General features: G+C 41.2%; 1 protein-coding gene across 6 annotated transcripts; it reads left to right on the plus strand.

Annotated features, from left to right (window-relative positions):
- The first annotated feature begins 10,557 nt into the window (after positions 1-10,557).
- On the plus strand, positions 10,558-119,549 carry CCSER2 (coiled-coil serine rich protein 2). Of its 6 annotated transcripts, XM_084796801.1 has the most exons (12): positions 10,558-10,793; positions 38,498-39,947; positions 40,955-41,151; positions 54,977-55,067; positions 63,255-63,417; positions 76,166-76,361; positions 90,049-90,132; positions 94,083-94,169; positions 95,816-95,905; positions 101,769-101,853; positions 108,577-108,616; positions 114,721-114,927. In XM_084796801.1, the coding sequence occupies exons 2-12, from the start codon at positions 38,537-38,539 to the stop codon at positions 114,782-114,784; spliced, it is 2,508 nt and encodes an 835-aa protein (XP_084652927.1). In that variant the 5' UTR covers positions 10,558-10,793; positions 38,498-38,536; the 3' UTR covers positions 114,785-114,927. The 6 variants fall into 6 exon arrangements, with proteins under 6 accessions (XP_084652927.1, XP_084652928.1, XP_084652926.1 ...); XM_084796802.1 differs by lacking the exon at positions 108,577-108,616 and having other exon boundaries at positions 10,559-10,793; positions 114,721-114,954; XM_084796800.1 differs by lacking the exons at positions 101,769-101,853; positions 108,577-108,616 and having other exon boundaries at positions 10,564-10,793; positions 114,721-119,549.
- Positions 119,550-144,179: the final 24,630 nt, after the last annotated feature.

Raw genomic sequence — 144,179 nt, forward strand, 5'->3', positions numbered from 1 at the left:
CAGTCAGAAGAAAGTAAGAAAAAAAATCAGAATTCTAAATGATGATTTGAATAACAGAATTGTAGAACTAAATCCAAAAGCTGTATAATTAAAACGAACAATCAGCTAACTAATCTTTAAAAGAAAGAAAAGTCAAATATGCAAAAATAGAAATGGTGGCATAAAAATAGAAAAAAGAGACAAAAAGCAGTTCGAATAACTTTATGTAAGTAGGTTTTCAAATGTGACAAAAATAGGTATTTTATGGGTCATGGTGGCACACGCCTTTAATCCCAGCAATTGGGAGACAGAGGCAGAGGCAGGCAGATCTTTGTGAATTTGATGTCAGCCTGGTCTACAAAGCAAGTTCCAGGACAGCCAGAGCTGTTACACAGAGTAATGCTGTCTTGAAAAACCAAAACCAAAACCAAAAGGTATTTTAAGGAAAGTACAACTTAGAAAAATCAACTCAGCAGTAGAAACAAAGTGCATACACATTTCCTCAGGAGAAAAAAATTAAATAATTTATCCCCACAAAAGCAAAAGACCAAGAAATGGTGGTGGTGCACACCTTTAATCCCAGTATTTGGGAGAAATAGGCAGGCAGATCTCTGTGACTTTGAGTACAGCCTGCTTTACATAGCAAGTTTCGGGACTGCGAGGGCTGCACAGTCTTAAAAACAAAAATAAAACCAAACCAAAAAAGAACATATTAAAAACCAATGAACTAGCCGGGCATGGTCGTGCACACCTTTCATCTCAGCACTTGAGGGCAGAGGCAAGTGGATCACTGTGAGTTCAAGGCCAGCCTGGTCTACAAAGTGAGTCCAGGACAGCCAAGGCTAGACAGAGAAACCCTGTCTCAAAAAAAAAAAAAAAAAAGGTCAGAGAAGCCCCATGGGAGAGGTGACTGTGGCAAAATAGGGAGCTGTCTTAGAAGATAGTAGACTGCATTATTTTACATCTAAAGCAGTTTAGTAATTGCCTTTTTATGTATAGAAAAAATCAGTGGAGAAGAATTCTAAAATCCAGGCACAGACTCAGTTGTCTTTGGAAAGACAGTATCTCAGTCATGAAGGTAATGATGTGCCTTGTAAATTTCTTTCTTTCTTTTTTTTTTTTTCTTTTTCTTTTTTTTTTTGGTTTTTCAAGACAGAGTCTCTCTGTGTAGCCTTGGCTGTCCTGGATTCACTTTGTAGACCAGGCTGGCCTCGAACTCACAGCGATCCGCCTGCCTCTGCCTCCCAAGTGCTGGGATTAAAGGTGTGTGCCACCACGCCCGGCCCGTGCCTTGTAAATTTTTTGAGGCTATTATTGTTGCAGTTATTGTCATTAGAATATACAATGTTTTGTTGTTTTTGTTGTAGAATTTCATAGGCAAAACTAGAGAGTAGGGACTCCTGTGTTTGGTTTCCTTTGCACATGTCAGAAATTCATTCCATTTAAACACTGGTTCGATATTGTTTTATGAATATACTTCAAATTCATTTACCTGCTGTTTCAGCTTGAAGCTGAGGCGTCACTCCAAAGCTCTTGTGCTAAAGGCTTGGGTGCTGTCTGTGGGTCTGTTACCCGGGGCTGTGGTCTGGAAGAGGACAGTGGGACCACATCCTTTTTCTTGCATTGTGGTAGCCAAGAGCGCTCCCCGACAGACTCCACCAAGTGCTGAGTGGGTGTTCTGCCTCACCACGGGTTTAAGGCAACAGTGTCAAGTGACCGTGGACTGAAATCTCTGATATCATGAGTCAACATTTTAACCTCATTAAGTCAGTTCATCTTAGGTAGTGGCAAGTGCATGAGTACTAGATTATTTCCTTTCTGGGTCATTATGAACATTCTTGTCTAAGTCATTTTGTAGAGATATATTTTCATTTTTCTTGATTAAATAACTAATCATGGAGTTATGGGGTCATAGGCAGAGGTGTGGTTAGCTCTATCAGAAACTGCCACAGTGAGTTCCAAAATCCTTAACCCTTCATTCCCACATTTCGTCAGTAATATGGGAGACTTCCAACTGCTCCACGGTCTTCATAACATCTAATGCAGTCAGTCTCTTAAATTTCTTGGTCAGCTGGGCTGGCTGCTCTTCCAGAGGATCTGGGTTTTCTTCCCAGCATCAACATGGCAACTTACAAGCATCTATAATTCCAGCTCCAGAAGATCGGTCCCTGCTTCTAGTCTCTGTGGATACCGGGCATGCTTGTGCTGCCTAGACATATATGCAAACAAAATACACATCATATTAAACAAATACTTTTTTTCTTTTCTTTTGAAACAGGGTTTCTTTGTGTGTGTCCCTAGCTGGCCTGGACTCATTTTGTAGACCAGGCTGGTCTCGAAGTCACAGGGATCCACCTGCCTCTGCCTCCCAGGTGCTGGGATTAAAACCATGTGCCACCACACCTGGCAAGCCTTTGGGGTTTAATTTGTATTTCTCCAGTGACTAATGGCTTAATTCACCTTTTCATATGTTCACTTATGACCTTTTGTGGAGTGTCTTTTCAATACTGCTACCATTTGAAAACCTGGGCTATTTGTCTTCATTGTTAATCGGAAGGGTTTCTTTAACTATACTTAGAAGTTATTCTTTGCATTCACAGTTTTCTTGGTGGCAGTTTCCTTGATAACATAAGGTAATTTACCTTTAAATATTCAACAGGCTCTGTTCCTAGCAAGCTTAAATCCCTGGGGTCAATCCTCAGCACCCCACTAATATCTCTTATGCACACACACAGAGATACAGATACTACTATCTCCAAGTGAAACCAGATCAAAGTATTAAACGTAGTATCTGTATTATATGAACTTTTAAAATAACAGCTTCAATTTCTTTTTAAAATGTTGCATTTGCTAGTATTTTGTGTATTGATGATGAGTACATGTGGCAGGCAGAGATGATTTTGGGGTCTGTTCTCTCACCTTTACGAGGGCTCTGGGAACTGAACACCTAGCAATAGCAAACATTTAACCAGCTGCGGTATCTTGGCAGCTCTTTAGTTTCTTTTAGAGTTTGTTTATACATTCCAGGCGTCATCCAAATTTGATAACCTGTCTTTTTCAGGGGATGCTGGGTATATAATGATGGAGCTGGTTACACAGAGAAGTACTTTTAATGGGTCTGTTTATAACCCACTTTAAAATTTTTTAAATTTATTTTACGTTTTTTGAGACAGGGTTTCTCTGCGCTGGCTGTCATGGACGCTTTGTAGACCAGGCTGGCCTTGAACTCACAGAGACCCACCTGCCTCTGCCTCCTGAGTACTGGGATTAAAGACATGCGCCACATTTTTGTGTGTGTCTGTATGTGCTTTCTGAGAGTTTCATGTAACTCCTGAATTCTCCTTTTTAAACAGAGAATGGCATTAAACTCTTAATCTTACTTTATCTTCCAATTACAAGTATGTATGGAATTACAAGTATGTGCTGGATGGATGGCTTATTAGCCTACCCTTTATTAACAAGCACGGATAATTAACAAGTCAATTCTTCTTTAATGGCCGAAGTTAGTTTAATCATTTCTTCTCCCCGCTCCCCTGGCTTTAGAGATTAAAACTGGGGTGCTTGCTCTACTAAGGAATCAGTAGGTTGACTAAGCTGGCTTTGAGCTTTCTCTGTGACCCCAAAAGATTTTGACCTCACTACTCTTCTGCCTCAGTCTTCAAAGTAGCTAAGATGCTGGGCTAGTACCACCAGGCCTCATTTAACTTAATTGCTTCCCTAGGTTACCTTAGAGTTTAATATATATTGCTGCTTTCCAAGCCTCTGTGGAAAACCACTGTGATTTCAGCTGGGTGTGGTGGCACATGTCAGTAATCCCAGCACTCTTGGAGGCAGAAGCAGGCAGATCTCTGTGAGTTCAAGGCCATCCTGGTCTACAAAGTGAGTCCAGGACAGTAAAGACTACACAAAGAACTTCTGTCACAGAAAAAAAAAAAAAAAGAAAGAAAGGAAGGAAGGAGGGAAGGAAGGAAAAAACAAACAAACAAAAACCAAAACAAAACAAAAACAAAAACAAAAACCCCAAAGAACAACCACAACAACAACAACAAAAAAGCTAAAACAAACAAACAAAAAAAAACCCCAAAACTGTGATTACCCTGTGATCCAGTGAAAGAATAGTCCCAGCTGGGCTTTGGTGTCTTAGGCCTTTAATCCCAGCTCTTGGGAGGCAGAGGCAGGTGGATCGATGTGAGTTTGAGGCCAGCCTGGTCTACAAAGGGAGTCCAGGACAGTCAAGGCTACACAGAGAAACCCTGTCTCGAACTCCCCACCTCCCCCTGCAAAAAAAAAAAAAAAAAAAAAAAAAAAAAGGAAAAAAAGAATAGTCCTGAGAGGTGAGTTCCACTCCTGGTAGCGTTTTCATGATAGTCCCGAAGTAGAAGCCGCTAGGTGTTCATTGATGGGTCAACAGGTAAACAAAATATGCCTAACACATGCGGTTGCCTTATTCGGCCTTAAAAACAAGTGAATTTCCACACACATCACAACATGGATGAGCCTTGAGGATACTGTGATAAGTGAAACAAGGCAGTCACAAAAGGAGAAATACCATATGGTTTTGTTTATAGAGTTTATAGAGTGGCTAAATTAATAGTATATTGCTAGGGGGTGGCAAGAAATGAAGACTAATGGTCATATAGTTTTAGTTTTGCAAGATGAAAACAGGTCTGTAAACAGATGGTAGTTAATAGTATGTATACTTACTAGCACTGAGATTAATAAAAAAAAAAGCAAAGAAAGTAAAAGAGGCTGTTTCGTATCAAGTTCGTGGTCACGTTACTTGGTTTTCCTTCTCCAGAGAGAAAAAAAAGCACGCGTGTGAACCGATCAAGAGAGCCTTTACCATTTAGAAATCAGACTCTTCCCTGAGCCTTTGTGAAGGGTTACATGAACAGGGGACGGAGATTAAGAGGAGGAATGTGGGTGGCCTCTAGCACTAGGTGGAGCAGCCTTAGGACAACTGGCCATGACACTGCTCAGACAAAATGGAGAGGCCTGAAAACAGGGCTTTTATATATAAAGTGTATCAATTTTTATATGTTGGTAACATTCATCTTTGACAAAAAATCCTAGTGTGGGACAAACAAAATGTACTTGTAGCCTACTATGGTAACCCTCATCTTCCTGGAGCAGAGCCAGGCATCTTAAAGGATGAAACACACACACACACACACACACACACACACACACCATCTTCATGGCTGAGAACCAGGGTTTCTCCGCTTCAGTGAGCCCAGATCTTGAGTACAGGGCCCTTTAAAGCTGGGCATGCTCACTAACACTGCAATGTGCTGCACGTCATCCAGGTGTTCTAACGTAGAGACCCTGACCAGGAAAAGGCCTTCTGTGTCAGCAGGGCTGAAAGTTCTCATCGTGCTCTTTCTAAGGGGAGACTGGGTGAGTCCTTATTTCCCAGACCACAGCACCACAAAATGAAACCAAACCCAAAAAGCAAAGAGGAATCAGGTTACAAATGGAATCAAGGTTATTAACTAACCAAGCCTAAAAAACAGAGCATTTTGTACCATCCAACTGGAAGCAACATAGTCCAAGGCTCCTTAAAATGAATGACGGAAGCAGGAATGGAGATCAGAATGATGCAATAAGAGAGCAATAAACTTGCTAAGGCTGGTTTGGAGGTGAATAAAGGTACCAAGGCCCGTGAGTCATGTCTGAAGGCTATAAAAAGATGAGGATGCACACTATCCTAGAACTCTCAGAAGGAATTTTAGTCTAGTGGGATATATTTTGGATTCTCTAAGAATTGTAAAATTAAAAAAAAAAACAGGTTAAGAAAGAAAGTCCACATGGATATTAACTCAAAACAATAAGATATACTAAGGATATCTATAAAATTACAACCATGATCATGGTCTGTATGAGTTAAGTGGCATACATTTATCTCTAGGAAAACCAGCAGTGAGGAGCAGAGTGCCCTGGCATCTGGTGAGGGCCGATGTTGGTGCGGATCACTATCTTCTTTTTGGCTTTTTTTGTTGTTGTTGTTGTTTCTGAGACAGGGTCTCTCTAGGGAGCCCTGGATGTCCTGGAACTTGCTATATAGACCAGAGTGACTTTAAACTCATATTGCTCTACCTGTCTCTGACATGTGCCACCATACTAGGAGTTACTTAGTTTGTTGCTGAATCCTTAGTTGGTGGAGAATAGAAATAAAAAGCTCTTGTCTCCCCCTTGTTAATTTTTTGACATTTATTTATTTGTGTGTGTGTGTGTGTGTGTGTGTGTGTGTGTGTGTGTGTGCGCGCGCGCACGCGCGCATGCGTGTTTCCCTGCCTTAGTGCTCATGTAAAAAACAGAGGGCAACTTGCAGAAGTCAGCTCTCTTATTCCATCATGGGGAGTTTCAGGGACTGAATTCAGGCCATCAGGTTGTCAGCCTGGGCACTGAGTGTCTATACCTGCTGAGCTATCTCACCAGCCCACTTCTGCCTTTATAAAAGAATATTAATGGCATCACGAGGGCCTCATGATCCTTCTCCTTTGTAATTTCTGAAGACCCTTACTCTAAAGAGAGTCACGTCACTGGGGATAAGGACACTAAATACATATTTTGAGGGGATACAATCCTTTAGTATTTAACATGTAGATATCTTCTGTCCAATCTGACAGAAAAATTCATAGTAAAATTGTAAGATGTTCACCGACATTTCTCTAGACTCAATAGTATACAGACCTCTATAAATTATTCTTCTCTAGCCAGGCAGTGGTGGCACATGCCTTTAATCCCAGTGCTTGGGAGGCAAAGGCAGGCAGATCGCTGTGAGTTCAAGACCAGCCTGGTCTACAAAGCCAGTCCAGGACAGTCAAGGCTACACAGAGAAACCCTGTCTAAGAAAAAAAAATATTCTTCTCTATTTTCTCTATTTCTAGCAGCCTTTACCAGACTTGTTGCACACATACTGAGGTATCTTGCTGTTTGTAGCTTATTTTGTTTTTTTTGTTTATTATTTTGTTTAAAATTATTTTAACATTTATTTAGTGTATGTTTGTGCGCATGTGCATATAAGGCACATGCGTATGGAAACCAGAGAGCAAGGTATAGGAGTCATTTCTCTCCTTTGACTGTGTAATTTCTGGGTTGGCAGGTTTGGTGCTAAATGAGTTCACCTGCTGAGTGAGCTCAACTGTCATTGTTCCTTCCAGTTGTTAACAAGCAGTTCTAAGCTGTAACCCTGCAAACTCACCTGGTTCTCCATCTCTGTGCTCTGACACTCCTCAGCACACTGAAAACAAACAAACAAACAAACAAGGAAGAAAGGTTGGCCAAAGCCTGTGTATTTCTATCGTACCAGTTTGTACCATGAGCCTTTGAGTTTTTGTCATCAGTCCTTCTCCTCAGTTCATGGGCTGGGGTCATGCCCTGGCTCTCTCAGCTGTTCTTTCCTGGTAAAAGGTTGACACAGTTGTGATATTTTTCCACATGACATGTGACTCTTAGACCTTTGTTCCTTGTCAACGCTTCCGGAGTTGATGGGGCGTTTTCCCTACCACGTAGGTAGGGCTGGTTGTTTCAAAGGCATTCTAGTCATGTGCTTCTCCAGGTTTGATCCCTAGAACGGCACTGCAGGTCTCTGGGAATCTGTCAGAAAGGCAAATTCCTGTGCCCCACCCCAGGCCTACTGAATTCGAAATTCTAGGGCTGGTGGCCAGCAGTCTGTGTTATATTGAGCTATGCCCATGGATTCTGAGGCATGCTAAAAATTGTGAACCAAATGCCCAGATTGGTGTGCTTTCTTACCTCGAGCCTCCACCATGTATAGCTAGCTCTTCCAGTGTCAGACTTTTAAAATAATACTTTCCTATACACAATTCTAAAATGGTGTTTAAATATATTTTCTTAGATTTATCTCTTTGGCATCCTAATAAATGGTGAATATTGTTTACACCTCCCTTGTAACCTAGCTTTCTTTCTTTCTTTTTTTTTTTTTTTTTGGTTTTTTGAGACAGGGTTTCTCTGTGTAGCCTTGGCTGTCCTGGACCCACTTTGTAGACCAGGCTGGCCTTGAACTCACAGTGATCCACCTGTCTCTGCCTCCCAAGTGCTGGGATTATAGGCGTGCGCCACCACGCCCGGCTTAACCTAGCTTTCTTGAGCATGTAAGAATCCTATGACATAGTCTCCAGCCAATTTTAAGTCCATAACTACAACCACCCCCTTGTTTGACTTTCACAAACTAAGCCAGCATTCTCCCTGATCTTAATAACCCACGGCCAGTTATCAAACAACTAGGGAGGGGCCTATGGTTTAGAGGCATTATCTACACTAGCCAGTTCCTGCTTCTTTCTTTCCCACATAAATCCCGATAAACATTTTGGTCTGGACTTTCCTCTCAGTCTCAACCACCAAACCCAATGCTTCTCCATATACCTCTGTGTGACACAGCATCCCATCTTTCGGTAAATATAGGCTGTAAAAATCTTCCTTTAAAACATTGTCCTCTCTGTGTCATTACAGCCATTACATAAATTAAAATCTTGTGGGTATACATCAAAACAAGTGCCTAGTAGAAATAGAAGCAATGTGACAACCAAGGAAGCGAAAAAATTGGGACAAAGACAAAATAGGAACACAGAAAATTAGATGAGGATTGGAAACATTCATATATATCAAACACTCAGAAAGGCTGCTACCTTTGCAGAAGAAAGAGAAGTGACGACCTAGCACTTCAAACTGTCAAGAAACAAAAAACAGACAAACAAAAAACCACTTAATTACCTCAAATATTCAGGGAGTTACAAGACAGCAGCCAAGTGGTTCAGAGAAGCAAAGCTCTTCCTGGTATGGGAAACTAAAAGATCATCCTATCCTCTCCAAGATTCTTTACTGAAACTATTGAGAATATCGCATCTTGTCATTTCTCAAGGATAAGCTGTGGGGGGAGACACTTCCTTCCCATCTCTCACTTTAGATTGTAGCATAAACTCGAAAGCATATTTAGTAACCTTATCTCACGAGTGATGTGCTTGAGTTAGGATTTCAGAGGCCTGGGTCTGATTCTTGCTTAGATTCATTTAATCTAAAAAGAAATGTAGTGCACCTAGACCTAGTCTTTATCTATCTATCTATCTATCTATCTATCTATCTATCTATCTATCTATTTTTGTGTAGCTTTGGCTGTTCTGGTAGTAGCTCTGTAGATCAGGCTGGCCTTGAACTCAGAGATCTACCTGCCTCTGCCTCCTGATTGGTGGGATTAAAGGCGTGCTCCATTGGCCAGCATTTTCTTTTCTTTCTTTCTTTCTTTCTTTCTTTCTTTCTTTCTTTTTTTCTTTCTTTTTGAGACAAAGTTTCTCTGTGTAGCCTTGGCTATCCTGGACTTGCTTTGTAGATCAGGTTAGCCTCGAACTCACCGAGATCCACCTACCTCTGCCTCCTGAGAGCTAGGATTAAAGGCGTGCGCCACCATTGCCTGACTGGCCAGCGTTTTAAACATGTACTTTTTCATCTACAAAATTAAATCGCCCTACTATTCATTATTCAATTGAAGATTTAGAGAGACAAGTAATGAAGCACATAAAAAGGAGATTTGTTGATCTATTCAATATGGCCACCTAGGGAAGACGAGGAAGCAAAGGTATCAATTGATGACTACTGAGTCCATCTTTTGGAGTACAGACAAGAAGTTTAAGTTTACATAGAAAGCAAGAGACAGTTGTAAACTGAGCAGTCCTGCCTGGTTAAGGTGTGGTCTTCTCCATCACTGACCTATCATTGCTTTAGCTTACTCAAGTCTATTTTGTAAAGTGCTCTGAGAAGTTGCCAGAACTGTGAATCCTAGGAGGCAAGTTCCTCCTCTGCAGAGCTCTTGGCTTACAGTGTGGTTTCCATTTCTCCAGGACGAGATACCTCAAAAACTTCTAATTATTTGGAGTATAATGGTTCAATAGTCTGGCGGCCCAAGGGATGGCTCAAATGTTTCCTCCCCTACCAGGGTGGTTATGTTAGAGGTCTATGGGAGAAGTGGTGTCATCCCGTGTTCTCTTTCAGTGTCATTAATTTCAGTTGAGCTGTTGGGGCTAGCAAGGAGAACCAGAAGTCTAGGGTCAGATAAAGAACACCTTTCATGCTTTTATAGCCAGCCAGGTACAGCAGGCTTGCATGGCGACTCTCAAGGACTGGGCCAACCATCTAGGAAGGAGGGCTGCATGGTTTATGGAATGTGATTGAGATCCGCAGCATCAAATGATCGCTTGCGTTCTCAGGGTCTCAGCGTCTAATCTCAATCTCAGGCAGAGTCAGTATGCGTGACTGAGGCACAGCCGCACTTAATTCAGTATTCAGATCACTCCTATTGGTCTGACAGGTCTGGTTGTGGCCTAGCAGCAAATTTAAATCCAGAGGTCCATCTCGAGGTGATCAGCCATGAGACTGCAGTGAAAGGTTGACCCTAGAAAAGGCCTGAGTCAGGGGTCAAAGAAGCAAGGTCAGTGAAGCAGGGCGGAGCCTGGGAATGGCTGGCGCGAGGGCGGGGCGGGACCGGAGGCGGGGCCTAGCCCGGTGAGACTCGCGCTTGCGCGCGGACTGCCCGGGGGGCCGGGCTGCGCACGCGTAGTGCGTGGGTCCCCTGGAGGGCGGAGTCCAGGCGGGTGCCGGCCAAGGGAGGGGGCGCGGCGTCGGTGAAGTCCGGCGCTCCCTCAGGCCGTGGAGGCGATGCTGGCTGCTGCGGGCCAGGCGGCTGGGCGGGCGGGGATGTGACGGGACAGCCTCGTGCCTCTCTTCCACCCTCCGGCCAGCAGGTCGCCGGGCGACCCGCATCCGGGCCGTGGCCGAGGAGGCAGCGCGACCTCTGCACGGTGAGAGCCGGGGGTCAGGGCCGGGGTCGCGGGGCTCCCGGGGCTGCCTGTCTCGGGGGGCGCGGCGCGGGTGGACAGAGGGCCGGTGTCCTTGGCCGTCAGCGCTCGGGGACGACCCTCGGAGTCCCCGCCCGGTCTCCCGAGCCGCCTGCCGTGCAATGGGCAGGCCGGACGCCCCTGCTCGGTCGTGCTGTGCGGGGAAGGGGCGGCGGGACGCTAGGGCTCCAGCCTTCTTGCACAGGGAAATCAGGGCGAGGCTTAGATGCCCTGGGATTTCAAAGACAGGATGCTCGTGTTGGTAAGGGAAAGTACCCAAGGGCCCAGAATGAGTGGGATTTTTTTTTTAAACCATTGAGTCAAAACAAAGACACGCCCTAAAACATATCTTGAGAAAGAACTTTGGTGGATTACACCGTGTCTGTAGGTGCAGGTGCTTCTTTTCCCTTCTCTCCCTTTCTTTTTTGGGCATCTATTTTTATACAGTTTGGCAAAGTAAAGGGAGGGGCTAATTCATTTGGGGTGGTCGTTGGTGTTAAAGCCGTAGTTTTGAATTTCAATAATTGCAAATTCATCTTTGCTGCCTACCTAGCCAATTAGGCTTGCTGATCATAGAATAGGCCTTGGCAGTAAAAATTACTGATGCACAGACTCTTCGCTGTCCAAGATTGGAATGTCCTGTTTCACTTAAAGGAGAGAGAAGCCATGGGAGGTGGCACAGGCCTTTAATCCCAGCATTCAGGTAACAGAGGCAGGTAGACTTTTGTGAGTTCCAGGCTAGCCTGGTCTACATCGCAAGCTCGAGGCTAGCCAAAGCTATGTAGACTTTGTCTCAAGGGGGGGAAAAAAGGAAGAAAGAAAAAACTAGAGGGAGAGAAAAAGACGGAAGGAGGGAAGAAATGAATGAAAAATGAGCATTTACTTTCTTTTCAGAGTAGCAGTTTGAAGAAACATTTTTTTTTTCCAGGAGCATTAAGTGTTAATGGGATATTTGCATTAGACAGTTGATTCATGTATTGTCGTTTGGCCTAAAAAAAACTAATCAAATTTAATGTGAGAGATAAGTACGAAGTATGCTTTATAATGTGAGATCCCTAATTGGTAAGGATGTAAACCCTGATGAATGGTTGGAGTGGTTGGAGTCAGTCTTTTCCAGACGTTGTTAATGTTTGTCTCTCTTAGTTTGTTAAAGTGCGTTGCTCTTCTCTTACTTGCTGGTTTTCTTCCTTGTTCTCAACAATGTTGACCTCAATCTATAGCTTAAAAATACTTACCGCCCATAACCTGTAATTTGTATTGTTTCCTTAATATGCATAACAAGAAAGCTAGAAGCCATCCTGAGAGCAGGAACCTTTTAATTCTGCCTTTCCTTCCTCAGGTAGCATTTTTTTTTGCCTGTGTGGGGAAGAGGACATTTTTAATCTGTTGTTTAGAAGCCCTTCTATAGTCTTTCCCAATTTCTGGTGCTTGGCTACATTCTCATTTCGTCGACAATTGAGCGTTTCCTCTCAGCTCACAGGCGACATCTTTCTTTTGCTTCCTCTGTCCAGAAGTGTCTTCCTAGTAAACATTTTGTCCTTACAACTTGACTAAAGTATTGAATTTGAATTTTGTCCAGGCCTCTCATCTCTTGTTTCCACTGCTTCAGTAGCATCATTCCATTGTGCACTTAGCTTTTTGTCAATTTTAAGTTAATGATTTGCTTATATATGTTCCCCCTAGGCATTTTTTTTTTAAAAAAAAGTTTGCTGCTACAGCACTAATGCTAAAATCTATTTGCTGAATGAATGTTGAGTAAATGGTCCAGGCTTGAATGCAGATTTAAGACAAGAAAAATATGTTTAGATGGTCTTTCAGCACCAGAAAATTTAGAAAAAAAATACCATTATTTAAAAAAAAAGATGAAAAAATTTTATGTATTGGTGTTTTGCCTGTTTGCGTGTCTGTGTGTGGGTGTTTGAATCCCTTGGAACTGGAGTTACAGACAGTTGTGAGCTGTCATGTGGGTGCTGGGAATCGAACTGTGGTCCTTCGAAAGAGCAGCCAGTGCACTTATCTGCTGAGCCATCTCTCCAGCCCCAGTGTTGATACTTTTATTTGCTTAAGGATCAAGTAAAAAGTGATACTGGTTAGGAATGACATTCTAGTTTTGATGGAAAAAAGTCAATTTACTTTAAGGTGGAGGAATGAGAAGGTCATGGAGAGCAAGGGTTGGTCTATTTTGAGGTGCAGTGATTTGCCCACAGTCACACAAGTAGAAAGAAGGGACAGATCCAGGTCTTTTGGCCAACTTTGTAGTTCACATTTACTCCCCACTATCCTAATTCTAAATACAATGTACTTTTAAAATTACATCTCTCTCTCTCTCTCTTTCAGTGTGTGTGTGTGTGTGTGTGTGTGTGTGTGTGTGTGTGTGTGTGTTTTCATGTCCATGCTTCTGTGCCACAGTGTGTGTATGTTATGACGTATGTGTGGTGGTCAGTTGTGGGAGTGGGTTCCCCTTTTCTACCATGTGGGTTTGGGGATAGAGCTGTTAGGCTTGGTGGCAAGCTAGCACCTTAACCCACTGAGCCATCTTGTTCTTGTTTTTTCCTTTAGAAAGAGTCTCACTGTAAGTAAGGAAGCTCAGCTCAGGGGGACCTCAAATCTCAGCAGTCAGCCCCATCCCCAAGCCTCCTGTGTGTTAGGATTCATGCTTAGCTTCTAATTCGTGATAAAGGTTTTACCGTCTTGATGAGGCACGAGAGAATTGGATATTCATTAGAAAAGGGCTGTATTAGTAGATACTGAATTTGAAAGATGTAGCTGATTATTTGGTTGAACTCTGAAACAGCTTTGAACAACTGAAGCCTGAAAAAGCAAGTAGCTTGCCTCGGTCTCCGTCTACCCTCGGTGTCACAGCTCCTGAGGTCATTTGTGTGATTCTCCTGCTCCCTGGAGCTGTCTGTCTGTACTTCCTCCTCCTCATGCTGCCACTCCTAGGGACTTAAAGCCCAGGAGTGGCTGAGAAACGTGATACCTCATTTGGGAAAAGGGGAGAAACTGGACCTTTACTGCACCATTGGGCTGTAGCTTGCTTGTACTTTGGTGTCCAGAGCCTCTGCTCACCATATGGAGATCCTGCACTGTTCCTTCTGATGGTAAAGTGAGATTTTGATATAAATGGGTTACAGCGGGATAGTAACACGGGTAAAATTACACATATGGCTTTGGTGTTGTGGGAGGAGCTGCTCTGATTACCCGTGATAATTTTTTAAGAACAAAAAATTCATTATTGTAGATTTGTGTTTCTAAAACATCAGTTTTCAACTATTTCCTTAGTGTAGTAGGCCTGACTAGTTCCAAAAGAACTGTTGTTTTACAAGTGGGTGAAGAAATAAAATCAACATAAGCTATTCCTTGTTTCTTGTCAATTCATTATACTTTTGTACCATTGATTGCTGTTTAAATATAATCTTTAATCTGTATACAATGTCATAGAGAGAATGGCTATTTATTTCTTAAGTGTGGACATGTGAGTTGCTTACCATTTTGTGAGTGGCGCAGTTACTATAGTTAAGTGCCCTGGACCACCTTACTAAGATGCTACTCCCATTAGAGTTCCGGATTCTGCAGGTGACATATTGCCCTGTATTCATCATCTTTTTTCCCTGTAGGTTAAAGGCCCATGGGAGGAATTACAGCATCAGAGGGTATGAAGGTTTCACCAGTTTCAAAGCTCTTGCTGGATTTACCTTTGATAGATTTGCCCTTCTTCCAGCAGAATGTAGTTGACTACTTATGTCATAATTTGATGGCCTTTGGTTTTGAGTGTATCTCTTTTTTTTTAAAAAGATTTATTTATTGTATATGAATGCTTTATCTGCAGAAGAGGGCATCAGATAACATTATAGATCATTGTGAGCCACCATGTGGTTGCTGGGAATTGAACTCAGGACCTCTGGAAGAGCAGGCGGTCCCCTTAACCACTGAGCCATTTCTACAGCCCCTTGAGTGTATCTCTCAAAAAAGAGGATAAGAGTACTTTCTGTGTAGCAGTTAGAGGGCACAGGCAGGTTTTATTTCAGTTTATTTTCTCCTCTCTGTGAATGGGTTGTCTTTTACCCACCAATTCACTGAAATGGTTTTAATAATTTTTATTAGAATTAACACTCTAAATATTATTTTTTGTTACTTTTTATATTTATTTATTGAGACAGAGTTTACTGAAACCTAGACTGACCTTGAATCCTGATCCTTCTTAGTCTACCTTCTCTGAGTTGTAGGCATGCACCAAGATACCTGACTTATTTTTGAGTACCGAATACTTGGCAGCTTTTTAAAAAAAAATTAGAATTACTGGCCTTTAAAATATGTTGTAATTTTGTCTTTTAATTGTCTGAGTTTGATGACACCCTACCATCTGAAACGTGTTTATTTAGCTTCCATAGCCAACCTTCTATTTCAGGCCCCCTCACGTGTGGATTGTAGGCATGAGCCATATGAACCATATTTCTGGTTGGTGCTTGTTTTTAAAAGATGAATTATGGGGAAAACATATTACTTAGACCATCTAGCAGGATGGTTCTCAGATGCTTCAGATTTAGAACCCCATTGCACTTTTAAATATTCTTGAATACCTTAATGGACTTTTGCTTATGTGAATTATAATTTTGATATTTATCAATGCATAAATATAAATTTGTTTTTGATTGCTTAAAGTAACAGTAAATTTGTAATATATTAAAATTGTGATAAATTTTAGACAAACCAAAGAGTTCATGAATGCAATTTATTTGTTAAGGTTTTTGTTTGTTCAGGCTTGACTAGGAGGTCATTTTGATTTAACTTGAATTGTTAATCATTTAAAAAGCTACAAAACAAAACCTTGCTATCTGCTCTCTTTTGGGGGAAGTGATATGTTCCAGACAGACAGGATAGCTCAGAACACTAGTTATCAGATACACTACACTGATAGCTGGCATGCCAGTGGCTCTTAGCACCACCACCACCACTACTGCCTAGAAGGCAGCATTTTTTGTAGCATCATTTTATGGATGAGATGTAAAGGGATCTGCTGAAGATAATATAGGGAGCTCTAGCAAGCAATGGGATAGGACTTGGTCTGTCTTCACTTTAAAAGGCACTATTCTAAATGTGTATTATCTTACTGCTGTGCTAAAGATTGGACTTCCTCTTCCACCCATTGGAGGATATATATTTAATACCAAACCAACAGCTCCTGACAGTTGAAGTTTTTGTCCTGTTTGCCTTTTTGTGTTGATACAGTAGCTTAATTTGAATATGGCTAGAGGGTCATCTTTGATTATCATTAGTCTTAAAAATTCCATATGATGCTGGGCGGTGGTGGCGCACGCCTTTAATCCCAGCACTCGGGAGGCAGAGGCAGGCGGATTGCTTTGAGTTCAAGGCCAGCCTGGTTTACAAAGTGAGTCCAGGACAGTCAAGGCTACACAGAGAAACCCTGCCTTGAAACAAACAAACAAACAAAAAACCTATGATAACTCTTAGGGGAGATGGCCAGTGTAGCAGTGTAGAAATGCGTTAAGCTGTTTCTCATAGGAGGCAATAGAAATAGATCATGCGAACCGAAGCCTGAACTCTGAGATGGAAGTGGAGGTTGCACGTTTTTCTCGAAAGGTAAAAGGCATGAGTAGCCCTTTATAAGAGGATGGGCAGGTGGAGTGGGGATTTGGAGAGAGCTGAGACTGAAGCACGCCCACAGTGCTTTGCCATATTCTCGCCATTGCTCTGTGATACACTATACGTAATCCTTTGACTCATCTAATCCATGTGGACCTGTGCGGTACTGGATGACATGACACTGGAAGAAGACAAGAGACTTCTGGGAAATAACGAATCATCCAGTTCAAAGGTGTGACCAAGAGAGCAAGCCTTTCTGGGAGAGGATAGCTATAGGAGACTGGAGGGAACGTTAAGGGAGGGCGCCCAAGGTCGTACCAGTACACTCTGCATTTGGAATGCCATCCCGGGCTATACTTAGCTCTGGCTCATGTGCCCTCATGTGACGGTTCCTATTGGTACTGACAGCCTTCCCACCCCCACATTTCCTCAGCGTTCTGTAGCTTCCTGTCTCTGGTTTGTAACTTCTGATTGCTAGGTTGCAGATGCTGGGGCGTGACTCAGTCTGTTAAGAGAACAGCCAATCAGAATGCTCCTTTCTTTATGAGTGAATCGAACAGTCAGAAAACGTTATGTGCGGTCTTTGAGCTTAGCTCTTGTCTTGTGAGTTAGTTGATTTTATGTCTCAGTGCAAATCTTTGGTTTTAGAAATTTCTGATTGCTTAATTGAGACCGTGCACGTTGAGGAGATAGAGGATTCTTAAAGTCTGCTTCCACGAGAGACTGTTTCCCCCTATTTTCTTTTTGATCAGTAGCTTAGTTTAAATATGAGAGGATCATCTTTGAAGATTATTGGCCTTAAAAATGGCCCTGATTATTGCAAATAATCAAGAATATCTGTTTTCTTTGTATGAACATTGTGTTGGGATTGTTTTAACTTTACTTGCTCAGTTCCTAACTTAATGTTGTATTTTGAGTTGCTGTTTTACTACATAGCCTTGGCTGGCCTGGTACTCAAAAGAGATCCACTTGCCTCTGCTTCTTGCTTGGGAAGCAGAAGCTTGGTGGCCCATAATTTCTATCTTTAAGTTAGGTATTGAAAAGGCCAAGTGACACCTCATATGCTACCAGATGTTTTCTGTTTCCTATTATTCTCCCCCTTTTAAATGCAAAAAGATCACTCTCTAATCCTATGGTTTTGGGTTGCCTGCCTCCTCGCCTAGCCACCTCCCCACACTGAGATATCGTGATCTCTGATGAGTGAGCTGGTAGTGTACACTAGGGACAACAAAGAGGCAGGCATCAAACGGTTCTTTGACTAGTTCTTGTCATCATATTAATGATATTTGGTTGCAGCCTGAGTGCTTTCTGGAAATTTGAGAGGCTTCTCAGACCATTATGTCTTGGCAGCCAATATGGTTGAGAGTTACATTTTTCTCTGAAGACCACAGCTGAGAAAAGCAGGAACTATTCATAACAGCTCTTAAGTGTGTAGAATGGACTTGGTGTTGTTTGGACAGAATTGGTAGGCCAGCTTACAGGAAACAGTCAGGTGGTATTTCTTTTCAAAGGATGGGGGAGCAGAGACGGCCATTTTTTTCTTTGCCCACTCACTTTCTGCTTCATCATAGTGTGGATTTGTCAACCTTTATTTTTGGCATTAGCTAGAATTTTATACTTGGCTGTGTGGACTGTCTGGCAGTCAGTGTTTCTCCAGGATTTGAGAATTTCTACATTGCTGGCTTCGTCAGTCTTTGCTTTAAGAACAGACCAAGTCTGAATGAATTCAGTCATCAGCCCCTTTAAGATGGGTGAACACTTCCTTGGCATAGTATAGTGAACTAGACAATTTATATGCCCCTTTGGAGCTTACAGACAATGAGACAATTTAAAAAAATGCATCTCAGCTGCTATAGTCCTGTGGAGAGAGGTAAAGCAGAATGAGGTGAAAAAAGCAGGAGTCGGGGATACTGCTGTTTTATACAAGACTGTTAGGCAAGCCTCTAATCAGAACTGATTTTGAGCAGAAATTTTAAAGTGAAAGTGTGATCTGTGCAGACTCTAGGAGAGAAAATATTTTTTGTAATTAACATTTTCAATTTAATTTTTTAGTGTGGTATGGCATGTGCTTATTTACATGTGCGTGTATGTTCAGGAGCATTTATGTTTGGAGTCCAGAGTTGGGTGTTGCACATCTTCCTCAGTTAATCTCTACCTTGTTTTTTGAGGTAGGGTCTCTCACTTCAGCAAGACTAGCTGGCCAGCGAGCGCCAGGGATCCTCCTGTTCCCACCTGCCCAGTGCTAGCATTCCAGCATGTTACTATGCCTAGTATTGGACATGGGTGATGCGGATCTGAATTCATGCTCAGTCAGTCTGTGCTTTATTGAGTGAGCTTCCTTCCCGTCCCTTAGTGGGAACTCCTGTGCTAGGCATGCCTGGCCTGTTTCAGAATGATGGGCATGTCAGTGAGGCATTGAAGGGAACGATTGTCACAAATTGATGTCTGGTAGGTGGTCTCAGTTGGGGGGGGTCAGACCCTGTGTAGCTGTCTCGACTTTATAAAGTGCAAAGACAATGTAGAATTTCAACTTGTTTATTTATTTTGCTGGAGATTAAACTTAGGTCTTCCCAGGTGCAAAGCAAGGACTCTACCACTGAGGTACAATCTTGCCTTTGTTTGTTTTAAATAATTCTCTTTGTTGCTAAGTAGAGGTGTCAGCAGCAGGGGGAAAGAGATCATGTAGCCAGCTGCAGGAGTATACCTGGGAGGGTGATGGCATTGATTTTAGACAGGAGTTGGGGGAATAGTACATTCTGCGTTCATTTTGAGTATAGAGACAATGATTTGATGATGGATTGAATCTGCCTGAAAAGCTGGCTCAAATAACATCCTTAAAGACAGTAAGAAATAACCTTAGAGAATTAAGTCTATATTCAAATATTCTTGCCAGGAGATAGTAAGACTCACTGATTTTATATATACTTTATTTTATATATATATATTTTTTTATATATGTGTTTTCAGATTTTCCCTCTGCTGTTGTCATTCATACACATTCTCTCCCTCTGTGTATTTCTCAGGCTATTTATTGTCCTTACTGATCTTCCACTCCGAAATCCATCCTGTTGTAAAATTCCTTCCTTAAATGTGGTCTGTCTACTAACAACTTCATTAGTGCTTTTTACGATCTTACGGCTCATGTAGATTTCTCTGTGCTCTGATAATTAGAACGACTGTGTCCCATTAGAATTTGCCAGACATTTTTTGGTAGCTTGCAGTGGCCCTGACTTATTAGTACTAGGATCAAGAGGCTGAGGAAGAGAAGGTCACAGCCACAGGTTAGTGATACCTTGTATGAGCACAGTGAATAGAGTAATGGTAGAACATGGCATCTAGGGTGCTAGGGGAAGATAAGGAACAGCCAAGGTGTGTTTCCCACGTACCACTCAACGCAGCCTTTGACAGTTTAGCCGGAGTCTGACAGTGTCTGCCGGGAGCAAATCAGATTTGTGGCTTGTGCTTATCGCTGACCTATGGTAGATATCAGGCTTTACCCGACTCCCTTTTATTTACTTTGCTCACAGATGTTATGACAGATATTATAAGAGACGTAGATGAATAGCCAGATGACTGGGGCAGGCACATGGGAAGGGGCTCATGGTGTTCATGTTCTTTTGGGCTAGACCTCTCTTTAGCGCTTCAGGTACAGCACTCCAGGAGCTTGGTGAACTCTGTCCATTGTGTTTGTAGTGGAGCTGTCATGATGTGGGCACAGTTGATCACATTGTTAGCCTTTAGTGATCAGCTTGACCTTTAGCCCTGCTTTCCTCTCTGGAAGTTTAGGGATAGAGCTGAAAGTCCAACTTTGTAATCATGCCTCAATGATTTTGGTGACTCAGCCCCTGTCCTGAGATTATTATATAAGGGCATAGTCTCCTTATTAGCATGCAAAAGAAGTCCTCTTTGATGTGGAGAGTCTAGGGGCTTGAAGAGCTGTCTGCCAGGAACCCAAGGCAGAGACCAGTTATGTATTTCTCTTACAACATAATATCCCAGGCATCGTGAGAGAGTGAATATCTTTCATGTATATTTCTTAAATTTTACTTTTGTTGCCAGCAGCCACTTTTTAGGACTTTGTTATTATTTTCATATCATTTTAAGCCCTCTTAATAGATTCAGCCTTACTTACCTTGTCACACGGTTCGTGAACTACCTTATCTTCAGGTGTTTTTCTTGGGAGTGGTGGTGGTGAAGCTACATGTCTTCTTCCTTCTCTTCACAAGATAAAGTTCCCAAACAGCAAAACCTCGAACTCAAAGTCTTTAACTCAGACTCCTCCGTACATTTTCCAGCCATCAAAGCTTTTTACATTCTCTTTAAATCCTTTTTTTACATTCAGTTTTACATTTACAATGCCTGCAGTCTTCTTCCCTTTTGCGTTATGGAGTCATCTTTTCTTCCACCAGCTGTCTTACCTTTGCTTTCTTAAGCCTACAGTGAACCTGTTAGATCCTGACACCCTCTCTTCCCAGCATGCACAGGCATGACTCAGTGTCTCCTTTCATGCTTTCTTGTCATTTGCCTCACTGGCTCCTAGTCCTGTGGTCAGTTTTCTTTCTTGGTTAAGTTCCATGCAGTTATTCTGTAACTCTCTGACTTCTGTTCTCCTGTCTCTCTTTTGTCAGTAGTTGTCAAGTCTTGACGGATCAGTTTGGTCGCTGTTTCCCTGGACTGTCTGTCTGAATAGACTGTTCTAAAATGCTCCTTCGGAGTAAATATGCTTAGTCTCTGGTTTCTATATAGTTTCTGTTCAGGAAACAAGTGTTGGCTATAGCAGAATACCAAAAGCAATGTGTTTTTGTGTTGACCTCTCTAGAATACACTTGAACCATAGGCTAAGTCTTCTCTATCTGCTAAAGGTTCGTTTCCAAATATCTCTGTTAGATTCAGTGTTATAATTTCTTCTTTTTTTTGACAAGTTTTATTTCAGGGAATACTATTTGCTAAGATTATTAGGAAAAAGAATGAGAATTGATTTCTAGTTGGGAAAATTGCTGGAAACAATCTTTTTGTTTTTGTTTTTTGAGACAGGGTTTCTCTCTGTTATCTTGGCTGCCCTGAACTTGCTTTGTAGACCAGGGCTGGCCTCAAGAGTGCTGCACCTGCCTCTGCCTCACTAGTCCTGGGATTAAAAGGCATATGCCACTGCGCCCTGCTTTTTTTTTTTTTTTTTTTTTTTTGAGACGGGGTTTCTCTGTGGAACAGCCCTGACAGTCTTAGACTGGCTTTGTAGACCAGGTTGGCCTTGAACTCACAGAGATGCTAGAAACAATATTAACTGGATTAAAAACATTGATTTATTTTTAAATTTCATGTATTTGTTGTATGTGTGCCTGTATGAGTTTGTGCGCATCATGTATACACAGGTGCTCTTAGAGTCCAGAGGGTGTTAGGCCCTCTGGAGCTGGATTTATGGGAGGTTGTGAGCCACCTGATGTGGGTGCTGGAAACTGAACCTGTGTCCACTGTAGAAGCAGTAAGTGCTCTTAATTACTAAGCCATCTCTCCAGCCACAGCAGGGTATTTTTGCAGTGGAATGGAAAAGATATTAGAAGTTTGCAAGTAACAACTTGGCTTTTAGTGCCCTAATGTCAAGTAAGGATTAATTGACTGCGGGAAGGTTGTGAGACTGACAGTCAACAGGAATGTGAGATTCAGGGTGGGGAACTTTAAGCTGATTCTTGAATAGTACTTTGAAAAGAAGCTGTTCAGCTGTTAGTTAATAATCAGGAGAAGCTCCTTATACAATTGCTGTATGTTCCCGGGAGGTACACGAGAGATGGTAATGTCATCATTTTAGATCTCCGTCTCCCTTAAGTGTTCCTAAAGTGTTTGAAGAAGTCCTCTTGGAACCTGCGTGTAGGTATAGAAAAGCTCTTTATTTTCTGGAGACTTTTCTTTGACTGCTAACAATAAGTCTTAGATATAATTTGTCTGATTTGTAACGTCTTCATAATAAAGTACTTTAAAATTTAAGGGCTGCTTGGCATGGTAGCACACATTGTAATCTCAGTATTTTGGAGGCTGAGGAGGAGAGTCAAGGGTGAACTAACTGAGGGGACATGCCTCAAAAACAAAGGGACAAAAGCCTTGCGTTCCTTGTATTTGGAATGGCTTAGCACTTATATCAAAATAATGGAATGCACAGTTTGTAAACATTTTGTAAAGAGAATTTTTTTTTCAAGCAAAGAGAATTTTTAAAATTAGCTTTTGCTGTTGCTTTCTGACCCTCACTTATTTTCTGGTGGATCTAGACATTCGTGTGGCTGGCAGTAGATTCTTACCTGGATCTTACCTTGGAAAATCTGTGAGTGCTTTGTAATACACCACTTTGAATTCACAGGTGGGACGTATGTGCTATTTGGTATTATATCAGTCTGTCTAGAGCCTTCTCATTGAAGCAAGCAAGGGAGAAAGTGAAAAGGCTTCAGAGAATTTTCAAGGTAGACCACAGTTGAGTGTCACTGTCAGCCAAGGGAGTTAATGTACTGTGTGCTTTGGTAAAGAATCTTGAAAGGCACAGTATGGTCAGAGTTCCTAAAGGTTTGCGAGGGCGTAACTGAAAAGGAATAATGAAGGTTAAAAATTGAAGGGTTTTGGTGTGTGTGTGTGTGTGTGTGTGTGTGTGTGTGTGTGTGTTTCATCTTTTAAGTTGCCTAGCTTTGGTCCAGGAAAATGAGAAGGTCCATAACAAGCTACAAGTACATTTTGTTTGGCTCACACTAGAATTTTTTTTTAAAGATGAATGTTAGCAACGTAAACATTGATACATTTTATACAAAAGCCTTGTTTTCTTTTCTTTTTTTTATTTTTTATTTTTTACTTTATTAATTTATTCTTGTTACATCTCAATGGTTATCCCATCCCTTGTATCCTCCCATTCTTCCCTCCCTCCCATTTTCCCCTTATTCCCCTTCCCTATGACTGTTCCTGAGGGGGATTACATCCCCCTGTATATGTTCATAGGGTATCAAGTCTCTTCTTGGTAACCTGCTGTCCTTCCTCTGAGTGCCACCAGGTCTCCCCCTCCAGGGGACATGGTCAAAGTTGAGGCACCAGAGTATGTGAGAAAGTAATATCCCACTCTCCACTCTACTGTGGAGAGTGTTCTGTCCATTGTCTAGATTTGGGTAGGGGTTTAAGGTTTACGGCCTGTATTGTCCTTGGCTGGTGCCTTAGTTTGAGCGGGGCCCCTGGGTCCAAATCTGCCTATCATAATGTTCTACTTGTAGGCTTCTAGGACCCTTCTAGAAGGGTCCTTCTACTTTGCCATTCTCCCATGCTTCTCTCATCTAGAGTCCCACTAAAATGTCCTCCCCTCTGTCTCAGTTTCCTGGTAAGTGAAAAAAGCCTTGTTTTCAATTTCTCCATTTTGCCTGAGCAATGTCATGCCCAGTTATGGTAAGGTGACTTCATCAAGTTCTAGAGGCCACCCACATTCCTCCTCTTAATCTCTATCCCCTGTTCATGTAACCCTTCACAAAGACTCAGGGAAGAGTCTGATTTCTAAATTGCAATGGCGTGTGTGAGTGCATGTGTGCACATGTGCGCATGCAGGGTCTGGCTAAGTAGCCTCTCCTGGCTTTGAACTCCCTCCATAGCTGTGGCTGGCCTTGAACCTGCGCTGGTCCTGCCTTAGCCTCCCAGTTACTGTGCTGCCAGGCTGAGCTTGCTTTTGTAATCTTAGCTGCCCTCACTAATTACCTGTATGTCTGTGGATGGATAATGTTTCCTCCAAGGTCAATTTACTTAAATCTGAGTTGTCACATTATCAACAGTGCAGCACTGTGAGATACAAATGAAGTAATGTACATACCTGACGCAGGTACCTAATCCATACCAGCTGCTGGTAGTAATGTTTCGAGGCATTGTGGAGACCCACAGCGACACTTTAAGACAAGCACAATAGAGTTTTAAAATATTGTTTCTAGAGAAAACAGAAAGAATAGATGAAAGGGAGCAAAAGGAAAGCATGGAGTTAGGGTGGCTTGTGCTAGAGTTGGTTAGTGATGATAGGTTTGGGCAGATGAGATATCAGAACCCAAATAAAGGTGGAAGGAGAGAACCCACTCCTTTGACTTTATACTTTCTGCACTGTGGTGTATGCCCCTTCACATAATGTGCACACACGTACAATAGTAGTGATAAGTAATTAAAAAATACTCTAAGATTCTATGTTAAGAATGAGGTGATGTTGGAAGGATGGGATGGGTTTGAGAATTTTGACATACTGTCACGTACTGTGTCCCTTAAACATGAGATACCTGAAGAAGCCAGGAGAATTGACAGCAAATATGTGGACAATACAATGCTACTTAGTGCAACATTGTACAAAGTATTGTTGCATTGGATTTTTTTTTTTACTTTAATATATAGTTACATCATTTCTCCCTCTTCCCTCTACCCTACCATGTCCAAGCCCTCCCCCAATTTAAGGCCTTGTCTTTATTCATTGTTGTTTTACACACACACACACACACACACACACACACACACACACACACACACACACCCCATCATATAAATACAACCTGCTGAGGCTGTACAATGCTATCTTCCATATTTGTTTCTAGGGTTGACCATTCAGTATTAGGTAAACAATAAGGGGTATTATTCCTGGGGAAGACTGATTCTTCCCCTCTCAGGAATATTGATTGCCTGTATCTCTTCATATAGGGTCAGGGCACTGTGAAACTTTACACGTTTTTCACATGTACATTGGAACGTCAACTGTTGGAGTTGTCCCAGGTCCTCTTCAGGCAGCCATGTTGTTGAACTTGCTTGAGTGTAGCCTAGCTTTCCTGTCCTAGCTAGAAAGCACACTCTTACAACAGGTTTCCTGGTCTTCTGTTTCTTACAATCTCTGCCTCCTCTTCCTAGATGTACCCTGAGCCTTAGCAGAAAGAGTTGTGTTGACAATATATCAGTTGGGGTTGCACACTCCAGGGTCAGTTGTTTATGTTTTGATTACTTGTGGCTTTCTGTAGTGGTTTCCTTCCTCAGCAAAAAGAAACTTCTTTGATGAGGATGAGCTCTACTCTTTACTGTGGGTATAAAGATAAGTGTTTAGGATGCAGTTATGAATTACACTGGCTCAGGAAGTGGTGGTAGTAGGTTAGTAGGGCTTCTAAGATCCATGGCTTCATTGACCAGTGTAGTTGGCTGTTTACTATTCCCAGTTGGAAGGGGTGAGTGGGTAGTTGGATGTGCTCACTGTTGCCAAGGCCCTGTGAGCCGACTTGGCTGACTGCCCTTACCCAGATGAGTCTCAAGTGTGTCATAACTGGGTAGGACTGTTGGTTGCTTGCCTCCTTTGGGAGTCTTCATGGTGCCTTCTGGTACACTGAAAACTAGTTCTCAAGGAGGAGGAGGAGGAGGAGGTGGCTTGCAGGTCAGACACGGTTTCTCTGTGTCCTGTGTCTGAGGGCATGGTGTATTTACCAATAAATAGGAATGCACTTTCCACCTCCGGCGGAGCAACCAAGGGCAACAGCAGTGAAGACTTCCCATTTTGTTAGGGCTCCTGCACTGTGATAGCCACATTTAGCTGCTGACTGCTGTATTGGCAGGACAGATACACGGACTGGATAGAACAAATATAGAAAAATTTACATTGCCTTATGAAATTCTGTGGGTGACGCTGGAAAAAATACTGGGTGGGATGAAATTATTCATGAGATTGAAAGGAGGTAGAATGGTACTTTAAGTGTCTTAAACCTTTTGAGGTTAAAGCAGCTACATCCTGAAAGTTGGTTGAGGAGTAGGAGGTGGAGCAAGGCAGCAGGGCATTCAGTTCTTAGTATTGGCCATTAGGTGGCAGTGTCATCTCAAGTTAACTGGAGAAGTGTGTGGGTTGTTGGGTCTTTATGTTTCCAGGAGTTACTTGTGAGGAAAAAGTTTCTTAGATCTCTGCATAAAATGTTTCATGTCATATGTATTTGGGTCTTACAGTGCTTGGTATGTTTAAAAATAATTTTGAAAGAATAGAAATAGCATGGTTCTCTGAATAGCATGGTCAGTCAGTTCTGTGGAATGATGTCTGTAGTAGAGCAGAACACTACCTGCCCCTCTGTCATTTCCTCACATTCTTAGGAAGTGCTCTGCCTGGTTGTGGTGCCTGTGAGAAAGACTTCAGAGCTTCATAGTGCAGTGCAGTGCTCCTCAGACTGTGTTTGAGTGAGTCACTCCCTAGACATGCATTTCCATGGGTGTATACACATACCCACATCCCAGCCAGAACTCATAGAGACATTTGCCTTTACTGAGTATGATTCCTTTTTGATATGGTCAAGTCTATCTATGTTGTTGTGAGGATCCAGAAAAAGACTGCTTCAGGTATACAAAATTTATTTTTAAGAGATTTATTTATTTTATGTATATGAGTACACTGTCTCTATGCACACCAGAAGAGGACCAGATTTCATTACAGATGGTTGTGAGCTGCCTTGTGGTTGCTGAGAATTGAACTCAGGACCTGCAGAAGAGCAATCAGTGCTTTTAACCACTGAACTATGTCTCTAGCCCCTACAAAATTAATTTTAAGGAACCATTGAACATTAGTAAAACTGCTGATGCTGTAACCGTCTTAGGGTCTGTGCTGATTTTCCTTATGGAAAATACAAAAGAAAAAAGGTTTATTGAAAATTAATTCTGTTTTTTGCAGTTTCTAATTTGTTATAAGGCAGCTATAACAAAATGTTTTATTTTAGACTAAGTAATTTAAAACAGTGGAAATTTATTGTTCATAGTTCTAAGACTTGAGAAATCCAAAAGTACTTTAGTTAAGGACCCCGCTGTTCAGTGAAAGCTTTCTTTCTCACAGACTACACTCTGATTGTCCTCATGTGGTAATAGGGGAAAAACAGCTACTTGGCCACTTTTGTAAAGGCATTAGACCCGTGCGAGCCCAGCCTCATTCCCTCCTGACTCCCTCAGGGCTCCTCCTCATAATCTATATTTGAAGTTTCAATGCGCACATTTTGGAGAAGAACAATTATTCATACTGTAATAGTACTGTTTAGAATTTTAAGAGAAAATTTTCTAGCAAGAGTTTTCTTCTTTCAAAGATTATTATTATTTTGTGTATTTGTGTGTGTGTGTGAATGACTCTCTTGCTCTCTATCTCACACTTGCTCTTTTTCTTTGTGTATATGTACATGTACATATGTGTGTGTGCGTGCTCTACAGGCCAGAGCTCAGTTCTGTTGGAGCTGGAGTTAGCGGTGCTTGTGAGCAACCTGTCTATGGTGCTGGGAAGAGCAGCAAGTGCTTTTAGCTCTGAACCAACTCTCCAGTCTTCTTCTTTTTTCTGTTTTTTTATTTTTTATTAATTTATTCTTGTTACATCTCAATGGTTATCCCATCCCTTGTATCCTCCCATTCTTTCCTCCCTCCCATTTTCCCCTTATTCCCCTCCCCTATGATGGCTCCTGAGGGGGATTTCCTCCCCCTGTATGTGCTTATAGGGTATCAAGTCTCTTCTTGGTAACCTGCTGTCCTTCCTCTGAGTGCCACCGTCTTCTTTCTTTCTTTCTTTCTTTCTTTCTTTCTTTCTTTCTTTCTTTCTTTCTTTCTTTCTTTTTTTTTGAGGCAAGGTTTCTCTGTGTAGCCTTGACTGTCCTGGACTCACTCTGTAGACCAGGCTGGCCTTGAACTCACGTTGATTCTCCTGCCTCTGCCTCCTAAGTGCTGGGATTAAAGGCGTGTGCCACCACCGCCTGGTTCTTTTTGTTTTTTCTTTAAGGACCACTGACTATGACCTGCATTATTTGTTTGGTCTGATAACTTCTTCACCCAAGGAGATGAACTCTTTTAACCATTTTACAGTCTATTTTTGTGACTGTCTGATAGACAGACTTTGTAAATACAAACTTTTCTGTATGTTTTTGAGGAAGGGTATTATGAAGACCAGACTAACCTTGAAGTCCATATGTAACTGGTTGTTCCACCTTGATTTCATGAGGAGATCAGAGGGGCCACTGTACCTTGCCAGACTTCTTTCTAATGGTCAAGCTGACTTGTTTCTAGTTAGTATCTTTTCCTTTATGTAGGCTTGCTCCCTCAATCTGTGTTTCAAAACTTTCTCCTACATCAAATAGTTGCATTTCATGTGTAAGTTGTTTTTTAAATTTTACATCATGCTTCTATTTAGAACATTGCCTTTTATTTTCTACAATTGATTTCTTAGCTGTCTCTTGTTTCTTGAAGCGGAGAGGACTATTTTAGACTTAGTGTTTGGACAATAAATTCGTTTTCTGTTGGACAAGTAACTTAGCTTCTCACCTATGAAAGACTATAAAATTTATCCTTAGGATCTCTCTGTCTTATTCTCTTCTCAGCAGGGACATCTAGATCCTTCCACTTTCTTGCCTGCATGAGACTAGAGTTTCTTGTTGAGGTGGTTGCGGGGTCACTGCACACAGCATATTTTCTATAAAAATTCCTGTCTGGTAGCCTGCTATCCTTCCTCTGAATGCCACCAGGCCTCTCCATCCAGGGGACATGGTCAAATATGGGGCACCAGCGTTCTTGTGAAAGTCAGACCCCACTCTCCACTCAACTGTGGAGAATGTCCTGTCCATTGGCTAGATCTGGGTAGGGGTTCGAAGTTTACTGCATGTATTGTCCTTGGCTGGTGCCATAGTTTGAACAGGACCCCTGGGTCCAGATCTGCCCATCATAATATTCTTCCTGTAGGTTTCTAGGACCCTCTGAATCCTTCTATTTCTCCATTCTCCCATGCTTCTCTCACCCAGAGTCCCAATAGGATGTCCTCCCCCGTCCCACTTTCCTGGTAGGTGAAGACTTTCATGGGACAAGCCTTAAAAAAGAGACTTGGTACCCTATGAGCATATACAGGGGGAGGAGGTCCCGCTTAGTCACGCTCATAGGGGAGGGGAGTAAGGCGAAAATGGGAGGGAGGGGGGAATGGGAGGATACAAGGGATTGGATAATAATTTAGATATAATATGAATAAATTAATAAAATATAGTAAAAAAAACCTCAGACACCTACAAAATTTTTTTCCTTATGTTGGGATGTTGATCTGAGCTAGACAGGGCCTGACTCATTTGTATGCATCATTGTCTGTTATACACCATATTCTGTCTAGAAGCTGACAGAAAAATTTTAAATTAAACATCAGAGTATATATTATTTTCTCATTGCAGTTATAATTTTGAAATCATTTGTACTGCTCAGGTTCTCCATATTCTGCTCACAATACTTAGTAGGCCCTCATCCTCGCCTCCTCCACCCTATTGTGCTGCAGGCGTTATTCCTTATCCTCCCAGTTCAGATGTCTGGTGACGGCATGTCAGTGGGGCCTGTTATTAGTTCTGCTACTCTAGGCCAGAGTGCTCCTGGGTCAGAGACATGAGCAGTGTGCCACCAGGTTGATGTCTTCAGAGACATGAGCAGTGTGTCACCAGGTCGACGTCTTGACTCGTGTGTAAGTTAGAACCTCTCCTTGCTTTTCCTGTCTAGTGTTTTATGTCTCATAATAAAACTCATATTAACTGTTCCTACTATGTTTTTTACTTTCAGCTTCTTTGAGTGCCTGTGTCTAAAAAGGATAAAAAAAAAAATGCAAAATCAAACTCCAAAGGTGATTGCCTCTGTATTCATTCCCTCAAGTTAATGACTAAATCTTTCTTGGCTTTAAAAGAGTAGGTGATTTCCAACTCCTCACCCTTTCTCCTGAAACTTCCTTGGCAAAAGGAGCTCATATTGCAAATTATCAGGTCCAATGGCTTTTTGACAGTGTTTTACTTCTCTTTGTTTCTCTGTGGGATTTGACATTGCTTTCTGTTATCTTCAAATTCTCTTCCAAACTGCTTTTTTTTATTCTCTTCTTTGCTGTTAGGTTGTAGGTTATTAGTCTTTATTTTTATTTTTATTTTTGGTTTTTTGAGAGAGGGTCTCTGTGTAGCCTTGGCTGCCCTGGACTCTCTTTGTAGACTAGACTAGCCTCGAACTCACAGACATCTGCCTGCCTCTGCCAGCTGAGTGCTGGCATTAAAGGCATGCGCCACCATGCCTGGCAGGTTGTTGGTCTTACGCTGCCTTCTGTGCTTACCTCCTTTCACCCACAATCCCAGAACGTTGCCTGAGGCTTCCTCTCCTCTGCATGTTTTCTAGGATGAACTATCTTGTTTCCCATGAGCACTTGATCTTTGTCTCTGTACTGACAATTCTCAAGTCATTGTCCTTTTTCTGTCTTTGCTTTTGCATTTTGCCTCCATTGCTTGACCAGGAAACAGTATCACAGGCATACTCTATAGCAGAGCAGGAAACAGTATCACAGGCATACTCTTCAGCAGAGCAGGAAACACTATCACAGGCATACTCTGCAGCTGAGCAGGAAACACTATCACAGGCATACTCTATAGCAGAGTGAGCTCCTGAGTCTCAGCATAGCATACTGAGTCCATGGTCTCCTCTCTCTGTGACGTTTACCATTGATAAGGCACTACTCTTTGTCCAGTTGGACACATCTGGAATCCTGAGCCCTTTCATTTGATGAATTATTCATCTATTTATTTCCCCAAATTTGTCTAATGATGTGACAGAAATCTCTAAGGTTTAATATTGCTATTCTATTGTATGTATGCTTTACTTATTTATTATATATACAGTGCTCTAGCTGCATGCACACCTGCAGGCCAGAAGAAAGCATCAGATCATATTATAGATGGTTGTGAGCCACCACGTGGTTCTGGGAATTGAACTCAGGACCTCTGGAGGGGTAATCAGTGCCCTTAACGTCTGAGCCGTCTCTTCAGCCACCATATGTATGCTTTTTACCATAATCCTTTTGGTTTTTTTCTTAACCCATCTTCTCTTAAACTGGTTTTCTTCTTTGCCAATTTGTATATAATATATTTTCATTACTCTTCTGCCTCTTCCTTCTCTTATCTCCCTTTGATCCCTGTTCAGTGCTCTTTCATCTCCATCTATCCCGCTCCCAGATTCCTGACTTTCAGCTTTATTTTGTGACCCATTTAGTTTAACCAGCACCATCTGTGAGCTTTGGATTAGGACTCTCTGCTGGGCCTGATGGGATCATCAGCGGTTAACTTCTTTTTCTTTTAGTCCATCCTCCATATGGAAGTCAATGATTTTTAAAAAGTCAAGTCTGTGTGTGTGTGTGTGTGTGTGTGTGTGTGTGTGTGTGTGTTGTGTTGTGTTGTGTTCATGGATGGGCAGGTATGCGTGCATGTCAGGGCCAGAGGCTGATGCTGGTTGTCTTCTCCATCACTCTTTGTTATATGTTTTTAGGCAGTGACAGACTTATGCCTGGAGCGCACTGATTGCTTAGGCTGTCTGGGCAACGAGCTCTGGGGATCTTTCTTTTCTTTTCCTTCCTTCCTTCCTTCCTTTCTTTCTTTCTTTCTTTCTTTCTTTCTTTCTTTCTTTCTTTCTTTCTTTTTTTCGAGACAGGGTTTCTCTGTGTAACCTTGGCTGTCCTGGGCTCTCTTTGTAGACCAGGCTGGCCTCATCTGGGGATCTTTCATTTCTTTTTCCTGCTCTGTAGTCCTGGGGTTATAGATGTGTGTAGCCACTTCCAGCTTTTTATGTGGGTGTTGTTTCCAGCCTAAAGTCCTGTGCTTGTACAGTAAGAACTCTACCCACTGACCCACCTTCCTCGTCCCTCAAGTTGTTTTTCTTCTGGTTTTTAGTGCTTGGTAAGCTGCATTTCTTCTATGTCCTCTTTTTCTTCTGATTTATGTCTCTGAATGAACACTATGTTGTTTTCCTTTCCTTGTTTAGCTAGTATGTGTTTTCTGAATGTGCCATGCTGTTCTGTGCCTTTGACTTGGGATATATTGTTTTCCATTTTAGTGTCTTTGTTTGTTTGTTGTCACATTCCATTTTTCCCATAATTTAGTATTTCTAGAAGTGTTTTGTGCCATGAAGTTTGTTTCTTCTTAGAAAATGGAAGGAGGGAGAGAAATGAGGTACCATGGCTTTGAGTAGAAATTGAGACTGTGAAGTCAAATAAATTATTAAGCAAGAGGGTACCCATCATGGAAGAGCTGAATTTTTCCTGTTAGTGTTAGTAACCCAGTGTTGTTTCTGTAGAGGTAGAAAAAAAATCAATGCTGTAAATTGGTACCAGTTACACTTAGGGCAAAGGGATCTTCTAAGCCATCTGTAGGACCTAGAGAAATTGAAATATACTACCAATTATATGCTGGGCTGCTATGTTTATATGTTTATATGTGTTGATTTTGTACCTTGAGGTACAGACTAATACAATTCTCACTGAGACACTGTTACTATATAAACACCCCTATGTCAGACCATGTCCTAGAGCTTAAGAGAGAAAAGAACTGGATGAAATTCATAGAATCACATTGAAGAACTTGATTTCCAGTGGAGGGAATATGAACTTGGAGTGGTTTGAGATGGTGGCATGACATGAAATATGGAGACTGTAACATAGCTTGATTAGTTTAACCTATGCAGAGGTACCTTAGTGCTATGCAGAGTGTGAGAAAGGGGAAGAGTTGTATGTTCTGGGCACAAGAGACTATATGTGCAAACACATGTGAGTGAGTCCTCGAACTCCCCCAAATCATATGTAAGTGGCTGCTGAAATAATCTTGGGCTGATGACCATCTATACTGCCCATAGAAGTCTTGAGAATCTCTTTAACTTTTTAATCCCTCCATTGGATTTAGTTTTCAGTGTATGCTCTTATACCTCCTGTTTATAATGTTCTTTGTATTTGTGTGTGCCCTGTAATGCCTGGTCTCTGCTGGACCGTTCTCTCTGTGAGGATGATACTCATATGTACTGTGAAGAGTAATGGCATATCAAGAATGCCCAGGAAAAAGCAAAGGACATGGATAGGGATAAGATGAACATTTTACTGGTGTTTTGAGAAACGTGTAGGAATTCTGCCAGAAAAGAGAATGTTGCTGATTGTATATTTTTAGGGATGTATCTTAATTTCAGCCCATGACTTATTCCCTTAGGTGTGGAACTGAGATGTGCAGAATTCCTAGAGAACATCCTTGGTTTCTTAGTTTCTTGCTTCCTTTGCCTCCAGGGATTTGGAGGATACATTGAACTACAAAATAAGATATCTTACCCCTAATTCCATAGCGTTAGGCTAAAAATCATGTGTTGTCAAACAGTGTTTGAAAATTCAGAAGGTGGCTGGGGAGTGGTGGCACACGCCTTTAATCCCAGCACTTGGGAGGCAGAGGTAGGCAGATCTCGGTGAGTTCGAGGCCAGCTAGTTTCACATAGTGAGTCCAGGATAGCCAGGACTATACAGGGAAACCATGTCTCCAAAAAAAAAAAAAAAAAAAAAAAAAAAAAAAGAAAGAAAGAAAGAAAGAAAGAAAGAAAGAAAGAAAGAAAATTCAGAAGGTGACCATAGTTTAACCTGGTCACCCTTTGGTTGAGCACTAGTTAAAGTAGTTACATACTTATGAAAAATGTACTCATGTTTAGGTGCTACCTCATGCTTGGGAGTAAGTGTGTTCATACAGTGATTGGCATGCAGAGACTGTTGCAGGCATCTCAGTCTTCCCCCGTGTTCACTTTGGGTACAATTATGAAGAGACTAACTTATACACTTTTTTTTAAAGCTCCAGAAAGTAGCTCTACTTTGTCTAAATTAAAATTTATATCTGATTGAGCAGCTGACAATTACAGGTTCAAGGCCAGCCTAGGCTGCAAATCAGTCTTTCATTCTTAGAGTGTAAAATCTTAGTCTTTCTTTAATTTTCCTGAAGGTCGAAAGAATTCTGTTACTGGGAATTTGTTTAAATTAGGGATCTTTTTGAGTTCTATACCATCTCAGTTGGTTAATGTGTTTATTCTGAGTTTACAACAATCCCTCTTCATCTTTTGAGGAAAAATCTGAGTCCTTTCTCTTGTGGAAGATTTTCTCATTCTAGATTTTACTGGTTCTGTCTGGTGTTGCTTAGAGTTTTTCCGTTCCTAAGCTTGCCTGTAAAGCAGCAGGTGTGATAGGCCTGGAGACCTGAGTAGCTTCAGATTGTCTCCTAGGCAAGGGTCTTTCACAGGGCACTCTCTGTGTTTCCTTTCATTCATGATAGGATGAGGATTAATTTCACTTTAGGTGTTCTTTCGCTGTGTTGGAGCCTGTCAAAAGCACTAAAATGAATTTTCTATGCAAATAAAATTTCTGCGCATCTCTGTCTGAATTTGGCAGGGAAATGGAATGAATAGAATATATGTGCAGCCGGTTGCAGAGGCTCCCGCCTGTGATCCTAACATTCTACCAGGCAGAGGCAGGTGGATCTCTGTGAGTTCAAGTTCGAAGCCAGCCTGGTCTACAAAGCGAGTCCAGGACAGCCAAGTCTATACAGAGAAATTGTGTCTCAGCGCGCGCATATGCATTTTGAAAAGATTTACTAGGCTGGATTGCATGATAGGGATTGCATAGTCCGACGGTGGTTGTCTTTATGCTGGACAGGCTTGGAAATCTGTGACTGACTGCTCAGCCCACACAGCTGGGTGGTTTAGTCGTTTCAGTCCAGTGCAGAAGTCCTGGAAGCTCTTGGAGGGTCTCGTTACTAGGTCTAGTGTGGAAGGCTGAAGAAGCTGGAGTCTGAGGTCAGGCAACAGCAGCAGCAATGCTGTGCACACTTGCTCAGGGAGAAGCGAAGGTAGGCAGGCGGCACTGTCCTTCCCGTGGGTCTCTATATCAGAGCTACTAGAAGGTACTGTTAACTCTGCAGGTGAGTCTCACCCCTTCAGCTAATCTATGGTAGAAACATCCTGCTGGCAGTGCATCTGTCTCTTCAGTGATTAACAGTAAAGATTAACCATCACACCATCCTTACAGAATATTTCCTATTTAGGTATTTATTAATGGTAATGAATAGACCAAACTTTGTGGGGTAACATATATGAGATCAAATCTACAGTGCTATGTGCATTAGTGAATTCACATCCCAGTAACCATCCATTGGTGTTAAAGTCACTCAAATTACTCTTCCTTTCTACACTTGGCACTTTGTGGCCTTGACCTTACTGCTCATTTAATCTAATTTAGGGAACTTTGTTCTAGCAGGCCCGATACAGACCATAATATTAAACTGTTGGAAGTTGTGATTTGATAAGCACCAGTGCTTAAAAAGTCTGAATGTACTTAATCAGGTAGCTAAAAAGGTATTAATAGGCTTGGCCATTATACCACCGGTGGCACCAGCTTCTTCTCCTGGCCTGTAGCATATTAAGGCCTTCTGCACATTCCGTAGTTAGCTTGCATACCTAAACACTGATAATATTTGGAAGGAAATATGTTTATTGTTTGGGCAGGAGAGCTTTGGATTCCACTTTCTATGCTAGTGTTCTCGCTGCCCTCGTAATTAAAAATTTAGCAAGTAATACCCTTTGACTTTACACTAAGACGATGGATGTTGCTGTATCACAGATCCCCTGAGCCTAACTTTTGCAAGCTTGCTTCCATTTGACTAAAAACTAAGTTGTAGTAGCACAGAAAAGGTCTAGCTGACATAATAGTGGGGCTTTGTATTGAACGTCATGTGTTCTTTTAGAACCACGCAGAACCTGGAGTGAAATGTACAGGTTTAAGGACGGTTCCCTTTTTATTTAATCGCCATAATCAAGCCTTTGAGTCAGCGTATGTTACATATGACAGCCGGGAGCCCTGGGCAAAGAGGATGTGAGGGGAAGTAACTGAATAATACAAATTTAAAAGCAAACCGACAAAGCATTTAAACTATAATGTGGAGTCTGAATGTGAAAGCAGGTTTCAGACATGACATGACGGCTTATGCTTGTTTCATTAGCATTGTTGTTCAGTTAATTGCCCCTAGACTAAGTAGCAAAAGTTTTCCTAAAATTTAGGCAATTTGTAACCTTCTGAAAAGCTATTTGCAACACTAAATAAAGAAGGTGAGTAGGTGGCATCTGAGAGGTTAAGGTAATGGATATGAAAGGAGTTTTCAAAGGGGCAGGTTTGACTGTTTCCCTGCAGAACTTACCACCGTGCCTGCAGTGTTCATGCTCCTGAGGTAACAGTAGCCTCTGCCATCTCCCTGCCTTCACGCTTGTTTCCACCCCCCACACCTCCCCAGCCCGCCCCCCCCCCCCACGGCAGCATGCCTCCCAGGACACTTCATTCCTTTGTCATGAACGCAGTCTGCACCAACCCTGAAGTCAGATGTGACTCCAAATCATCATTGATGGTTTATGGACAGTATTTTAGTTTTTAGAATCTTGATCTAGCCTTGGGATATGAGTAAAATCTATCACCCCATAAATATGGATATTAACACATATGGCACTACTGTGTACATGCATTATTACATTTGCTCCTGCTTCCCAGGTTTTATCCAGCTATAGATTGCTTTGCAACCTCTTAACTTTGACTTACTAGTCTTCCAAAAAAATATCTTATATAATTTTGAAATTTTTTGAAATGCACCATGCCAATTCAGTAACTTTGCCATAACTTTAAAAAAAAAATACAGAAACGAACCCAGGGAATCGCAGATATTTCCAAGCTCTGTGCCAGCCATTCTTAATTCCTCACTAAAGCTCAGAAACAGTATCTATTAGAATATCTCACAAATTATATCATTAGATGATGTAGCCAAAATGAGCTTTTTCAAATTACTGGCAATTGCACGTCAAAAAGATGTATCATGTAACATGCATCAAAGGCAGCATGGTTACCGAAATGAGGCAGAGTCACAGTGCTTGTTATTTCAGAGATATAAGCAAATGTAGAAGAAAGTTTCTTTCATTTTTTCTTTTCTTTTCTTTTCTTTCTTTCTTTCCTTCTCTCCTTCTTTGTTTGTTTGTTTGTTTGTTTGTTTTTGTTTTTGAGACAGGATTCTCTGTGTACCCTTGGCTGTCCTGGAACTCACTGTGTAGACCAGGCTAGTCTTAAACTCTACAGAGACCTGCCTGCCTCTGCCTCCCTGAGTTCTGGCATTTCAAGCATGTACCACTATGCCTGGCTAAGAAAGTTTCTTCAACATTCAGAAAGAAAGTAGTTTATATACTAGTGAAATGACAGGGCTCACAAAGATATGCAGGGTTAGAAAATTTATGTGAGACATCAGAATCATTTCATTCTAAGACAACAGTTCAAGATGACTGGCACCATTTGTTCTGCAGTTATTTGTACAGTTAGAACTCTATAAATACTACTGTAGGAAAAAGTGTATTCAGATTCTAACATTTTTTCCCCTTCTAGTTGGCAGACCCTGAAGCCCTTTGTAGTGATCATGTGTATGGAGTTTGAGCTCCTCGTTAGAAGCTGTTGGAAAATAACATGAATCGTGCTTATTTAAGACGGAAAGTGAGGCACGGAGAAGTAAAAGGCTAGCATTATCTCCCCAGTCTGCTTCTGCAGGAAGGAGATGTTTTAGCTTTGCCTCTGACATACATGATGGAATCTTTATTATGTATTATTTAGCAAGTGGAAAATGACCATGATATATGTTGTACTTTAGTTACCAATTTCCTTACAGCTATTCTAAAAGTGTTTGTGAGTATGGGAGTGTGTTTTATGGCAAAGGCCACTATCACAAATGGGAAAAGCAGTTGTCTGGCATGGGTGTTCTGCTGTTCTTTTAGTAAGTAGGGCAAACATGGGTACTTGATCTTGATACTATTGCAGAATCTAATTGGAATTTGCAGTCCTTTTGATACATTAATGACTCAAAGTAGCCGCCACTAAGCACAGGTCCACAAAAACAGTTCATTTTTTCATTTTTTTTTTTTTTTTTGGTTTTTCGAGACACGGTCTCTCTGTGTAGCCTTAGCTGTCCTGGACTCACTTTGTAGACCAGGCTGGCCTCGAACTCACAGTGATCCACCTGCCTCTGCCTCCCGAGTGCTGGGACTAAAGGTGTGCGCCACCACGCCTGGCTGAGTTTTTCATTCTTGATGTACTACGTTTATTAACAATGTCAAGACTAAATTAATTTTTCATTTTACTTATTTTGTGTAGGAATCATAATTTGCTACATGTAATTAATAAATATATGTCCTTGCTATTAAACTTATTTATAAATGTTATTCTTTATTTCCCTCCTCAGATTCTGTCAAGTTTTAAGAACCAATGCACCTTATAGCCCATGGAAGAAAAAACACAAATCAAGACATTTTTGGGTTCCAAGCTGCCAAAGTATGGAACGAAGTCTGTGAGAAGTACACTGCAACCAACGCCAAATGGGGCTACTGTGACTTTATTAGGGACTTCCAAGAGTAGTAACGTCAAGAATTACATCAAAAATAATGGCTCTGATTGTTCATTGTCCCATTCATTTAATTGGAGAAAAACAAATAAATACCAACTTGGTTCACAAAATACAGCAGAACTTAATAATACTCAGAGTACACATGACAGACTAGTTGGTCCTGAACAGCATGCTCCTGCTCCAGGAACGCTTGGTAGGGATGGGATAGAGGGAGGTTTGAAAAGTGCATCCTTCTTCACATCCAAGTTAGCAAGACCATCAGCCATGTTTGTGTCATCTGCAGAGGAGGTAAATCAGAAATCTTTTTCTGGACCTTCTAATTTGGGTAAATTCAAAGGCACATTACTAGGAAGGACTTCATATTCTTCGGTCACTGCAAAGTCGCATTTGAATACGTTTTATGGGAACCGGCCGCCTGGTAACATGCAGAAGCCAAGAGTGAGCTCCTGCGCCAGCAGAAGCAGTTCCGGAGAAAGCTTAGCACAGTCCCCAGACAATACTAAAGCTATCACTTGTGAAAAAATGGTAAGGTCACAAAGTTTTTCACATTCCATTCAGAATTCCTTCCTTCCACCTTCATCTATAACCCGATCACATTCCTTCAACAGAGCTGTTGACCTTACAAAGCCTTATCAGAACCAACAGCTACCCGCTCGAGTGCCTCTCCGGTCAGGTATGCTAGCGAGAAGTTCCCGGCAGGCGGAAGTACTCAATGGGAACGAACACTTGGGGTTTGGTTTTAATAGGCCTTATGCTTCCGGTGGAAAGAAACTGGCTTTATCAAATGGCCCAGGTGTGTCTTCCTCATTGGGCTATAGGATGGTTCATCCCTCTCTACTGAAATCTAGCCGACCTCCATTTTCTGGGACGATGACAGTTGATAGTAATAAAAACCCACCTGCTGACATGTGTGTAGAGGAGGAAGGCGTCATTTCAGCCACGGACAGCTCTACTGGTAAGGACCAAGAACTAATTGAAAATGAAAGTTACCGAACAGACAATGATCAGACTATGAAGCAGGATTCTAAAATTAGGTACCTGAGTGATGATGTGGATGATATTTCTTTGTCCTCTTTGTCATCGTCTGATAAGAATGATCTAAGTGAAGATTTCAGTGATGACTTTATAGACTTAGAGGACTCCAACAGAACCAGAATAACTCCAGAGGAAATTACTCTCAAAGAAGAAAAGCACGACAATGGACCATCAAAGGATATATTTGATTCTCCTAAAGAAAACGAACAGATCTTCAGTAAACCTGATGAATGGATAGATATAAGTGTCTCTGGTAAATATCCTTCATTTGTGTGCATCCCCTAGCGATTATGTTAGAGCTAACGTTTAGTCTGTCTTCCGATAGAATCCCGGATGCTGTTTGACTGAGAGGACTCAGTCTAGCTGAGTGGGGCAGGGCATCAGCCTGTGGCTTGGTTCCGTCCTGTTTGCATCCTGTCTGGGACAGTCAGTCCAGCTCTGCGTGCCTTGCCTCTTTGGGCCTGTCATATACAAGCCAGTTCCTTCATAACTCGGGTCGTGCTTCCCAGATGGTTTTCCCCACTCTGCCTGGCAGTGGCATGGCATTAAAGGACACCATTCACTGTCCCTATCATTGCAGTCCGCTAAGAGTAAAGCTATGTCAAGCATCATCAGATAACATAAGCATGCTTAGTTGAATGTTTTCGATCCTAGGTAAGATGTTTGTTAGCAGTCCTTACGGTGGCGCTCACTGAAGCGTTGTTTGCTTACGCTGCTGAGGAGAGGGAGTGCCTACTAAACATATCTTCTTAGACGTGGCTATATTGGTAGTCAGTACAGGATGAATGTTATTTGTTCAGATACCCTGAGGAAGAACACAGAAGGGAGTGCACAAAGGCCTGCCTAGTCAGGGGTCTCACAGAGTGATGTGCTAACCTCTTGCTTGTCTGAGGCCTTATACAATGGAGGATGTTCGGAACCAGTTATCTTTAAGGACACATTGGTGAGGTTAAGTAGCCTGTGGAGAGGAAGTTTCCCGAGCAGTGCCTAAACTTCAGTATTGGGACACAGTAAAGGAACGTGAGGATGTAAGCAAGTCATAAAGTGAGTTTTGTTTACTACAAAATGCCTCAGCAGCTTATTTTTAAAACTTTGCCTCCTTTTTAAAATATTTAGGATTTAGGAAAATGCTACTGTTATGGGTTTTTTAACCAAATTCTGTTATAATATATTGGATTATTAGAGCTTATGTTTTAGAAATGAGAAATGACTGTGTTTTATAAATTCATGTTTTTTTCTTTATTTTAAAATCATTTGAAGACAGGAGTGAATGTACAAAGCATACCTCCGGAAATAACTTGATTTCACCAGATACGGATTACAGAGCTGGGTCTTCATTTGAACTCTCTCCGTCCGACAGCTCAGATGGGACATACATGTGGGATGAAGAGGGCCTGGAGCCCATTGGCAGCGTCCATCCTGTTGGCAGCTATGAGTCCTCTGAAATGAACAGCATAGTATGTATGGATTTGTGTGCCTGCTCTACTGCATTAAACAGAAACGCAATGATGCTGATAAATACCTTAAACCTAGAAATCAACTTTCTTGTTTGAGAAATAGGAACCCAGACCTGTCTATAAAATGTTTAACTAAAACATCCAGAGTATATGACGTCTGACTTACACACACACACACACACACACACACACACACACACACACACACACGCAACTTCTTATACATAAAGGCATTTATGTATATTTATGTACATTGGTCAGGTTAAGAACATGACTTTGAAGACATTTTTAGTTGCCATATTGAGAAGTTTCCTCTTGGTGAAGGGATGTCAGGGATGGTGCTTGACATCCATCTGTGTTGCACAGATAGGGTGGAAAATTGATGAGTAAGTTGCTCCATGACCAGGAATAAGCTGTTGACAAATCCTTGGTTTGGCTGTGCTGATGTATCATTTTATTACCAGTTCAGTGTGGCTTAATACAGCGGAAGGTTTGGCTTTTATTCTTAACAAAGCCTCTCGTCGGTCTGGGCAGCTCTCTGGGAGAGTTGTCTGTAGTGGCCTAAGCTGCTTTGGCTTTGGGCTTGACCTTGTCCTTGTAGTCTTGTTGCCAAGATAGAAGACAGCATTGATAGTCATACTCTTGCAATATTTAATTTGGCCTGCAGGTGGCACTAGGTGCTTTCACTCATAACCTGATAATCAGTTTGTCTTTGGTCCCATATGATACTAAAGGGATAGGAAATGTAATTTTCCTATGCCTGGAAAGGGAACTAGATGTGCTACCAGGCATTAGTGCATGTCTCTTTATAAAACATTACAAGTAAAATGTCTCAGTGTTATTATTTAGGTTATAATATAGAAATCCTCATACATCAAATTGGTTTGTAGATCCATGACATTCTAATGGGATTTCAGGCAGCATAACTCTATACTCATATGCCTGTGATACGGAGAAAACAGATACTGTTATTAGGGGCTTTTAAGTTTCACAGATATAGGGAGAGATGTTTGTATATGCAATTTACGGAGTATTTTCATCTGATTAGATCAAGGTTACAGTTTATTTATTTTTAAGGTTACAGTTTAATACATCATTGTACTCTTTATTAATACGTCTTTTACATGTATAATTGAAGTGCTTATCATCATTTTGTCCAGTAGATGGCAGCAGGAACCCATTTAAGACTTGATGTTGTTAGAAGTTCTCTATTGTAGCTGGCAAAAGGCCCCCTCCACAGAGTTTAGAGTGTACATGGACGACCATGTTAAAATCCATGAGTGTGTCCCTTGACTAATATGCTTGAGTATAACAAATGGGAAGCAACAAGTCACCACACTGTACTTTAGAACAGTGTAGTGGCTCCTGGGTTTTTCTTTGCTTCTTTTTGAGTCAGGCCTGTCTGTCCTGGAACTCTGTGTACACCAGGCTGACTTTAGACTCAGGCTCGCTTGCCGCTGCCTCCCAGGTACTGAGATTAAAGGTGTACACCACCATGCACTTCGATATTACTCTTTCCTGATCCAAGGGGAAGACACAGCCTGAGGACTCGTGGGAATATTGACAAAAACGTGTTAAGATGCTCTTTGGTAGTGGACTTACTGCCACTACCAACTTTGATTAAAGTTCATATTTTTGGTTTTGGGTATTTTCAGCTTTGGTTTTGGGTATCTTCAGGACACTCACTTGACTGGTGGTCTTCTCTGAGCTGCTGTGTTTGTGCTGGTGCATTTTGTCTTCCCTCTCTGCCCATGTATCAGATACTTTGCTGGTTTTATTTGCATTTTTCCCTTTCTTTTACAGTAAACACATTTGATTTGTAGCACATAATTGAAGAATAATTTTGCTTTTTTCTTTTAACCAAGGAGTTCAGTCCATTTGCAGGTGCATTTTTTGATGCACTTCACTCTGACATCTTATATTTTTATGTAAATTGACTTATTTTCTCTATTTTTCCATTTTCCTTTCATTTGCTAAAATAACTCCTGTTAATATATGTAACTTAACTCCAAATGAACCTTAGCATGCTCTCTCTTTTCTTGGGCTTTATAGCAGTATTAGTTCCAGCCTGGCATAATATAAGGTAATTTCTCTAGATTGTACACCAGTTGTCAGTACTGAGATAAGTTGGGTGATCCTAGCCACCCTTCCTGCTGTGGATTTAGCCCAGGGTCTTGTGCGTACTGTGGAGCACTCCAGCGCCGGGCTACACAGGGCTTTTTAACATTTCCTATCCCCTTAGTACTTATGTGGGACCACAGACAAACTCAGAAGCTGTTTCCTTCGGCTGATAAGTGCTTTTAGAGCAAGACTTTGTTTTTGAAGGAAGAGAGTGTTAAAGACACTTGGCTCAAGTTCTTCTCTTATCAAGGATAGACAGAACTCTCAGACTGACAGTTTTAAACAGCTATTAGCTAGAACCTCAGCTGTGTGCATATGTGCTCAGCCTATAAGCAGCACTGCTCCATGGCTTGTGTCTTGGTTCCTGCCTCCAGGTACCTGCCTTAAGTTCCTGTCCTGACCTCAGAGAAGGGATAAAACCTGACCTGAGAGGAGTAAGAAGAAACAAACCGCTTCCTCCTCAAGTTGCTTTTGGCCATGGTATTTATATCAGGCACTAGAAACCCTAAGACTCATGTGTTAAATATGTATCTTAGGTACCAAATATGTACCAATGTATGTATACGTGTATATTTTCCACCCTGGATTGCTTTCTAAATTTCTAAACAATATTTTATGATGATGAATTTAGCTAGAGATTATTTTGTTTTGTTTTTTTTTAAATATTTTATTTGTTTGCATTTCAAGACAGAGTTTCTCTGTGTAGCCTTGGCTGTCCTGGATTCTCTTTGTAGACCATGCTGGCCTTGAACTCACAGAGATCAGCCTGCCTCTGCCTCCTCGAATGCTGGAATTACAGGTGTGTGTCACTGCGCCTGGCTTTATCTAGACTTTTTAAACATTTTTCAAATTCTTCTCTCATGTGTTTTATCTCAACCACAGTATCCCCTCCCTCCTCTCCTGCCAGTCTCTTTCCTTTCCTTCCCCCCCTCCCCCCATCGATCCACTCCTCCCCCTGTTTTCCTTTAGAAAAGGGCAGGCCTCCCAGGGATACCAACCAAGCATGACATATCAAGTTGCTATAACTAGGCACCTCCCTCTTATTAAGGCTGGAGGAGGCAACCCAGTAGGAGGAAAGGGTCCCCAAAGCAGGTAAGAGTCAGAGGCAGCACCTGTTCCCCTGTTAGGAGTCCCTCAAGAAGACCAAGCTACACAACCATAGCATATACGCAGAATGTCTAGGTCAGTCCCATGCTGGTTTTCTGCCAGATTGTGAAGAGTGTCTCTTCATCTACTTTGTGCCTCCAATACTGACTTGTGACACTTTTCACTTAGAATCTGTCACCGTTCTGCTGTGTTGAACTGCGGTAGTCTTTCCTCCCATTTTCAGCACATTATCCCTGTGTAGTATTATACTGCTTTATAGTAATCTTGCCCCCTACACTGAAGACATAAGCATATACGGATCAGATTGCATTTCATATATATATATATTTTTTAACCAGAGGAGAACCTGTTGAGTCTTTGAAATGACATTAGGAATCTAGGTTAGTTAGTAATCTAGAGACATGCTGTTGATCTGAATTATGAATTTTATTTTTGTTAAATTCTTATTTTTTTTTTTTGACTTGTGTTCCCCTTTGCCCCAGATTTTTGTTTGTTTTGTTTTGTTTTTACTATCACACATGACAGCAGGAATTGCACATGTGGAGGTCAGAGGACAACTTATAGGAGTCAGTTCTCTCCTTTTTCCATCACATGAGCCCTTCAGAATAAATTCAGGTCCTCAGAGTTGGTGGCCAGCTCCTTTACCTGCTGAGTTATGTTACCATCCCCACCTATTTGTGTCTTTTTTTTTGGAGACAGGGTTTCCCTGTGTAGCCTTGGTTGTCCTTTGTAGACAGGCTGGCCTTGAATTCACAGCGATCCACTTCCCTTTGCCTCCTTGAGTTTGGGATGAAGGGTATGTGGCATCATGCCCAGCTCCCACTTTTGTCTTTTTCTTTCACTGTGACTTTATAGCTTCCTTTCCTTTTCTATTGAAGCTAATATGGGATATGGCTTTCCCTATTCTTTGATAGTAATAGTCTTAAGGTATTAACATAATACCAATAACACGGTGTCAATAGTTTCTATAAAATGATGTAGAATGTAGTTCGGGTATTAAGGAGCACGGCCAGGTGTGGTGCAGGACTGCAGTGTCTGCGTGAGCAGGCGGGAGGTTTATGAGTTTGAGACCAGCCTGGGTTGCATGTGGCAAAAGCCCCTGTCAGAACATAACCACGAACAAATAAACAAACAACGAGGCAAAGCAGATGCCTTCCCCTTGAGGCAACTGAGAGTAATTTCCTTACCTGATGTTCCCTGTCCCTCTGATGCCTTAGTGTATGTTTATTAGGAATCACTTGTTCTCCCATGTCCATGGAATAAACATGCACATCATGAAATTAACATGGTCTTTGCATCTCACTCCAGTTTCTCCGCTTGACCAATAACATATGTATGCTATAGTAACTAATACATCAGCACCGCCCATTGGTTTGAGTTAGTATGAACTTGAATCTTGTCTGTTTCTTGGCCAGTGAATGCTCCATGTATTTGGCTTTTGTGTTCCACTCTTATGTTATTCTTTCATATGAACTCCTTGCATATGGTGGGTTAGTCGATATTCTATGTTCACTCTAGCCCCAGGATTAGCTACATCTATAGGAGCCCTGGTTCTTTTTCAGCATAAATGAAACCACAAAGCCAAGTTTCAGGCACTTGGTATGTTAATTCCTGTTGCAGACTTGTTCCCAGACAGGAAGTCTCAATATCTCCCCCCCCTCCATATATATTTGGTTCTACTATATCTATATTAAAAATCATTAATTTATACTAAACCTTTAATTCTAAACAGTTTTAGTTTTCCCTGTCTATATTTTAGTACTCATCTCTGGTGAGGATAGATCTGATTTCTGTTATCCCTAAAATAAATACTTATTTCAGTCTGACTCCATATAGTCAAGTACTCATCTTTGCTACCATCTTCTCTTCTGTGTTGAGGTCTTTCTCATCCTATGTCTACCATGGGCCATCCCATGTGTGAATGACCTCTTCGTGCTGTGTGGCATCTGGCTGTTCTCATATTAAGGTGTTCTCCCTGTGCCTTACTTCCCAGCACCAGGCTAAGTCCTGGCTTCCCATGTTTATGGAAGTCTTCATCACTCCTTACAGTCTCAAGCCTGATAGGGCAAGCCAGCTAGTGTGACTGCTCTTTTAAACTGTATGGGTTCTAACCTCATGTGCTGTCTGTCTGTCTGTCTGTCTGTCTGTCTGTATGCCGTCCTTATTTTGCTCTCCCTTGCTGTCATTTTCCCTATGTTTGCACATGCGAAGGAATACTGTGGAGATACTCTAGGACAGCTTAGTAAACTACACATGCACCCCACCATCCTCACGTGTGTCTGCCGTGAATTCAAAACAAGTGACCTGAGTAAGCATGTGGACTGCCCCTGTGTGTACTAAGCTCTTAGATCATGTCATGGGATTAATATGGATGTGTAGGTCTGCCAGTGTTCACAAAGCTAGAAATGCCAGTTTCTGAAATACCCGTTTAAATAAAAATTTACTATAAACTGTGATGGTTAGGGAATTTAAATTAGATTGCCTTAGTGTCCACTTTATGGAAAGATTTGTAAAAATCTGGGATCAGCTAATTCTTAATGAATTAGGCAGCATCTTTTAAAACTTCTAAGGGGAAATATTATTGCTTATTTGAAAAAATGTCATATAAGGTTTAATTTTTGTGATACTTTAGAAATGGAGAACTTAATTGCCCTTTAACGTAAAACAATCTCATTAAGTGATGATAGACTTTCAGGTTGATTTGTTCCTTTTTTTTTTTTTTTTTTTTTGTAATCTGAGTCAGGTTTAGTGAAAAACACACAAACCTGTTGGCATATTAATTTTCTCTTGTTGCTGTAACAAATTATCCCAAGTTAGTAGTTTAAAACAACTTTTCAAAAGTTTAAAAAGTTTAAAAAAAAATGATGTTAGGTCTCCCACTCAGGGCTTTGAGTATCTTTGGGAAGTGCACTGAGCTACCCCCAGTCTCAGCCCCAAACAGCACAAATTTATCTTACCATTTTGGAGTCTGGAAATCCAGTGTATCTAACTGACCTAAAGTCAGGGTAGCTAAGGGCACATCATTTTTGGACCTTCTAGGGGAACCCATTTCCTTGCACAGTGCAGTTTCTAGATTCATTCTTTGGCTTCTACCTGCCTTCTGTCTTCCAGGCCAGCAGTGGTCTGTACTCTGACAATGCACTCTTCTCCTTTCCTCTCTCCCGTCCCTCTAAGGTTTAGAATTACTTAGGAGACATATGTGGTGTGTCTTTGACAGTTTGTTCAGAGAAGGTTAGCTGAGGATGGAAGGTAGGCATCATCTCAAGAGCTGTGGTGCATCATAGAAGGACTTTACTGGAACATTTAAAAGTGTTTTCTGTGAAAGACTGAATTGGAAAGCATGAAGAATAGTGGAACCTGTTTTTGAAGGGAGAGCTGGCCGTGGCTTGTACTAAGGTGGTGGGGACTGAAGACGTAGAGGAAAAGACAGTTAGGAAAATGGTTAGCGGGGATGCAGTTGGGTGAATTCATACTTGTGTGATTATACAAATGGAACACATCACCTCCTCAGTTTTAGAAGTTACGAGTAACATTCTGCTTCTGTTCATTCTGCCAAATCATGTGGACTTGCTGGATAGACTTGTTTTCCTGTTGGCTTCCCTACCCTTGGATGTGGGATCTGCCTTTGGCTTTCCACTGTCTGAGCTACTCTCAGTCATTGCTTCAGTTATTCTGGTCACTTTGAATCTCTTGTTTCTAGTTTCTGCTTTTTGTCTTGAACATGGTTAACATTTTATTGTTACTCGTTGCTTGTTTTAGGCTCTACAATCTCATTAAATGATTATTGAGATAAATGCCACAAAAGGCCCCATAAATATTGCCACTCAATTAAAAGATAAAAAGAGCCCCTCAACTGCAGCTACTGTTTATTGCTGCTCAGTATTTTCCATGCATATTGTGACATAGCCTCTTTAGAAAGTGAGTTTCTAAGGTACCACGTGTCATAATAGCATGCTACAAGTAACTAAAAATGTCATGCCAGTGTAGCTGGGAAGGTGTGGGGACAGCTTACAGAAAGTTGAGACAGTCTCAAAATAGGTAAATGGGAATTTCAAACTCATCTTGATCTCTCCAGCTGTGGCCTGGTACAGAATCACAGAACTTGAGAGGACAGAAGGATCTACTTGTGTAGTTGCTACAGATGTGGTGATACAGTGACAAGAAACAACCTGTGTATCTCAGCAGATGTTATTCCATATTGAATTATTAGCAAAAATTCTTTTTTGTCCTACTAGTTTATTTTTGAATTGGCTTAAACTTACTAATATAGTTTATTTTGACCCTTTAAATATACTTATATTTTCACTTAATGATAATGAGTGCTATAATATATTAGCTATATTGTAATCTAAAGTTTAATTAATTTTGACTTTCTACTATGTTGCAGGAATACTGTTAAGTTCTGAAGATATTAATGGATAAATTTATCTTTATCCTCAATGAGTTCAGATTCTAGTACCATATAAACAGACGATCACAGTTTGGATTTAAAGGTCATGGACTATTACTAGTGTGCATGAGGGCTTCATATAGTGTATGTCTGTGTTAAGGGAGGAGAGAGAGGGAGGGGGAACAGAGAATGAGGGAGGGAGGGAGATAGAATATGAAAATGAAGTTTTATTTATTTTTTGTATATGAGTGTTCTAACTGCATGTTCACCTGCATGATAGAAGAGGGCATCAGATCCCAGTAAAGATGGCTATGAGCTTTCATGTGGTTGCTGGAAGAGCAGACAGTGCTCTTAACTGCTGAGCCATCTCTCCAGCCCGAGAATGAAGTTGTTTTAAAAAGGAAGTGACATTGGAATGAAAATTTGCAGAGTATGTGCAGAGTTGATCTGTTGGCTGAGGAAACCATAAAGGTGAGCATGTTAGCATAGGGAGAGCATGTACAGTAGTGTGTGGGTACCATCAATCATGAGGAGGAATAGCAGCCTAGCTAAGTATAGTGTAACGTAGAGATAGGGATGAATCTAGGGAAATGAACTGGGAAGGCAGCGAAAGCCTAATATCCCAAGCTGAACTTGCAGATACTTGCAAATCATGTTCTAAACAGAGTGAGACTGATACAGTAGTAAATATTTTATTAATATTTGTTTCAGTGTTCATATATACTTCTTGTATATACATAATGTTGAGCACAGTAGTTTTTGGAATATTTGTTTCATACATGCAGAGTTGATGTACTATTTAAACCTCCAGGCAAAAAGGCTGTATGACAAATAAGGACAAACTTAAAAGTAATTTATTAGCAAAAAGCACAGTGTCCATTTCTGTGTTCCCATTGGGTAGCTGTGGTCCCTATCATGGATGCATGGTTACTAAGACTGAGAAGACTTGGCTTCTCTAGACTGGATTAGGTAGGTACTAAAGACTTGTTCAAGAGGACACTGAAGCTGTAAGGCTGAATGTTTTCCACAAACTGGATAACTTTTAAGAGTTGTCAAAGTTGCTGTTCTATTCTGAGTGGGCAACAGCTCAGGCTGCCCTCTTTGTTTGTTGTAAAGCAAAGGGCAGGGCATGTTGCCTCCAAACTCTTCCATTTCTAGGGCATTTAGGTGGCATTACACTAGTTTTTTGTTGCTCTCTTGGTTAAGTCAGGCAGTCTATTCTTAGAACCCGTGAACTCAGTACCTTGCCTTGGGTTGCAAGGAGGCAGAGACTGAAAGGTGGTCTGTGGAGCTGCCGCCTCCTCCTCTTCCTCCTCCTGTTGTCTTTTTCCAGGCAAGGTTTCACTGTGTAGCCTTGGCTGTCCTGGAATCACTTTGTAGTCCAGGCTGGCCTTGATCTCACAGAGATCCGCCTGTCTCTGCCTCCCTAGTGCTGGGATTACAGGTTGCGTGCACCATTGCCTGATGTGCCTTCTTTTAAAATTTGATGCGATGAGAAATAGCCCAAGAACATTAGACCACAGAGCCGAATCTCACATTTTGATCTTAGCTTCAGTTAGTGTCTCATAACTTAGAAGCTATAGTTCACGCCGCATGGCGAGTTACTTGGATGCGTTTCTGAGCTCTGAAGTTGTTTGCATAAAGAACAAAGGGATCATCATCATCTTCTTCTTCTTCTTCTTCTTCTTCTTTTTCTTCTTCTTCTTCTTCTTCTTCTTCTTCTTCTTCTTCTTCTTCTTCTTCTTCTTCTTCTTCTTCTTCCTCCTCCTCCTCCTCCTCCTCCTCCTCCTCCTCCTCTTCCTCTTCTTCCTCCTCCTCCTTTTTCTTCTTTTCTTCCTCCTCCTTCTCCTTCCTCCTCCACCTCCTATTCCTCTTCCTCCTCCTCCTCCTTTCTTCCGGACAGGGTTTCTCTGTGTAGCCTTGGCTGTCCTAGACTTGCTTTGTAGACCAGGCTGGCCTCAAACTCACAGTGATCTGTCTGTCTCTGCCTCCTGAGTGCTGGGATTAAAGGCGTGCACCACCATACCTGGCAACAAAGAGATTTTCAATTTTCATTACATTTTTGGTGTGTGTGTGTGTGTGTGTGTGTGTGTGTGTGTGTGTGTGTGTGTGTATGTGTACATACACACGTGCACGCTCATGTGGTCAGAGAATAATTTTCAGAAGTCAGGTCTCTTCTACCATGTATGTCTCTGGTATCAAGCGTAGGTCGTTGGACTTAGCAGTAAGCACTTTACCTGTCAGGCTGATAACACTAGCCTTTTTCCTGTTTTCAGTCCTTGGAAAGCATGACATCTATTTGAATAAACATTTCCTGCCCTCAAAAGTTTCTTACTTTCTTAAATGCTCTTTATTTGGCACAGTGATTAGAGGTTATTAAAGTTTGCTACACACCTGAGGGGGACAGGAATCTTTGTATAAGACACAGCTTCAGTTTTGGTTTTGTTTTGGATTAATTTTAGATTTAAGTCTGAATTTATGCAGTGTTACTGTATACCTTTGGTACATCAGTACTCCTAAGGTTAATAGACTGCGTTGCCATAGTGCCATAGTTGACAGAGGTATGAACCAGGAATGTAAGCTGAATTTAGCCCTCACTCAGATTCACACCTCTTAAAAAATTTACCAGTGTTGTGGCCAACATCTGATGTCCAGATTCCATCCCAGCCCCTCATCTATTTGCTAGTTCTGCCTCCTTAGCTCATCTACTGCTTTTCCCCCTTCTTCCTCTTCTTTGTTCCTTTGTTTTTAGAATATTTTCCAGCATAAGTCCTTCTCATAATGAGATTGTGGTTATGCTTTTATGGCAAGAATGCCACAGAAATGATAATGTGCCCTTTGCATGCCCGTCAAGAAGTGCTTGGTTTTTGGCTTTGGTACTTTCTTCAGATGATGAAGTAATGCCCACCAGGCTTTTCAAATGCAGACTTATGTTTCTTTTTATTTTGTGCAGATACGTTGAGAAGGTGCAGACATTCATCTTTCCCAGAGTTAGGATTTACTGATTCTTCTTTTTCAAATGTATATTTTATTTGTTATAATTTTTTTGCATTGCATCCCGATTGTTATTCCCTTGCTCTTATCTTCTGTTCCCACCATCCCTCCCTCTACTCCCTCCTAGACCTCTGATAGGAGGCCCTCCTACCCCACTGACTGGTCACAGCCTATTAGGTCTCAGCAGGATAGCCTGCCTCCCCTTCCTCTGTGTACCTTGCCAAGGGCCAGTGGCCAAGAGTGCATGTCAGACTTACTGATTCTTTATTAACTGGAGTTTTGCTGTAATGACGAGCTGTTCCCCATTCCTGTCCGCCTCAGACGATTTGTGCCATGATGGACTGATAGGCACTCACCCTGCATTTCAGCAGCATTGCTCATTATTCAGATTGCTTTTGCCAACAATAGGGTGCCCGCATGCCAGCGCCCGCGTGCCAGCGCCGGCGTCTTCTGAAAGCTTCAGTACCGTGGGCACTCCTTGTCTCAGCACCAGAACACATTCTAGGTTTTCATCTTGTAGAGCCTTCACTTCTCTAAGGAAAAAAAATGTAGGAATGGATTTAGAAACCCACACTAGGGCCTAGGTGGGCTTGTTGCATGTCATTGATTTAAGTATCACATTAAAGTAGTTAGGAATTGTAGGTTTCGTTACCCAGTTGTTCGTAGTGGTGCCTTCGACTCCACCCACTGGCACGGGGTTCATTCTAGTCTTTGCCATTTCCTACTTTTTAATTCTTCTCAGAAGCTGAGAAACCTGGCTGTATATCACAACATGTGTGCACTGGGATTATAGTGTGTGCTATAATTGTATATATGTATCTATATGTGTGCATGCATGGATTATACTTTTCTTTGCAGCTTTGTTCTTAAGAGTATAGAACTGAAGTATACTTTCCAAGTTTCCTTGGCTTGTTTCTTTTAGTTCTCATTTCCCTTTGGTAGTTAAGCTGATTTGTCATAGTGTTAAGGTTCATTTGCTGCTGTTTTTCTTAAACTATTTTGTGTCACTTCATGTGTATATTCCTATTATTTTATGCCACCATATACTACATTATTTTGTAGATATATACTATTTATTCTGTTACTAATGAACATAATAATAAACATCAGGATCATTTCTAAAATTTTACAACTATAGATTGCTATAGCAACCATCCTAGTGCACATCTCTTCTTGTAATTTAGATAAACACTTTTGTCATGTCTATGCCTATGCTTGTTAAGATATTCTAAAATGTAGGCATATCAAAGTGCTAGTCATTATTGACAGTGTGATGATTGGCTTCTTTTGCCTTTGTCTACACTTTACTGCTGAATCTTAAGTCCCATAATTCTTATATTCTGAAGAATTGGTTTTTTTGTTTTTGTTTTTGTTTTTGTTTGTTTTTTAAAGACAGGGCTTCTCTGTATAACAGTACTGGCTGTCCTGGACTCACTTTGTAGACCAGGCCTCGAACTCACAGGGATCTGCCTGCCTCATGAGTGCTGGGATTAAAGGTGTGTACCACCATACTCGGCTCATTCTGAGGATTTTTATACAGTGTATTCTGATCACAGTTACTCTCCACTACTCTTCCTCTTAACTTCTCTTAGATCCAAGTTCCTTATCACTCCCAAATTGTCTCCTCTTTTTTCCCCCTTAAATAACTCACCATGTCTGATTTATGCTACCCATAAACTCTTGGATGTCAGCTAATCCATTGGGTCCTGTAACCAAGCATAGGCCACACCCTTAAAGAAAACAGTTCTTCCCTGTCCCAGAAGCTATTAATTGTTAAAAGCGCCTCAGTTAGGGGTGGGAGCTCATGAGTTCATTCTCAGCCCAGGCTAGAATACTGACTGGCTTGCTCTTATGCAGGCATTGTGTAGACATCACAGAGGCTGCGAGCTCATGAGTGCAGCGTCCCTGTCAGGTCAGGAGGCAGTGTCATGGGAGTCCTATCTCTCTCTGGCTTTAGTCGTCTCTGCCCTTCTTCTGCAGTGGCCCTGAGCCCTGCAGGGTGTGGTGTGGTACAGGTGGCTCATTGTAGCTGAGCACTGCAGACACTCGTTCTCTGCACTTTAGCCAGCTGTGAGTTTCTGTTTTGAGAACTGTCTATGTTATAAAGAAACTAATCTCAGGAGGTCTGAGAGTGGCACTGACCTATGGGTCTAGAGATGCATTTAGAGGGCGGTTTGATCCCATGATCATCTAGCAGAATAATGTTTATATCTAGGGCCTGTGAGCTCCTCTTTTTTTTTTTTTTTTCGAAACAGGGTCTCTCTGTGTAGCCTTGGCTGTCCTGGACTCGCTTTGTAGACCAGGCTGGCCTCGGACTCACAGCGATCCACCTGCTTCTGCCTCCTGAGTGCTGGGACTAAAGGCGTGTGGCATCATGCCTGGCAAGTTCTCTGAGCTCCTCTTGAGACCTTCTAATAGTGTCTTAGTTCGGAGTTTCTATTGCTCTGATACAATAACACCTTGACCAAAGCAACTTGGGGAGGAAAGGTTTATTTCATTAGAATTCCACCTCATGATAGGGTTCATGATAGTCGGGCAGGCCCTCAAGCGGGGTAGGAACCCAGAGGCAGGAAATGAAGCAGAAGCCACGGAGGGGTGATGCTCACTGACTTACTCAGGTTGTTTTCTTTAGTCAGCCCAGGACCAAGAGCAACAACAATAGCTTGTGTTGTTTTGGGAGTCTCTTAGACTCTTGACCAGCGAAGGCTTCTTATGCCTGGTACTGGGGTTTCATTAGCTATGGCTCTTGCAGGGAGTCTTAATCACTCCAAGGGGTGTACCTTCACCTAAACTACATAATGTATATACACATATGTACCTATATGTATTATACATACATTTAGGTAAATATAAAATAATGATTTCCCATGTCATTTTCTAACATGCCTGATCTTATTTGCCCCCCTCTTCATCACTTCTGTATTATCCTCCCTTTCCTCTCCTGAGTTAAAGATCTTTCCTTTTTTTCCCCCCCATTTCCCCCTTTGTATCACCTGCATCCTACTATTTCCTCTTCAGGAGCGGGCATCCAAAATTCAAAGTGTAGTGCAGATGGATTTTTAAAAATTGTTTTGAATAGTAGAACTGCTTTACTCTTACAGTACAAATGATGAATAAATCTAAGTTATTCTATTATGATACTTTCAAAATGAATGGCTATATGTGTATCCCGAGTGAGGGCGGTCATAGTGTTTTTGCTGCTTTTGTCCACAGGACATTCTGAATAATCTTGAATCATGTGACCTTGAGGATGATGACCTTATGCTGGATGTGGATTTGCCGGAGGATGCACCTCTTGAAAATGGTAAGTTAAGTTCCAGATGCACACATGTGAGGGAGTGGGTTGGAGCCTGTGTGATAATTGTAAGACAATCTCAGGGCAGCCTTTAGACTGAGAATCAGTTTTTACTGGTGTAAGATAGGTTTACTTGTAAGTTACATGATTAAAACCTGATTATGTGGGTCTTAAATATAATTCTGTATGATTCAGCAACATTGTATACCTTTACCTAAACAAGTAGTAGGGTCTCTGTGTGTGTGTGTGTGTGTGTGTGTGTGTGTGTGTGTGTGTGTTTAAATGCCCAATTTTTCCTCACTTTGCTTCATTTTGAATTAAAAAAATACATTTAGAGAAACACTTGTTTAGTAGCAGAATATAGGTATTAATTTGATAACCACTTTAAGATCAGTTCTGGGAAAGTAATCACCTTCTGAATCAACCATTCCACCCTTTGACTCCTGTGTTCGTCCCAGTAACCAACCAAGTAGGGCCATAGGTAATGCATGTGCAGAAGTGCCCTCGGCTCTTTGTCTCTGGTGGCACAGCATAGCCATGGTTTCTGTTTTGGGAACTAGTAAGGGAGCCAGAGACACCTTGGGAGTGGGGGTGAACTGGCAGCCTGGCTGCTCTGGGAAGAATGGCTCCAGAGATCTCAGGATTCCGTGTCAGGAAACATTTGTGTGGTATCTTAGGTTTCCCTAAGTGCAAAAGATGAATCCCTTTTTAAGGTGCTAGAACAGTGTGAGTATTTTTTGGAAGCTGAGTATATTTGCTCTGAGTGCACTTTCTTCTCACCACATCAGTCATACTGGCATTGGTTGGACTCCTTATTTTCTTTTTTAATTCCCTGAAAAGGTGCTCTGTTACAGTCTAAAGAATGAGCATGTGTTTATTTCCCTGATTCATGAATCTTGAATTACCTGGGATAGCATTGCCTATGAGACTGTAGATTACTGAGGGGTTTGTTATTTTAGGATCTGCAGTAGCTGGGGCTGGTTATTCTTATGATAAATACCAGAAAAAAATGAGGTAAGCAGAAACTCACATCTTACGGCTTAGGATCAGGACATTCATTTAACCATGTTCTGCTGATGAGAGTGTTATAACCTAGCCTGCCCCTCTGAAACACTCACAGCAAGAAGCTCTGTAGGCCATGACTGAGCTTGCATTTATAAATTCGTTAAAGTGAAGTGCTGAGGGCATTGTTCATTGCTGCCACAGGAGTAGAGGCTTAGACTTCCTGTGTGCTCTTGGCACTTGGGGTAGTACTTCTGCAATCATAATGGACTTCCAGTCCCAGGAAAGAAAAATGATGGCCAACGCCAGGAGGAGCAGAAAGCTGAATCGCCAGCCTTAGGTAGTACAGGAAGACGATAACGAGGGCCCAAGGGAGATGTAGCTGGAGCTACTGCTTTCCAGAGTTGTATGGAATGGGATTCCCCACAACACTAAAACAGATCAGTAGGTTACCAAAATCATAGTTGTGAAATCTGAGTTAGTGACCCGGGAGATCATAGTGCCACACACTACTCTGGAGCACAAAGAGAAAATGAAATGTAAACCGTTGAAAATGGCTGCGCACATAGCAGCAAGACTTAGTGGTGCAGGACATGCAGCATACTTGTTTTTCTTTTTCTTTCAAGACTGGTAGTGAGAGGTGAGGGTTTTCCCTCCTTGGGACAAGTCACAGCGTAGGTAGTGCTGACACTGACAAGTTACTACAACTTCTTGGAAATTTTATTCCCTTTCTGAGCTTGCATATGAAGCACAGGTCAAACCAGTCCAAGAATTCAGCCTAGTTAGCCTCATGTCAGAGAAATTGCAGCTATGTAAGGGCTTCATTGCGTACTCAGAGGAAGGCAGGAACTCCAGTCACATTCCACATAAAGCACAGATGATTCTCTCGAAGAAAATGAACAAATATTGGCTAGTTTGAACTGAAAGAACACCAAAGAAAGCAGTGTGAGCCTAAAATTAGTTCTTTCTGTAGTCATCCAAAATAAAGTAGTATTTATGTTTACTACATCATGAAGGTGGAAGATACTTTTTAGATCTTTTTGGCTGGTGATAATGTTGGAATGACTGTGGGTTAGGGATCTTTTACCATTGTTGACTGTTGACTGTTGCTTATCAGCTTCTTTCTATTTGAGGATGTTGTACAAGTTGGAGAAGAAGTTGCATTGGTTCTCTGAGCCCTCAGGTGTTTCAACTTAAACTAGTTCTGCCAGTATTATTGGCATCTGTGCCCCAAAGAAGACAGGTGTGTCAGGGAGTCCTTCCATTTGGATTTGGTCTGGTTAGGGTTACCATGACCTCATTAAGAACATGCGTTCCTTTACTTAAAAAAACATTACTGTATATGAGTTGGGCATTGTTTGTATACAGCGTGTATGTGGAGGTGTCCTTTCCTGTGTGTGTGAACACAGAGATTAACAATGCATGTATTCGTCTATTGTTCGCCACCTTCGTGTTTGAGACAGAGTCTCTTGTCTGAATTTGATGTTCCCGTTTTGCCTGGACCAGCTGGTCATTGAACCCAGGACCTTCTAGTCTCCACCCACCTTGTGCTGGGGGCACAAGGCACCTATGACCAAGTCCTCTTCGTATGTGACTATGAGGGTTCTGAAGTCTGGGCCTCTTGTTTGCAGAGTAACAATTTTTCCTATTGAGCCATCACTCTAGTTTCTTGAAGGAGACGGTCATGAAGAAAGTGCTTATCTGATCACTGCATCTGTGTACAAGTCTTTTTCTCTGAGTGTAGCATATGTGCTAGCTGGGGGGAAGAATGTCGGTTGTCTTAATTGTTGAACAGTTACACTCTAGGATTTGGGGACATCCATTCCTGAGTGTTCTGTTGATTATTGGATGAGTAAGTAACAGTAATGAAGTTTAGGATGATGTTAGAGTTTATATTAATAGAACATTTGATCACTTGCATGTAAAACATTTGCATACTTTTAGCTGTTAGTGCTATAAGATTTGTAAAGAAGACTGAGGAAGGGTGATGTTAGGTGATATGGAAGGCCAGAACACAGGTGAAAGAACATGAGTCAAGGGCTGGAGAGATGGCTCAGTGATTAAGAACACTGCTTGCTCTTCCAAAGGTCCTGAGTTCAATTCCTAGCAACTACACGGTGGCTCACAACCATCTATAATGTGATCTGATGCCCTCTTTTGGCCTGCAGGTGTACATACAGTCAGAACACTGTATATGTAATAATAAATTTAAAAAAAAAAACACGAGAAAGAAGATAAGTAAAGTGTTTCTAATTTTAACTCTGTCATTGTGTTTGTGTGTGTGGTTGGATAAGTGCACAAAAAAGTAATTCATAGTGAAAGGGAAAAATCTCCACGTTACGCTCCATGCCTTCTGAATGGCTGTTCTAACTGTATAGAAGTTCATCAAGGTGCATAGAGTTTGGGCTGGACAAGTGTGTGTTTGAGTGACTGTGATGTTTTCTGTTAGGGAGTTCATTACAATAAGGTAATAGTTTAACAAAAATAAAACAAACGTTTGCAGTGTGCCTTTGTTTTTCAAAACGCTTTTGTAGAAATTTAAAGTAAAATAGGCAGTGAAGTGCTCTACTTCCCCCAAGAACACTTATTAATTATCCAGTTTTCTTTCTCTCTCCCTGTGTCTCTGGGGTAGTTGTTCTTCTGCCTTTGTAAAATAAAGGTGTTTTAGAGATCCCAACATCCATCTTCTATGTGACTGAGGTAGAACATCTGTCTTCTGTGGAGAATGTTATTTTATTCTGAGCTTCGTGTGTGTGTGTGTGTGTGTGTGTGTGTGTGTGTGTGTGTGTGCGCGCGCTTGGTTTTTCATTTTTATCCCAGATCTTCAAGCTTTGGTTGCTCTCGCTCTCATGCTCGCTGTCGTTACTCCCCTCAACCCCCACCCCCTCTCTTGTTCTCTGTCTCTTCATAGAGTATGAGGAGGGTCAGGTAGTATTTGTTTTAGAATCTTGTGAATGCTTTCTGATGGTGTTCATCTGTCCCTGGTGCCTGCAGCGAATTTATCTGTCACCCCACCCCCACCTTTTCATTGCATGCCTAAACCAGAGCTCAGTTTGTGTTTGTAGGAAAGACTTAATCAGAAAAAAAATTCCCATGCCCTCTTTCTTCCGCACTTCATTCTAGGTTTTTGTTTATTTGATTTTGTTCTTTCAGATAGGGTCTAACTGTGTAGCCTTGGTTGGCTTATCACTATGTGTAGACCAGGCTGATCTTGAAGTCACGGAGATTTACCTGCCTCTTCCTCCTGAGTACTGGGATTAAAGGTATGTACTACCGTGCCTGGCTCCTACCATAGGTTCCTAAACCACTGTTACATTCTTTACATTGTTTTGCATCTTTGTTTTTGCATGTAGTATCTTTTAATTATGAACTGGTTGATGCAGATCTGTTAGCACTAGACTGTGATTCTTAAGAGCTACCCCAGATTTCCCTTGGGGTTTTTCTGATGCCATTTAGTCCTTTCAAAGTATTTAGCTGTGCTTCTAAGCAGAGAAGAAGGCCAGACTATACTGTTTTCCCTGTCCTGCTTAGCTTTATCAGGTACTGTACTTAAGAGGCCTTTGTCTAGTTTAAAAGCAATGGCAGAGGGAAGTCAAAGAGGCATGGAACTGTAGGCAGCAGATCAGGAAACACGTGGGTTTGAGTTGTGATTTGGAAGAAAGGATTGTGCTTAGTGAGAGATTGTCTTAATTTTGCATGCTGTTCTTTTTTTAACCTTGACCTGAATTAATAGACCAAAGAATTTCATAAGGAAACAGTTTTGCAATCTGAATTTCTTTTGGAAGGCTAAGGGATGTTTGTGATTGGTTCTTTCCGTTGTAGGATGCCTTCTTCTGTTGTAGGGTGTTTCTTAATATTTCTGGTATGTCAAAAGCGCAGCTGTGTTGCCTTTTCCTCTTGTTTAGGAAATTCTAAAGGCCAGCCTCCATCACCCACAAACACACCTGGCACTTGACACATCAGAGGATAATCTGCAGATTAGGGGGTTGTCTTAGTGAGCACCATCTCTACACTGTCAATCGATCTAGCATCTGCAGGTTAGGGGTTGTCTTAGTGAGCACCATCTCTACACTGTCAATCATTCTAGCATCTGCAGGTTAGGGGGTTGTCTTAGTGAGTACCATCTCTACACTGTCAATCATTCTAGCATCTGCAGGTTAGGGGTTGTCTTAGTGAGCACCATCTCTACACTGTCAATCATTCTAGCATCTGCAGGTTAGGGGTTGTCTTAGTGAGCACCATCTCTACACTGTCAATCGCTCTAGCATCTGCAGGTTAGGGGGTTGTCTTAGTGAGCACCATCTCTACACTGTCAATGATTCTACCCGTTCTGCTCAGCCTTTGGGCTTTGTTGAAAAGCTGTTTTTCTAACCACTTCCTGACTCCCACGCAAAGTTCTATTGCTGACTAAATTATACTTGTCTTATGTTCAAACCCATAAGGTCACATTTTTGCTACACTTTGTATTCAGATATGTGAGGCTTATCTTATTCCTTGCTTCTAGTTCCTTGTATTTTTTCTAGAAAATTATCTTTTTGTACCAGTACTGTGTTAGGTAATTCAGTTCATGATTTTTTCACTTACATGATTTTTTCTTTTTTTAAAATTAAATTGCAGTTGAAAACTTTCTTGATAGTGTAAAACCTCCTGTAAAGTACATTCTTCTCACGCTTTATGGGTCATAGTGTCATCCTGTCTCTGAGCCAATTACTTATACAATTACTACCCGTGTCATCTTTATCTCTGTTAGGACTTGAAAGTTGTAATGTAAGAGAAAAGCCTAGGATACATTGGGTATCATGTTTTGTTCCTTTATCAAACCAGGAAAAATGACACCCAGCATGACATAGCCACACTCATATCACATATCTTGTTAGCTACGTTAGATCCTTTTCCTTCTCCATGGCCTAAAGCCCTGATTACTTGTCTCTTACAGTGCTGGAACTAAAACAAGCTGCCTTCTGCCCTTTGAACTAGAGACCATCTTCAGAAGGCAGGAAGCTGCTCTTCAGAACAGCATTCCGGTGGTGGTTAGAGTCATCACATGGTCTGGCTTTGTGTCAGCATCTTAGCTTTAGTATTTTTGAGTTGAGGTAGCTTTTGTTGTGCCTTTACCTTTACTTGGAGGTTTACCACAGGCACCGTCAACCTTACAGCATCACACAGTCAGTGGGGTTTACTTTCCCCATGAAGTCTTACTATGCTGTTGTCTGTTAGACCCTAGAATCAGGTTTTTATTGATCTCTGTCTTGTTATTTTATTATTTTCACTTTCTTTTCTATTTTTTATCTTTTAGTCTGTCAAGGACTACCTTAATCTTCCCGAGGAAACCACCACTAATGTTTTACTATCACCATCTTAGCTAGTTTATAGAGTTCTTACAGATGTGCTTGATGCATGGATGCCTGAGGGGTTATAGGAACAGCACTCCCAGGAGAGTCAAGATCGTCCTGAGAAGTTATGTCTAAATTTGAACTTGAATCTTTTGTAGCCACGGCAGATGTTTGTCTGTCCTGCTAACCCTCCATTGGGATTGAGTTCAGGTTTCAGTAGAGATCCTTCAGTTGCAGTCTGTTCACTAAAGTGACTTGTGTGATGTATTGCGCTCATATTCAGCTGGCTTGCCTGCTTTGTGTGCTGCTTGTTACTCGTTGTGCTGTGCTGATCTTTACTCTAAGGCTGTAGCAGGTCATTCTGATAACAACATCAATCCCTTTGGTCCTGGAAATTTGTGAAATACTCTGGGACTCAGTGCACCTGGCGAGAGCTTGCTGGGGACAGCACCCAAGGAACTCTACTGAAATAAGCTTTAAAAGTTAAGGTTTATTTTTGAATTTTCCCTTTGCCACCTCATTTCTACTGCTATTTTCAACAAAGTCTTCATTATGCTTTTATAATCCTTAGGTTTTCTATAACTGAACTTAAATTCTGTTTGATTTTAACAATAAAATAATAAAAATTATTGGAGGTCATTTCATGTGTTAAGACTTTCGTTTAAAAGCTGGATCTACAATGAAAGAAAACTATCTATCAGTCCTCAGTGATTTCTCATGAATGCACACAGAGCTTCCGTGTTCTTACAACGGTGCTTAAGCTGTTTGCTTTTGTTTTTTCTGCATCATCCTTTTATGAATGGGAAGCCTTTTAATATTCTGTGAAGATGAGACAATCTGAGAATTCAAAACCAAGCTCCTGGTTAATGATAACAGGCACTTAAAATAAGTCAGTTTTTAAAAAAATCACAATTACACTTACATGGAAGTTTTTAATCACAAGAAATTGTGAACTTTTTCATTTAGTTCTTGGGCTGGAGAAGCCCTTCCTGTTCCATGGCTTGGGTTAGTGTTTAGAAGTATTTTTAGTAACAGTCCTAACTCAGTAGCTATGTAAGCACTGAGCGAAGATGGAGTCACAGGGCAGGCTGGGCTTGCTTCCCACAGGGAGGGCTGGGAGTGGAGCAGGAAGGAAGGCCTGTCTCAGCGGCGCCTTGTGTGCAACTATGTCTGAGTAGGCAGCCGGCAGCACAATGTCTCCCTTGTACCAAGTAGCTTTCTCAGAAGGTGCTCAGAGATGTGAGAGCAGTGCATTTGGGTGAGTGAAGAAGCCTGTGTGCTTCAGGGATTCTTGTCGAGTTTTCGTGGTGTTTGGCTTCCAGGAGTGGACTGTTTGTTGTTACAAAGCACTGGCTTTGTTTTCGGTAGCATTTCAGACTTTCTGAACCAGCTCTGTCGCAGCAGATGGGAGTAGCTTACTGTTTAAAAGTGTGAGCTTTATTTAAAAACATGAAGGTCTATGATGTTTTGAGGCTGAGAAACTTAATTGAGGCACTCATTTTTAAGCGTGGGTTCTGTGCTGTTATTAAGACCTACACTTGCCTATTCTGATTGTTTGTATTTGAAATACGTAATTTTGATTTCAGGGAAGTTTTTCCTTGTTTTAAAACAGTCCAACCGCTAAAGTGGCTGGAACAGAAGTGTTAGAGTTTACTTCAGCTTCGATATATAAAGCCCAGTTTTCACTGTAAGAACTGGTTTCTTTTGGAAAACTTGTTGTTGGTTAGCATGCATGGCTGATACTTTTAGAATTAAAAAAAAAAAAAACCTCTCAGCAGCATTTAATTATCAGGCCATTAAGTAGTTAACTTTTTATAGCGTGTGCACATATTTATAGTCTGTTGCTTTTTAATCTGCCCAGTGGAGTGTGACAATATGAACCGCTTTGACCGATCAGACAGAAATGCACGACAGTCGCAGGACGGATTTTGGAAAAGACCACCCCAGAGGTGGAGTGGACAGGACCATTACCACCTTAGCCATCCCGACCACTACCACCACCACGGGAAAAGTGACTTGAGCAGGTGAGTCTCTTCTAACTGTGCCTTCACCTCTGTCCTCTGCCTAACCTCACTAACAGCTCTGTCTCCAAGCCAGTGTTGCTGGTTTTCAAGGTGCCAAAACCAGTTCAGGTTACATGTGATGCACAGTTGTTATAATAACTAATTTTTTCTTATCAGAAATCTTTTTCAGGAGCTTTAGCACAGATTTACAAATTGCATCTACAATAAGGACTTTTAAGTTGTGATATGACTTTTCGGGATACTCATTTGGAAATGTTGACTTTGTTACTTTATAATTTTTAAAAATAATATTGTACAAAGTAACTGTTATTGGTCTAATTTGGCTTATAAGCTAAAAGTGTAAAATTCCACAAATACTGCTAAAAGATGTATATGACGCTAGCAGTATGTTCCGTCCTGAAGTACAGGATCGTGTGAAGTTGATCAGACCGTGTAGCAGAATGGGCTCAGTGCCCTTCACACCTGGGACTGGAGCTGCTCCCGCGCTAGACTAGCTTTGCGATTAAGTTTGTGTAACCCTTTGCACACTTCAGCCTTCGGCCTGCCATTTGTGAGCAGGGTTAAAAACAGTTCTGTAAGTGTATATGGGCCAGGATAAAGATGTGTGTGCTGTACCTGATTTGTGGCTAACATTAGCATGTTTTGTTTTGTTTTTCTAACTTAATTAAAAAAATCTTATTCACAAGGGATTTATGTTTATCCTTTAGCATATTATTGTGTGAATAATAAACTGAGATGAAGAATGGAAGAAATACATTTGGTCCTCTGTGCCCCTTAAAGCAAGAAGCAGAATTGTTGCTAAGGGTGCTTGTAGCCAAAGCAAAGATCACAGCTTGACATGTTGTTACCAGATACACAGTGCATAAGATGGAGCATTTGTTTCTCCTGGATTATTCACTGTACAGGGCAAATACAGGGGGAGCGCTCATGTGTGAATGTTAACAAGAGTCCCAAGCATTCTCCTAACTCCTCTTCTTATGTTCTTCTGACTAAACTGAACAGATTCTAGTCTAATAAAATACTCTTCAGTGGAGTAGAAGAAATGGGGCCCAATTGAGACTTTCTGTTTGAGGAAAGAAATGGAAGGATGTAAGTGAGGTGGGATGGAAGAATGCATGGGGCACTTGTGGGCAGATGGCTTTGATGGAGATGGTGTAGAGTCGATCCTGTCAGGAGAGCCTGGCAGAAAGACCGTGGTCATTACCATTGACGGTGGCTGTGCTTCTCTAGTCTCAGATACGTGTTTATAATAAGTGAAATTCAGACCTAGGGGATGGGAATAGGGTGAAAGAGGGAGGGAGGGAGGAACGGGAGGAGACAAGCAGAGGGATAAAATTGAGATGTAATCTGAATAAATTAATAAAAAAGATAAAAATAATAAAAATCAATGAAATTAAGGCAAGGTTTAACAGCATTTCAATATCAGTCACTTTTGCTTCACTGTTAACCACAACACCTAACAGAAGCAGCTAACAGAGAGGACAGGTTTGTTCCGACTCAGTTTCAGAGCTTGACTCTGTTGTGGCAGGGGAGGCATGATGAAACAGCTCGTGGTGTTAGTAATGTGTGGCAGGGGTTCCTCATACCACTGCAGGTCAGGGAGCAGAGCGCGAGGCGGAACTGACTGCCAGGTGTAACCTTCAAAAGCTCAGCCTCAGTGCCTCATTTCTACCAACCCCTCCCATACACTCTTCAGCCTCCCAGAACATCATCACCATACGGGTCAAACGCCCAAAAATGAATCTTTGGGACACATGTCATATTCAAACCATAGCAAATGCTTTCTTTAAAAGTTTGTCCATTCACTTAAAAAATACTCATTGGTAGACTATATATTGTACAGTGCTCTAAGGTCTTAAGCTGGTATCAATTTGGAGGTAGTATAAGAGGTGAAAGTTGGTAATGATGACAGAAGAATTCTGCATTGGTACAGCTTAATAGAAGATATCTTTACACCCAGCTGGGGAAAGACTGTTGTGTCTGTGCCATTTCATACACATATGAATAGTATTTGGAGTCTGTGGAGAAGGAAGCGTGTGGTACTTCCAATGTAGTGTCCCTGCTGTGCTAATGGGTGTCTAATAAAGGGGCAGAAAAGGGTATCCATGAAGGTGCAGCAGCTGTTTTTGTTTGTGTGTTTTACCTAGGCTACTACAGAATAAATGATGTTGCTTTTGAGTCAGTCCTACATATCTGACTGGAGACTGCAGAGAATTAGTGTAGTATCTGAAGGAGGGTAGTGAACATCCAGCCTGGTGCACGGGCAGGTGTAGAAGGTCAGCTGGTAGCTTGGGATTTTTAGAGAACCTGGGATCTTCAGGTTTACCATAGCTGGATTCCTTGTTGATTTGGAACACATGCATACACACACACACACACACACACACACACACACACACACGTATATATATTCTGTATATATACATATATACATATATCACTCAGATTATTAGAAATGGGATGAGTAACATGGAGATATTTGTTTCTGTCCTTAGAAGTGGTCCAGCTGAGGCTGAGTGTAATCATCTACCAGAAAAGTTAGAAAAAACACCCCCCAAAAGTCCAGCACCATAAACTGCAACTCCCTATATATCAACAGGTGTGGAAGAGAGCTCTTTGGTTAGATAAATGTAAGAGTGAACAGATTAAGTTATTTGTTTAAATGGTGGCTGTATTATACCTGTTTGTTTCTATAAATTGTAATTTTGCAGAAGTTAAAGATAACATAGACCATTTCTCCAAAACGTGATCACTAATCCTTCCTCAGAGTTTATATACTTGAAAGCACTTGTAATTAAGAATTGTCTGTTCCTAGAGGTTTTGGTGAGGGGGAGAGATTTGCTAATTTGACTCACTTAGTGTTGAGTTTTCTAAGGAGTGGCTGAGCTCACTGATAATGCTGAGGCTTATAGGTTGACTGGTTCATTTTACCTTTGAGCTTTAAGTGTACAAAAACTCCTCTTTCTATTCGCTAACTTGGTGAGCACTGGTTCCCTTTCTCTTGGTGCTTCACCACCATTGACATCATAGTTCATTATAGCATTGTGCCTAACCAGTCAATTAGGCCTGCTGGGACGCTGCTGGCTCAGAACTACTGCTCTGGATGTTCTCTGATGTTCTCATTGCAATACTGATGTTTTCTTTTACCCCAGCTTAATGGTCCACTCCTGTTTACTGCCCATTAGTTCCCTTTCCCCAAAGCCTTTGTGCCATATAGAGTTCTCTCTACCCTAACGCAGTTACAGCCTTATCCTCCTTGTGGTTGTTCTAGTAATTACAGCTGAAATCTAGCTCTCAACTAGATGCATTGCTTTTCCAGTAGCATTTTTATAGGGAAAATTCTTATTTTCTAGGACTCCTAGTATTTTACTGTTTGGAGGTAGCGTGTGTCTTTGTTCTCACGCTTTGCTGTCACTTCTGAGTGAAGTCTTTTTAAGTCACTGTTTTGGGTCCTGGGTCATTTAGCTGCATCCGCTTCTCTTTATTGATCCCGCTGTGTGGACTTTATAAAAATTGTGGCCCCTTGGCTCACTGTCCTCCTTTATTGTAAGTTTTGAATCAGCCATGAATAACTTCATTGTTATGCAAATTATTCTTCTAAACTTTTTCCTCAGCTCTTTGTTTTTTATATATACTTTATGTCATCTGAGAACAAATAGTTTTAATTTTTCTTTTTCAATCTGTATCATTTTCTTTCTTTCAAAATTGCTATGGCTACATCTTTTGGCATGGTGTTGAACAGAAGTAACAAGAGCCAACAGTTAGGTCTTGTTTCTGATATTTGAGGTAAAACATCCATCTATTACTCTCAAGAGTGGGATTATGTGTTTTGTTGCTTTTTTTTTTCTTTTCTCCTCTCAAACTTCCTTTATTAATTAGAAGACATTCCTTCTGTTCAGGCTTTGTTGAGTATTTTTCTCATGGTGCTATGCTGTGTTTTATCTAATGTTTTTCCAGTATCCATTGAGATGCCTTTCCCTTCCTGGCCCTGTTACTACAGTACATCACATTGACTTTTAGATATTTAACCAGCCATTATTTCTCGAACAATTCAGTTGCTTACATTATGTAATTTTTACATTTCTATTTGCTATGGATTTTTATGTATCTACTCTTAAATACTAATTTAGTTTTGTTGAAGTGGATTTAGTTTTGGTTATAGGACCATTTACAGTGAATTGGGAAGCTTCCCTTCACTAATAGTTATGGGAAGAATTTGTGAAAGAATGTTACTGATTTTTAATCAGACCTGGACTTTTTGTGGCAAATTTTTTATTACTAATTTAATATCTATAGATATTCTATAAATGCCTATTAGGTCTTAGTGTACATTGTTGCCCAAATCCTTTGGTTCCTTGTTGATCTGCTGGTTTGATATGTTTGTCACTGAAGACAAACTTACAGAGGTGCTGTAGCTGACCTTTGCTACTTTGTGGGTTCTTCTTTTCCCTGCTCTTTATACCCCTTCCTCCCTATACCCCCTTTACCCCCTAACATGAGATAGGAGAGAAACAAGGATAGAGAGGAGAGAGGAAATAGGAAAATTCCTGAATCTAATTTTTATTTCCTTCTGTTTCTTCTTTGTGGCTACTAAAACACCACAACTAACCCCCCTAAATGACCAACAGACATTGACCTCCTATCTGGGGCTTTAGCATTTATATACCCTCTGAAAAGTTCCAACTATCACACAATCACAGAAACTATCTGCAGCTGGCAAAAACAAAAAACAAAAACAAAAACAAAAACAAAACAAAACCCCATTCTTCTCCTAGAGCATGATGCAAATCATAGTCAGCTGCTGTGGACATTCTGAAGCAGCCCCCTATCCCTACACCTGGGATTATAATGCAAGTACATTTTTATACTTCTGTGTTTTTCAAGATAACAACAACAAAAACAACACAAAATTCCAGAATTCTCACTCCAAGGTGCTGTATTATCCTGTGTCACTGTAACTTTTGGGAAGGAAGGGCAGCTAGCAACAGATTGTCCTGGTTTTATTCTCTTGAAGTGCCTTCTATTTTAAATGCCTCTTTATTTTAAAGGATGGCTTTGCTAGATGCTTTGATGATAGCCTTTCTTTCTAGATTTGTCCCCTGGCTTTCTGATGAGAACTCAACTCTTATTTAACATTTCTTCCACATCATGAGTCATCTTTTTTGCCATTTAAAAAACTATTTACTTTGATTATAGCTTCTCACAGTTAGATTATGGTATGTCTAGGTTGGCCTTTCCTTTAGCTGAGTATACCTGGAATTTGTTGAGCTTCTTGGATATGAGGGTTAATATTTTATTAAGTTTTAGAAATTTCTGATCATCACTTCAGTTTATTTCTGCCCCTCACTTTCTCCATCCTCTTCCTATTGTCTGTCTGTCATATTAAGAATTAAGTGCACATCATTCTTTGCTTGTCACAAAGAGTTTGAAAGAGAAATACTCAGATCAGATCTCCCCCTCTCCAGGGTTTGTTGTTGCTGTGGCTTGTTGCCACTTGGCCTTCCTGCCCTCAGTGAATGGGAGCGCCTGGTGGGCCGTGCTTTGGACATTAACCTTTCGGTATGTAGTGGTGTCTTGTTTTAATCCACAATTTTCTAATGACGTGATACTGAACATTTTTTCAGATGCTTATTCCATCTGTGTCTCTTCTTTGTGGAAGTGTCCAGAACTTTGCCAATCTTTAAATTGAATTATTCCCATTTTGCTGAATTTTAGTTGCTCTTTGTATATTTGAGATACTAGTCCTGAATTGGATACATGTATAGGAAATATTTTCTCCTACACTGGCTTTTCTGATTTCCTAAATGTTATTTTTTATTTTAAAATTTGAAGATGACTTTAGAAACAAAGTTTCAGTATACAATTTATCTTTCTTGGGATACATATGTGTGTGTGTGCGTGCGCACACTATATCTAAAAACACATTTGCAAACCTAAGATCCTCTAGGTGTTCTTTCCTGCTTCTTAGGAATTTTATAGTTGTGTATTTTACTTTGGGGTCTATTATTAATTTTGGATTAAAGTTCGTGAACTTTGAGGTCATTTCTTTTCTTTTGCATGTAGATGTTTTGTTGCTTGGTTCCATTTTTTCAAAAGGCCATCCAATATTGAATTGCCTTTGCTGGTTTTTAAAAGAGGAGGTGACTGCATTTATGAATCCATTTCTAGACTCTTGCTTTCCTTTCATATTTTTGTGTGTGGTTCAGCAATTCCATAGTATCTTGATTGTTATAGCTTGATAGGAAGTCCCAGAGTGGGTAAGCGTCAGTTTTGGTTATTTTTCTTACTCATTGATTCACTTCAGTGGTATCCATAAGATAACACCATAGAGTATTGATTAGGATTGTGCGAAATCTAGCATTAAAAAAAATCATTACCATAAAACATGCATAAAGCTTTTAATTGTTAGAAAAACACTAAAGATTAATTTTAAAATCAAAATTATGACTTAGAAAATAAAGAAAAATAACCCACGCATGTGCTCTTAGAGACACACCTGTACCTACCAGTATAAAGTACAAAGGTGTACATCCTCATAATCAAGTTATTACAAAAGTGGAGAAGACTAAGAAACTAAGTTAAAAATAGGATGGATAATTTGGGAAGCTCCTTTTAAAACTATAATAAACAATCTTTAGTGATGTGGTTGTTTTGTTAGGCTGGTGGGTTAGATGGCAAGTGCTGCTTCTAATCCAATTTGAATTTCTAGGAAAATACAGTACTAAATGAGTTTTTTTTCTCTAACTTCTCTAAATCCTGTTTTTTTTTAAACTCTTGGTTTTATTGGATGTACTTATAGAACAGTATTAAATTGTTATATATATAGAGAGAACATATAAGATACTATATAAGAAATATTAAATTGTTCTATATAGAACATATAAGAAACGATGTCACTTGCCCTGTGTTGTATAGCTAATAAATAATAGCTGAGACTTCAAATTCAAGATCTGTAGTAGTAATTTAAAAAAGCAGAGTCTTAAGTAGTACTGGTGGTGGTGGACATTTATTTCTCCTCCTGTGCTTCTGTAACTCATCATTGCCCGCATCACTGTTAGTTGAATTCTTTTTTTTTCCTTATTTATTTTTTTTATTAACTTATTCTTGTTACATCTCAATGGTTATCCCATCCCTTATATCCTCCCATTCTGCCCTCCCTCCCATTTTCCCCTTAGTCCCCTCCCCTATGACTGTGACTGAGGGGGATTACCTCCCCCTGTATAGTTGAATTCTTATCTGCCACCCTGTGACTGCCCGTGGGCTCCGTGACTGACACGGTTATCATGTGTTGTGGTCAGGGCCCGAGCCTCTGGTCTTCTGTCTTGCTGTTGTTGTCTGGTTCTACTCTTAGAAGTCTAGGGCTGCTGGCTTGTACGCTGCTGTAGCATTACACTTGTTGAGTGACAGTGGGTGTTATGTGTAGAGCTTCCTTCTTCCTTGGGTCTGTTCTTACTCTTTATTCTGTTGCCCCTGGATGTGAGCTTCACTCTTGGAAAGTGATATTGCCCCTCTCTGTTTCCAGGATTCCCTGTCATGTGTAAACGTATCATCTCACAACCCAGAAACCCATGCCTGTCACTGTCTTCCTCTTCTGCAGTCTCTCTTTAATTTTTCCACCACATATTTCCTTTTTCTTCCTTCTATGTTGGCTGCCTCCCAGCCTTCCCGTTATATCTATGTTTCCCTACCAGTCTCCAGATGTTTCCCTGGTAAGGTTTTATGTTATTTTGAAGCTATAGTCAGATGGTTTAGCAACAAAATACAGTTAGAAAGCCAACCTGTTGATGGCCGTATCTTTACCGCATCTTTGACATTTCTGTTCAAAAGGTAGTTGGAAATGATTCATAGTATGGTAGTAATTTAGTTTTATTTAATATTTACTATATATCATTTAATATTCTAAACTCCTTAACATATTACTTGATTTATATACTTTGCCAGACTAGGGAAGCAATTACTGTTAATATTCTCATTAATTTGTAGGCAAGAAAAATGAATTGTATGGAAACTGTCATTTTTCCTGTGTTGTATAGCAAATAATAGCTGAGACTCCCAATTCAAGATCTTTATAAGTAATTTAAAAATGAAGAAAATATGACTGTTTTAAAAGGGCTATATATTTTAGTTAGTAGTTTTAGTGGCCATTGTCAACTAGAATTTGAATCCAAATCAGAGGCCAGGGCAGGCCTTTTCTACATGACAGATCTTAGTTAATATATTCAGTTAGTGATGAATGCTCTTTTCTTGGAAGTCTTGAAACTTTCTTGAAAGTTCTGTGCATTTGTCTCTCATTTCTGTGAACTCAGTTGAAGCTCAGTTGATTGTCATGCTGTAGAAAGCTGAGTATTTTCCCTGCCAAGTCCCTTTTTTATTCATTTATGCAGCAAATAAGTGACGTTCAGTATGTTTTTTAACTAGGATATTTTTTAGAATATCTTTAATCTATCCTTTGACAATTTCATATGTGTATACAGTATATCTTGGTCATACGTACCCTGGTTCTCCCCTCCTCTCTGCTTCTTCTAGATCCCCTAACATTCCTCTCAATTTCCTTTCCTTTCCTTTCTTTTTCTTTTCTTCATTTTCCTTTCCTCTCTTCTCTTTTCCTCCTTACCCCTTCCCTCCCTCCTTCAGTTTTTCCGTCTTCATTCTTTCTTTTTTATCCTCCTTCTCCTCCTCTTTTTAAAATAACCGCTGAGTCCAGCAGGTGCTGCTTGCAGGAGTGTGAAGCATTCCACTAGAATGTGGGCAACTTACCATCAGCCAAACCACCAAAGAAAGGCTTTATCTCCACCACAGCCATCAGTTGCAAAGAGCTTCTGGAGCCCATGAGCCCCTACCCAGTCCACACTAGAGGACTGACTTGTTTGATTCGGTGCAGGTAGCCATAGCGCCTATGAATTTGTGAGTGTGAATGCCATCCCATGTCTACAAGACAGCATTTCACAATCCTCTTCTCCCTCTTCCAGCTATTGCATTCCTCTGTCCTACTCTTCTGCAGTGTTTCTGAGCCTTTTCAGTGTTGATGTTTATGTCCCATGTAGGGCTGAGCACGTGGCAATCACTTATTCTCAGCATGTAGACCAGTTGTGAGTCTCTGCATTGCCTGCTACTCACTGCAGTAAGAAGCCTCTCTGACCAAGGCTGAGAGCAACATTAATTTATTGTTATTAGCAGAGATTTAGAAGGTAGTTTGACAGTATGTCCGTTTAGCAAAACATCCTAATAGGTTCCATTCGATGACCGCTACAACCATGGGCCCTTGACCAGATTTCTTGTACTAGGCATGACTTCTCTCCTGTGGAACAGGCTTTGATTCCAATTAGAAGGCAGTTAGCTACCCCATAACTGTCATGATACTATTAGTGGGCACCTCATTCCGACAGGTCAGTATGTTAGCCTGCATGATCCGCTATGTGATAAGTCCATTGATTAGTTACCCATCTAGCTAGCTGGGGGAACATTTCCAGGTCGCTTCCAGCTTGTTTTTCTTGTCCTACAACCACGGTGTTGTGTGTTCAGCAGTAGGGTCTTGACATCTAGTTACAGTGTGGAAACGAGAACAATGCCTGTATTGTGTTGGGAGCTTCTGGGGCCTCCCTAACTCACCAGGAAGCATCTTAGACCTGTCACTGAGGTTCTTGTGTAGTAACTCACTATTTAAGGAAGCATTATATACACAGACAAGGCTGCTCCATTTAAATACACACACGCACGCACACATACATACACACACACACACACACGCGCGCACACACACACACACGCACACATACACACACACGCACACACACGCGCGCACACATACACACACGCGCGCACATACACTTACAAAGCAGTGGGCTTCATTAAGGATTTTTCATGCTCTTTGTTTTGGTTAGTCCTCCCTACCCATTTACTTCTGTTCTCTCAACCCTCCTCATACCCCCGTTGCCTCTGTGTGTGTGTGTGTGTGTGTGTGTGTGTGTGTGTGTGTGTATGCATGCATGCATGCATGCATGCATGTATGTGAACTATGTGTGCATCTGGTAACTGCTGAGGGTGGAAGGTGCCGTTGGATCCCTGGGAACTGGGGTTATAGATTGTGAGAACGTGTGGGTGCTGGGAAGCGAACCTCTGCAAGAACAAAAAGTGCTCTTATCCACTGAGCCAGCTCTCCAGCTCCATAAAGAGTACTTTGTTTTTCATGTCACAGCTATAAAGTTTTAGAATCTTAGAGATGAAAGTTTTAAAACAACAAACTGAGAGTTAAAATCCATTCTCCTTATTTACTCAGTACCAAAGCAGTAATAACAATAAACCCCTATGCACATCAAAGGAATGAAAATACAGTCTTTCTTCATGAAGCATACAATTTGCCAGGCATGAAAAAACATACCCAGTGTATTGTGCACTGTAAGAGGATGCAGTACTGGGCTCTGTAAAAATGCCTGTAGCAGCACATGGTTGCACCTTAGGGGATTAAGGACGGTTCCCCAGAAGGGAGTGTCAGCTAACTACAGATGAAGAGGAGTTGCTGAGGTACATGAGTAGAGGGACTGCAGGATGAGTGCAGGACTAGCAGGAACCACTGAAAGAAGAAGGTGCCGTTGGAAATGAGGGACACTTTGTACTGTGCTTTGGGGACTGTGGATAGTTAGCTGTTGATCAAGAAGTTTCTGTGAAGGCAACAGTTTGGGGAAGCAGCTTGAAGAGCTAGATTCTATCTCTGGCATCCTAAACCACTTTGAATATTCTCCTTTTACTTTCAGCCATTACTCTTTTTTCTTTTTTCCCTTTTATTTTACACTAACTCTATGTTACAGTCTGTCCTAAGTCCTTTGCTACCATAAAAAAAAATTCCGAAGTATATCAGCCTATTTCCTCAGAAGACACAGCTATTTTCATACCTACTACTCACTTGTTGAGTTATTCTGTATTTTTGTCTTAACTCTTGTTATTTTTTCACTAGTAGATATTTTTTCATCAGAATATAGCCATAGGCGGGTAATTTCATACTAGTTTACTGATGTTTGAAATCTTAAAATTTAAATTTTAGAATTCAAAATTGATAAGAAAATTAGAGCAGAATTATGGGAATATATAAGATCTTATTAATAAATAAATGGTATGAAATTCATGAAGATTTTTTGCTTTGGTTAGGAGAGCATTAGTCCTGAAATTTGAATGAGTAGTTTCAGAGAAAAACAATCTTGTGAAAATATCTAACAATAAATATTGAGGATTCTGGGATTATTTGTTGAAAAATAGAAGCTTAAGTAGATACTGTATTTCTCTCTTCATGGTGATTGAACTCCAGCACACTGATCTGTACATATTTAATACACAGAATTTAGCTTTATTTCTAATGTATGACAATGGCTATCATATTGGAGAAATGTTTTTTAAGTGTACTGTTAGCTAGTCAGATTTCATATATTTGTCATACATTAGTAACTGGAATTATATATAATGTGGATACAATAATTTTTAAGCTATCAGTTCTGGATAATACATTATATTTTACGTTCCCATGAAATATATTATTCCTACTTTTTTTCTTATTCTGTGTGGCTATTATAGGATGAAGCTGAAGGGAAGTACCACCTTGTTGTTGTTGTTGTTGCTGCTGTTGTTGTTGCTGTTGCTGTTGTTGTTGTTGCTGTTGTTGTTGTTGTTGCTGTTGTTGCTGTTGAGATGAACTTCTCCCAGGCTTTGTTCTCCTGTTTCTCTTGCCCCTGAATATGATTACAAGCATAAATGTCCTTGCCACACTTGAATTAAAGTTTTAAAGATAGCTTTTTTTTTAAAATATAAAGACAGTTTCTCATGTAGTTTAGGCTGCCCTCAATTCAAACTTGCTCTGTACTAAGGAGGATAACCACGTACAACTAACTAATCCTCTGGCCGCTGCCTCCTAAGTGATGGATTATAGGACTGTACCAGCAGTTTATGAGAATCAAGCCAGGGGCTTGTGCGTGCTGGGCAAGCACTCTATCCCATGGCTGGAACAGTAGGTTTTATGTTTTTTAAACTGTGGTTTGAAATTAGGGAATACATGGTGTACATCAGATGCCTATAAAACCTTGCTAAAACCTTTATTAGTAAAAAATGATTTTTTTGGTCATTGTAAGAAAAGAACAAAGAAGCTGGGCATACACCTATAATCTCAGCACTCTCTGTGAGTTCAAGGCCAGCCTGGTCTACAAAGTGAATCCAGGCCAGCCCAGGCTCTGCAGAGAAACCCTCTCTTGAAAAACCAAAAGAAAGAAAGAAAGGAAAGGAAGGAAGAAGAAAGAAAAAGAGCACCGTCGGCTTTAAAGATGAGCATTGAAGAGATGACAGTCTAAAGGCATGTCCACATTGGGAGCTAATGTGGCTTTGTTACCTAGCTGTGCACCTAGAATGCTGTGCCATTTAAGATGCCACCCCAAGTCAGCAGGCAAAGACGAGTCAGTGCAGAAAGGGGTGAGCACAATTCTGACAGCCACAGCCTTGTCAAGAGTATTTTCTGTTTCTTTTGGCTCTTAAGGAAGGTTTATTCAGCCAGTGTGTGAAATGCCACAAATGGATGAGGTTAGAGAATCATAGAAGATAACAATTTTACTAACAGCTAAACAGATTGTACTTCCCAGTGGGGACGTGCAGGGTTTGGGGTGAGTATGGAGGCATTGTGGAAAGGAGTTGTAAAGATTGCTGCAATAATGCTGGACCTTTCTTTCTTCTTAAATTGTATATCTTTTCCTTCCCTTCTTCCCCACCCTTCCAGAGGCTCTCCTTACAGAGAATCCCCTTTGGGTCATTTTGAAAGCTATGGAGGGACACCCTTTTTCCAGGCTCAGAAGATGTTTGTAGATGTGCCAGACAACACAGTGATACTGGATGAGATGACCCTCCGGCACATGGTCCAGGACTGCACAGCTGTAAAAACACAGTTACTGAAACTCAAACGTCTGTTGCATCAGGTGTGTATGTAATCAATATTCCAGCTCTACCTTCGTAACTTGAACACAGATTGGCTTTTCTAAAAAGTTACTTGGGTTTCTAATATGTCTAGTTTTTTTTGTTGTTTGTTTGTTTGTTTTCAAACAAAACCTATAAATAGTACATGCTTTGAATTCATCCCCAACACCATAAGACAAAAGAAGAAAGAACATAGATTCCTGTTAGAGAAAAGGAAAGCTTAACATAGTAAGGTTCCTGAAAATTTAGAAATTGTACTTGTTAATTGATATCTGATATCAGAAACATACTGGGCATTAGTAACTTCTATAATTTCTGCTTAATGGTAAATAGAATTAATTTGGTTTTTGTTTGAGACTTTGAAGACCTGTTGTCTTTAGAGACAGTCTAGCCTGTAGTAGCACCAGATGTTGAACAAAGTCACAGGATATGCTGATAGGAAAACTCAGCTTGTGATTCAAGGGTACTTTCTTTATGAAAATACTCAGCATTACCAAATAAACATGGAATGAAATACCAATTTTAATTTGTGGGTAGCTTTTATGTGGCTTTAAGTCTAATTTTGCAGTTGATATTCTAGCCAAATTTAAAAATTATAATTGAGAAAGAACTACCTGACTTTTCTTAGTTTGCTGTCTGGGTCACCTTTCTCAGGATTGTATGCCCTCGTGTCATATGAGCAGAGGCCAAGTTTTAGAGTTCCCACTGGCCACCAAAACCAGCTTCTTCTATCTGCTCTGTAAAGGCTAGCTGAAAGTGTAATCGAGCTCCTAGTAGTTGACTCTGGGTGTTAGCGCTCTTAGTAATAGGCTTTGCCCTGTATTTCTTGTTTCAGGCTTTTCTGGACTACTTGTGGCTATCGAATACTTGTTGACAAGAAGCTTTTGTGTGCTGAGGCTGGGAAAAGAGGGTGGGATCTGTGATGCTTGGACTCCTCGTAAACATACAAGGATTCGGTAGTGGAAATGTCCATACATATTAGATAAACTATAACTAATACATAGGCTTTACTCCATTATTGTCTCTCTATTGGCTGATCTGGGAGGAAGATTTTCTGTTCATGAGCTATATTTTAAAGGTACAACTTGGTAGAAAAGGGTAGGAAATAGCTAAAATATACTAAATATACAAAATATACCTTGTGTGAGCTAGTCATTGTTTTAGGATATATTCCTCTAAATGATAAAGCTTATTAAATATCTGTAAATAGAATTAATTATTCTACTAATATTAATTAATGCTGTTTATTGATACAGCAGCAGTTATTTCTTAACCTGCTATTTTATAAATAAAAGACACATAAACTTGTTAGATTTAAAATAAGCGTTAAAACACTAGGGCTGAGCATATATCAACTCTCTAAGCTATCTTGTCTCCTTTGCATCCAAAATCCCCATAGATATGTGCACTTGTTCCACTTAGGCTGCTTCTGCTCCCTCAGGCCAGTCCTCAGAGAACAAGCTGCTTTTGGCCACATGCTCTGGTTATGCTAACCCATGGCAGCTTCCTCCTCTCTTCCTCCCTCTCTGTCCTCATTTTCCTTCTGTGACCCTACAAGCCTGCAAACTTTCACTCCGCCTACCTCTCCTTTGCCCAGACCCTGGTATAGACAAATTTATTAGCTAATCAGAGATAACTTGGGAGGCAAGGTTCACACAACATCATTTCGGAGAATATGTAAGAATTTGCTAGTGGGACAGTAAGGATCTTGGGGGCAAGCAGTTACATTTGAACACATAGTAGCTCCAGATCAACCCCAACAAATACCAGCTGGTAAGACAGGCCATGTTCAATTTGAAGTAAGAATGCTAACTGACAAAAGACAGTGAGTTGATAGCTGATAACGTGTTGTAGGGATTGTCTTTGAAACACTTTCTGTGTGTGAAGCTGTGACCCTGAAAGACTCTCTAAATGTTCAGTAGTTCACATTGACCAAACTGACTTCAAGTGAAAACAAAATTGTGAGGTGAAAATTGCAGAATATTTTTAGGATAGCTTTAGAGTTTTCTAGTTGCAAAATAAATTTAAAAACTGGCGTCTAAGTTGGTATAACTGTCTCTTACATTTTTAAATTAAATATACTGTTTTATAGTGTTTGTATAGTACTGTGTGTACCTGTGTGATTATGTGTGTGTGTGGTAGTCAGAGGATCACTATTTTCTGGATAGTACATCTTCTTTTGTCTGGTAACTGCCCTCCTTTCACTGGAATATATCCTTAATTTATTTCCTAACAAGATAAATACATGGCAAACATTTTTAGTTACGTTATTAAGAAAATTCTCTTTATTCTGTACTTGCATATGATTGATATTAAGTTTGTGATTTTGAAAAAGTGTGGCTGAAATCAAAGTAAGAAAAAAATGGAAGATGTTGCTTTTCTGTGATCTAATTTTAGCTATTATGAAGTATATTGCATTATGAGCCCCCATTTTTCATTGTGTTTTGCCTTTTTGTAAAAAAAAAAAATCTGTCCAAGAGATTAAAGATCTCCTAATCTTCACATGCTGCAGTATCAAGGTGATTTTCAGTGTGAATTTGTTGTGAGTGGTTTACATTTGCTCTCTCAGCAGTTGTTAGGCTGTTGGAATTCATAGTGTGACATGTTCTCATGTTCCGACCTTAGTTGTTATCTGCTGTGTCTCTGTAATCGTTACTAATCAGAACCAGGACTTCCAAATTCCTTCTCTTGATCTTTTATTTCTTTTACATTGTCACACTGGGAGAACTCATCATGCTTTCTGTGTATTTCTCTAATTTTATATTCCAGCTATATTTTTATTCAACCATTTGCAACATTTTTAGTTTCCCAGACTCTATTGTATTCAGTTCCTTGTTTATGTAGACCAGTTACTGCTCTTTCAAGATGCACATTAAGTAGAGAGCTTCTGGTCTGCTTCGTTAATACTGCTGAGGGGTGGGGTGATTTTTGCTTTTTGTTTTTGTATTTTATCTCTTTCAAAGGATAAAATTTTTCTTTTATTTTGGTATGCCTTTTCTAATATCCCATGTAATAATTACTTATTTATTAGTATTTGAAATTGAGTAATTAAAAGCTGACTTTGGACTCTGTACATGGGCCAGGTCTGCCAGATGGCTGGTCTTCAGTTTTTGGTTGGATGAATGCCAGTGGGCCCTCAGCACCAGATAAAGGTGTTCCTCTGTCCTGCATACCACTGCAGTGCCTATAGCATCTCCATAGATGAAAATTCTGCTTTTGTTTAGGTTTAAAAAAGAAAAGAAATCTGTATTAATTACTTTTGTCACTTTGATCAAAATACCCCACAGAAACAACCTGGCTCGCAGATTATAGTCCATCCTGGTGGGGACAGCTTGGTGGGGCAGTTCAATCCTGACAGCAGATTGTGTGCCAGAGGCTTCTTCTCTCATGACAGCTAATGTTAGAACCAGAGACAAACTAACCTTCCAAGGCCCACCTCTGTTAACTGGCATCTACTAGTTGCACCTCGTAAAAATTCCACATGTTGTTAAAATAGTGTCACATGTGGAGAATAAGATTTATTGCAAAATATGAACTCATGGGAAACATTTTGGATTCATTCTATAACACTGGGCATTTTTAATGCATTAAATTTTCACATTAATATTCTTTTTTGGTGAGGGGAAGCAGGCAGGGTATCTCTGTGTAGCTCTGGTTTTCCTGGAATTTTGGTATATAGGAAAAGCTGGCTTTGAATTCACAGAGATTTGCCTCTATTTCCCAAGTATGAAACACATGAGAGACCAGTAAGAAAGGGAAAGCCAGAGAAATTAAAACGTCGGACATTCGTTAAGAACAAAACAAAACAAAAAATAATGAACTCTTATTAGTGCTATATAAGCAGAGGCTCAGAAAGCAATTAGGGAGAACAAACAAGGGATTCCCCCACCCCGGTGTCTTTGTCTTCAAGCCCTAAGGGACAGTGTGGAGCTAAGCACATGAAGGGAGCTTCCAAACCCTCTTACCATCCACCGTCCCCCTACTCCTCTCTTCTTGGCCAAACCAAGAAGTGGGGTCTGTTCCACTTTCTTAAGGTGCTGGAGTTCACACCCATCACTTTGCGCCGTGTTAGGCAAGTGCTCTACTACTAGGCAACACTCTCAGCGATTGGAATCTGTTTTATTAAAGTCATCTTTATGAGTTCGCTTGGAGAAAGTCTTCCTTTCCATATAAATGTTTAAAATTGTTACCTGTTGTATTTTGCTTTCATGTATTTTCATTTGTTATGTACAGCTCAGTGTTTCTCATGGCCACCTGTGTGTGTGTGTGTGTGCGTGCATGCATGTGTGTGTGTTGGTATAGAACACGTTTTTCCAACCTAAGCCTTTGCATTATTTTAGGTTAATATTCTGTACATTTTATTGCATAATTTATGGCATCTCGATTATAGTTTTAAAACCTGCACTTGAGACTATGGGACTATAATGAAAACAATAGCGGTGGTGCCTCCCAGCCTTTAGTTCTCTGTAGTCTGTTTCAGGCGTTTTTGCTTGAAGCATATACACATGTGTGAGTATATATCTACCTGGAGTAAAATGTTACTAATATGAAGTTCCGTTTTTCTAAATTTAACTTCATTGGCAAAACTAAATATGTGAGCATAGTGTAGATAGTAAAACTTGTTACCACACAGTTCTCATCACTCCAGGAAAAAAAAAAGGCTTACAAAAGCGTATATGAGCATCACATAAAGACTGTACACTGCAGAAAATATGGAAAGATGCAAATCTGCTTGACACTCAGTATCCAACTTGAGAAATGAAACAGTAATAATAAAGTCCCAGCGTGTTCCTTTCTGACCGCAGACTCCTGTTACCCTGGAATCTAGCTTTTCCTATCCATGTTTTACTTGCCATCCTTTCACCCCCTCTTCTTTTGGAGACAGGGTCTCCCTGTGTGTCCAGGCTGGCCCAGAGCACACGCTCCTCCTTCTGTGATGACAGTGTGCTTTTTCTACCCTGGCTTCCCACTTAGTCTTAATGATAATTTTTTGGTTTGTTTGTTTTTCTGTGACAATGCTCACTTCTAATCTTTTCTTTTTTTTTCTCCAGTGCCTATTTCCTCCTTTTTTTCTTTCATATTGAATGCAGAGCCTTGTTTTGCTGCAAGTCCTCAGTGCTGAGTTTTCTCTCCTCCCTACTAAGAACTCAGAGTACCTTGTTTTTCTATAAAGTCTTGGAATCATTTGTTAGATTATATGAAAATCTCTTGGGATTTTGATGGAAATAACAGTGAATCAGTAAGTACATTTCAGGAAGAATTGATGGCCTAGAATATCTATATGTCCAGGAATGTGGTGTGTTGGTAAGTTGATTTAGTATTAATTTTTCAGCAATATTTTATAGATTACTTTAGTTTTATTAAATTTACTTCTAGTACTAAAAGTTATTCTGCTGTTAGTAAATGCTACCATTTTTTGTTTATTTTTTTCATTGAGACAGGATCTTATTATATAGCTCAGGGTGCTCTTGAACTTTACTATGAGGACCAGACTGGCTATGAAATTAGGATCAATTTGCCTCAGTATCCTGAGTGCTAGAATTTCAAGTGCATTTCTTAAGATCAGTAACTTTCTTGACACTCAGGAGATAGATTTGCTGCATCAAGCCATGTATTAAAGTGTATTTTGTACTGAAAAGGGTATACTCAAAATTAGTTGGGCTATCTGGATACCTTTGTGGTTCCAGATACATTTGGGGATTGATTTTTACTAATTTGGTGAAGTAAGTCTCTGACATTTTGATAGGGATTTTATTGAATCTGCTAATTGCTTTGGGCAGTATTGTTGGGAGGTATATATCAGAGAAGACTACTTAGACACAGTTTCAAGCCAATAGAAAGTCTTTATTAGCTGGCCAGCAGCAACACTGGGTGTTGGGGAACCAAGTGTAGTCCTGAGCCTTTCTCAGGGTGAGCGTTTAAGCACCAAAACTATATCCTCGGTTGAGACACTTAAGTTAGCCAGAACAGAGCTACAGAAGCCAAAGAACAAGGTTAGTACATTAGGGACTTTACCAGAACAATGGGAGTTGATGGATTAGGCGTTTGCTCTTATGCTAGCAGCGGTTGCTACCTTTGTGCTGGAACTTGAGGTCTGAATGACACTTCCATCATGGTGTCAGTTGTGCTAAATCTTAGGGCCTTTTACACTATGAAAACGTGAGAATTGTTGTTTGTTTGCGTTGCTTACACTGTTACATAGATGTCCCCAATGTGAACTCTACCTACTTTAAAGTTTATTTAGTTGTTGTTGCATTATCATTCTCCATACTCTATTAAGTACTGATTGATGTCAAATAGTATGACAATATTGAAGCTAAAAAGAAAGAGAGCCTTATTTTAGATTGTACATCAGTGCATTATTCTTCACAGTATAGGTTAAGCTTAGTGTGTGAGTCTTGACACGAAGTTTGTTCGTAATGATTATGCTTTTTTACTTAGACAAAACCATATAAATTGTTAAGATCATTGCATGTAATAAAGACTATGTAATAAATTTTTTATAATACTGTGTGCACAGATGCAGGCATGCATACATGCCTTCATACATGCTCACTACATATGTAGTGTACCTGGATGTGATAGGAAGTTTACTTCATTCTGTGTGTCATGTCCCACTCCCCTCACAAAAACAGTTAGGCAAATAGTAGTATACTTAAACTTCATATCTAATAACCCTAAATACAGGGTTTAAATGATAAAGAACAGAGTTATCAAGTGTAGATAAAACCTTAAAAAGCCAGTTAGCCTACAGAGCGATATTTCTGATGCTTTATAAAGAAAGCAATTCAGAAAATGTTTGTTGTAAAGGAACGCTGACTATTTAACCCTTATTTAATTCATAGATGTTAAATGTTTAGGCAGAACAACTAGCTTATAGTTTGGGCTGACATGCAGGTGTTAAATAACATCAGGAATGGCGTGGAACAAAGGGTGGGGAATTGCCTGCTCTGTGGGCAATGGAAGAGTCCATCTGAGATGTAGGGTGTGAATCTCAACTCCTTGCCGCACTGGTTATATTGCTAGTATAATTTCAACCAGTATCTTAGCAGGTTTACATTTGGAATTTATGAGAATGAGTACAAAACTGGAAATGTTAAAGGGTAAGCTTTGCGAACATTGGAAAATAGTAAGAGAGGAGGAAAAACAAAAAAAAAAAAACCATCAGGAAAACCATTAGCTTAGGATACTGTACTAACACAGAAGAGTGGATAAGAATGGGAACAGAAGTGAAAAGCACTGAAGTGTTTACTAAGAAAAACGTAGGGAGTTTTTAAAAAAAGTGTTGGATTCACTCAGTAGTATAGAGCAACAGTATAGAACAGATTACCTGCAGCTAAGTTTTTCTAAAATATGAAAGCGGAGAAAATTAGAAGAAAATTAAGTGTGTGTTTATATGTATGTTTCCCGCCTTTCCTTTCTCTTCTTTCCTTTCTTCTGTTTTTTTTTTGCACAGAAGTGATGAGTAGTGTCTCATTAGGTGCTCCAGGCTGGCGAACCTCCTTTCTTAGCTCAGCCCTGGATGTTAGGATTACAGAAGTGAGCCACCATGCCTAGCTGAAAATGTGTGGGAGGAAGGGCATTATCGAAAGACATATCCATATTCAGAGATGAGTTACCTAGGCTAAATGATACCTTTAAACATAGGGTTACACGTAGTTTTTTCTCAAAATATTATGATGAGTTTTTCCATATATTTCAATATTCATTTTTAAAAAAATGTCAGGTATTTTTCTTTTGTCTAAGATGCTTGCCCTAAGCATCTGTTAGGATCAACTCACTTCTGAAAAACTGAAAAATTTTAATTCTAGTTTTTACATCTTCAAATGTTGCTTGAATTATTAGATTTCGAACACTTCATCAGTTGACAGTAGCACTCAAATTGTTAGTTGACACTGTGGACTGTATTCAGTGTGATTTGCTTGTCTATATGTCTTTGAATTTACAAACAGACAAACAACCTAACTACTCTTGAAAATGCGAAGAAGCCCTTTCCCCTTCCTCTGCTGCCTTTCTTGAGATGCCTCCATGACCATGACTGGGCGCTAGCCTGTCTGAACACAAAGCAGCTTTGTTGACATCACTGATGATGCTTGTCAGCACAGACTGGTCAGTGTTGCCAGACAGTTTTGTTAACCATTTCAAGATTTCATGTCCTCTGTAGCTGCTCTGGAACTCATAGGAAGACTCCAGTTTTTGCAAACTCATGGGAGACCCTCCTGGGTAAGATGGTATTACTAGGTTTTCTAATGGTTAATTTGTGGAAGCTAAATACCACTCCAGAAATGTACTTTCCTGCTGTCCCAAAACAGAACAGCTGAAGAAGGTTGCCTGGCAGTAATCCTTTGATGTTTTTAGATGAGAAGGTGTAATCTCCTCATTTTTAATAAAATACAGCGTGGACTGGGGACGTAGCTCAGAGGTAGAGTTCTTGCCTAGTGAGAACAAGACCCTCTATTCAACTCTCAGCCTGAACACATGCTCTTATTTTGTGATTTGCTGATGAATAATACATTAGCATTATAATGGCATTTAAAATTCACAATTGAAGAAACTGAGTAAAAGCCCAGATTATTTGGGTAGCCAGTTAACTGAACTGCTTATGTTTTGTTCATTTGCTATGCTTTAGATCTTATTTTGTACTTGTATTTGTATTTGAGTACAGAAGACTCAAAACAGTATCCAGCATGAATAAGTATTATTTCCTTATTGTGTATATTGTGAAGTTTAAAAAATCAGAGGTGAAGTAATTTCTTAGTATTATGATTAATTTATAGTATTATGTATGTTGAGGCCAGGGGACAAAGGACACCTTGGGAGAGTTTATTTTCTTCTCCCACCACGTGGTTCCTGGGACTTGAACTCAGGCCTTCAGGCTTCATGACAAGTGACTTTACCTGCATAGCCACCTTTAAAAAGAAAATGTTTTCAGTTCATTTATAACCTTCTTCAAGTTTATACATGTCTCAAGGTATTTTCTAATTTTGGCCCAGATACTTTGATCTTAGGCAAGGTTAAGTAGCTAATACTGCTGTTGTGAGTGTCTTATCTAAGGGAGGTGTAGCCTTAGTTAATTCAAGGGGAGAGTATGTTGATGATGACTAAGCTCTTGTGCTTTGATCTAAGTAAAGCCCCTTTCCTCTTTGATCTTCTAAGTCTAAATTGCTAGGCTTTAAAAAATAGAATGCAAGATTTTTTTCCCTTCCCACCCCCCCGCCCCCCCCAGTCAGGGTTTCTTTGTGTAGCCTTAGCTGTCCTGGACTTGCTTTGTAGACCAGGCTGGCTTCAAACTCACAGAGATCTGCCTGCCTCTGCCTCCCTGAGTCCTGGGATTACAGGTGTGCACCACCGTGCCAGGATAGAATGCAAAATTTTTAAAAATTTAAGATGTAGAAACAACTTAATTATTAATAATTTCAAATTCTCTTAGGATGGTCTATACAGTTGTGTGTCTCCCTGACACCCTCCAGTGTTAGTATTAATTTGGGAGCTGAGGAGATAGCCTAGTTGGTAGAGTACTTGCCTGCCATGCAGGAAGCCCTCGGTTTGGTTCTCACTCCCTCATTAAATTAAGCAAGAGGTCACTTTGCCTGTAATCCCAGCACTTGGGTTGAGTCACGAATGTCTGGAATTCCTGTCATCCTTAGCTATGCAGCAAGTTTGAGGCCAGCTTGAGCTTCATGACACCCTGTCTGGGGAAAAGAAAATTAAATTGACTGATGGTAAAGAACAGTATTGATATGAAATAAATTCTTAAGGATATTTCAGTGCCTTTGTAGACTAGTGCAGGAGTATTACAGTTTTGCTTTTCAGCTGCAGAAGTTAACTTTTTTTGAGGCTATAGTGTATGTTCAAAAATATTACAAATGAAGTCATTAAACAAGACCAGCAGTGTATGGCTTCTTCTACCTTCTTTGTAAGCTCTTTGCTTTGCTTGGTTACCTGTCCTTCTACCCTCCACTGCTCAGTTCCCTCCCTCCTTACCCCTAGCTTTCCTTTCCGTGGTTGTGCTGTGTAAGGACACATGTGCTGAGATCTTTTATTTTTGTATGTGTGATTACATTTTTCTTAGATAACTGAACTAGCCTTGTATTCATAGACTTCATCCCATTTCCTTATGACATATTCTACAGTTTAGATACTTTGAATCTTATTTTCAGTATTATGTTAAGGATTTGTCATCTTTACTTACACTATTTCTTGTCTTGTTATCAGAGATGTGAACTGACCACTTTAAACTGTCAACAATTTTAAAATTTTAATTCACGTGTGTTGGTAGTTGTATACTTACACAGGACATTTGCTTAATCTTAGATGAGTTTAAAACTTACTAGTTTTAGAGGAATTTCTTCATTTTATAACACTTTGCAGATTTGTATCTGTAGAGCTGTGCATGTGATACCTCTTGGTGTTCAGCGTTTAAGAGATACAGCAACTCTATTTATTTAGGTCAGCCTTTCCAACCACCTTTTTCACTAAATACCACTTTAGTTCCACTCCGCGAACTTTGGTCTCTACATTTTCATTTTCTTATTTATCTGTAACTTTCTCTAATCTTCATCCAGGATTAGAAGTTTGTGTTTCTTTCTACCTATTGAGAGTCTCCCTGCTACTGAAGTAAGCCTGTCTTCACAGCGTCTAGTTTGTGTGTTCAGTTCTTTGAATAGTTTCTTAAGCTCTTAGTTCCTGCATTTCATGCTTGCCTGTTTCTTCTGTGACACCAGTGACTGAAATAGCCTTGTTGTCATTGCCCCTACACAGTCCTAAGCAGACTGTTTATTTTTCCTGGTCACTGTTTTTTCTCTTCATTGATTTTAGTGAACCATTTCTGTCAGTCTGTTTTCTTATTCACTCTGTCATCTCAAGTCCTGATAGTGAATCTTTAAATTAAAACAAATGATTTTTACTTTATATATTTTATTTGTGGAGGGAGACTTTTTCTATTTACATCAAGTTCACCTTTACTTTTTTGGGGGAGGAGGGATGAGCTGTTCTGCACGCACTTTGTAGACCAGGCTGGTCTTGAACTCACAGAAATCTTCCTGCCTCTGTGTACCAAATGCAGGCATTACAGGCATGTACTATGGTGCCTGGCTGAACTTTTTTTATAACGCTTATTAATATATCTTTTCTAGTCAGTTATAAAGTTTATGCTATTATGGCTGTGGGGTTTGTGTGAGTTGACATTTTTCTACTTGTGTATATAGTAATTTTGGATTGTCAGAGGTATTTTAGTGTTGTATATGAAGTTTTTCATCTTGAGTCCTATAGTGAATACACACACACACACACACACACACACACACACACACACACACACAGTGGGAGAGGGACGGAGGCAAGAGAGACATGCATATGTTTCTTAGAGTAGGGAAAGGTCTAATAAACATTAGGGTGCAAGCTCCAGATTGAAACCACAGTTCCTTTCTCGGTGCCTTTGTCCTATGGTCTAGATCTGTTTGGTGTTCAGCATAAGCTAGTTGGAGCCTAGGCGTGGTTTATTTCTTGGCTGTCTTTCAGCCTTTGATTAGCTGTTCAAGCGAAGTTGTACTTGCGGTATACCTAGAAATTTAGATGCAACTTGTTTTCCTGTTATTTTTCATCCCTGTTATTTTCAGTTTGGCTGAGCTCTCTCTCTCCTTTCTTTCCCCCAGAAATATGGGGTTTTCTCTTTCTTGCCTTGCTGCATAACTTCCCACAACTACACCCACAGCCATGGCAAAACAGTATGTACTGTGTTTTCTCTCATTCTCTTGTGCTTTGTACTGTAGGCAGGAAGATACTTAGATGTGTGGAAGTAGGATAAGTTTTCAGAGCCTCTTTCTCTCAAATGCACTTTTTTGTAAGATTTACCCTGCTTTGACATGCCATGTCATCGGAATAGGGATGAACTTCTTATTGAGACGTGCGTTGTAAAATAAACACTCCCTCCATGCTTTATTTCCTTGTTCTGGGGTCAGGAGGATGGCTCAGTCAAGTCAAACACTGCTTGAAAACCAAGGATCTGGGGCTGGAGAAATGACTCAGTAGTTAAGAGCACTAGCTGCTCTTCCAAAGGACTACAGTTCAGTTCCCAGCACCTACATGACAGCTTGCAACTGTCTGTAACCTCTGTTCCAGAGGATATGCCACACAGCCCCACATGCTGTTAAAATACCAATGTAGATGAAATAAAAATAAATAATAAAAAGCCAGCCTCACTTTCTTGCTGACTGGGCAATATTCTCCCCCCACCCCTTGTTTTCACTCGCTGTCTTGCTCTCCTCCTCGCCCTCTTGCTCCCCAGTACTCACTCGAACTGTCTGGTGTGTGGTAGACCTGGGAAGGCCAGGAGGATATCTCTAGTCTAACTGGAAAATCAGGCCAGTGGAAGACAAGCTCAAAAGAAACAGATGTCATTGCTGAGGATGACACATGGGGTAGTTTTCTGCTCTTCACATGCTTGTGTGCATGCAGCACTCTCACCCTCTCACTCTCTGTCTCTCTCTCCCTTTCCCTCCCTCCCCCCTCCTTCCCTCCCCCCTCCTTCCCTCCCTCCCTCCCCAGGTCTTAGTGTTCATATTACCACTAGGAGAAGTGTAATTTATCTAATAATGGTAAGAATCTGGCAAATGCTTACCAGTCATAACTGCAATCTGTATTGATTGTTAAGCTTTGCTAAATATGTATTCTTTGGCCTATCTATTGCAGATTCTGACTGAATAGATTTATTGTACAACAAATAGCTTAGCTGCCCTCCCCTCCTCCCTCCACAGCCCTGTTCAGACACTCCTACCTCAGTTCAGGTAAATCCACAGTTGTGTAGACGCTGAACACGCACCTCTGTGGAGGGCAACGTTCTCGGAGCTGTTGCAGTGGTGCAGCACTGCTCAGACTCAGTTCCTCAGCCTCACCTCCGGCACATCCTGCGCTGGCTGATCTTTCTTGAGATTGGCTCTTTGAATCTTGAACATGGGAGTTTTTTAAACTAGTAAATCATCAGTTCAGCAAAGCCCAGAATGTAATAGTCTCATTTTCACTATGGTGTTTAAGGACAAAATATTTTCTCAGCTTTTCTTCCTGAGGTACATTCTGTAGCTATTAGAGTGCTTAAGAGATCTCCACAATCAGCTTGACCTTTGTGTGTGTACGTTTATATAGCACCACCTCATTATCTTATTAGGACATTTCCAGCTTCCTCTCATGTGGCCCTGATGCTCCTCCCTACTCAGTACCTCTGCCTGTGTCTGTCCTGATCCAGCACAGGACACCATTAGGCCTTTTCTCAGACCTCTTATGTCTAGTCATGTGACACATGTTTTTGATTATCTAATACTTAATCAAATGATTTTTATGGCCAACCTTTGTTGAGGTTTTAAATTTACCTCTCAATTGTTTATGCTGAAACTTGTATCTAAACGTGCTTTCATTATACATTTTCCATCTTTTCTTAATTGAGTTAATTTTAAATGTCTTCTGGAGATTCCCTATAGATCTTTTCTAACCATAACATTCAGTGTTCCTGTTATCTGAAGCTATCTCTGCCCACCCCGCTCCACACTTTTTTCCTGCTAGTGTAGCAGTGAGAGGAGCTTTCTGAAGCCTTATCTCCTTCTTGTTCTTTTCCAGTACTTGACTACAGGGAATTGGAGTTCAAGTGAGTGTTGGTGATTACTGTATTCATATTTTATTTTGTTTTTTTCCTGGTAGCACGATGGAAGTGGATCCCTGCATGATGTTCAGCTGTCATTGCCATCCAGTCCGGAGCCGGAAGACAGCGATCAGATAAATAAGGTATGGCCCGTAGTTACACTGAAGACTTCAAAGCCTTTACTATAAAAATAACATAGCAGTGACATTTTAAGCTTTGAATAATAGTGATATCAAAAACTAGAGCCTACAGCTCCCACCACTCAGTCTGCCTTTGCGACACAGTGGGTTCAAGGCCAGCCCAGGCAACTTATTTAGTGAGATAGTGTCATAAAAATGGTCTGGAATTGTAACTCAGTGGCCAAATATTTGTTTAATATCCACCAGGCTGTGAGTGAGAAACAGGCTAACCTAGAGCTTTGTTGTTTGGGAAACTGATCAGACTTCCTCCGAACCTAAGCTAAAATGATAGTCCTGGGATGCTTTGACTTAAATTGCACCTTGTCAGTTGGAAAGTAATTTGCCCTGGAGTTGCTACTGTTGCTTATAACTATGAATAATAATTATCAAAATTAGGTTTTTTATAAAAGTACAATGGTAGTAGGTACTTCATAGAGTTGAACAAACATTCAAATAATGAGGTTACTTTTTCCATGTTTGAAAATGCAGTGATAGAATTGATGCATATTTTAATAAGCAATTTAAAATGCTACAGTTCTCATGATCTTCAGATTTTAGTAGATAGCTCTTCTAGAACTATTTCTCTAGCATACACAGATATTGATTCACTTAATATTTTCAAGTAGGGGCTGGAGAGATCAGTGGTTAAGAGCCCTGGCTGCATTTCCAGAGGACTTGGATTCAATTCCCAGCACTCACATGGCAGCTTACAGAACTGTCTGTAATTCCAAGGGACCTGACACCCTCAGACCTAGCACATGAAATAAAATTAAATATACTATTTTAAAAATATTTTCAAGTAAAGGCCTCCACATCTCTTTTCCAAGATATAATTGCCCATATTTGTTAGTCACTGCAAATGACAGATAATCTCAGAACATTAGTGACTTAAAATAATATAACATGGTCTGTGTTCTGAAATTCTGCTTCACGTGGCCTCTTTGTTCTGAGAGCCAAACTGAAGGATCAGCCTTATAGTGAGATGTAACATTGTCGTATAAAGAAAAAAGAACTTTGGAAAATTCATATGCATTCTGCCTGGATGTGACAAATGCTACTTCCAGTTGGTTCACATGGCCAAAGATGAAAATACCTGGACAGAGGAGTATAGGCTTCTGAGTGATTTGCCAAGAATCAGTGATATACAGAGCAATCATAACCCCAAGGCGATAGCACAGCAGTTGCGTTGGGTTACTCCCGTCGTCCACCTGTCATTGCTCAGTCACTTGCACCCGTGGATTTCCACACTGCTGGTAGTGAGGTAGTGTTCTGCACCAGCAGATCTGCAGAAGACTGAGTTTTAAAAAAGTTTCATGTCTGCACCCAGTTTAAAACCCATGGTTTAGATGACCTTGGAAAATGTCTAAATTTCCCTAGCTTTGTAGCTCACATTTTTCACCTCAAATTATTTTTCCCTCAAATTTTACGAGGTTTTATACATGCAAAAATTAATTTTGAGACAAGGTCTCATGTAGTCCAGGCTTCTCTCAATCTTGCTGTGTTGCTGAGGCTATCCTTGAACTCCGGATCCTCCCGTTCTCACCTGTGAACTGCTGTGCTGACAAGCATGCAGTGCCACACCAGGCCAGGAATGCGTATGAAGAGAGAAAAGTAATTTCAACTTTGTACTTTGCCACGTTGTCAATCCTTTTCCTTTCTAGTTTGTCCATGTGTTGACTATGCCATGACGGGCGCGTTGAAGACTGACATCCTCACCCTGCTCCCTTTGTGCCTAGGCAGCTCCTTTACGATGCTCTTGTTACTCAAGCTGAGATGCAATCGTTTATTGTGTCCCATATTCTCTGTTTCTTTTGACTTATAGCCATTCACAATATCCCTCAAGGTAGAAACATGGATTTGACTTCTCCCACTTGGTGCATTGCCAAGTTTCCTAGAGGCTGTGACCCCTCTCTTGGTCTAGGTTTCTTTCTCATCTGGAATATCACAGTACCTTGGATGCAGGTTACTAGCCCAGATTTGTCCTGGTTAAAAATTTCCTCCAAACTGCTAAAGCCATCTCAAGTGCAAATCTGTCATTTCCTGGCTAAGGCCATGCTTGCTAGCCTTGGTCCTCTCTGATGTGGCCTTTGCCTGGTTTCTTAGCCAAATGACTTCTTACTTTTTGGCTATAGCGTGTGTATGGCAGAGGTACTGTATGTAGCTCACTGGGTGTGCTGTGCTTGGCCTCACTTCTGTAATGTGGGGTGCTAAGAGTGTCTTATGGAACAGCCAAGTTTGTGGTGGTTCTGTGTGTCTTCAGACCTTCTGCTCATTTTCAAGACTTTGCTGGAGCCTATTTCTGACAGGCACATTTTTTCCTGTGGTGTCAATCCACAGAGCAGTGCCTGATGCGCTGCTGTGTACTGTATCTGAATATCGCATGGGGTCACATTTTCTCTAACAGTGTAGAAACCGGCCATGTTTACATAAATAATGGCTACACAGTGTTGCAGCACGTTGCTTGTCATATTTCATTTGAAAAACAAGTTGTAAACTTGTTATGAGATCTGAATTATACTGGGTATGTTCACGTTAATTAGTGTCTGTAAAAATGTACTTTCAGTACTTTCTGTTTCTCCATCAGTTACCATTACCTAGTTGAGAGTTGTCAGGCAGAGTCGTGAGGCATTTTTATCAGGGCCTTGAATATGCGCTTACACTGTCCTTGAGGTAGAAGTCCTTCATCATGTGTTGACTTCAGTGTTAATGATACAAATGTTTTAGGGTTCTGTGTAATGAGTTATAGTCATCAGATCCTAATCAATGATTTTATATTCTGTACAGTGTAGAAATGTGTCCTTAGTGTATTCATGTAAATATTTCCTTCGTATTCTCTAATCCATCTTTTCCCTTTTGATTTCTATATTTCTACTTCTTAAACTCTTTAAGTCCAGCTCTTTCAGTCTTTCCTAATTACAGTACTTATGATAGCATTTTATAAACTCTGATTTTCCCTGTCATTTTGGGCCACTTATATCACATCCTAAAATCTGTTCTTTAATGTTTATTTGTGATCTTGTTAAAATAATTTCATTTTTGAATTAAAAGACAATTTCTTGCATGTATGTTACATATTTTGATTATATTCACTCTGAATCTCTGTTTCACTGTAGCTGATGGAGAGGACACATTTTATTCAGTAACAACACATAATCAATATTTTACATGTTTTTTGTTTGGATAAAACCTTCATGACAATGTACACTCTAATTTCTTATTCTGCTTCCTCAGTATATGTTTATATGTGGATAATTGAATAGTGGTACGCAAACTGGCTGAGGGTAGCTTAACAGTACTTGCCATTTTGGAAATGTAGGAGAATATTGCTTAACTTGGCAAAGACTTCCGTTTTACAGTATTGGGTATGTCTGCTGCTGATGTTGGCTGGTGCCTTTCCCTTTAATTCTGGCATTGTTTGTCAGCGAGGTGGCTCATTGAAGACCACTCCCTCCTGGCACTTACCTGGCATATTTCTCCTGCTGAATTCTGAGCCACTCTTGAATCTTCTCCTGTACATTAATTAGACTGTTCCCTCTGTTTGTTTTGCCTTGTTGCTTTCCAAAAGAAAACTTAGTGTCTCTTGAAATTTCAGTTGAAGTCTGAGTTATATGGCAATTTCTTTTACTATATAATCTTTGGTCCAATTTCTTTATTATGTTAATGAAAAGGAAAGCAGCACACAACCATGTATCTTCAAGATCACCTCAGGTGCTAATCCAAGTGGGAAGTTGGTGAATGTTGGCAGTTACTTCCATTTTTATTCATTATTTACATGTCACTTGCCTTTAGACCATGAAACCATTTTTAAAAATTTAGTAGATTTCCTTTTAGATCAACAAATAATTCATTCATTGTTGGATTTCACTGACTTTATGCTTCTTATAAGAAAATCACAGTATTTTTTCATATTTCAGAATGAAGATTTATTAAATGAAATAAAACAACTTAAAGATGAAATAAAGAAAAAAGATGAGAAAATTCAACTATTAGAGCATCAGCTTGTAAGTATTAAAACATAGACTAAAACAGACTCTTCCTAGTGGGGCTGGGTTTGCTTTTATAGGACTGGGCAGGAGTGGAGTTTGACCTTTTTTTTTGCCTTTCAGAGTTTCATGTAGCATTGCATTTAGAGGGTATATGTTCCAGTAAAGCATATGACTGAACCCTGACGTAAGATGTGAAGTAGTCATGGGAATGATTCTTTGTTGGTTCATTGTTGGTTTTGTGCGGGTGTAAAGTTCTCCATTTTACTTTTGCTTATTGATGCAGAGTAAATGACTTTCTTTCATACAAGTTTTGGGAAATGAGTACTTGGCATTTTGTCTCTGTGAGCAGAGTGGCCTTAAGGATTGTGTTACACTGAAAGGGATTCTAGGGAAATACTTCATTTCTGTGGCAATGATAAATGATCTGTCAGATCCCTTAGTTAAAAGGCCAGGCTGAAAAAGAACATACTGCATACAATTACAAAAATCAGAAAGGATATTTACTGAAAGCCAAGAAACAATGTAACAGCAAAATCAGCTTTATGAAATACTGACTTCATCCATTGTGTCAAGGGCTTAACTTGTGCCACTGAGGTCATATTGCAGGCATCCAGCTCCTGAGTGAACAGGGACAAACAGGGACCTTAGTGTTGATTGATAATATTCCAGTGTGGTAAGTTCATGGATCATTAGAGAGGCTCCGCAGCACTGCACCGAGGCACAGGCGCAACATGTGGACTGTTTGTATTCAATATCCAGGAGAATTCCATCAGAGACTCGTTTAAGAAGCTACCTTTAGTGCTTATTACCGGACCAATTTCCCCAGATAGTTATAAAGGAACATCTCCTCTTCCTTATAGGGCATCATCACCAACCTGAGCTACCGGTCCATCAAAGTCCAACTTGGGGGACCAATGAATGGGTCTACTGATTTCTTTTTCAGATGGGTGAGGAGTTGCTAAAGGACCATGGGTGGGCCCAAAGCAGCTACACCACTGGAAATCCTTACCCTATAAGTGCATAGATGGAGTTCCCGCTTAGTTAATGCTCCACAGAATATAAACTCCAGCACTCCCCAAGATGACAGGGCCACTAGAATCATTAGGCCAGAAGTAGATGTGGCTGGCTAGAGGATGCAGAAAAGAGTGGCTACTAAAGGTGAATTACTGGAACTTTTCCACCCTGGCTTAGGGAGGAATGTCATCAGGCCCAATCTTGAAGTTCTCTTGCAAGTAAGGACAGTTGGTCTGGTGAGGGTCATGTTAGGGCCTGAGGGCAGTGCTCTACAATGGATCAAAATAGACCAGAGGAAGAATATCATTCTTTCTATGCCCTTGATTGCTACATACATTTTACATCTATGTAAGTGATATTGTATATCTACACACATGCTCATTTATATATACATATGAAATTATATAGAGTGAGTTTTTTAGACAGTTTAGGAGATTATCAAAAGAAAATTTTGACTATTTGAAATTGTAGCTCAGGGACAGATGTCTGAATAGACCCTATTGTTAGATGTAGGCACTTCTGCCCTGAAAGAAGCCTGAGCGGCATGTGTGGCTTGATGATTTGACTTGTTCTTCCAAACACAGCCTCTAACTACCTGCATCTATGTGCAAAATTAAACCATTTTAAACATTTGTGGTTTTGTCCAGGCAACCCGGTGTAACTGCCACCAGAAATCTAAAGAGGACAAGTGTACATATGCTGATAAATACACCCAGACACCGTGGAGAAGAATTCCTGTAAGTCACTTGTTCTTGACTCCTGTCCTTTGCTATTTAGGTGTGTTGCTTTGATTTTCAATCTAATCACTAATCATTTTGAATCTGCCATAGCTGTTTTTTTCCTTTAGGTGAGTTGCTTTTTTGTTGTCTCCTAGGTGTTATGTGCTTTCCAAAGCTTCTCTTGTGTGTTCCCTAGATGTGAATGCGCTTTTAATAGCTTTTCCATTCTGCTCACTGTAGCCCATTTTATTTGAGTGTCTACTCTTTTCTCATTGCATGTTTTTGTGGGAGTAGGAATACCGTGGTTTGACTTGTACAATATATCCTACTTTGAAGGTGTATGATGTAGCACATTTCCTTTTGTGTTGAAACTTTCCAAAGAGGTTTTATTGTAATTACAAACTACTGAGGGAATTAGGAAATATTAATACATGGAAACATAGGGTATGATTTACTAAAAAAAATAGGAAATTATAACTAAATATTGTTTGTTGTTTTTGAAAGTGTTATATATCAAAATATACTTAGTGCTAAAAAGTGGCCTATTATTCACCACCAGTACCTGGGACTTACTTCAGGATGTCAGTCATTATCCTATTGTGTGGGGTAGGTAACAGACGTCTATTAATTAGAGCTTGGTATACTTTGAAATTCCATTTGTGTTCTGTAATGCAGCAGAGTCCCAGTAATACAAATTAATAGGAAAATATAAAGGCTAATATGATCAATCCAACTTAGAAAATGTAACTATAAGCCTTTAAAGTTTACAAAATTGTTACTTTATTTCTTTTCATGTAACGTCTAGTTGCTTTCTCTGTTGGATGCTATGACATAATAGAAATAACAGAAATGAATCTATTTGGAGATGGCCTTGGTTGTTGAAGGGGAAGTGAGGAATTAGAGAAGGACATACACAGATAAATGGAGACTACTCAGTTCCTAAACAGCCAAAGGGACTATGCACTCACTGAGAGAAAGCAGTGCAGGTTCTGTGTAGGCCGAGGATTGGGATGGTCTAGGCAGACCAAGAGCTTGGTGAAGGAAGGTAGTGTGGGACTGTCATGGAAGGCAAATGGCATCCTCAGACAAAGAGAGCTTAATTCTACGTTGATGTTAGAGCGTGTGGAAACTTAAATGTTTGGAGACAAGCCCCAGATGAAAGACTGTGCCTTGTGCCTCTCCATGGGCATTTGGTCTTTCTAGGATCTCCAGTTTTCCCACAGGGTGTTTGTGGTTTTAAACATCATTAGTTGCCCTTTCTGTTAAGTATGAGAAACTTTACTTTGCATCATTATGGAAGTCATTAAACTTCATAATCTCCCTGGCTCCCCAGCCTCATTGTTCTGGAAATCTTTCTCCTTACTTGAGGTAAAAGTAACTGGTCCAGAACAACCCTAGTGTATTCCTGAGTTAATTTTCACAGCAGTCTTGGCAGAAGTAGAGGCCAGGTTTTTAGCCAAGTACTATAAAAAACTCAGACTTCAGCTTTCCCCATTGTACTTTTTATAGGCATCACCTGACTACATTCCTGTTTTTGTTTTTGATAGGAATAAAAATAAAGGGGCATTAAATAGCCTGTTACATTTATGTAGAAAAGAAGTGGCTGGGACAGTTCTGTAACTTCGGACTTCTGACTGCTGGTCCATAGTGCCTATCCCCAGAGCACACGGGAGAGCCTTGCAGGACGGGAGGAATGGAATGCATGAAACTAACGACAAACAGCCAGTGAAGGCAGAGGTGGGGGCGTGGTTTGTCAATTGTAAGTACAGTTAGGCTGGAACACAGATGCGCCCTAAGGAAAACAGTGAAAGTTAGTGTGGATGATCTTACCAGTGCAGAGTCAGCAAGTCTAATACAGGAATTACTGTGGTTTCACTGAGGTGCATTCAATGCATAAACACATTCTTGTTTACTTACCTCAATAATATGTAGGTATCAGGTGAATAATGAGTTTACTCTGTGATCTTTTCCCCCTGCTCATTGGACTTCACTTGAAATACATTGTTTGGAAACAGTTAATATAGTTATAGTGATTTTCTTTTCACTCAAAAGTTATACCTTGCTCCAGATGTTCCTGTTTTTGTTTTTGTTTTGTAAGTCACTTGCAAATATTTGAAAACATCCTCATCATGTAGTTATTTAACAAATAGTTAAACCCTTTCCACTCTATTATTCCAGATGTTCTTAAAGTCAGAGACCTGCATATTCATACAGGGTTTAGGTGTTGGGGGGGGGGGAGGTGCAGCTTGGCTCTTGTTTGAAATCTTTAGGTTTTTAAGGCAGAATTTTTAGAAATGAAAAGGCTGTTTAAAAATCTTTTTAATATAGGGGCTGGAGATATGGCTCAGAGGTTCAGAACACTGTTTGCTCTTCCAGAGGTCCTGAGTTCAATTCCCAGCAACCGCATCATGACCATCTGAATGAGATCGGACGGGCAGGCACACATACAGGGAGAATACTGTATAAATGATATTATTTTAAAAAAAGAAAAATTCTTTTTAATATAAGTAAGTTTCAAACAATCTGTCTAGGCCTTTATGAAGGTTGCAGATTGTACTCTGGGTTGCCTTTTTCACATTTTCTCATAGTATCTTGAGACATTTCAGTGTTTTTGACGTTGTTACAGTCATTTGATTATTAGCATCTCCTTGGACTTTCTGTGAGGAGTCTATTTGAACATTGTCTAAACATGAAGGAAGAAATTTAACTGCAGTGTAAGATGACAAAAATGGCTGAGAGTTCGCTGACTAGGGTCTGTTGGAAGCCATTTAGGAGGGGGAAAGAAATGTGAAAGGTCATTGTAGGTGGCCACCAAGGTGATGGCTCCTATTGGCAGCAGAATGGTGGAAAGCGAACATTCTGAGGCTAACTGGCATTTCCTCTGGAGATCTGTCTGAGTGGAGTTGGGGATCCACTAGTGGCCACAAGTAAGATGTCTGGAGTAGAGAAGCCACGAGAAATAAGAAGCAAAGCAGAGAGTGAAAAGCTGCAGCTACACAACTGTGTGCTCTTGCTCTGTGCCGAACACTGTTTAACTGAGTGGAAAAAGACACGGCCCCAATCCTCCAGAGGCTTGCTTACTGTGACTTAACAGCAGTGGAGATGCCAGGAACCTCATTTCCTTGCACACAAGGAAGCTAAAACTGAGCAACAACTTGTTCAAGTACTTGCAGGACTCAGGAATGCTCTGGGAGGCTGGTGCTCTCAGAAACCAAAGCTCACTTCACTTTGTTTTTCTTTGAGACATGGCTTCACTGCTGCCCTGGCTGCCTGGAACTCTCTGTGTATACCATGCTGGCCTTGAGCTCAGCAGAGCTCCATGTACCTGTATTACCTGAGTTTGGAGAATAAAGGCTTTCACCATCAGGCCCAGCTGAAGGTTCATTTTAAATAGTTACAGAGCCCGCTGTGCTTGGTGCAGTCCTACTGATCCCAGCACTTGGAAAAGGGTGGCCGTAAGCACAAAGCCAGTCTGCGCTTATAAAAGACCTTGTCGCTTTCCTCAAATATAGCATTGTTTAATACTGGCTTCTAGTAACTTAAAAGAAAAAGATGCCATGAATTTGAGGAGTGAGGGTATATGGGAAACGGTAGGAAGAGGAAAATGATGTGACTATATTAATTTAAAAATTGCAAAAATACATAATTTGGAAGACAAAAAAATTGTAGGTCAGTGTCTGAATTCTGTTACTGTGTTTTTCCAATATTGTTTTAAAACCATTTAATCTCAACATTTGAAGATAAAAAGTCAATTTGCACATTAAAATCCAAAATATCAAGACATACTCTTGTTACCAGACAGCCATTTGTTTGAACATCTTAACTTAAATAATTAAGAATTAACCCTTAGTTCCCATCAGACAACAAAGAAGGTCTATATGACCTGTGTGTCCTGTTACATAATCAGCTGTCCTGAGTTACTAGCAAAACAAGTGTGGGAATATGCAGACTGTTCTGTCACATGTAAAGGCTTGTACAAGTTAAAACTCTGTTCACAGTTGGACCTAATTCTACTTCTCTTCGTTGTTTAATAACTGACTGTTACATATGAGAGTCATACATTTCAAAATGTTCAGTTGGAGTTTTTCCTAACATTGACTGTCTTAGCTCATATCATTGTGTATAGTAGAGACACAAGCAACATTTCAATTTAACAAGTGGAGTAACATGTGTCATCAGCAGTCATTTCCTCAAGAATTGGATGCTTACGCTGTAGACTCAATGGAGTCAAGTTTTCCCATTTTGTTTTTATAAAATCAGAAAACTACTACAGATGCATCACGGAAAGCATTGATTTCTAACATTAGTGTTTCTATTCTTGTTAGCAAGAAACCATTTTCTCTTTTATTTTGTTGCCTGGGAGATAGGATGTGGAGTAACTAAAGCAACAGTAGATCTCACAGGTTTCTTTTTTGAATAATCTGTCCTATGTGCTTTTCTTTTGAGACCGATGCTTTCCTGATCTGGAAACTATCTATGAGACTATCCTGACTTGAAACTCATATTTGCCGTTTTCCTCTTCTCTGGAAGTTGCCATACTACAACTCAGAGATACTTATGTGTACATTTGCATATATTTGGAGATACGTACTCAAAGGGAATTAAATATTTTATTTCTTTGCCAAGGGGGCTTATTTATTTATTGTTGTATTTATATTTGTGACTGAAAAGGGTTTGTGTATGCGAAAATACACAACACACACACACACACACACACATGCACGCACACACACACACACCAGTATTTGAAGAAGTAACATTTGTGAGGTGGTCAGACAGTTGCTTTTACATTGTGTAATGTTAGTCATTTTCAGGCATCAGATTTTGCATGTAGCCTGTGCCAGCTGGCTTTATGAAGAGTGGCAGGAGCCACCTGTGCTTCTGAGACCCCACGCTCTACAGCAGAGGTCTGCACACCGGGACTCATTGTTCATGTCTTACACTGTTTGTACATTTTGTAGTTATATATAAAATCAACACCTGAGTGGTATTGTTTTTCAAGGCTAATAACAAGTAACACATTACTGTTATAGCGTTCTACTGATCTGTTTAAAGTGTCAGTCATTCAATTTGGATTTATTCCAGACCTATGGAAGACATTTTTGAAAGTGTTTTGAGTATGTGTTGAAAGAAGTAGGTTTGCTATGATAAATTAGAAAACAGAATATAGCAGCAGAGTTTTGCTAGTACTGGAGCCATTTCATTTGTGTTTTGTAGTTTTATCTGTAGGTGTCTTTTAATTTGGCTACATGTTGAGTTGAGGCAAAATGTATTTCTGGTTCTGTGACATTTGACATCTGGCATACATATGTCTTCTAATTTTGATAAGACATGATTAAGTTCAATTAAGGAGCTTTTATTTACTCATACTAAAAAGCATGCATCACTTATGGCTTGCATACCACACTTTGTAAGAACTTACTTTCACAATATCTTAATCATTTCTAACCCTATATTTTTGTGTTCTAATCTTTTGAAAAATCTATGACTTGAAAAGAAATAAAAACATTTGAGTGCTAATGTTTGATTTCCTGATTCATCTATGTGTTATTACATGTAATTTTTCTTCTCTCTGTTGTCCCTTTTCTGCAAAATAATTGATAACCTGATGCTTTGAAAGATGTATGATGATGTGTTTAATGGTACCAGAAAAGTTTGTATGTTAACTACAGACTAGAGGGATATTCTCTGTAGAAGTATTCGACAGCTAGATTTTGAATTCTGATGTGCTGATAATTTGAGCTGCCTGTATGGTAAAGATGGAGTTTACTTCTCATTTACACTGTTGCTGTGTTATTTTAAGAAGCGAAAACAAATATGACTTTGGTTTCTCTGGTTCCCTTCTTCATTATGCCTCCCTGCCCCGTCTCTTTCTGCACAGGGTGGGTACTCTGCTCCCTCCTTCTCTCCTTGGCAGGGCTCCTTCCAGGGGATGCCACGGACTGTTCCACCGCACCGCAGACAGAGTGAGTCTGTGTCTCTCACTCCCATCCTGCCCTGGCTTCCCTGTCATGGTATTTCCCTTCTGCATGGCCTGCCCCTCCCCAGTACCTGCTTTTCCCTCCAGAGTAATCTGCAGGCACTTGCTACAATGAGCACTCCGTGTGGTTTGCTCTCCTAACACTTCCCTGACTGCATGCCAACAAACCTCCACTTATGGCTTCCTGAAAGCTGCCAGAAGTTAATTTCACCATAATGCTGTTGAAACATTTTCCTGGTGACCCTAGACTGGCTGACATGCATCTGTCTCTAAATAGATCTTATCAAGATTATGAAATATGTAAATAAAATATTTTTTTTTTACTGAGTTGTTTTCAAAATCTTCACAGATATGATGGACAGATGCATACTGTTTAGGGATCAGGCTTACTACACCATTGTATACTCCTTTAAATATTTCCTAATCAAAGGCTTTGATTGTGTTTAATTGCCATATAAACAAATCTTAGAATTTTTCAAGGCCTTTTTAAAACCACTAATATGTCTTTATAATTTTTTAGTTGCTTCCCAGCATAGAAGCAATGGCTTTGAAATGCATGGTTTACTAACACTTGTAATGATTCAGTTATCATCTGACCTTCCACATGTATTGACTGCTTTATATTATGTATTTAACTATTCCTGGTAAGTTGGCTGTATTTTATCTTTTTTGAAAAGTCACCCACCCCAAAATAGCTAATAGTAATGAAAAATAGGTCAGAGTTAGTTTTACACCTTCCTCATTCTTTATTCTGATTGTGAGTCCTACCATTTCCCCACTGATTTTCCTTATGTGAAATATCAAGAGTCCAAAGGGGAATTTCAATCAACTAAAAATAGTTTTATTTTTTGAAAAATTATGTCTTCATTTATCAAAATTAGAAATAAGTAACATGAATTCCAGATAAGACATGGTTTAGTTGGTGCCTCTCTTTTTCTTCTGTGCTTTTACTTCTGATGAAAAATAGAGTTTGTAGAGCTTGTGGGCTGTAACAGGTTATTCTGAAGCCAACTCTTGTATGAGAGGCAACGAGAGGGGGAATGATAGTGTGCCACCTTTATAAGCTTCCCTCTTACTTCCAGAGTAGTTGCATCCATTCCTTCTGTTTAACAATCATAGCGCACAGGGAACCATAGAGAACTGCTAATGATGAAATAGGGAATCCATTATCAGAGGATGGATTTTGAGGCTGGTAGTCAGCATTGAGAACTGCTTGACAGACTTGTACTAGATCAGCCCGCTTGCCTCTGTGCTCATTGTAGCCCCATCATCTCTCTGCTAGCTGCAGTATGGAATTGAAGTAAGGTTAATTATCCTGTATGCAAATGGAGCTGGAGGGGTGTTTGTCTTGTTTTTGTTTTTGTTTTTATGTCTCTGGAACTATCCTACTTGTTAATTTCTTAACTGGTATAGCTTTAGAGTTTCCTTATCCTTTCCTCTAGCCATTGGCCTTCTGTTGGCACCTGCTTCTTCCTTTTCCTCCTGGGTTCAGTGTTTTCGGTTTCTGATTGTGTGCTACAGCAGTGTGGTCAAGACTGACCTCTGATTTTCCTAGACCAAACCCCTTTCTGCATCCCTAGATTAGGAAAAAATAAGGATTACTTGTCTGATTTGGCTCTGCTAGCTGCTTGGGAATGGGTAGGTTATGTCTTGCTTTAGGAATTCTCATGAGATCCGTGTTGAGCCATAGCTACAGGATCATTTCCCACCCCTTTAGCATCTCTCACTGACTTTGAAAGGTTCTTATGGAAGAGAAATATGTTTTAACTACTGTGTTATCTGAGAGTCACCCCTTTGGAGAACCAGTACTGTATGCTAACAAAGCTATTGCTCTACTGTGTGTGTGTGGGGGGGGTGGTGAGGGAGAAGGGGGGGGAGGAGAGAGAAGAAGTAAAGCTATGAAATCATAGAGTGGATCTAATGGTTTCCCAGAGAGTGTAAGAATAGATCTTACTTTTTTGTCTATACTAAACTAATATTCAACGGAGACAATGCCTATTTTTGCATTGAAGTAGTTTGCAGTCCCCAGCCCTTAGTGTTTAGAGTGGTTGATTATAACTAATAGAAGGAGTTTCTCTTTCATTGTGACGTTTAACTTACAAAGTTCTTTCTGATGCCTGCTTGATTGTACTATGTTTATCATCAAATGCAGAGGCCAGAAGTTGTGCCTGTACCTTTGGTGCCGGCAGTCTGGTTTTCATTTTAAGTTGTAAGAGTGAGTAGTAGATACTAGTAGCAGTAGACACAGTATGAAAAAATAGCCTATTCTAGACACACAGAGTGTGAAGTCATCAATTATTAGGAGTATGTAGCCTAGGGCATTCCACAATGCTGCACTGGCCGAAAGTTTTGGTAAATTTAAGAATAACTCTAGGAAATGGAGATAAGTATAGAAGTTCCTGGCTTTTACATGGCTTTCTCTGGAAATGTTGACTTGTACTTTTTATATTTTTTAATTAAAAGTGGATAGTAATATTTTCTTTCTGCTGTTTTTCTTTTGATTTCAAATAAAATTTTTATAGGCCAGTGAAAAATAATTCATTTACGTATATAGAGCCCTTTCTGCTGTGTCAGTGGAGACTTCAGTTACTGGCACTGGTTGCTCCTTCTAACGTCCACCCGCACGGGGTTGAGAATGATGAGTAACTTGCTGCAGAGTAGGAAAAATTAATAAAAGAATTACTTCTGCCAAACAGGAGGCCCTAATGACAAGTCCAAATAGTTTCTCTTGCCACACTTAGTGCTTCAAAAATTTAAGAACAATGTACTTTTCAGAATTTTCTCTTGCTCGTGCTATTTGAAAGAACTTAAGAATTCTCTGTATCTCTGTCTTCTGTGTGAAGCAAGCTAGATGGGAAGGAAAGAAAACAAACCATATAAACACATCTTCCATCTGTCCTAACAGCCCAGAAATTTCTGGATGTGTTGCTTGATGTCTTAAGACCTAGCCGATGAACATGTATTCTCCACCGTTGAGTGGAGAGTGAGATCTGACTCTCACACGAGCTCTGGTGCCCCTTTTCTGACCACGTTCCCTGGATGGGGAGGCCTGGCGGCACTCAGAGGAAGGATAGCTAGTTACCAAGGAGAGACTCGATATTCTAAGAGCATATATAGGGGGAGGAGGTCTCCCTCAATCACAGACGTGGGGGAGGGGAGAAGGGGGGAAGTGGGAGGGAGGGAAGAATGGGAAGAAATAGGGGAAGGGCTAACAATCGAGATGCAATATGAATAAATTAATAATAATAAAAAAGAGAGTAATACTAAAAAAAAATAATTATATTTACCAGAATCACATTGAAACCGTAGAGTTTATAGTTTTGTATGTTTTCTTTCTTATATATACTTCAGATAATTCTTAACAAATAATTTTGACAAGTGCTAAAAAATTTATTTTGCATCCCAGCCAGTATGTATTTATTGGATACAAATATGTATTTGTAATTCAATATATGTATACCTACATTTAAAATTCAGATAGAAGATTCTTGAATGTCCCTTTCTCTTAGGGCAGAAGAGATTCATTTTCTTGTCTAGTGGACTTAACTTTTTTCCTACGAATGTTGTTAGCAGGACTCTGAAGCTTAGCTAGGACCTGAGGAGGTGGCTCGGCAGTTAAAGTACTGAACCATGAGGACCTGAGTTCTGAACCCTAGACACCCAGGCACATATTGGTCGGCAGGGCTATAGCCTCAGAAAGAGGGGCTGGTCCCCAGAGCAAACTAATTAGTTGCAGACTAGCAATATAAAAGGGCTTGGGAGTTGATTGAGAGACTGCCACAGTGAATCAGGTGAAAAATGACCAATAAAGGTTCCTGGCACATGCAAAAACACTCACATACAAACATGCACACACCACATCCACACGTGAAAAATATGAAGAAATAAAGGAGCTTGGGAACATTTTTTACTGAAACACTTTTATCATTTTTAAGTGCTCTTTCCAGAGGATTAAAGCCATTTTCCGATAACACTTTCTTGATGTTGAAGATGAGGGGTTTTGAGCAAGAACCACTCTTCCATTCAGCCAGACAGTGCTCACTTGACTTGACCTGCTGTGCTTGCTGCTAGCCTGCTCATTTTCTTTTCTTTTTTAAGTGTTTTTGAGACAGTGTTTTTCTGTGTTTTCTAGGCTGTCCTGTACTCACTTTATAGACCAGGCTGGCTTCGAACTCACAGTGATCCTTCTCCCTCTGCCTCCCAAGTGCTGGGATTAAAGGCGTACACCACCGCGCGTGGCTTTTGTCTGCTTCTTTTCTTTTCTTTTTTCTTTTTTTTTAATAAAAGATTTATTTATTGTATTTATTGTACATGAGTGCTTTATCTGCAGAAGAGGGCATCAGATAACATTATAGATGGGTGTGAGCCACCAGGTGGTTGCTGGGAATTGAACTCAGGACCTCCAGAAGAACAGGTGGTACCCTTAACCACTGAGCCATTTCTCCATTCCCTTGCCTGCTTATTTTCAACAGCTTACTCAGTGCTTGCTTTTTCGTTATTTTTTGGCTCAAGAATTACCACCTCAGGGTTCATAGCCTTAGTCTAATATTTAAATACTTCACTTTGGACATTATTTTCAAAAAATATTTAAAAAATGTATGTATAGGTGATAAAATATAGCCATATATTTAAGAAAATTATAAAGACTGCACTGAATATATAGACATTTTTTATTCACTTGATCTGTACAGTAACTCATAGTAAGAGCTATTAATTATTCCAGTTTTATAGTCAGAAATGTCTATAAATCAGAGTGATATATAGTTTGCTCAGGTATGTAAACACATCAGAACTGCATTTCATTCTAATTCCAGAGCATCTTACAGTTTATTGTAGGTGACTTTTTCTGTAAAACTTAAAATTTCTTCTGACATACAATTTAGTGGCTCATTGTAAAGAAGCTAAAAGAACTAAAATGATTTTATATATTTCCTTCTAGTCTTTTATAAAGTCAGAACATTTTGTAGTTGTATTTTCAAATCATATAAACATTTTTCATATAGTGTAACTTGAAACCACTCTTTTTGGTGGATGACAGTGTATTATCATTTGGGAGTGATTTTTCTAGCCCACATAAATTCCTGCGGTGGATTTTATCTTCGTACACAATCCAGGGCCATCACTTGTGTAGGCAGAGTGCTGGAAAGACACCATTTACTAAATGCTCCCTGCTTAAGCAGGGTCAGTTACTGTGCATTCTCCCGCTCCAGACAAGCTGATAGATAGGTTTGGTTTACATGGTCTGATTGACTCTGAGCTGTGACTTCAGTCAGTCAACTCTGTATACATGGTTGCCTCAGCTATTGCGCTTTTATGAGCAATTAGCTTTGGGAGTGACTTTTCATAAAGATAAAATATTTTGATTGAAATGGAAACTAGGATAATTTCGTAGAAACTGAACTAAATCGATTGTACATTAAGCAGTTTTTCCTGTAATATCATATATATTTTGCAGTCAATTTCAGATGCTACCTAGTATAGTTATTGGTTGGTTAATTAGAAATGTGCACCTAACTCATGGTCTAGTAGGACTTCCCATAAACTTAGACTTGTGTTAGTTTCTGTCAGTCCCTGCAGTTGTGGCAGGTGCAGCAGTGACTGTTTTCTGTCTGTAGCTTTTTGTGACGCCTGCTCTGCTGATGGTGGGCGTGTTTCCTGTTGCTGAGGCATTGTGCTTGCAAATCCCACCCTTTTGGTTACACCGGTGGAATTGTATTATTATTAAACAATTTAGAAGTTTTCTCCAACAGTACTGTGCCTCTGCTAGGTAGATATGATAGCCTATCTAAGCGGTAGCTGGATGGAATCAGTCGATCTCAGCGACTGTGCCTCTGCAGCAAATACAGGCACTCTTAACCCCTTTGATAATTTTAAAAGCGGTTAACCAGCTGTAAACTCAAAGGGATCTATGAATTCTGTAGTTTTCAAGTAATATATTTATTAATCATATGTCCTCTTAAGTTTTCTGAGACCTGGAAGTGCCATTCTGAAATCCAGAGGACAAAAGAGTATTCCTGGCTTCCAAAAATCACTAGGAGCCGTGATTGGCCTCCTTTGAATCTTGTTACAGAGGGGCTTAGTTAAGAATCTTGTCTTAATAAATAAATAAATAAATAAATAAATAAATAAATAAATAAAATGGATCTTGTCTTCACGGTGATGTGTGGAACTTCATATGAACATCACTTCTAAGTCAAAGTTCAGCTAGTTATGCTTTAGAGGTCTTTAGTGTCATTGCAGCAATAAAAACAAACTAGCAAATACTAAATTTATTTACTTTTATAATGTGCTGTAAGTTTTTTAAATTACTAAAAATAGTTTCTACTTTTTTCTTTTTTCATAAGGGGTTATATGAGGCCTAACCTCCTTAGGTGTTTGGAATATTAATATTAAATTGTGTCAAAATTCTCTTCAGCATTATGTTTGGTAAAATTCAAGTGATTCCTCTGTGTAAGAAGTGTTACACATATTTTTCTATGGACATAAACATTTCTATTAGCTTGTAAACCACTTTAGCAAAAGGTATAATCTATCAAATATGATTTACCATGTGCAAATTACTATGTACAATAATGAGTAAAGCCTAAAAAAACTCAGGCAGAGAAGATGCCCTTGGCTGCTGCCCAGTCATGGCAATCCTCAGTGTTCTGTCTGATGCTGTTGTCCTGTCTTTCTCTTGTCTCTGCTCTCCCATTGTGCCATTGGCAAGGAGTTGAGAAGTTAGTCCACTACTTCTCTGACAAAGCGTGGTACAGTACAATTTCAGATTTTTTTCCTTTCACCTTCCCCATGGTCACTTTTTGTTTTTCTGTTTTCTCCCAGTTTGCATGGTGCATGTGAGAGCGTGCATGCATGAGATTACAGGCATGTCACAGGTGGCTCCATCTCCATCTTCCTTTTAAGTATTAAAGTGTATTCAATAATGATAAACTCATATGTAGCCCAGAAGATGACTTTAGGTATTCCATGTGTGTTATACAGTAGCAGTTTTATACTTGAATATTTCCTGTTTCCTGCTTTACAGACTGTGGAACACTTTTACTCAGGGTTTGACACTTTAGCTGCCATCTTTTTCCTAGGACCTGGAGGAGGGGAAGGATGCTTATGAAACTCAACATGATAATTTTAGAGACCTGTGGTGTGTGATGAGACAATGATGATGCAGAGCTTTCCTCGGGGTTTCTGCCAGTGAGTCACTGTAGAGCCACCTCTGTGCAGACAAGTGCTCCACAAAGGGGCGTGGGCTTGGTGTCTAATTGTTATCCTTTGTAGGTGAGAATCAACTGAGAAGCAAGTGGGAGACATTGCCTGTATGATGATATTGAAGATGCAGATTGCTTACGTACACTAAAACTTTAAGATAATCATCTGATTATGCTGTATATTATAAAAGTGTATGAATTTATAACTAATACCCAAATAACTTAACAGTAATAAGTTGTAGTGTTACATTTTAAAATCTCTGATGGTTTAAAGTTGACCTTTGCCACTTGCTGAAGTATTTGAAATTTGACCATTACTTCCTTAAACGTCAGCTTCCTCATTTACAAAAAGAAGAGGCTAATGCCATCTTCCCAGAGCCTCAGGAAAAGCAGCCGTCATGCAAACTTGGTAATGGAGCTTCTGTGCTTGTGCAGAAGGAGACCCCTGTCTTCCAGTCGGAGTATCACATTTTTCCAGAATTTGTAAATGCTAAGCATTGTGTTAAGGACTTGATAGTCATGTTGTTATTTTCAGAAACTTAATTATGAAATTCCATTTCAGGACACTGTAATCATTGCTCAATATCTCACCAATTGCAAGGAATAGATCCAAAAATCAAGCTAACAACAGTCTTATCAAGGCTAAATGAGTCAATACAACATTTGACTGGCCGCATCACAGAGCCATCTGATAACTCCTTGAAAATTTTAATATATTTCTTATGTTCTAACTCGAGTTCTTCTGTTTGTGATGGAAGTAAAGTAATCTTAGCCTTGGTATCATAGACACACAAGGCTATTCTTGATTGAAAACTCATAACTGTGACTAATTTATTGAACTGCTTTTGAACCTAGAAACTTCATGTTCTGTAGCGACTAATATGTTTTCATGTGATGAAGATATGGGCTGCTCCACCAGACCCAGTTACAGAAGAGCCATACCTTGAACTGACTATGCTTATCCTCTCTAGTTACTATAGGGGATATGTGTCAGGAAGCCCTGTGCTAAGTGGTTTGCATGCATAATCATACTGTTACAGGGAAATAGCCGCATGTCTGCTGAATCAGTTTTCCCAGCCTCGTGAGCCAGAAATGCCCATACAAGTTAAAACAAACAGAAACAAAAACACTTGATCACTAAGTGTAGGTCATTATAAAAGATACTTTTGTTCAAGTTAATATGTAATTAACATTAAGCATTTTAAGAGAAGCAGGCTTAGTTTTCTATTATCCAGATTTATTTGTCCATTAGTTTTTAGAGTTTGATTTTTATTTAATCAATAATGATCTATTATTGACCTGACCAGTCATCTTTGCTATTTTATGGCCAATTGAGCTATTCTTAAATATGTAGCTAATAATTTACTTGCTCATTTTTATAGCAAGCATTTTTTTTGGTACTTTGAAAATAAATGGTTCATTTTCAAAAATAAACATTTAGTCCATCAGAATTGAGAACCTTCATAAACATTACAATGAAATGATATAAGACAAATATACAAAATATGTTATTGAGCAAGCATGTTTTTAACCACCACTGTGCAACAAATACTAGGAATGCTGACTAGTATGGAAAATGAATTGTGATAGCACTTGCTCGAGGAGCCTCGTGGCCTCTCACTATTCTTGCAAACAGTCCAAATAGGCACCCGAGGTTATCGCTAAACATGACCATCAAGTCTTTGCACAATTCCCCAGTAGTGCCTATTGCTGACATTGTCCTTGACACATATAACCATTTAATGTGAGAATTTGTAGAGTCTGTAGAATGAGCAGAATTTGCAGAACGGTAATGTTTAGTTATTTAAAACTGTGCAAGTGACTCTTGCACTTGCAGAGTCCAGTTAGAGGCACTGGACATCAGTCTACATTTCAGAGCGTTCTTAACAAACTCTCTACAAGTCCCAAGAATAGAGTAGTGCACCTCACTCATCTGTGACTACAGATGCCTGAGCCCTCCAATAGTGCTTGGGTTTCTGTTGCCTTATGTTAGGAGTCTGGTGAGCTGCTAAGGCCATGAAATGCATGGGCTAGTTGGCATTTTTCCAGAGACCTTGCCCAGACACTGTGAGCTTCCCTTTCACATCTGTTTGTCCCGTCCCCCTGCCCCACAGTATGCTGATGTTGCAGTTAAGACTTTACTTAAGCTGCTGGCATAGCTCACTTGGCTGCGGGTAGCTCACTGCTGACTGTTTGACTTAGAGTTTCTTCACCTCATCGAGCTTCTCACTGTTTCTACCACAGTGAGGTCCTGAAGCGCTCTCGATCCTCTGATCTTTGCCTAACGTTCTCTCAGCATGTAGGTTACCAAGTTAGCTTGGCAAGTGCCTGCTGGTACCAGCCGGGCCTCTTCTCCCAGCAGTGCTGCCTCTACACTGTTGTGACATCTAAGTGACAGAACATGGTGGGTTTTGTTAGTCATGGCCACAAACCAGTCCACATCTCAGAATTCTCTCCCTTCTGGCAATTCCTGCTTACCCTTTAAAACCTCGGTCCAGATCGTTTGGACATTTTCAGTGTTTTGTCTCCAGTCAGGCTTTTGTTTTCATTTTGGTCACATGTGGTTAGAAGCAGCTCCCCCCCCCCCCCATTTATTTGCCTGACCTCCTTAAGCTGCTCCGTCGAGCACAGGGACTGCGAGGGCCCACCTCCAGTTTTCCTCACTCCTCATGGTGTACATTCAATAGACGTACATGTTTGGTAGCAGTTAGGGGTGGCTTGTAGTTTGTTAGTAGGATCTCTCCCACGCTTGTCTCCTTAGACCTCACAGCAGAGCAGTTTCCCCTCTTCCTTGAAGCAGACCTTTTCTCTTCATAATAGTGGAATTGCCAAATTCTAGTTACAAACATAGGGCATTCATTTTAGGACTAGGGAAATTATATTGCTAAAACTATTTTTTTCATGAAGTATAAAATTCACATTATTTACCTACTAGAAATCACTGATTTGTTTCTAACTAGGTAATAATTTAGACTTCATTTATATAACTATTTAGTCTTATTTCCTCAGAGAGAGACTCAACGTGGTATATTCTTAGAAACTTTGTGAGTTTCTACTTGGCAGGCTTGTAATGGAGCTCTGCTAGGTCAATACTCTGCTCTGTCTCCATGTGGCTCTATAGGGGACAGGGAGTGGGAGCGATCAGTCATGCGGATGGATATCTCAGGTCCAGTGGCCTTTTCTGGAAGACTGGCTCTCTGATGACCTTGACTTGATAGGAAATTTTTACAGACCAGTAGCACCTTTTTGTTCCTTGGGTAATAAATATTACAAAAAAATAAATATATAAAAAAAAAGACATTTAAAAATTGTGACTGATATTTTCAGTTCTTAAATTGCTTTAAAGCCTTTTAAATTGGTATGAGAAAACTTTATTCTGTTTAGAGGTGAAAAGAGAAACAAGTGCCCTGTGCTTGGCTGTTAGTGCTGCCCTTTTCCACGCCCCTACCTTTGGTAGGTTTTGACTTCCTCAGTGTAACTCTGCTCAGTCATTCTGTTAAGTCTTTTTGACATTTGTGATTACTTTTAAGTGCTCACTAGGAAAGACAAATCTACTGAATTACTTACTAATGATATTTTAGTACCTCTCATATTGGAGGAATTTTATTCATCTCTGTGGTTATAGATTGTGGAAATACGCCACTGTCTTCTGAAGTAGTTAGTTTTAGGCAGGAGTTGAGCTAGCTTTATATTAAATTACTGTGAGAGTTACTGTTAAAATGTATTTCTCTGTACAGATTAATTTTGGTTATTGTTTTGCCTTTTAAATATGTTTTTTCCCTTTGGGAATTTAATATATATGTACAATATGGTTTGATCATTTTAGTTTTTCAAGACAGGGTTCCTCTGTGTAGCCTTGGCTGTCTTGGACTCATTTTGTTGACCAGACTGGCCTCGAACTCTGCCTCTGCCTGCCTCTGCCTCCCGAGTGCTGGAATTAAAGGCGTGTGCCACCACGCCCGCCCGACTGGTTTGATTATTCTTATCCTCTCAGTTCCCCTAACTCCTCCCAGATCTACCTCCACCTCTCCATCCCCTCCCAACTTTACATTCTTTTTAAAGAGTAAAAATAACCTATCAAATCCAGTGTGTATAGCCCACATTCTTCCTGATTAACCTGCGGGGGGGGGGGGGGGCAACACTCTTAAAGAAAACTGCAACTCTCCCTTAGAAAGCTCCTCACGAGTTGGAGCCTGTAGGCCCCTCCTTCCTCCATACTGGAGTGTTGACTGGCACAATGTTCCTAGCCACCCCCAATTCCCCCCCCCCCCCCCCGACTTTTAAAGTGCTGGCAACCTTCAGCCATCCCTCCTGAGTGGTGATCCTTTTCTCAGTTGCCACTCTCATCTGTCACTGCCGACCCTGGCAGCCACCGCCATTGATGACCAAGGAGGAAGAGAACACAATGAATGTGGTCAGATAGGTCCATCTCTGCGGCAGGAGATGTGAAAGATGCTATTTAGGTTTCTTTGTAGATTAGCAGAATTAAAAAATATTAGTTAAAGGTGATATTAAAAGTCACATTGGGGGTTTAGCTCAGTGGTAGAGTGCTTGCCTAGCAAGCACAAGGCTCTGGGTTCGGTTCTTGGCTCTGGGGGAAAAAAGAGATAAATTTCACATTTCAAGCCCAAACTTTTTGACATTTTAGCCCAGGTTATTAAATAGAAAATATATATGTCGGAGAGGAAATAAATAATGGTCACTGATTGTTTTAACTGATCCATGTGTTAGTTTGTAACTTTAAAAAAAAGACAAAACAAAAAACTAGATAGCCAAAAACAAAGGAAGTCACAGGTTCTGTTTAGTTTGTAAAGGTACTGTCACAAGGCTGCTCGGCCTTGACAACTTGGCTACTGTGCTTTGGTTCCAGTTCCAGGTGGTTGCATCTCTCTGCCCTCTCAGCTGTCATTACAAGACTGTTGGGTTGCTGGGGCTCTAAGGATTCAACTTAGTGCTCTTGGTAATTCTTGAAAGAGACGCAACACTTGGCAACATGTGTAAAAATGAACTTTAAAGTGCATAATAGCTGGAGAAACGACGCAGTGGTTAGAGCTCTGAATGCTCTTGCGTAAGATCAGGGTTCAGTTTCCAGCAACCACTTGTTCACCTTACAACCATCTGTAATTTTAGTTCCAGGGGGTCTGATGCCGTATTTTAGCCTCCAAGGACACCAGGGACACACGTGGTGCGTGTATACATAAGCATGCAGCAGAGTGATAATGCATCAAGTAAAATGGGTCATATTTTGAAGGTCGCTATTAGATGTGAGTCCCACTTAAGGAAATTAAGTCAAAGTACTAATGAAAATTTCCTCTGGATCTCTAGTAGATAAGGTTGAAAATAAAACATCTAATGATGCAGGGATTTTTTTTCTTTTTTTTTTTAGTAAATACTTAAAGCCTTTCTTTTGTCCCATTTAATTTTGGAACTTGTTCAGTGTTTGCTGCCTGTATCATTTTTGTTTGCATTATCATTATGTGTCATGAGTTTGCTTGGATATTGCAGTTCATCCCTTACTTTTAAAAAATCACATGTCTTCCATATTAAACTATGATAAGTGGAAGTTTTGCTCAATTGGAAATAAGGTTGCATTAATTCTGGGTAAATTTCTAATATAAATTGTTGGTAATTTTTTGTAAAAATTTTAACAGCCTCAAGTACTACAGCCTTCCAGCAGCCTTCCCAGACGTACAGACCACGCCCAGGGAAAACTAATAAAGCCACAACATATCGAGGCCCACAGTGAATATGCAGTCCAAGGTATGTGTCAGGGCGGTGCACATCCCGACGAAGGCTTTGCACAGGGCCTGCCGCAAGAGAAGAGCTATGACTTGGAAGAGCGTCCTTCGTCGCTGAGCCCACAGTTGACAGCGGATGTGGAGAAGGACATGGCTTCTGAAATGAGCCCGAGCATGACTGTGAATGCTCAAGAGCCTTATCATTTGGCAAAGAATCAAACTAGTGACATGCAGCTTGTAAAGACTCCTCCTCAGACAGCTTCCCAGTCAAGTACCGTGGACCAGACTAAGAGGGTTGAAAGAAACCAGTCTCCTCAGCCCAAGTCCTCACACCTTTTAAAGCCATCCATCTTGAGTTCTTCAGCACCTCCTCCAGATTGCTCATTAAGTAGGACTTCCACATGTAAGAAGGCATCAGTAATCACACCATGCAATTCAAAACTTCAGCTGACATCTAATCAAAACAATCTTGCAAACCATTTGAATCTGAAAACATCTAAACTTCGTCCCCCTTCTGGCTCTTTCAAACAAAAACAAATAAGCAATCCTCAGCTAGAGCCTCAAAACTTCCAGGCCAAGAGAAGCATCCCAAGGCCGTTAGCACGACCAAAAGAACTGCATAATTCACATAGCAGTTTGCATTCTGGGGAGTGTGTGGCCTCTAATCGATATTCTCGTCTTCCTAAACCAAAGATACATTAAGCGCATAGCCATCACCTGCCAATTTGTTCTTTGAAAGCAGTCTGCTCTGTAATAGCTTTATGTGCAGTTTATTACTATGTTGGAGGTTCCATTACAGCAAATCTTAAAATTAAAATGCAGAAGCTTCTACTAGTTTGGCTCTTCCATTCTATGTCCTGGTTGAATTATATACCATTTGCACATACTTGTCTCAGGTAAACACAAGTTTACTTATCCATCTCCAGAGGCCCAAGTCCCTACTCATACTATCCAGCCCCTCTCTCTGCATACCAGAAAAGTCAGAATATTCCATTTTTCAGGCAAGACATGTACATTGCTGATTTAGTCCTGTCGTGGTCTGTAATAACTGTGGTTATCGGAACTCCACCCCTTTGCTTATTCATCCTGTGACTGTGGCTGCTATTTGAACTAAAGATCCAGAGTGAGGATGAAAGATGGCTGTCCTTGAGCAGGGTTCTGGCCAGTGGTTTGTATATTTATGAGGTCTATGCAAAAGCTGTCCAATGAATAAAGAAAAGACCAGGCTTCTAATAAGGGAGTCCTTACTGATTTGCTCTCTCCTTCCTAGGATCAATGATCCAGTTCTACTGTTTCTCCACTTATCAGACAAATTTCCAGGCTGACAGTTTTCATTATCTGAAGTAAACCATTTCGGTGTCAGTATAGCACCTCTCTCTCTCTCTCTCTCTCTCTCTCTCTCTCTCTCACACACACACACACACACACACACACACACACACACACACACACTATTTGTTACTGGGGAAATTTGGAGAGCTTGAGACGCCTGTGATGAATCAGTTGTAACCTGTGTTGGTGCTAGAGTTTTGCAGGTAATTGGATTTTGAACCTTAATAACTTATAGATTCATCATATTATGTTTCCACAACACACATTGAAAATTTAAAATTAAGTCTTTATTGTAATATTTGTATTTATTGATTTTTTTGCTAATATCTGAAGACTGCAATAATAGACTTGAAATATTTGCACAAAATCTGATGGGATATAAGAGTGATTTAAAGCTTATTTTGTATAAAAAAATGAGTTAAAACAATTTGAGAAAAAAATATATAAATTTAAGACTATCATAAGTCACTTTTCTGGGTTTTCTAAGTTTCCCTTTTCTGTTTTTGTAAGTTTAAATGGCAGTTTCTTGAAAAGAAGATTTTGGGAAAATATTAAGATGTAGGCAGGAAACTGTACTTCATTAAGAGATCTTGCTCCAGATGTGCTACAGAAGGTAGCTGTGGGACCTCCAGGTAACTGTGTACAGGGACCCAACCACACCTGACCATTTCTACACTGTTGAGTCTGCCCAAATCATGTCATCTTTAGGCTAGTGAGCCATAGTTTATTTAAAAGACTTTTCAGACAGATAACTTCACAGAGTCAGCATCTGATAGCTGACTAAAATTTATCCAAAGGAATTATAGCCAAGGTAATAAACATCTATAGATTCCTTTTTAGATGTACCTAGATTACAAAGAGAAACATGGTATCAGATGCATTAGTGTAAAGGTTCAAAGTCACATTTGCTCCATTTGGGGGCAGTTAGAACCCCTCAAGTGAATTTGCCATTTGGAGATGCAGACCTGTCTCGGGTCTGGGAACAGGTGAGCACTTTAGTCAGAGGAAGAACAGAAGCTCAGGGCCCCCTGCATGTAGGCTAGATGCTATTGAGTCATCACTGCTGTGGGCAAAAGCATTTCCTGAAAGTGACCCAGGTCGGCTGCAGCTGTATGTAGGCACATCTGCTTTCCCCTTAAGGAGAATGAAAATTAATCTTATGCATCACACATAATGCTACAATCATGCTCTATTCTCTGCAATAGAAAAACACACTAATGTAGTAGTGTTTGTCTTGTTTTGTTTTTAAATCAGACACTTGTATAGACCTTTATGAAATACTTTTGCAACTTGGCCTTATCCTTAGGGGAAAGTCTAAAATTTTAAATATATTTATAACCTTCTCTCTTGTCTGAGGGAAATGTCTTTGTTGTCTGTTATATAAAAATGTTGACTAGTAATTTGTTAATTCTAATATTTGACCCACTTAAATTTTTTTCTCCCCGATGATTTTGCAGAAATGTTTATCCACCAGCTCACCCTCTCTAAATCTTTGTTGGTTCTCAGTCTTGATAGGTGATAGGCAGGCAGATATATATATATATTTTTAATTAAAAGCAAGAGCCTCGCGTATATCAGGCTGACCTCTAACTTGTAGCCAAAGATAACCTTGGATTTTTTTTTTTTAATCTCCTGCCTCTATCACCAGAGTGCTGGGACTCTAGGCATGTCCCAGCACACCTGCGTTTCTGTGGCGCTGGAGACTGAATCCAGGGCTCAGTGTGTGCTAGGCAAGCACTCTACCAAGTGAGCTACATTCCTAGCCCTCATCAGGATACCTTTGAAGCATAATGTATGCTTCAGATATGTTACCTAGGGATAATATCTAGGATGCATTCACAAACAACATAGGCTGCTAGCCTGCAGTTTTCTACAAAAGCTGCAAGAATATCATCTTGTCTGCTCCTGGTAATACCAAGTGGAAATTGAGGGCCCAGCACTGCTGAATAACCAGAGGTCATTTTCTCGCTTTGGCTTGATCTCTTGATTGCATCTGTAAATCAACTTGCTGTCAGCTGTCCTTTACAGGAAGGTAGTTCAGTCACTCTGTACAGTCAGTGAAGACAGTGGCAGTGGCTAAATTCTAAGTCTTAAGGGTGAGGTTGGTTAATTTCCATATGTATGAAAGAGAAAATAATTTGGCTTTTAGAATACATTTCGAAAAATTGGTTTTTTTTTTCTTTTTACCTAGAGTTTTGCTATGTATCCTTGAATTTGTTCAAAGAAAGCTTGGTCTAAAATGTTTACTGCCATAGGTACAGCTAAGATTTCAAGGCATCCAACAAAGGATTATAGAGCTATATCGTTTAGAAGATTTCTGCTCACTGAGACTATCTACCTGTTATTTTTCTTTTGAAGTCTCATTTCCCATTTGTGCAGTATTTTCAGGCATATTGACTGCTGTCTATGTAGATGTTAGGGAACTTACTAAGCATTTTAGTAAGCAAAAATCTGAGTATGAAAGAAAATATCAGATACGCACTTTAAATGAGCTTATTAGCTTGGAGTTGTGCCTGAAATATCAAAATGCCTCCTCTGGGTGTGGCTTTGTTTAGCTAATGCATTTCTCTGTAATCCTTGCTGTTTGAAGGTTCTGTACAGCCTCTCACAGAACCGTATCCCAGCATGCCACTTTGCCCATGGTAGCACTAAGTTTTCTTTGAGTGTCCATTGTCCATTTAAGTATTTTACTCAATGTATCAAAGACAACTTGATTGTCATAACTGTCACTCCTGAAAGGTCCTATGCCATCGATGGTGTTCCAGCTGCAGGTGCGCTGCTGGTTTGCCACCGGAGTGGCCGTGCCAGTTGCCTGAGGATGCACTTGTGAGTCAGAGGAGCTTGTACTGAAGGCCAGTAAGACTGCAGCACCATTACCATACCCTCTCCACAAGTAGCTTCTGTGTTGCTGAGTTAGCTTGGGTACTTGTGTTTGCATGCTTCTGCACACATCTGAAAACGAAGTATAGCCGTAGTAGAAATACGTGGGGTCTTCCTTGTAGATCGCCTAATCCTGTGCTTGAGTTCCACTTTCTGTTGGTCCCTTTTAAGTTTCTGCTGCAGCCATTGGAGAGGATACATTTGGATAGATGATTATGAGGGTTTTATAAGTATGTAATGGATTGGTGACTGTGTCTTCACCTTGTTAAGTGAACGTTGCCCCCTTTCTTTTTGGTAGAGCATTGCCACAATGAGTAATGCTGGCCTTGAGGACTTGGTCACGACTAACTCAAACCAGAAACAGTATCTGCAGTGTTGTTTCCCCCATTGGTTTTACAATCCAGTTCAGAGTACATAATGGATATTAGAATTTGCCTGTAAAATGAATTATGGAAACCAGATGTAAAGTCTTTCCTGAAAGTGTTGGCTTAGTAAATTAAAAAAAAATAAAGTTCATAATTATGAAGATGTACTTGTCTCTCTACAGCTTTTTTTTCTCTTATATCATTTCCCCACTAACATATAAGGTATTGTGATTTTTTAAGTTCTGAGTTTTCACTTACAAGCTCCCCTCCACACAGTTATACTCCAAGCCATGATACCTGGGAATTCCAGGACTGAGCACTAGTTTCACATCTTCACTGATTGCAACAGGCTAGAGCTTTGCTTTCTATTTAAATAAATTATCTGCTTTAAGAGAATATTAGGATGGATTATGAATATCTGAAGAAACTACCTCAGTTACAAAGCTGTGCAAGGGAAACAATGTCATTTTAATTTTCAATCATTTTTAAACAGTCCATACACAAAATACCTTCCATCAGAAACTTGTTTAATAAAATTTTGCATACAAATATGGAATATATAATTTTAATTTGCTAATCAGATATGGGATGAGAAATTGATACAGGGGTCATACCATTGTATTGATCCAAAGTGGAGATTTATATGCGTATGGGTGTATGTGCATAAGTTTATATTTGTATATCCTAGAAAGAGTTCGGGGAAACTTAATTAGTAATGAAGTTTGACAGTGGCATTTGCCACACCAGACAGTGTTGCCTCTCTCAACTTTCAGGCTGTCTGACTTACTAGTGAGTACAGGCTTTCAGTGACTCAAATCTCTCATTCAGCTGAGTGTGATCACTTCACGACCTTCTCTTACACTGTTGGTTCTTCTATATTTCCATTATAAAAATAGTCTTTTCCCACAGAGAAGACAGTCAAGCAGAAGTTAGGAATCCTGTCTTCGGTTGCCCGGGTTTGAGGTGAGGTGGTGGAGTGGCTCCGCAGGCTGCTGTGTGCTCAGGGGACTGAGTAGGTCTCCTGCCTAGAGCTGAAGGCCTGTTCAGTTTCAGCTTTCCTACCATTCGCTTCAGGAACAGCAGCCCACCCTTACCTGATGTGACTCCTATGCAGCGTCATTTCATCCTGTGCTTTAACTTCCAGGCACTGTTTATTTTGGGTATCTTGCTTTCATTGTCCTTTGAAAAGAGGGATACATATGTGCATACATACATGTGTATATACATCCACATATTTATAAATTTATAAGGGAAAATATGTTTTAACTCACTTTGAAAAGGGATATATTATCTATAAAAGGGATATATATTTACATATGTATTTATGTATGTATATATATATATTTTTTTTCAATAATTCTCTAGCCACATAATACCCTGCTGGTAGTGGTGGCACACGCTGGTAAGATTTGCTGAAGGGGGCTGAGGCAGGAGGATCATGAATTCGAGGCCAGCCGGGCTACACACACACACACACACACACACACACACACACACACACACACACACACACACACACACTAATACCCTGCTTTCTACTATAAATCCTTAGAATGTGGCATTGAGGTATCTCAACCCTCCTAAACTACCTCACACCAGAAATCTCATTGCTGAAGGTCTTGCTGTGGCATTCACATCTGTGCCCATACCTTCCTCTCCCTCATTCTCTTATTCAGACACAACCTGGACATTTTGAAGACCTTCCCATGCATTCTCCAGGTGAATCTCTGGGGAGAGGCTTAGGTTACCCAAAGAGTCTTTTCTTCACTTGTGGGTCATCCCCTTCAGGCCCCTCTCTTAATGTCTGTTCTTTGTAAAAATGGTAAAAGGAACTTCCTCACGAGCTCTTGTTTGCTTCCTAAGCTATAAACCTGGAACTGCTGCTTCCCAGATCCTAAAACATGAACTGTTAATTTACTCCGTCACTTTGGGGCTGAAAATGACTATATAAAATGTTTTCTATGGCATAATCCATCTCAGGTGTCAGTCACCACAGTGAAAAAAACACTAGGCACTCTTACTGTTGCCTGGCCTGCCGGGTCTTGGGGGAGGTCCAGCAGCCCAAATGCTGCGGCACAGACAGAACCCGCACTCAAATGGACGTTACAGTGTTCCAGGCCACAGAGTGACTCACTTTGAAATAAATGCTGCTTCCAAAAATAAGACTTGCACTTGGCATTTTTAAAATGATGAACAAAAATAAGATCAACATACGCAACTAATCTGAACATTTTGCAAGCATGTTGGTTCACAGTAGTTTTAAATTATAGGAAATTATAGGAAGCTAAGTTTCCACAATAAATTGTAGCTGGCAGTTTGTACATACATGACAAAGGTAAGTCCAGTGTAAATGTGAGTTGCACTGACGAAGTTAATAGTCTGTGATGGATTATTACTGTAACTCATGTGTTGGATTTTGTTACTGAGATGTGCACATGAGACTGTCAGAGTCCTGGTGCTGTGGGCTGCCTTGGATAGTGCCAGGGCTGGACAGAGCCCAGGTGCTTAAGAAAAGAGTTGGGCTAGTTGTGGGTACCCTGTGCAGCTTGTACCTTGGTGGTCTGCATGTTCTTATGAGAGCTTGGCTTGGGCAGTAGGAGAACCTTTCAGATCTCCTAGAATTTCACAGTGGAAGCCCAGGAAACCATGATTCTAACATGTTAGAATGATGTAAAATATCACAGCACAAAACAACTATGGAAGTACAAAGAGCCAACAAAGCGTGTCATTGACCCTGGCCACCTGTCTGAGACGCACAGTGCTGTAATGTTCTGCTTATGACACACCTTTGGATCCAAGGAATGCTGGTGTGGGAAGCCTGAAACAACCCGCATCTCAAGAGAATGACTAATTTGCACACACAAAATAATTCCACAGCCAGGCAATGGTCTTAAATATTTACCAGAATATTCATATTATGGTCACAATATTAAATACTGGTATTATAGCAATTCATAAGCAAGATAAGAGATAGAAGCTCATGCATTGCAGTCTCGTGCATAGGCTTATAAATACTTGTATAAAACTAACAATAATGGTGGTACAACTTAAGATATTTTTCCTTTGTATCTTTATAAGGTACATTTACTTTTATTGTGAGATTCCTTTTTCAGAGAAAAGCTTGTGTGCGTTTTTTAAAAATAAGGTCCTTTCTCTAGACATCAAATCTCTCAAGCAGAGCTAACTATCTGTCTCTTTATAACTTCTTGTGATAGGGTTGCATTTTAAGCTAAAGGCCCGTCTGCCTGGCTTCAGAACTAGCACTGTAGCTCATGCATTCACGCCTTCTTTCACTCAGGTTGTTGTGGTTGAGAATGTATGTCAGAGACAATTCAACTATTAATGACAGACTTTGTTCTTCTCAAAGTTGGCTAATTTGTTCCCTTGGCGCATACCAGCTGTGTGTGAGGAGATTCACCCTACTTTACATGAGCCCCCACTCTGGGTTCTACAGGTTAAATGTCCTTATTTACTCATCACTAGTTCTGTCCACACCCTCCCAAATAGGAGTGCCATAGATGAAAATCTACTCTGAACAATGATTTCCTGGATCCCACTGCAAGAGGACTGTTCGCTATAAGGTCCTGGCTTTCACTGAGTTACCTTCATTTTCATGCCTGGAAGGACAGAATGCGTATACACATGGATGTGTTTTTAAACAATGGTTGGATGTGCTAGGCACTGGAACAGGCCGAATAGGGGCAGGGGCCTTGCTTGGCTCACAACTCCCTTTGATTGAAGACTTGAGGCTTCCGTGGCTTTGTTCACTAATGGCTGCCACCTCCCAGGCATGAATGCGCTGAAGGACAGGCCACCGAAATCTGCTGCTTGGTCTTGAGCCAAGGAGGGAGAGCCCAAACGTTTACGATCTTTATTTAGGTCAACCAGAGTGAGTCAGTCTAGCACTCAGCGGCACAGTGCTTCTTGGAGCTTGCCTTTAAAGGAACCGGCTTCCTGACTGCATACTTTGAGCAAGGCAAGCTACAGTGCTACAATCAAAGCCACTATTGACCTACTTTGCACAGAGGAATACAATTCTTAGACTGGCACAAGTTTTCCCGTTACCCCATCTACACTCACTGGCCAGCAGCCAGTCTCACCAATATCTCTCTAATATCTAGTAAGTACAACTGAAGTTATGCCGGTATTTTTTTTTTTTTTCTGCCTGAGGAAAAAAAAAATGGACTCCGTGCCCCCTTTCTTTTGGAACAGGCTCTTGTTCTGTCACTCGACATTTAGAGATTAAATGCGACAAATTCAAATGTCAGAGATACACACCCTGCCCGTGTGCATTCACTGTCTTGGTCTTTGCTTGGCCTGATGCGGACAAGAGATGTCTACAGGGCCAAGCGCATGCACAAGGATGTGCACAGCAGCTCTGGAGCTAAGAAAATGACCAAGACAAGCTCTGTCTCCACTCTGCTGCCTGAAGACAAAGAAGACAACGCTAGCACTCTTGGTGCTTTCCAGCTGTGTGGTCGAGGCCGTCTCCAGCCTTTGTGGAGTCGCACTAGGTCAGAGGAATCTGCTCAGCCCCCCTCAGTACTTTATACTGTACATGGTATATATTATTTGAGAATTAGGCATCTTTCAAACAAGGCATCATTGCCTGGGCCCATCCTCCTCCCCAGACGTACTGGTGAGAAGATAAATCATCTCCATGAGGTTGGTTTCCAAAGGTGTCTTCTCAGTTTCTAATTTCGTTTTGTCCCTCAGCTGAGACAGTCAGTCCTATACATATACAAGTTTCTTATCAACATCTCAAAAAAATATGCAGGGGTAGTTGGGCATGGTAGTGGTGCACGCCTTCAATCCCAGCACTTGAGGAGGCAGAGGCAGGAGGCTCTCTGTGAGTTAGAAGTCAGAGGCCAACCTGGTCTATAAAGGGAGTTCAGGCTGGCCAAAGCTACACAGAGAAACCCTGTCTCACACTCCCCCCCCCAATATATATCCCAGGGACCATTATGACTTTATTGAACTTGTACAGACTTTATGTATGAATCTAACAAATATTTGCATATGATTCACAACATAGTGCACACTTAAGTTATCTAGGAGTCACAAAGTACATGAGGGGAGGGGCTTAGGTTATATGTAAGCAGTATGCAGCTTTGTTTAGGAATTTGAGAACCCACGTATTTGGGAATCAAGAACCCTAGAACCAGTTTCTCTCAGACATCAAAGATAAATGTACTTTATTGATTTATATTATACATATATAATTTACCCAATCCAAGCATATAGTTAAGAAAATCTAGTGAGTTTATCAACTATATAGCTCTCATTATAAATTCATTTTATAATTTATTATTACTCTATAAAGACTCGTATTTATTAATGCCTACTCCTTCCTGTCAGATACCACAAATTTCTATCTTGTGTTTATGTACTTTCTTCTGTATTTTTGTATAAATAGCATCATACAGGATGTAGTATCTTATGTTAGACTTATTCCATTTAGCAAGTCATAACACACGTCAGTTCATTTCTTTTTTTTTTACTAAATAGTATTCCATTGTACAGGCATATAAAATGTGCCTACCCATTCACCAGCTGATACATATTTACTTATTTTCCTCTTGGGGCAACTGTGAATAGAGAGGCCAGTGACATCCAGGATTAGACCTTCATACAATGTATTGTCCTTTCTCTTGGGTATATGCCTATGAGTGGAATTGCTGGGATGTGTGATACAGTTACGTTTAATCTCTCAAATAGTTGCCAAGCTATTTTGCAAGGTGGCTACACAATTTCGTGTTCTTACAAGCAGTGTTTGATGGTCCCCATTCTTCCACATCCTTGCCTGTGCTTAGCACTGTGTTTTTCTAATACATCCATTCCACTGGGTGTGAGGTGATGTCTGATTGTGTTTCTGTATTTGCATTTTCCTAATAACTAATGTGTCATCTGTCTGTGTTGTCATTAGCTATTCACTTATGGTCTTTGGTGACAGGTCTATCTACATCTTTGTATTTTCCTATGGGCTTTCTTTTTGTTCCTGAAGTATGAAGATACACTGTGTGTCGCAGATACAGGCCACTTACTGGATATGTACTTATTTGGCAAGATATTTTCTACCAGATGTTTGCTTATGTGAGGGAGCACAGATGTTTCAAATCTTGATAAGGCGAATTGTAATCATCCTTACATTTACCTTATTGTTCTTTGGTGTCATACTTGAATTGTTGCCAAGCACCAGATCTTGAAGATCATTTTCTGTGACTTCTTTTTTTTTTTCTGTGACTTCTTGTGACACTTTATATAGCTGGATTCCTGCACTGAGGCCTGTGGCATATTCACACTTCATACCCAGTACGAGGTAAAGGCTGTGCTCATTTGCATATGACCATCAGCTTCCATTTCTTACAGGCCCTTTACTGGAAAATCAATTGAGTGTAAAAAGAATTCGTTTCTGCAAAGTGAAGTCTGCCCTAAGGTTCTCTATGCCCATATGAATAGTGCCCATATGCACTATTCATAATTGTGGCTCATTATCTTAGGTAGGAAGTCCTCCCTTTTAAGACAAGACTATTTTGTCCATTTATAATGTTGTATAGTTCTGTGTAAATTTGGGGGTCATTTTGTCAATTCCTCAAAAGCACAAGGATTTCAGTATGGACAAGGGGGTCTTCTGTGTTGGGTTGATCATCACCTTAACAGTGTTGACTCTACCTACAAAATGGACTGTCCCTTCAGTTATTTCTTCTTTATAATCATCAAGGTGCAGACCTTATATTATTTTCATATATGTCATTGTTTTTGATGCTATTGTGGGTGAAATTATATTGCCACTCCCCCCCCCCTTTTTTTTTTAGATTTTAGATAGCTCAGCATTTGTATAGAGATGCAGTTGATATTTGTGTATGGATCTCATAGTGAGACTGTGCTCAGTTATCAGGTTCAATAATGTTACTATGGTCTTTGTGAGGTGGTCTGCTCACAGGCTTTTGTCTCTGCAGATGACAGGGGTACCTTCCCTTCTCAGTGTGGATGTCCCCTTGTCACCTTGCTTAACTGCATGATTGAACAAATGATGTCTATCCTGGGGCTAAGTCTGAGATCCACTGATTTGCATGGACATAGAGTCTTGCCTAGGAAAATGGCCCAAAGCAGCCTTCCACCTTAGAGATAAAATAGGCGCAACTCCAGCTTACGTTCAGAGCCTGCAACAGGGGTACACGGGCATAGTGTGAGGTGTTTGGACCACTTATATTTGGAACTCTCTTTCTGAGTATCTTACTAAGCATGGGATGTTTTGTGCCCACCTTCTTTTCTCAACACATTTTACTGAAGAGTCAGCACTGGGCCCTAAGTAGTGCCCCTGAAATACTTAAATAAAAATTATCTCATCTCTTATCCATGAGAGAAATAATGGCACTCTTAGGAATTCAGACAGAGCATTTGGAAGGCTCAGCTTTCAGGCTTCCAGACTTATCTGTGGCTTTAGATAAATGCTCCTACAAAATAGTTCAGGATCTGATGTCTGGCTTAAAACACACACAGACACACACACACAGACACACACACACAGACACACAGACACACACACACAAACACACTCTGCACACACCTGAAACAATTAAAAGATGGAAAATGGAGGGGGTATTTATTGTGGGGGGCCAAGGTACTTTAGGTGAGTGTTAAAAAGCCTTCAGTGGGAAGAGTTAGCCTGAGAGAGGCAGATTTAAAGATAGATATTCTATATAATTTTAATACTTTATCCAGCTACGGGCTTCTTTTGATGTAATGTGAAATTCAACAAAACAAAGAAAGTAGAGTGAGTTTCAAAAGCAACCTGGTCTGTGGGAATTGCAGTTGTCATAGCCCAAAGCTAGCGTCCCCATGGGTGCAGACTACAAAGGAAGAAACCACTGTGTGGCCCCAGGTAGAGCTGAGGGGGTGAAGAGCCTGGTTACCCAGCAGTTACTATTTGTGGAGAAGGATTTGCAGAGTTAAGCATTTAATGATGTCAACATTGTGAACGCTGTGAGACCATATTGGTTAAGATTGATGCTCTGTGCATAGAGAAGGTAACGGTGGTACCCAGAGCACGTGCATGGCTGTGTGGACATTGCTCTTGCGTTATTGGAAACTCATGGGATCCAGACACACATGCTGCATGATGAAACTCAACTCCGAAAGATAGCTGCTTGCTTCTCTGTCTTGTTTCATTGTATTTCATAATTCCATGTAAATTTTAGGATTCCAGGTTTTGCAAGACAGAATGTTGGAACTTTGATGAGGATCGTGACTAATCTCTGCAGTCTGGGGGAGGAACGGGAGAGCAGCCTGGTCCGAAGCGCCTTTCTTCATTGTCCACTTCCCTGGCTCCTCCTTTCTACTCCTGAGGCTGGGAGCTCCTGTGACTACATGTGACTGCTCTGAACTGCAGTGTCTCAGGACTCAAAACTGACTCTGTCACCTTGGTATATAGACCAGTCCCTGGGCCACCTAGAAGTCTCAAAGACATTTCAGGCACCCTTGCCGTGGGTGTTAGGAGGTAAGGGTGGATGATCCTGATGGTTCTGGTGGTCTGAGCTCCATATCCTGCCATCTCATTGGTACAACGTGGGCCCTAGAATCTCCATTTTGCCGGGCGAACAAGAGCTCAGAGAAGTTAAGTAAACTACCTGAGCTCACGCCTATTAAACAGCATGGTAGAATTAGAAACGGGTCCTGGTACTTAGTCACGGAATATGTGTGATTTCTCCGGGTGCATTTGATCTCAGCTCAGTTTTGCAGTAGCACCCCCTTTCTAACATAAAACCAAGCTCCCAGTGATAAAGGTCACCCAAGTCACTCAGCAGCCAAATAGGGCCTAGTGGAATTGAAACCGGCTGTCTTCTATTATAAAATGCTGCCACCTAGTGGTCAAACTGGCAAACAACTTCTTTATGCACGCATACTGTGCCTGTCTCAAAAAAATGATTGGCAGTTTCTTAACTTTTCAGATAAGAACCATTCCAAGAGATGTGAACTTAGAGCTTGAGAGCCAGGGAAACATTTTCAGTAAGATCAGCTTTATCCCTGAGTTTCCTGGCCTCCAAAGCAAAGAGGGAAGCAAGCATGTCCTTGTCCTCAGTGCCCATGAAAAGTGGAGCAGTTTATAACACGTTTCTGGTCTTGGCATTGAGTAGCAATGCAACAACAGCACTGAGGGCACTGGGTGTGGCCTTGGTGTGGATGCCAGTTATCAAAAGAGCCAGCCTAGGCTCCTCATTTAACTTCTAGAAGAGGCCTAGTCTAGCCTGGTCCCTCTTTCTTAGGACAGTCACTTGAGATGGGAACACCCTGTGATTTTGGCTCAGTTACATTTCAGACAGCCTTATGTGTCCAACACCTTGTGGGTTAACACAGTGGCTGACTGGGGTGCTCTGTGCTATGAGTCAAAGATGAATACCAGGCCTTTGCTCTGTGACTGCATAGAACTCGAATCAAAGCTGCTCTGAGCTGCAATGTCTTAGAATTGCAAAGTCCACAGCATGTCTCAAATCAAAATCAAGTTAAAGTGTCTCACTGAAAAAATTTGAAATATATTATTTCAGGCTGGAGAGATGGCTTAGCGGTTAAGAATATTGGCTGCTCTTGCAGAGGTCCTACATTCAATTTCCAGCCACCACATGGTGGCTTACAACCGTCTCTAACTCCAATTCCATGGAGTGTGACATCTGCATACAAACATGCATGTTGGCAAACACCAGTGCACATAAAATATAAATTAGTAATAATAATAACAATAATAATAAAGCTGGGTGGTGGTGGCACATGCCTTTAATCCCAGCACTTGGGAGACAGAGGGAGGTGGATCTCCTTGTTCAGGGCCAGCCTGGTCTACTCAGTGAGTCCCAGAATAGCCAGTGCTCCCCAGAGAAACCCTGTCTGGAAGAAAAAAAACCTGCTACATTTATTCTCTCTGTGTCTGTCTGTCTCTCTGCCTGCTCCCCCTACCGCCCCCCTTCTCTCTTTTTCCCTCCCTCCCTCCCTCTCTCTCTCTCCCTCTCCCTCCCCCCCTCTCTGTCTCTCTCTCTGTCTCACCCACCATGTGGATCCCGGGGATGGAACTCAGGGTGTCAGGCTTGGCTGCAAGACCTTTCACCTGCCGAGCCATCTCGCTGGCCCTATGGCTCTCTATCTTATCTGGCAGCCTCCTTCTGACTTCACAGAGACAATAAGTTGGAGTAGGCAAGGTACATATAAAAAGGCTGAGAACTTTGCCAAGCTTTCCGCCAGGGCAGGGCAACACTTTGTCCTTGATCTCCAGATTAAGGCTGGCTTGGGAGATTCTGAGGTGCCTTAAGTGAAGTACAAAGCTGGATGGAGAACTTGGCTGCAATATTCAGTGTCCCCAGTCCTGCTCTGTGCATGGGAACAGCTGATTTTTTGTGTAGCAGCAGTCCAGGAGTAGAAAGGTTTGCAAGGGAGGGCTGCCATCAGTTGTCTAGGAGCAAAGGGAAAGCAAGGGTGTTTTCCAGCGGATCAGAATGAGCAGAAGGGTTCTGCCTTCTCTTGAGCATCACTTCCTCCAGTGGGAGGCAGGGTGGGTACCAGAGTGTGGCTTTTTTCTGCTGCCTCTACTTCTTTGTCTGTAGGCGAACCCTTCAAAGGCCAGCCTTCCTTTTGGTCCTAGAAGAGGCTAGAAACAGAGTCAACTAAAATGCTTCTCACCTCTCCTAAATCTCAACAGCATAGTGTGACCTATGCTTTCAAGTACATGAGCCCCCGACACCTCAGTCAAGCTAATCGTCCTTTGGGTGTGCTTCCCCAGCTTTGTGTGTTGTAATATTAGAGTCAGTTTCTAGGCATTCCAGCTGCTCTTCTTGGGCTGTACCACACTCTTAGTAGGGTTGGTTTTCTTTCTTTGTTTCTTTCTTCCTTCCTTTCTTTCTGCTCTGCATGATGAGTGAGTGGAACAAAGGTCCTGGAAAAGTCCTTGACATTTGTCTTCGTTGCTCTTCTGTTGCTGTGACACCGTGACTGAGACAACTATAGAGGAGTGAGTTTATTTGGGTCATACAGGCTTAGAGTGTTAGAGTCCGTGACTGTCACGAGGAGAACATGGCAGCAGGCAGGCAGGCATGGTGCTGTAGTAGTAGCTAAGAGCTCAAACCTTAGGAAGCGGGGGTGGGGGTGGTGACAGTCTTTTGAAACCTCAAAGCCCACTCCCCCAGAACACCTCCTTCTTTCTTTCTTTCTTTCTTTCTTTCTTTCTTTCTTTCTTTCTTTCTTTCCTTTCTTTCCTTTCTTTCTTGTTTCTCTGTGTAGGCTTAGCTGTCCTGGAACTCACTCTATACACCTGGATGGCCTGGAACTCATAAAGATTTCTCAGTCTCTACTTCCTGAGTGCTGTGATTAAATGTGTGCATCTCCAGTGCCCAGCTGGCACACCCCTTTCAACAAGACCAAATCTCCTAATGCTCAAACAGCTCTGCCAACTGCAGACCAAGCATTCAAATACACGACCCTATGAGATTTAAAATATCATATGATATCACAAGACTGAGCGTCTTTTGCTAAATCAAAGGTGGCATCAAACCCAGGGATATTCGCCAAAATAATGAAGGCTGCTTGCCTGACTAGGCTTTACAGTTTGTTAGGTTTTGGAGTGCTGAGTCTGGGACCAGGACCTTGTATGTACCATCCCAGGTGTTTTTGTACCTCTGTCTCTGAGGTACAGTTCTAGCCTTTCGTTATTCTTAAATGCACCTTACAATATACTCTGGTTATTAGTATTGGACCAGTATTGGACCTGGTGATCAGAGGTGTGTGGTCCTGCCACATCGTGTCTCCCCACTCAGTATGAGGTTTTCAGAGTGCATACAGATGCGATCAGGTGTATGGATAGTCTTTTCCTGGGGCTTCATGCAGGGAAGGTGTAATGGCTATTCTGGGTTATCAACTGGAACCAACTGAAACCCAAATACTGGGCAAACCTGTGTGGGTTTTTTTTTTCCTTAATCAAATCCTTTGAAGTGGAAAGGCCCACTTCTAATCTGGGTCTTGGAGGAAGGAAGAGCCACCTTTAATCTGTACCACACTTTTTGCTGGCAGCCTGTATAAAGGGCATGGTAGAAGGAAGTCTTTGCTCTTTGCCTGCTTGCCCTTGCTTTTGCTTCCAAGTCCATTCTGTGATGGGCACGGGAGCTTACTTCTTCAGGATTCTGGTTTACACTGAAGATCTGCTGAGACACTCAGCCTCGAGGACTGATGAACAACTACGGGATTCTTGGACTGTCTGTTCACAGGCAGTCATTGTTAGATTAGCTGTACCACAGCCTGTAAATCATACATATCACATACTATATAGCATGTTACACCACACACACACACACACACACACACACACACACACACACTTCTGTCACTGTAGACAACCCTGACTAATACAGAAGGAAACGGTAGACAGTGCTCCACTGAGATGCACAGAACTCCCTGAAGGGCTCGGCCTTGTAGCTTTGGGAAGTCTGAATTTCCCTGATTGGTTTCAGATGTCCCCCATGGTGTGCAGAGGGCACAGCCTCAGAGTAAGGTAATTGGCTCAGGGTTGGCACCTGCTAAGTGCTGGAATAAAAGTGGAGAGAAGGAAGACTCTGTCTTGCTCCCTGCCCCTCGGAGCTGCACTGCTGAGCAGCACTGGAGAGGCCTTGCATGCAGCTCAGACAGGTAAGTTGCTCCTGGTCCATTGTTGTTCCTGAGCTCCCAAAGGGGAACCTTGGGGTGCGGGAGTCTGGGCTGTGCCACTTGCATCCCTCCCCTCAGGAAAGGGACATTATAAGAAATTCCGTTTCACTAAGGTTTTCTCAACACGCCAAATTCAGGGAAGACGTGTCCAGGGGGCGTCTAGGTCTCTTTCGTTGTGCTCCAGAAGGGGCTTCCTCCCCAGTTTCACCTACTGTGTCCGCACCTGCGTTCCCAAGCACGGCCACACGAGGGCGCGCAGCTGCAGCTCACTCTATGGAGCAGTTTCCCGCTGCTTTCAGGTTGGAGAAAGTGGACCGGCTGTGGGGTGAGTTGACTCTGGTGGAGGTCTAAGGATGTCCCACCGCGGACAGCTCTATTTCCCAGCAGTCGAGGGGTTGATCTGTAAAATGGCAACAGCACCCTACCTGCAGGATTGTTGAGTCACACAAGCCTGGCCCCTCTTAGGCCTTCTCAAAGGCAGGGCTCTTATGGGGGGTGCGGGGTGGGGGTGGGGGTGGAGGTGGCATGTGGCTTCCATGCCAAAGTGATGCACTGGCCACATCTCCTGGTGCACATACCCCTCAGATTTCTCTTTTCATTCTTTGGGAAGGAAACGCTGCCTTCTGAAGAGGGATTTCTGGGTCTGGGTTCTTCTTTTTTTTTTTAATACATTTTTATTAATTTATACATATTACATCTCAGTTGTTGGCCCATCCCATGTATCCTCCCATTCCTCCCTTCCTCCTACTTCCCCCTACTCCCCTCCCCTCCCCTAAGACTGTGTCTGAGGGGGACATCCTCCCCCTGAATATGCTCATACGGTATCAAGTCTCTCCTTGGTGACCTATTATCTTTCCTCTGAGTGCCACCAGGCATCTCCGTCCAAGGGACATGTTCAAATATGGGGCACCAGAGTTTGTGTGAAAGTCAGATCTCCTTCTCCACTCAACAGTGGAGAATGTCCATCGGCTAGTCCGGGTAGGGGTTCAAGGTTTTTACTGCCTATTTTTTCCTTGGCTGTTGCCACAGTTTGCGGAGGACCCCAGGGCCCAGACTCGCCTGTAGTTTTCCAGGACCCACTGGATCCTTCCATTTACTCTTTCTCCCAGGCTTCTCACACCTAAAGTTTCAATAGGATGTCCTCCCCTCTTACCCACTATTCTGGCAGGTACAGTTTTTCATGGGGAAGCTAAATGGTATATACTCACTTATATCGAGACACTAGTCCAAGGTGGGTCTGGGTTCTTAGAGTCAAGGAACCTGTCTTCACGTGTCCCACTGGAAAACTAGGTCCCTGCTCTGCGTTCCCAGGCCTGGCACTCAGGGACAGGTTGGCAGGCCTCAGGGCTGCAGCGGCTGCAGTCTTGGGCCCTTGGGTCCGTGTGTGTGGGTTCTGTGACTGCGCACATCCGGAGGCATGGGTGCTGACGGTCCTCATCTGCAAGTCTGAGAACTATGCTTATACCAACTGTAGGTGGCAGAGCAGGCATCGCCACCAGAGCAGGCATCGCCACCCACATTAATCAAGGGTAGAGACTTCTGATGTGGGTCCCAGGTGAGGTAGTGAAATGTGACTTTGTTTCCTGTATGAACTTGTCACCTTGGTCTGCCATGTCTCCTAAGCCGGGCAGGAGCTCCTTGCAAGGTAGCAGGATAGTTCAGCTGATAGACAGTGGATTTCACAGAAATTGTTTCCTTCTCTTCCCTGTCCTTGTCCAGTGAGCACAGGCTACTGACAAGGACCTGCAAACCAGGGCAACTCCAAAAGAGACTTTGTTTGTTTTATAAGTGAAATTCCAGGGAACTAGTCTGCAAATATAGAGTACTTCTCCGTGTGTGTGTGTGTGTGTGTGTGTGTGTGTGTGTGTGTGTTTGTGTGTGTCTGTGTTCCTGGTGTCATTGTGGGATGGCAAACCACACTAACCCCCACCTTTGTGAAGCTTGATGTTTCTGGCACGTAAATAAATGTGATGAGTGTGTGAATACTCGATTAAAGGCACTTTGACCTGTCCAGAAACATAGGAGATGAGGAGCAGGGTATGTGTTGTGTGTCTGATGGTGTCATGTTCAATCTGTGTGCTTCTGAGGTATGTGTGGCTGATTCTGTCTTTGATCTAGGACTTAGGACTCATGTAACAGATGGGGTCCCAGGAACCAGGGCACCCTATCTTTCATCTGTTACAGGCAAGGCTGGCTGGATGCACTGGCAGCTGATGTGTACATGGGAAACACCCCCAGGGCTCCTTGGAGTTCTCAGAAATGCATATGCAGAAGAGTGCAGAGCTGTGATGTGGAACCTTCCAGAGCCTGAGAGGCCTGTAAAAACAAGCCCACCTGTGCATCAAGATGAGCAACACATAAAGGTGAATGCCCTCAGGATGATGGGCGCAGGTCACAACTGCAATACCTTGACTAGATGACACCCAGAATGTAGGATTCTGGAGAGCAAGCAGAAAGAAACGCTTCACTTTGAACTATTCAGGTTTTTATGTAGCAGAATGAGATCTGCCAGCAGGGGGCGCTGCAAGGCCACCAGGTAGGCCCTAAGGGTCTCAGCCATAATTCAGGACACAGGCCCCTGTTAGGTGTCTTCCATGGGCCTATGCGAGTCACTGCCTGGCACCCTTGGCAGGCAGGCCCTCTGATCAGGACAGCTGTACACCCCCTGATATGCTTCATGCACAAGTATGTTTCTTTTCAGGATGGAGTTAGGAACCTAGGCTCCCTAACTAGTGACCTCTGGAGTTGCCATTTTGTTCTAGTTTGACTCAGACTTTCCTGGCTCCAGCACCAAAAGTTCCCTCAGATAGCCCTCCATGCCTGGGCAAGTGTGGGAGATGGGTTCTTGTGTTGACCTGGTGACACTGGCTGCACTAGAGAGGACCAGCCATCCTCCCTAAGCCTTTGCTTGTCCTGCCACCTGTGGCCTGCGAGTAATCCCCGAGGACTGCTCATAGGATGCTGGCTCCCCTACAGTGGTGCCATGGGCTGGGCTGACACCTAAGGGAAACCAAGGCAGTGAGGTCACCAGTGACCCCTCTCGCCTGGGGTAGGGGCTGTGGGATTTTGAGCTCTGTCTTCTGACAAGCCTTAATTCAAATCTGTTGCATCACCAGGAGGGAGTGACCAGACTCTCTGAGCCTCAATAGTCTTGTGATTTTTTTAAAAAAAGATTTATCTATTTATTATGTATAAGTATTCTGCCTGCAGTTCAGAAGAGGGCACTGGATCTCACTATAGATGTGGTTGCTGGGAATTGAACTCAGGACTGTTGGGAGATGGTCTGATGTCTTTTGATGCTAATTACTGCTTACTGTCTCTGTGACCAACCTTTTGCTTAATAAAAAGCCATCCCACCTGGGCAGGACAAAGGAGACAGGTGGGGCTAGGAGAGAGTGGAATTCTGGGAAGAAGAGAGACCGCCAAGAGAAAGGAGAAAGGAGGAAGGCCGCCGTGGGTTAGCTGGAGGGGAAGCACATGGCCGGCGTGGATGGAGAATCCGGCCCAGATGAAGAACATTAGCAAGTATATGGGATTATGGATGGGAGGTAGCTTAAGAGAAATTATTAAAAACAGATGGCATAGGATCCCATACCTGCCCCATTATGGGAAGTAGTTTAGGGTATTAATGTCTGCCCTGCCCCAGGTTAACTAAGACTATTTTAAAATATAACAAGTGTCTGTGGGTTTTTGTTGTTGTTGTTGTTTGTTTGTATGTTTTTTTTCAGTTTTTTTGAGACAGGGTTTCTCTGTGTAGCCTTGGCTGTCCTGGACTCACTCTGTAGACCAGGCTGGCCTCGAACGCACAGCAATCCACCTGCCTCTGCCTCCTGAGTGCTGGGATTACAGGCGTGCACCACCAATGCCCAGCAGGTGTCTGTGTCTTGACTGATTGCTAGTGAGTTAGAAAATACTGCCGTAATAATAATAAGTATAGGCCTAAACATTATTAGGCTTTTCCGGTAAATAAACAACAAGAGGCACCTGTGTTGGACAGTTTATCTGCACAGCACAATGCTGGTGTGCTGGCAGGAGGCAGCTTTGCTCCTTTGCTGCTCAGTCCACTGAGACTTAAGCTTCTCACCATCATGGTCATCTCACTGACACTCTTTAACCAGCAACAGCAGTGTGTGCACTCCCAGCACCATCTTGTCTCCTACTGCTCAGCAGCTCACAGCACCAGGATGCTGAACAAGATTTTATAAGAACACACTGACTTGCACAAAGCCCTCTGCTAGCTGAACAGACCAAGCCAACACAGAACTCAGAATAAATCAGGTAACTGTAGAAGGCTCTGTAAACAACCACCCAAGTAACTATAGCCCGTTAAGTTACTGTGCCTTGCTTCTGGTCCTTGTAAATTCTGTGAGATCAAGAGACTGGCTGGCATCCTCCAAACCTGTTTTGGTTTTATAGTGCCTTCCTGGTGTGTGTGTTTGTGTGTGTGTGAGTGAGTGAGTGAGTGTGTGTTTGTGTGTGAGTGAGTGTGTTTCTGAGTGAGTGTGTATGTTTATGTGTGAGTAAGTGTGTGTGTGTGTGTGAGTGAATGAGTGTGTATATGTTTGTGTGTGAGTGAGTGTGTGTGTGAGTATGTGTGTTTGTGTGTGAGTGAGTGTGTGTGTGTTTGTGTGTGTATGCACGTGTGTGTGAGTTAGGTGAGTCTTTTGATTCTTGTCTTCTTGAAGAAAGAATTAAGTCAGGAGACCTAGTTTAAGCAGAGTCTGATTCAGCAGAACACACACCCTGAGAGAAGTCAGAGTGAGTTGCCCTATTGTGGGCACAGCCCAGTGGCTTTTGTCTTGTGGATTTTAAATAAGTTTCCCCAAGTACTTATGAGGTGGGTGGCATCTTTGTGGGATAATGTGATCCTTTTCTCTTCCAAATCACTGGGAGCTGGATCTCCCTTTTAAAAATTTCTCCCCATGATCCTCTAGAAAAGCCTACAAGAGGGAGTCAACTCCACAACGTAAGTGGTATTATAATGCAATCAAGTCTTTGAGGATGCAGACCCTTCATCCATGCACTTTGTTGGAGAATGCCCTGATAGCTTGGTTTCTGATATAAGGGGAACAATTTGGCTGCTGATTCATCAATGATTGACTACAAAGGGCATCTGGTCATCAGGACACTGGGTTGTAGAAATGCAGCTGCAGTTTGCCTCACTTAACTCATACCTGACTTGGCGAACACAGTGTCATGTGGAGGTTCCCAGGGCTCTACTGACTCCTAAAGTCTGATTTTCAGCATTTGCTATTTGTTATCCTGGCCCACTTATCCCTTCTATATCCCTTGGGATAAAGTTTCCTGGGGCCGAGTTTCAGTCAAGACTCCTAAGTACCACCCCCCAATAAAAGGATTGGTTTTCTATCTTCTCCACAGTTTTAACTCTTAAGATCGTGTGACTTGCTCTGAGTTGCTAAGTGACCAAAAAAGAGGTCCTCACCCTGAGTGGTACCCTGGGTCTTTCCGTGTGTACTGGCTCTCATTCTTTACAAACCTGCAATGCCCCCCACACCTGCTGTCACCACAGCCTCATGCTTAGCTATTCCCTGACTTGGACTATGGCCTTGGCCATTTGACTTTGGTCAGTGTGACACAGGCCATCAGCTCTGTGAAGTGTTGGGAAGCTGTCTCTGCTCCCAGAACTCAGGACTGTGTCCAATGGGAGGTGCTGCTGCTTTTTCATCCTGGATCCCAAAATGAACATGGCGAGTGGGCCCCAGCTCAGCCACGGACCAACCTTCCCAGTGCCTACCATGTAGCACTACCCAGTATGTATTGGGCATCCAGCAAAACTGAATTGCCAGTGCCACCTTCTGGGTCAAGCCAGAGTGAATTATGGCCCATTCTGCGATATAATGTTATTATAGAGATGATATTTTATTTTGTAGGTTGTGTAAGTTAAAGATCTGCCCACCCTCCTAGGAGTTTGTGTGATATGTACATAGTGTCTCCTCTCTCTCTCTCTCTCTCTCTCTCTCTCTCTCTCTCTCTCTGCTGTGTGGTATGGTATATGTAGTATGAGTTTAAGTATGCATGTTGTATGTGTGTGAGGTAGACATACATGATATTTATGGAATTTGAATTCTTTTTTTTTTCTTTTGGTGTGTCTGGTATGCATGTGTATTGTGGGGTATGTGATATATTGTGCATGTATTAGCATGTGTATGCTGTGTGGCATGGGTTTGTGGTATAGCATGTGTGGACCAGGGAGAGTATCGTCTCCTGTCAGTATTCAGGCAAGTGGCCTGTAACACAAGACAGTGAGGTAGCATCTACTCGTGCTCCAGGGATGGAGTTGTTCAGACTCTCCAGAGAGGCGTCACTTGATGCTGTGAGTCCTCCTCAGGCCTCTCCAAATGGTGTGTGCAACCATCTCTTGTGGAATAATGAGCTGCCCTGCGAGCAGATTCCCATTTGTGCTCTCTCTGCTGCATGGCGCTGGGCCTTTATGTATCTTCATTCTGAGGCTGTGGAAGATACCACGCCCCCTAGCCCAGTGCCTTCCAGCCTTGGCATGTGCTACACTGTCCCAATGGTCCACATTAGCCTGAGGTTTAAACAGCAGACAAGTGCTTTCTTTTCTGAGAGTCCCAGAACCCTATAGCTGAGTCCATGGAGCTCACTACAGAACTGGAAATCAATTAGCCTTGGTGAAACTTGTGCATCCAAAGGTACTGTTGAGCTTGCTTCCTGTTTGGCATCCTTCTGGGTGGATGACCCATCATGCTCTTCGTGTTGGGGTCACTGTTGGGCTTCAGCTATCACTGCTGTTCTCTTCCTCCCTTGCTATGATCTCAACACAGCAGGCGATTAGGAAGCTGCTGGCCAGATCAGGCCCTCCTTTGTCTCCATGATCTCCTAATCCCCTTGTCTTTCCGAGGAGGTGACAAAGCCCTCCCTCCTGGCAGTTGTTAGAGCATGTAGCCCTCCTCTCCTGCAGTCTCATAGGCTTCAGGACACCTGAGGTCTTAGGGTCCCTCCCCTCTGAGTGCCACTTCTAAGGCCTGGAAACAGAGCTGAGTTTTCAAGAAGCCTTGTAACTCTTTTAGTGTGATGAAAATGAGGAGGGAGAACTGCTCTGTGGCATGTGGTCCTCCGCTTCCAGTTCACTCAAATTACAATGAGATAACCAGGGAGCCACGCTTGGTAGGCCTTGGTGTCATTACAGAGCCATTTCTATGTTAATGGCGATGAGAAGAGGATGGGGACATGCCTGTCACCAATGGGACAGGATGACATTAAACATGCCATGCAGCCAGGCAGGCCCCATTCAATGAAGAGGGTGAACAAGCAGTTTTTATATATACATGTATGATTTTAGATTAAAGGGTATCGATGCTCCTTAGAGGACTCACCCCAGTCAATCAAGCAATACCTCCTCTTCTCCTGTCAGGCATTCGACCTTCCAGGCTGAGGGGCAGTTGACACGTGACAGTCCTCAGAAGGCCACGGTGGGCTCTGTAAACCTCACATCATCAGCCAATACAGCAGGCAAGTAGGATAGGGCCTAATGAAGTGTCCTAAAGTTGATGATAAGGAATCTGGCTCCAGGCTGGTGAAAGATGAAGCCACAGGATTCTAAGGACAGTGGAAGAAAACATTGGTATTGGCTGAGGTGGCAATGTAGCTTACAGGGAACCTAGAAGACACATCGTTAATTTTCTTCTTTGATCTCATTTCCTTCTTGCTTGGGCCAACTCCCAGCTCTCTTCATGGCTCAGTCCTGGCCTCAGCGATGCAGTGACATCTTGTCAGGCTCCAGAGATAACAGGAAGGGACTTTTCTAGAAAGCCCAGTGCAAGTATTATGTCCTACGTGTGTACCATCAGCGCCAAGTTCATTCCTGGATTATTCTAGTACTAGCCAAAATGCAGAGGTTGATGTCTGGGCGTGGGCCATGGTGCCGCCTGGGCCTTGTAGGACATATATACAGATAATAGCAGGACTTTTATAATTAAAAAATAATTCTTAATTTAATTATATTTAATAAGAAATAAGATGCCAGGCAGCAGATATTAGATTAAATGAGGTTTGTTAAGTGAGCATGGTGGAGGAGAAGGATAGGAAGGAAGTTTACCTCAGAGAGAGGGAGAGACAGAGACAGAAGAAGAGAGAAAGAGGTAAGAGAGGGGTGAGGTAGGGCTCTCCTTTTATGTACTGGGCAGGGCCGTGCTCCCATGGCAGGTAGGCAATGGCATCACAGGTAGGTGGACTAAAGCAGAATCCTAACATTCCTCCCTTTTCCTATAATTAAAAAAAAAAATGAGGATGTTGGATTGTTTTTATATAAGGTAAGGTAAAGTATATAAATATAGATAAGAAAGAAAAGACAGAGAAAAAGCAATATTAACAAAATGTCCAGATGATATGGTGAAGGGGAAGGAAAAACTCTGTCCTGAAAGCTCAGGGTAGGTCAGCCATGGCCTGCAGCAGATAGGGACTGAGGTGTGCTGGGGGAACCTGGAGCTGTTTGTCCCAGGCCTGGAGCACAGCATTTCACCCTTTTGTAAATGGATAAGGGGGTGAAGTAATTATCTTATCTATGTCCTGCTGATAGTGGGGTGGCGACAGGGTTAAAAGGCTGAAATGTTGGCCAGGTTCTGGAAGAACAGGCTGTTGCATTTGTTGTGCAGGGTCTGTGAATATCTGTGGCCAGGAGGGACAATGCAGGTTCAGCTGACTCAATCTGTGAGGTGGACTGGTGTAACCGGGAGTCGTTGTTTTGATGCTGTCCTGGATGTAGGAAGTCTGGCAGGATCCTGGGACATATATGTGGGCAGAAGACAAAGCTAGTAGGTTACGGAGAAAATTCCCTTAAGTGTACATGTGAAACTCTTGGGATTATATTTAAAAAAGAAAAGAAAAGAAAAGAAAAGAAACTCGAGATAGCAAAGAGAAAAGGCTTGAAAATAAGGAAAGAGACGATGCTGACAATGCTTGAAAATTTTGGGAGAGCAAAGAAAAGGTTTGAACATGGGGAACTTCCTTTCATTTTACCCTATTGTTGGCAATAAGTAAAATGGCATAGTTTTGGATCTGTCCAAGTTGGTTGCAGAGGCATGTAAGCTGAGCAGCCCTTACTGTGGGTGTAGGCGTTTGAAATTCTCTAAAAGACATCCCAAAGGCGTGCTAGGAGGAACAGGCTACTGAATGTTTCCTACAGGGAGGTGAAGCCAGTAAGCCATTAAGGCGTCCCCAGAAGGGATAGTGACTCAAAAAACAGGTGCGCAGACTGTTCCAGTGACACGTCATGACCGGACAGCAACTAAAAGAATGCAGCTCTGCCACCGAGCTGGCCTGGGGACAGAGACCTTGCCGCTCTTCCAAAAGATCAGAGTTAGCTTCCCAGCACCCTAGTCAGATGTCGAACAGCCACCTGAAACTCCAGCTCCAGGGGACCAGACACCCCTCTGGCTTCTGAAGAGATGCATGTACATCACATATGCACACACTCAACCACACACATACACCTCACACACACACCACATATACTCACACTCACCACACACATATACACGCACCGCACATATACACATACACACATTCACCACACATACCTCATACACACACACAACACATATACATGTACTTGCCACACACACCACACACACACATGCACTTATCACACACATACCACACACACATTCACACACACACACACACACACACACACACACACACACAGACAGAGAGATAGATACAGAGAGATCATTAGGGAAAAAAGCATTGACTCCAATGATTACTAAAATTTAAATAAAACAAGTCACATTAAAAAAAAGCTATGAAAATCCTCATATGAGAAGTGTCCAGATATTAAACTTGCTTCAGATATTAAAACAGACCCTAAAAGAACAATAATAGAAAGACTCTAGTTACTGATACAGAAGAGGGTATATCATGGGAAATATTAAAATACAGAATTTAGTTCATAATGGAAATGGCATTTCCAAGTGGTAGAAACATGATAATACAAGCAGTGGTGCTGCAACCCCTGGTGGAATATTTAGAAAACAAGAGCAATTGGTTGGGTCGTGCACTAACATCCATCACTGGTCCAGAGGGAAGGTTTTCAGAGAAGGCAGTTCCTAGTCCCAGGGCTGCATGCAGGCATCTTACTCACATTTCCTCTTCCCTGGAGCTCAAGTGGGTCTGAGCCCCCGACACTGACAGATGTTGTCCCTGAGCCCACAGGAGGCATTGTCCTTGGGCTTTATGAAGAAAGCATGGCCACAGAAGGCAGCAGTCCCAATTCTGTAAGCCATGTCAGAAGGTGTGGATGTACAACTCCTTCCAGCCAAAATGTATGTGCAAACTGAGGGACCCATTGGCCATTCCTTAGAGCGGGAAGGAGGCCAAGGCTCCCAGGAAGGTGGGAATCTGAGGGGAAGGCTCCACACATACAACATCCCCTTAGCATAGAGGAAGGTCTCTGAGCTAGCTCAGAGTTCTGGGTGGCCTTTGTAACTTCAAGCCATAATGGCAAGTCCATGTCTTATCAATGATTAGTAGCTCCTTAGTGAGGTGTACAGGAAAACAAAGAAAGACATTGCTAAACTGCTAAAATGTTGCTGCTTTGAGCTATTTTAAAAATAATTTTACATATAAACTTTGATCTCAGTGCTAGCAGGCTTTTTGAGGTAGGTTATCCCAGCTCAAGTGAAGTGAAAAAATGAAGACTCGAGAAGCCAGCATCTCCAGAGCATCTGTATTAGTCCATTTTTAGCTGCTGTAACAAAAAAGACAGGAACTGCATATTTTCTTTTTTAAAAAGAGATGTATTTAGCTCACCATTTTGAAGTCTAAGATCGGTTTGGTCTGATGCGGGCCTCATGACAGATGGCAACCCGAGTGCACAGTGGGAGCTAAAGTGAAGGTGAAATCAGAAGCCGGAGACTGGGGGTCCAGGCGTGTTCTTTTTATAGCCGACTCTCAGAGGAAGAACTGATGCGCTGTGAGAATTACATTAATCCCTTCCATGGCAGCTCCTCTCCCTTCCCAGACTGGGGACCGAGTTTCCAACACATGTATATCTCTGAGCCTGTAACCAAATGCGTGACAAAAACAATTAGAGGGAGAAAGATTTATTTTAGATTGAGGCCTTGGAAGGATTGCAGTTCCCCATATCACGCAAAGCACTGAGACTGGCTCCACACATGGTCACAAAAGCTTAAGGCAAAGGTAGTTCATATCACTTGCACTAGAACACAGATGCGGGCTGGAACAAAGGTCTGACCCCATGAGCAACTTACCCCCAAACTCCTATAGGTTCTATAACCCCCAAAATAATACCACAGGTGGAGGACTGACATTGGAAACATGGGCCTGTGGAAGACTCTTCAGACTCAAACCCTAACAAGTTGTGCCTTTGGAGAATCATGTTCAAATCCCAGCACTGTATGGGTGCCCCTCAGAAGGGCCAGAGCCTGGAACTGGTAGAGGATCATAGCACCAGCTGTGTGAGCACAAAACTGTTTTGCTTGCCAGGGAGGGTGTAGGGTGAGCCCCAGGCAAGGCTGCCAGCAACCGGAGTCTACTGTGGCCCCTTACACCTCATGTTCCTGACTTTAGGTGGTCCAAACAGCCAGGTCACAGGTGGAGGATTTGGTTTTGAAGGATTTCTCCACCTAGAGCTTTGTGTCTAGTGGAACCAGGGCTGTCCTTCTCAGGGTAAAGTCTGTGGGGGCAGGTATCTCTAGCTTGAGGGGCTAAACTCCAAGCTACAGATGCCATGAATCTGCAGCTCTGGGAGGGGTCCCGTGGTCTATGGAAACAAGTTCTCCAGGCCTTTTAGATAACTACAGACAATGGAGAACAATTGGAAGGAGTGGATTCCAGAGGTTCCGGTTTTAGAACCCAAGGGGGGGGTGCCACTAATGCTTTAGTCTGAGTTGGAAGGCGCTGCCCCAGGTCAGTGGTCCTCACTTGCTGCTGCATGGCTGCATGTTAGATTATTTAGAGTGGGGTCTGCTAGTGGTGACAAGTGTGTACATTATAGACCAGATGAAAACCCACACCTGGGCCAGTGAAAAGACTCAGCGGGTGAAAGTGTTCGCTGGGCAAGCCTGTTAACTTGAGTTAGCTTTCTGGACCCTTGAGTGGAAGGAGAGAACTGAC

Source organism: Acomys minous (genome assembly GCF_964271855.1).
Source record: "Acomys minous genome assembly, chromosome: 9".
Lineage (NCBI taxonomy): Eukaryota > Metazoa > Chordata > Mammalia > Rodentia > Muridae > Acomys > Acomys minous.

What these genes read in the sequence shown, in the direction of transcription:
- CCSER2 (XM_084796800.1), top strand. Translation starts at nt 38,537, where the DNA reads ATGGAAGAAAAAACACAAATCAAGACATTTTTGGGTTCCAAGCTGCCA. An exon ending in GATAGATATAAGTGTCTCTG is followed by an intron (nt 39,948 to 40,954) that starts GTAAATATCCTT and finishes AATCATTTGAAG; the next exon opens with ACAGGAGTGAATGTACAAAG. An exon ending in CACCGTGGAGAAGAATTCCT is followed by an intron (nt 95,906 to 114,720) that starts GTAAGTCACTTG and finishes AAATTTTAACAG; the next exon opens with CCTCAAGTACTACAGCCTTC.